Raw genomic sequence first — 144179 nt, forward strand, 5'->3', positions numbered from 1 at the left:
TAAAAAAAAGAACAAAAACAAAAAACAGAGGACGCTACGTACCCTCCCTCCTTCCTTCCCTCCCACGAGATTTCCGCAAGAAAAATATTGTTAATCCAACAAACAGTGTCCGCAAAAATAAAGCTCATTTAGCAAGCTAAGTGGAACCTGGCAGTGCTAGATACACTAGATACAAAAAATAATATTTTGTGATTTTGGTGTAAGAATAGCATCTCAGTCAACAAAAATACAATCAACTTCAAAACATCTGTACCAACATCTGTCCTGCTAAAGTGTAATACTTTCTGCTTTCTAAACATTCACAGATTCTCATCCTCTTCATCCTCTTCATCCTCGAGAGCCTTGATGATGGCTAAAAATGTTCTCTATTTGCTCTATGATGCAGTGCATGAGTACAAAAGTGCAAATTAAGTTTTCTATCGCACTATTAGCTCTGTTAGAGATGTTCAGCTTTTATTATCATCACTGCAGCTTCCACGGCAAAACACTCGCTTCACACGTGAGTCCTTTTTTTTCCCCTGCTGATATTTTGGAGTCCAAAAGCACGCTAACTTCTCGTCTACGATGCAGAGGATGGATGGAAAAATGGACGCTCGAAGCTTTTCGGTTCGTCAACCGTTAAAAGAACGAAAGGAGAGCGAGTGATCGTCGTGTGATAGCACCTCAATGACCGGACACGGCTTTGGCTGGAAAAAAAAACAGAACACATAGACACACAATAAACAGTCAGGAATAAACACAAACAGAAAGATTTTTAAAAAAAAAAAAAAACATTCACAGAAACCTGGATTTAATAAAAGAGCCGTACAGTCAACTACAGAATTACAGACACTGTAGAGAAGAGGGGGAAAAAATATTGTATAAAAATAAAATCTCAGATAATGTTTAAAAATTTTACAAACAAAGAAAAAAGACAGAAGAAAGATCAAGAAGAAGGTAAAAAAACAGAAAGAAAGGAAAGAAAAAAGAAAGAAAAGGAAGGAAGGAAAAAATATAAATATGAAGAAAATGCAGGACGAAAGAAAGAAAGGAATGAAGGAAGGAAGGATAGAAATAGAAAATAGGAAAATAGAAATGAACAAAGAAAAACAAGAAAAAACGAGTGATGAAGAAAAAGAAGAATGGCAGAAGCATCAAAAGTCATTCTCTACTGGCTACCAACTCGAGTGTTATACCGACTTCCACCACAAGGGGCAGAATATTTTTTCTCCTTACCCGTTATGAGAGCGCTAAATGTTAACAATTAGCATGTTATTCCAGATTCAACCACAACGAGCAGGAGAGCGGAGAAAAAGGTTCGAGTTCAGATTTTAGTAATGAAATGGATAAATGTAGCTGTCTTTTCTACGTTTGTACCTCACATAACACTTTGCAAACTTCATGTACGTGCTCCAGGGTCTGCCTGATTTTTCACAGAGAGGAAAAGTAGAAGAAGACGCATTCAGCTCGGCTGTAGGAAGGAGCGGTACAGGAGGTCGTTTGTACCAACAGCGATCACACTGTACAGGAGCTCGTCGCTGTGCTGGGACACTATTCTACTATTCTACACCCAGCCAGTCTTACGATCAGCTCCTCGGACGACAGAACTGGAATAGCTGAACTACCGCCATCCTCTCTTCATATCTATATGCATTGCCATTTTACTTCCATTCAGCTTTCTGTTTTCACACTGTTTACACTGTTTACACTGCTTACACTGTTCACAATGTTCACACTGTTTACACTGTTTAGTGTTTACACTGTTTACAATGTTTACACTGCTTACACTGTTTAGTGTTTACACTGTTTACACTGTTTACAGTGTTTAGTGTTTACACTGTTTACAATGTTTACACTGCTTACACTGTTTAGTGTTTACACTGTTTACACTGTTTAGTGTTTACACTGTTCACAATGTTCACACTGTTTACACTGTTTACTGTTTACACTGTTTACACTGTTTACACTGTTTAGTGTTTACACTGTTTACAATGTTTACACTGTTTAGTGTTTACACTTTTCACACTATTTACACTGTTTACACTGTTTAGTGTTTACACTGTTTACAATGTTTACACTGTTTAGTGTTTACACTTTTCACACTATTTACACTGTTTACACTGTTTAGTGTTTACACTGTTTACACTGTTTAGTGTTTACACTGTTTACAATGTTTACACTGTTTAGTGTTTATACTGTTTAGTGTTTACACTGTTTACACTGTTTAGTGTTAAACTTTTCACACTGTTTACACTGTTGACCATGTTTACACTGTTTACAATGTTTACACTGTTTAGTGTTTACACTGTTCACACTATTTACACTGTTGACCATAGTTACACTGTTTACAATGTTTACACTGTTTAGTGTTTACACTGTTCACACTATTTACACTGTTTACACTGTTTAGTGTTTACACTGTTTACACTGTTTAGTGTTTACACTTTTCACACTGTTTACACTGTTGACCATGTTTACACTGTTTACAATGTTTACACTGTTTAGTGTTTACACTGTTCACACTATTTACACTGTTTACACTGTTTAGTGTTTACACTGTTCACAATGTTTACACTGTTTAGTGTTTACACTTTTCACACTGTTTACACTGTTGACCATGTTTACACTGTTTACACTGTTGACCATGTTTACACTGTTTACACTGTTTACACTCAGGTCTGCTGCTTGCATCTACAATGTTTACACTCACCACACTACCACATCGCACTCTTATATCATATTTGTATCTTTTATTTGTTTAGATATATGCTGCTGTAATAGGTGAACTTCCCTCTCTCTGGAAAGAATAAAGTGATATATCTATCTATCTATCTAGAGATATCCGACATTCCATGAAGAGACTCGGATAAGCTTGAGCCGAAATGATCACTGCTCAAGGGTGCCAATAATTTTAGAGTAGACTTTATAAACATTTATAAGTTACATACGTTTTATACATCAAGCACCAACTGAACATTTGATTTGTAAGACGGAAAATGTGAAAACGTGAAGACGGAAAATGTGAAAACGTGAAGACGGAAAATGTGAAAACGTGAAGAGAATAAGTGAGAGCAGATCCACGTGTGTCTGTGTGAGAAACGCTACCTTACTGTATAGAGGGAGATAAAAGTTCTCATCCCTCGCTCTGTCTGCAGCGTGTCACAGTGAGAAAGAGATCCAGTTAAACAGCACACACACACACACCACACACACACACACACACACACACACACACAATCATTTCTGATCAGTAAATCATTAATGCGCACGCCATTCACATATAACCTGTACATTTATTCCTTACATACACAAGCGTGCAGGGTGTGGAGTGTGTGTGTGTGTGTGTGTGTGTGTGTGTGTGTTTGATGTGTGTGTGTGTGTGTGTGTTTGATGTGTGTGTGTGTCTGGAGGAGCGACTGCAAGCTGAAAGTCATCAACACTCAGGTTAATCAGAGCATCTGCAGGTTCCTCACCTTACGCTTCACTTCAGAGATCATTTAAGACCCAATCAGCAGCGGAGAAATAACGACCGTAAAACCCCCACTCCTTAAAGCACCTCCCACTTAACGAGGAAACTCGCTACTTTATACCTCTACTCACACAAAAGTACAAAAAAAGGAAAAAGAGAGAAAGAAAAAAAGAAAGAAAATAAAAAGAACAAAAACAGAAAAAAAAGAGAAGAAGAACAACAACAACAAGGTGGGGTTAAAGGCAAAGAATGGAAACAGAAATAAATAATAAAAAGAAAGAAAGAAAGAAAGAAAGAAAGAAAAAATAAACAAAGAAAAACAAAGAAGAAGAAGAAGAAGAAGACGGTGGGGAGAAAGAAAGAAAGACAGGAACAGTATAAACAAAAGAGAAAGAAATGAACAAAAAACAAACAAGAAGAAGGTGGAAGAAAAAGAAGATAAAAATTAAGTAAGAATGAAAATAAAACCCTCTTAGGAATAAAATACCTTTATATAGTTATTTTTAATCTAACCTGCAGATGCTCTGATTAACTCATCACACACACACACACACACACACAGAAACAGGAAGTAGTGTGTGTTTGCTAACGGCAGCGTCTGTAGTAACACTGCATACATCATTCCCGTGTTACTCGCTCTCTTCGCTCCTGGAGCTCTACAGATGGTGAAGCAACTGGTGTTTGGCAGCAAGAACAGCGAGAAGAGCGAGAAGAGCGAGAAGAAGGTGTGGAACCCGAAGGAACCCGCGGCTCTTTGTTAATTACACACAATCGACAAAAGACTGTTTGTTTGTGCTTCACAAAAGGCCATTTACAGACAATTCACACACTACTTCTGCTCCAGATGTGGAGGCAGCTGGTTGCGTGTGTGTGTGTGTGTGTGTGTGTGTGTGTGTGTGTGTTGGGGGGGGGGGGTCTTCTCATACAGTCACGCACGATCATGCAGCCGACAAAGTGGCATCACACACACACACATGCTAGGAAAACAATTAGCAGAAGCATAGAAGTGTGCTAAAGTAGTTAGCAGGTTAGTATCTTACTTTTGTTTGCTCTGATTAGACAAAGGTGTAGTGAAATCCATTGCTTAGAGGAGGAGGAGGAGGAGGAGGCTGAGGGGAGGAGACGACAGGAACGACAGCAGAAGGAGGGAGAGGAGGAGGAGGTGGAGGAGGAGGTGGTGGTGGAGGAGGAGGTAGAGGAAGCATGGTGGGACTGTTAACCTGCGGAGAAACTACACAGGAGCAGAGACCGGGACAGACAAGGGTTAATAATACGCACATACACACACACACACACTTCCAAGTAACACACACACACACTTCCAAGTAACACACACACACACACATAATGAAACAAATCTGTTTATGTTTCATGTCTACAGCGAGAAAAAAGTAAATAGAATAACAGATTAAAGTAAATACATTAAGAAATGAAAGAAAAGGGAAAAAAAAGTTTTCAGACAAAAAAGAAAGAAAGAAAGAAAGAAAGAATAATGGAATGGTCCATACAAAAGTGACTCTGTGTGTGTGTGTGTGTGTGTGTGTGTGTAAAAATGCAATAGCAATGTGTTGCTGTTAAATATAGATAGATAGATAGATAGATAGATAGATAGATAGATAGCGATAACAAATTAAATGTCCATACAGTGGATATAAAAGCTTTACACACCCCTGTTAAAATAACCGTTAATGTGATATAGCAACTAACAACATTCACGTGAAAAACAGATAAAAGGTTTTAGGGAAGAAAAAAGGAAAAAAAAAAACTTACAATGACCTGGTTGGTCATGGGGTCATGTGACTGTGTTCATTATTAACCAATCACATTCAAACTCCTGTTCAAACGTAATTATCATACACCTGTTATTAATGAAGTGATTCTGATCAAAATAAAGATCAGCTGTTTCTGTAGGACTTTCTTCACATCTTCTTGGTTTCATCCGACTGCTGAAGCCAAAGAGCTTACAGAGCATGTACAGGATCTCACTGTGGAAATGTAATGATCAGGAGAGAGCTACAAAAGAATTCACAAAACATTAGCTGTAGCATGGAACACCATGAAGACCATCATCAACATGTGGAGAAAATGGAGCACCACAGTGACATTACAAAGAACAGGACGTCCCTCCAAAACTGATGAAAGGACAAGAAGAAAACGTATCAGTGAGGCTGCTGAGGGACCTACAGCAACATTAAAGGAGCTGCAGGAACATCTGGCAAGTACTGGTCACTCCCTGCATGTGACAACAATCTCTCGTACTCTTCACATGTCTGGGCTTTGGGGAAGGTTGGCTAGAAGGAAGCCCTTTCCCACAAAATAAAAACATATAAGCTCAAATAAATCACTCCAAACCATGGGGTGAAATGTGTTCTGGTCTGATGAGACTAAGGTAGAACTTTTTGACCATAAGATATCTTCGGCACAAAAATAAAAAAGGCCACAGTGAAGCATGGTGGTGGCAGCATCACGCTATAGTTCTGCTTCTCTTCAGCTGAGACTGAGGTTCTAGTCAACGTAGAGGGAATCATGGACAGCTCCAAATACCAATTTATTTTAGCACAAAACCTGCAGGTGTCTGTTAGACAGCTGAAGATGAAGAAAAATTTCACCTTCCAGCAAGATAACGACTCAAAGCACAAATCCAAGTCAACAAAGGAACAGCTTCAGAAGAAGGAGATCAGCGTTTTTTATTGTCGCAGTCAGAACCCAGATTTAACACCTACAGAAAACCCGTGGAATGACTTGAAGAGGGCTGTGTACAGGAGATCTCCTCACGATCTGATAGATCTGGAGCATTTATCAAGGAAGAGTGGAATAAAATTACCAGATGAAGATGTGCTAAGACTCGTACCCAAAAACACTGAGTGCTGAAATCCAAGCAAAAGGTGCTTTAATAAAGTATTAATTAAGAGGTGCACATACTTATGCAACCAGGTTATTGTATGTTTTTGCTTTTTCGTTCTTTTTGTTGCCTAAAACTTTTCTGTTAGTTTTTTTGACTTGAATGTTGCTGGTTGCTATTTTACATTAAAGGTAAAATAGATCTGACATGATTTATCCTGCAATTTTAACAGAGGGTGTGTAAACTTTTTATATCCACTGTATATCTCACTCGTGTTTTCAGGGGTGTGTCTTTCTTTCTTTCTTTCTTTCTTTCTTTCTTTCTTTCTTTCTTTCTTTCTTTCTTTCTTTCTTCACTTCTTCCTGTTTCCTTCCTTCCTTCCTTCCTTCCTTCCATCACTGTACCTCCCTGCTCTCTAGTGGATGTTGGTTTCCTGACCGAGATTTCTCTCAGATGAAATAAATCATGGAATCTGAGATGTTTCTGCTTTAAGGCGTGTGATGTTCTGAGTGTTAATGAGATGTTTAGTGCTGAATCTTGAGGTGATGCTTTACAGGACGCTCCTGCAGGTGTGTCCATCAGGAAGTCAACTCGTTTGGAATAGAGAGCACTCGAGTGCCGAGCGTCCGTCTGAGAACTCTGTGTGTGTGTGTGTGTGTGTGTGACTGCAGCATAATGTCGCTCCATTAATCAGAAATGTCAAAGAGCGATGCGTGAACATAGCGCCTGCGTGCTGGAATTGCGACGCTCGGAGACGAGTGCACACTTGTCGTAAGTGGAGAGGGGGTGGTGGTGGATTGAGACGGAGCCGTGAGTGGAGAGGGGGTGGTGGTGGATTGAGACGGAGCCGTGAGTGGAGAGGGGGTGGTGGTGGATTGAGACGGAGCCGTGGAGGGAGCGAGGGGGTTATTTATTTACCTGCCACCTGCTTGCTCTTGACTGAAGCCTCAGAGGCCAGAGCGTAGGACATGGTGATGATCCTCTCCTGATCCTGAAGAGCCGAGTCCAGTTCCGACAGCATCGGCTTCTCCACACCCGGAATGTTCTGTACACTGTTTTACACACACACACACACACACACACACACACACACACACACTTAAGGGTCAATTGAAAGAGAACTGCTTATGCCTTATGGTGTTTTTGTTTTTGTTTTTGCTTTTTCTGGCCCAAGTGGCACTTAGGAAACACGAATAAAACTCCAAACTTTATTTCCTACAAACTTATAAAAAAAACCACACATGATGAAAAAAAGGTTTTCAGACAAGAAGGAAAAAAAATGCTAAAAAAGAAATAAAGAAGGGGAAGAGGGCTGGGTAAAAAAGACCTTCACATTCCCTTCTTTTTTCTTTGTGCATTTCTTTCATTCCTTTCTTACTTATCTGTTTCTCTCACAAATACGTAAACTTTCTTTTGTATTTGTAAGGGTTTGTTTTCTCTCTCTCTCTTTCTCTCTCTCTCTGTTCATCTTGCTCTGCTCTCTATCTCTCTCTCTTTCTTATATTTTTTAAATCCATCCTCTTCTTCTTCTTCTTCTTCTTCTTCTTCCTCCTCCCTTTTTCTTTCATTTTGTCTTTACTCTCTTTACTTCCTTCCTTATCTGGTTCTCTCACAATTGTAAACCTTTTTACAACCTTTGTCTTTCTTTCTTTCTTTCTTTCCTTCTTTCATGATAGCTAATAATTGAGACAGAGAAATATAATATATAACTAAATAAAAACTAAAAATATATTATGTAATTAAAGTATATATTTATAAAGTATATAGTATATCAACACTTTCATGCATAAAATATTTTTATATTTAGATTTTTTTTGTTTGTCTTATTTAACATGTAATATGAATGTTGACTTTTCTGGAATATATATATATATAAAAGTAATCAGATTATCCACATGCAGGAATATCATGAGTGAAAAATGGATAAAACATTATACCTGAAATAAAAAAAAAAAAATAACTTTCAGGTCGATAATATTTAATGCTGATGAACAAAATGATAGAAAAGACCATATTTCAACAAAACTGAGTAATATTCTTAACACGTATGTATAAAAAATGTATGTATGCAGTTTGGGACTGTTTACCAGAGACACTGATTATGATAATGATTTATGTTAAATTACAGTCATGTGATAAAGTGATCTGGAGGTGATTTATATTTTATCGTTTTCTTAAATTGATTATTTAAATAAAAACTGATTTTCTTAAATTAAATACTGCCTTAAACTGACTGTCTGTAAGTGTGGACACATTATTATAAAATCAAACAGAAACGAGACAGAGAACCCTGCAGTGAGCAGAACCGCAGCAGAACCACAGGAAGTGAAGGTGTGTGTGTGTGTGTGTGTGTGTGTGTGTGTGTGTGCACCTGGACTTGGACAGGATGCTCTTTATGCGCTCCACTTTGCGGTGACGCGCCTCCATCTCCTGAGGACTGAGCGGCTCTTCGGGGTCCAGGTCCAAGTATCGCTCGGGGATGAGAACTTTGTCTGGCTTCGACAGCTGCGCAAGGGAGAGGAGGAAAAACAACATCAAAAATATAAAGCATTCATTTAAATATTTATTTATGTCTGATTAAGAAATGTCCTGCTTCTTAATTCATGGAAACATTTTTTTTTAATAATATTCTATTCTCAATTTTTTAAATAACATTTCTAATTAAAATGAATTAAGAAATATTTCTCTTATTAATAATGTCATAAAATATTTCGATTTGTTTTTAAATTATTAAACTGGAAAGGTGGGTAAAACAAACAAAAAAATTTTTTTATTAAAATATTTATTCATGTTTGACTCTGAAATGCTCTGCTTCTTTAGACTTCTAGAGAAACATTACATAAAATTAGTTTTTATATAAAAAAAATAATATTACAATAGACTAGGTTTTAAATTTGATTAGATTAGATTAGCATCGATTACAGTAGTGAACATAATTGACTAGGCAGAAAGATAAGTTTCGCTAAATTGCTAACACTAACTGGCTATATTTAACTACGCTAGCCTGTTTTCTTTGCTAATCCCAGCTAGCAAGATGTAAACATTGCAAATTACAAAGACTGAATGATGGTTTCAGGTAAAAATGGCATAGCTGCTATAAAACAAAACTCTTCTCACAGTTTTAGAGACATAATAAAAGATCATGAGAACATGACATCGGTTAAAATTGTTAGCTTTTTACTTTTAAATACCTGAGTACATTTAAACATCACAACTTTTTGTTCTCACTGGAGTCTCATTTTTTGCCTTCCAATTTGAACTAAAGTGAGATTTGCACACATTAGTCTTTTTTTTCAGGATTAGGTCTCTAACAGTTAAGTGGGTTCGACGTTCAAATGATGTCTATGGCCCACAGAAGTCTCTATAGACGTGTCTATAAAATGACTGACAGGAGGCGCATCCAATCACAAACAAGCATTCCGAACCAGAAGTCAGCTTTCCAAACAGGTTTTCTCAGCAACTTAACGCACTTTTGCTGAGGCCACGACTTAATGCATTGTTTTTTTATCATGTTCTACATATCTTCCAGGTTATTTGTACAAATAAGGAATAAAAAAAACAACTATTGCACCTTTAAGTATTACTTTTCAGTTTAAAAACGGGGAACATGTGGTTGATCAGATTAAAGAGAAAATATTACATAATAATATTTAGTTTCTTATCAAACCGTGATTTCATCACTTTAATTTAATTAAATTTAATTTAAATGTAATTAGCACAATTAAAGCAGGCGTGGTATAATAACACGTCACGTAATGTTCTCACAACGCCAGCGATTCGATCCTGTTTGTTTTTATTCAAAAAATTAAATACATGATGAAACAACGTACATGTTGGATGTACGAAAACAAGCAGTGTTAATGTAGCTCGATTCATTCACATGGGACCGACATACGCAACTGAATTTGATAAATTCAGTAAGCATTTTTTATATTTCAAAAAAAGTACTTTGTACTTTAAGGTGCAGTACAGGTGACAGGAGGCGGGGCTTATCGGTACCTCCTTGCTGAGGTCCAGCTGATAGTCGAGCGGTTCGAGGTCGAGCTCTCGGCGAGGGTTCAAGTGCAGCGTGATCCACTCGTCTGAATGTGAACGCTGCCTCTCTATACGCTCCAATGCCTTCTCCTTCTCTTTCTCCTTCTCCTTCTCCTCGCCCTGTATGGCTCGCTCCAGCAACTGCAAATCAAACTCCTGCTCACGCCTCCACTGAGGACACACACACACACACACACACACACACACACACACACAGGGTGATCCATGTTTTTTAAGCATGTTAATCATTTTCTGGTACACCACAGCGCTGTGGAATCCTGAAATCTGATTGGTCAGAAGGAGTTGATTCATTTTCTCTAACAGCAGCTCTGACGGTAGCACAGCTGCAAATTACGTACTAATACGTCCTCGTTTCCATAGTAACGGCTCATTCATAAACAGATGTGTTTAAAAAACATTTATTTAATGTTGATGGAAGGATGGAAGGAGTCTCCAGTGTCAGAGCTCTGTAACAGTCAGAGGAAAAGCTGTAACTTTACGTTTTCCCACATCTTCAGGACAGAGGAGTTTACGCTTCTCTGTGGTTTCTCAGTAACAAAAACTGACATTTTGTCTTATTAACTTCAAGAGAGAGAAAAAAGAGAGAGTGGTGAATAAAATCGAGCGTGGGGGTAACTGCTATAACGTAAGTGGAAGGAAGGAAGAAAATACAAATGAGCAAAGAAAAACAAAGAAGAAGAAGAAGACAGTGGAAAGAAAGAAAGAAAGAATATAATAATGGAACAGTCCATACAACAGTGACTGTGTGTGTGTGTGTGTGTAAAAATACAATAGCAAATGGCAGCCATTTTAATGTGTTGCTGTTAAAGATAGATAGATAGATAGTAAATATGAATGAACAAAAAAGAAAAAAAGAAGAGAGGCTGGAAAAAAGAAAGAAAGAAAGAAAGAAAGAAAATACAAATGAACAAAGAAGAAAAAGAAGAAGAAGGTGGACAGAAAGAAAGAAAGAAAAAAGAAAGAAAACACTAAATGAACAAAGAAGAAGAAGAAGAAGAAAAAGTGGGTGGAAAAAAGTAAGAAAAAGAAAGAAAGAAAGAAAATACAAATGAACAAAGAAGAAAAAGAAGAAGAAGAAGGTGGAAAGAAAGAAAGAAAGAAAGTAACGGACAGAGAACAGGAACTAACTTTTTACTATAAAACTCTAAAACTATTGTACTCTTTGGCAGATTGCTGTGGTGTCAGAGGAATAAAACCCTCGCGGGGTGTGATGTTACAGGGTGCTAACAGTAACTCAGCCTCATCACCGCACCGTGTTGTTGATTAGTTTCCTGCAGCAGCGTGACAGTGACGGAGTGCAGAGTGTTTTATTCTGTGGAAGAGGAAAATCAGGCTGCTTTAGTAAACAGTTCAGCCTGAGAGGCAGAAGGACACTGAGGTATTTCAGCTCAATACACACTGGACCTGAGGTCCTCTAGTGCAATCCAGGTGTGTGTGTGTGTGTGTGTGTGTGTGTGTGTGTGTGCGTGTGTGTGTGTGTTCATGTATTACGAGAACAAATAGTTTAATAAACAGTTTGGAGCTGATAAACACAGATGCTCCGAGTTGGCCATGTAGGGACAGGGCTTTAAACAACACACTCTTGTCTCAGTGTCTGGGCTTTAAGGAGAACGTGTGTATTGTACATAAAAGGTCAGTTTGTGATGTAGAACAAATTATTCGTTTACAATCCACAAAAATATGTTAAAGAAGGAGAAAAAAACCCACAAACAGCATTCAGACAAAACAGGAACCATTTCACGAGCGCCAGAAAACCACAACATGCATCACTGCTACAGGAGAATGTACACGGTGACAAGGCAGGCGTCATTGTGCTTACTGAGGATAAAAAATAAAAAATATAAACATCACGCAGGTCGTGCACACACACACACACGCACGCACACACACACACACCCACAATGACATATTAATGACACCATGTGCATTTATTAGCGGATTTTTTTTATTATCATTCCATTTTTTCCATGCAAACATCTACATCATAAAAATAATCGTGCAACTGATTTACAAACGACGCTTTATTTATCATCACAAACAGAGTGAGGAAAGAAAAAAATGACATGAAGCCTGATGACATGGTAGAGGTGGAAGGAAGGAAGGAAGAAAGAAAGAAAGAAAGAAAGAAGACTTTTGTTTATTTCGCTATTCCTTCGATCCTCTTTCTTTCTTTCTTTCAAGGAAAAAAAAGGACAGAAATAAAAATGACAGAAACTGAAAGTGGGGGAAAGTCAAGAAATTAAGAAAGAAATAAAAAAGTAGTAGAAGAAGACGATGATGCTGATCATTGGAAAAAGAAAGAAAGAAAGAAGCAAAGACTCAAAAAATACAAAGAATTGAAAGAAAGTGTCATTGTAAAGAACAAGAATGAAGGAAAGAAGGAAAAATAAGGAAGGAAATACAAATGAAACATAAAAGCAGAAAAGAGTGAGGAGTAAAAGAAAGAAAGAAAGAAAGAAAGCTTATAGATATATGTACAGCACACCACTATACATATTCACATGTCATTGTGCTCGCAGTGCTGCATACATGACAATAATAATTAAAAAATCTTGAAAATAAAAAAGGAGACATTAAATAATAAATCAGGGCCTGTGGTGAGTTTGTGAGTAAAAACACGGTGATGTGATTAGTAGCTTGAAAAGTGTGATGATTATTAGCATGCAAATCTCATTCAGCGTTCTAGAACATTACAGATTACAGAGCAGAGATTAATCAGTAATGAAGCGTCATGGACGTGGGAATAAAACGGAGCATGATGGATGACGTGGGAGTAAAACGGAGTGGGGTGGATGATGTGGGAGTAAAACGGAGCGCGGTGGATGACGTGGGAGTAAAACGGAGTGGGGTGGATGACGTGGGAGTAAAACGGAGCGCGGTGGATGACGTGGGAGTAAAACGGAGCGCGGTGGATGACGTGGGAGTAAAACGGAGCGCGGTGGATGACGTGGGAGTAAAACGGAGTGGGGTGGATGACGTGGGAGTAAAACGGAGCGCGGTGGATGACGTGGGAGTAAAACGGAGCGCGGTGGATGATGTGGGAGTAAAACGGAGTGGGGTGGATGATGTGGGAGTAAAACGGAGTGGGGTGGATGATGTGGGAGTAAAACGGAGTGGGGTGGATGATGTGGGAGTAAAACGGAGCGTGGTGGATGGCGTGAGAATAAAATGGAGCGCGGTGGATGACGTGGGAGTAAAACGGAGTGCGGCGGATGACGTGGGACTAAAATGGAGCGCGGTGGATGATGTGGGAGTAAAATGGAGCACGGTGGATGATGTGGGAGTAAAACGGAGTGTGGTGGATGACGTGGGAGTAAAACGGAGTGTGGTGGATGATGTGGGAGTAAAACGGAGCGCGGTGGATGATGTGGGAGTAAAACGGAGTGTGGTGGATGATGTGGGAGTAAAACGGAGTGGGGTGGATGATGTGGGAGTAAAACGGAGCGCGGTGGATGACGTGGGAGTAAAACGGAGCGCGGTGGATGACGTGGGAGTAAAACGGAGCGCGGTGGATGACGTGGGAGTAAAACGGAGTGGGGTGGATGACGTGGGAGTAAAACGGAGCGCGGTGGATGACGTGGGAGTAAAACGGAGCGCGGTGGATGATGTGGGAGTAAAACGGAGTGGGGTGGATGATGTGGGAGTAAAACGGAGTGGGGTGGATGATGTGGGAGTAAAACGGAGTGGGGTGGATGATGTGGGAGTAAAACGGAGCGTGGTGGATGGCGTGAGAATAAAATGGAGCGCGGTGGATGACGTGGGAGTAAAACGGAGTGCGGCGGATGACGTGGGACTAAAATGGAGCGCGGTGGATGATGTGGGAGTAAAATGGAGCACGGTGGATGATGTGGGAGTAAAACGGAGTGTGGTGGATGACGTGGGAGTAAAACGGAGTGTGGTGGATGATGTGGGAGTAAAACGGAGCGCGGTGGATGATGTGGGAGTAAAACGGAGTGTGGTGGATGATGTGGGAGTAAAACGGAGTGTGGTGGATGATGTGGGAGTAAAACGGAGCGTGGTGGATGATGTGGGAGTAAAACGGAGCGCGGTGGATGATGTGGGAGTAAAACGGAGCGCGGTGGATGATGTGGGAGTAAAACGGAGTGTGGTGGATGACGTGGGAGTAAAACGGAGTGTGGTGGATAATGTGGGAGTAAAACGGAGCGCGGTGGATGATGTGGGAGTAAAACGGAGCGCGGTGGATGATGTGGGAGTAAAACGGAGTGTGGTGGATGATGTGGGAGTAAAACGGAGTGTGGTGGATGATGTGGGAGTAAAATGGAGTGTGGTGGATGATGTGGGAGTAAAACGGAGTGGGGTGGATGACGTGGGAGTAAAATGGAGCGTGGTGGATGACGTGGGAGTAAAACGGAGCGCGGTGGATGATGTGGGAGTAAAATGGAGCGTGGTGGATGATGTGGGAGTAAAACGGAGCATGGTGGATGATGTGGGAGTAAAACGGAGCGCGGTGGATGACGTGGGAGTAAAACGGAGCGCGGTGGATGACGTGGGAGTAAAACGGAGCGCGGTGAATGATGGAGTAAAATGGAGCACGGTGGATGACGTGGGAGTAAAACGGAGCGCGGTGGATGACGTAAGCACAATGAGACCGAAGCAGAAGCAGCTGAAGCTCCTCATGTTGTGGTTTTATTGGCGTTACGCTCACTGTAGCAGCTGAGGCAGTACTGATGTCTGAGAGCCGATGATTTGTGACTAGAACCCTCGGTTAGCGCTTCCATAGCAGGACATTAGCGCTTAGCTCCGTTAGCATTGGTGTAAAAAAACATTTGAGGAATGAAAGAAATACTCCAACGAGTTTCAGTTTAATCTCTACATCACAAACAGACCGAGAACCAAAACAATGAAAAGAAAGAAAGAACACAGTAAAGAACAATACATCTTTCTTCCTTCTTAGCTTTCTTCATTTCTTTTCCTTCAATCTTGTTCTTTACAATGCTTCTTTCTTTCTTTCTTTCTTGTTCTTTTTAAAAGTTCTTTCTTTTTCTTGCTCCTCTTTTTCCTTCATTTCTTTTTCTTATTCTTTTTCTTTCTCTTCTTGTATATTGTTCTTTACAATGCTTCTTTCTTTCATTCTTTCTCTCTTTCTTTAATTTTCTATTTCTTGTTCCTTACATTTCTTTCTTTTTCATGTTCTTTCATTTCATTTTCATTTTCTTTCCCTTCTTTTTTCTTTATTTTTTTCTTATTCTTTTTTTTCTCTCTTCTTGTTTCTTGTTATTTGCAATGCTTCTTTCTTTCTTTCTTACTTTCTTTCTTTTTCTATTTCTTGTTCCTTACAATCTTTCTTTCTTGTTCTTTTTCTTTCTTTTTCTCATCCTTCCTTCCTCTCTGTGGAGTCTTTGCCAGTGCAGGTTTTTGTTTTCAGTCTCAGACACAGTGGATGGAGATCAGGATAAAAAAAAAACCCTGGAGTATTTCTGTATAACTTTCAGCCCTCTGACAAAAGATCACACACCAACTCATCCCATAATCCCACAATCCACACACACACACACACACACACACACACACACACGTGATTGGTTTAGCCGTACACAGCAACACCACTCTTAAAGCGCAGAATCACGTCATTAAAGTCGTTATAACAAACGATGTTATGATTTAAACACGTCATCATTAGTAGCTGTGCTTTGTGTTTAATGAAATCGTTAAATCGGTAATTAATTACGCCTCTCACAGACGAGAGCGCTTTGTTGTTCATTGGCATCGTGAAAATCAAGGCACTCGTTTTCTTCTTTAATTCCGTGCACAGAAAACCTCGACACATCCGTCGTTTCTCCTTTCTACACATTCACAACATTCACAACTCCGTCCTCTTAAGCCCTTAATGTCCTCTCGCTGACCTCATTTCCTGTTTCTGACACTTCCGCGAAACACTCACTCACCTGCTAAAGCCTCTACTTCAGTCACTCGCTGGTTTTAAACATGTTAGCATTTTGCTGCTAAAAATCACAAGCTGTTCATGTGGTTTGTGTGATAAAGAGCGGAGCTCTAACGTACTGATCCCAGGTCTGCAGAAACGGGCCGTGAGGAAGAGGAAGGAGGGCGAGATGAAGACGCCTGGCGCTCGCCCTGGCTCAGGGTGCGCTTGCGTTCTCGCACTAGCGCCTTCTGGTGGCGCTTCATCCTCTCCAGCTGCTCGTCAGCGCTCATGCGACCTCGCTGCTGCTGCAGCGGCACTTCAGACGAGTACAAACGCTCCAAGGCACTCTTTGGTCTCTCCTGGGAACAAAAAAAACGAAAGGGAAAGGAGAAGAAGAAGAAGATGAAGAAGAAGAAGAAAGGGGTGGGTATAAAAGAGAGAGAGAAAGGGAAGGAAGGAAGGAAATGAGAGAAGAAGAAGAAGAAGAAGAAGAAGAAGAGGGTGGGTATAAATGGGAGAGAGAAAGGGAAGGAAGGAAGGAAATGAAAGAAAGAAAGAAAGAAAGAAGAAGAAGAAGAAAAGGGTAGGTTAAAAAAAGTAAGAGGGAAATGGAAAAAAAGGAAAGAAGTAAGGCCAGAAATGAAAGAATGAAAGAAAGAAGAAGAAGAAGAAGAAGAAGAGGATGGGGAAAAAGACAAACAAGGGAAAGAAAGGTGGGTTAAAGAAGGGGAGAGTAGAAAGAAAGAAAGAAAGAAAGAATTATTTCATGCAATCTCACTGCACCAGCTTTTGTATCTGTTGAAAGTTTTTCTTCTTCTTTTCATCTTTTCACCACTGTTTTATAACAAATCTAAACCTTTCTTTCTTTCTAATCTCCATGGAAACACGTCTCGGTGTGATTATTATGGTCTGTGCTCCTTCATGGCAGTACCAGAGTTGTACCTGTAAGCTGGACGTGTCGGTTCCTCTCCTCAGGGTGACGTATGAGGAGATGTTTGTGGACTGATGGAGTCTGGACGTAGAACCTGTCACACCTGGTGATGAGATGAGAAACGGGTTTAATCAGCAACCGTGCACACGTTATACAGCGTTCTCGCTCTAACCTTGGAGAGCCTATCAAATTCCAAACTCCTGCTCATCACCACGGCAACGACACGGCGCATGAACCTTACCTCTGCTTGGTAAGGTCTGGTAGCCTCCATCTTGCCCCAAACCACTCATCTGTCCCATGACTCCCAGAAGTTCAGGTTCACTGAGGAACGTCCGCAGTTCCACCTTGTCTCCGTTGGGGTACTGTCCAATCTCACGGTCACGTTTGCGCTCGTCGGATTGACGCTTGAGGCCGCGGACGGACGTGTGGCGGATGACGGAGGTCTCCTTGGGAAGGGGCGGGATGGCCGGAGGGAGGTCATCTGGACTGTAGAGGTGGGGGAGGGGAGGTCTGGGTGGAGCGTCTTCTTCAGTCTGAAAAGAGTCCAAACAAGCCTTCAGAGATCTGATCTGATCGCAGCAATACGTCAATTAACACATAATTAACGTCAATAATGTTCTCTGGATGGGTGCCATTTCTTTTGACCTTATGGCAATAAAACTGCAAGACATTTGTGCTGAAATACTCAACATTAACCCAATAAATCCCAGTAAATCCCAATAATTAACAATATGAGAAAAAAAACACAAAAGAAAAGAAAGCAAAAAAAAAACAATATATGGAGCTACGTATTATTACAGATTTTTATAAATCGTTATGCGGAAACATTTATTTGACCTTTTTCTTTTCTTTTTCTTTCTCGAGCATGAACATGAACTCTCTAAAATTAATTTTATAAATAATTATTGTAAATGTGTGAAAAGTGTGAATTTTCATCATCATACCGCAAGCACAAAAAAATTATTAGATCACAACCTATATATAAAAATAAGAATTTTTAGAGACCGTCGGTGCGAAAGGTAACCTGGCGAATAGCGAAACATAAAAAAGAGGCGGGGCTAACACGAATATATGATCAAGAGGTTTATAAAGGGGTGTGGTTAATCATGCTGTTATGATATCAGATCAAATCAGTTCCTCTTATTCCTTTTGCCAATGATTTTTTTTCCCAGTTAACACACATTACATGTACTGACCAATCAGGTCGCAGCTCGGGGGATAAAAGAAAAAAAAACAAGATGGAGGACAGAGTGTCGGTGAATCATTTGTCTTATAAGTGAGTGAATATGAGTTTTATGAAACGTCACATTAGAGAAATTTCTGCAGATTGGAAACAAATCGGATGATTACAAATCTTTGTTGTTTGGAGCTAGCTAATTAGCTGGTACAACCAGAGGCCTGGAGTAGTAACAGCATTATTATATTTACAGTAAGTGCTTCAGCAAGCACCTAGCATAAAAAATCCGGAAAATACAGTTCTGGTGTTGCGTCTGTGGTAATTAGGGGTGTAATGATCGAAAGATTTGGATCGATGCACTGATTTAAAGGGGAACAATTGAAATGAATCAGCAACAATCATAAAAACAGAACAGATAACCGGTGTGTAAAAATGAATTCATATTTTTAAACTGATGTGTAAATAACTGAATAGGCCAGCAGGGTGATCTACCCGTAACTCTACGTCATCGTCATTCGTGAATTGACGGTAGGCCGACGCCAGATGACTGCTAAATCGTATCGGAGAAGATTCAGAGGTATTGTCTTATACATTAATCTAAATCATATCGCATCATATCGATACTTCACCCACATCAGAGCACATTCCTTCATTCATGAGCATAAAATTATGGACAACCAACATGAAAAAATACCAGCGTTACACCATTAATACAGTCGAGGGACAGAACGTGGATGTTTCTTACCCATACTGGCTTGTGGAGAGTTTGGGAGAACTGGAAGGTGTGAACGCTGGGCTGCACTGGACTGAGGTGAGGACTCGACTGAGCCGGTTTCGGTTCTCCCGCCATGATAGAAGGCACAGATGGAGACAACGCCGAAGGCACGAGTTTCCTCTCTGCCTCACACACACACACACACGCGCACACACACTGCCAGTGAACGCGAGCACACTCAGATGAACGCTATAGTGTATATGAGAGACGGGCGTGAGTACCTCGGGCGTGGCTCCGGTGCGTGAGGGCGATGACGGGGGGGACTGCCCCGCGCTCACCTGGATTCTGCACAGAGTCGACGATCATTTTGTAGTTCGCTTTGCTCGAGCTCAGACCCGCCATCACATCCTCGATGCGCCACAGCTCCTTCCTCAGCTGGCTTTTCTCCTGCTGAAAGGGACAAACGCAAAAACATTTTCTTTCCTGGAAAAAACTGGTTTCAAAATTATTGGCACGTCTACACCTAATATCTGGACAGAATAATAGCACTGTGGTCTTTCTGTGATGTTTAACAAGGCTGGAGATACAGTACTGTGCAAAAGTCTTAGGCACATGTAAAGAAATCCTACAAAAGCAAAGATGCCTTCAAAATTAATTAAAGATTTGTACATTTTCAAAAATCCACTATTCAAAGCAGTAAACAGTAATAAACTAAACAAAGTCAATATAAAGTGTAACAACACTTTGCTGTATAAAAATGCATCAGTCGTCTCAGGGACACTTTGTGTTTCGGAGCATCTTGGAGAATCTGCCACAGTTCTTCTGGAGACTCTGACTGTCACAGCTGTTTGTGTTTTTGCAGATAAATCCAGACAGACTTCATTATGATTTGGTGTATTATGTAATATGTTGCTTTCTTTACTGCCATACAAATATTTTCCTGTAACATTTCATTTTTTTTGTTGGAAAAGTAATGTTTGGAATCAATTTTTATTGACTCAATAATGCAGAAGTCATAAAATAAACAATTAAAACAAAATTTGTATTTAGACTTTTGCACAGTACACAGTGGAGGATCTGGGACACATTCTGAGCCTCTTTCATATTCCCAGGTTTGTCAGACTGAGATGGTCGTCACAAAATCAAGTAAAAAAAAAAGAGAGAAGAAGTGCTTTATGGAGATTTATCATGAGTATAAAATCACTGTAAGGCACGGCCTTGAGAGGCTTACTGCTTTTATAAAACAGTGACAAAAACAGTATGATAAAATCCATTCAGTCTCTGTACCGCTTATGTTACACAGGACTGCGGGGAGCCTGGAGCCTATCCCAGGGGACTCGGGGCACGAGGTGGGGGACACTCTGGACAGGGTGCCAACCCATCGCACAATCACACACATGCTCATGGACAATTTGGAAATTCCAACCAGCTTACAATACATGACTCTGGACTGGGGGAGGAAACTGGAGTACCTGGAGGAAACCTCCGAAGCACAGAGAGAACATGCACTCCATGCACACAGGGTGGAGGCGGGATTCGAACCCCCAACCCTGGAGGTGCGAGACAACAGTGCTAACCACTAAGCCAAGAAAGTGTTTGTGTGTTTGTGTGTGTAAGATTTTACAAACACGACTCAGCCAATCAGCTTTTAGAACTGAAACTATCCTTTGTGTATACTACAACAATCAAGTATCTTGTAGAAAGCTCCATCTACAGCCAGGTCGTAACCTCTTGGCAGAAGCAACCAGGGTTTTGGTTAATATATCCTGGTGCTTAGCAGAAATCATGTTCCCACTGATCTTCACCAAAGCAACACACATCATCAGTTTTTTTTTTCCTTTGTATTTAGTGCTCTTTTACACCGAACATGCTGACGGTGTTCACGAGGAAAAAGTTCTATTTTGGTTTCATTTGACCACAAAAACACGACTCCAACTGCAGCTGCAGTGAGATTGGGAAAACGTCAGGAGCTGCTTTTTTATGTCTTTTGTGCAAATCTGCCAAACAGTTGGTTGTTACTCACACGGCATTTAATGGCTAATTATAAAAAGGTGCTCTTTGAGCTCTTCTTCACCTCCCTGAGAAAAAAAATCTAGTACTGCTTCATCAAGAAGATAAAAATAAAGACTTTTTATAGAAGGTGTTATTCAATCAGTCTATTAAAGATTAACACTTTTTGTCCTATGTTTAATTAATAAGCAAGAAACTGCCCTGCTAAACACCTATTATATATTTCTGTTGGATCCAACTTCATCAAAACATGATGCAAGTGGAACTTTAAGTACAGAACCGGTGACCAGGCGCTAAACTTTCTAGTTTATAGTAAAAGTGGAAAAAGAGAGATCTTTGTTGGTCGTCATACCAAACATACCAAATAAAAGAAGAGAGCAACAAATCACCATCCAAAGCATTACTATTATTAAGAATGTCTATTTTTCGTAGTCAATGTCAAGTGGGACCAAATATTTTCAACATGTATAAAGAAAAAAATAAAATAAAAGGTATTTCAAAGCCAATTCAAGGCGCTGGAGGCTTTTAAATACCCGGAGTGACAGTTCTATTTAAAAAAATCTATTTCAAATAATTATATTTTTTTAAAAAAGCATTCGTACTTTGGAAAAAATTGGGATGGTGAGTGTTTTGAAAAGCTGTGGTGTGATGTATGGACCTGTGAGAGGCTGCTGCGGTTCATCTGCTCCTGCAACGCCGATCGCAATCTCTCCACATCCGCCTCCAACCTGCTGTACTCCGTCCACGCCTTCTCCATCTCCTGATCAACACAACACAACACAGCCGCGTTCAGACTGGCCGGCGTACCTGCCTGCGTCGTGATGACACTTCACATTTTCCTCAAAATGTGAACAATACTAATCATCAGCCTTAAATCTAAAAGTTACATCAACATTTACATGGGGAAAGTTCCTCATATTCAGAGTCGGGTTACGCACATGCTTAAAGCAATTTTCCACACTCCCTATTTAGATTATTAAAATCATCTTTGTGTAGTTCACGCCTCCGAGGTTGCCTCGGGGTAGAAGCATCGGTGCTTCAATAGCGCCTAGACCACTGCCTCACCTTTAAATCCAAAAAAATTAGGGTAAGAAAATATGGACTGAAGAAGGAAAAGCAAGAGGCAAGTTAAAAATAAGACTCATATGATGATATATGAACGAGAAGCATTGAGACGAGCATTGAAATAAATCTAATCTAGTAAAGTGGAGTCTAGTATATCACCAATAGATTGCTACATGAATAGTCCTACTTGTAATTATCACATTAATCACTGCATTAATTCATTTATTAATTAATATTATCATATTTATATATTTAATATCAGCTTTGATGACATTCCATAGTGTGTTTGAGTGTATTTACAGCCAAAACATAAATTTCAGCATGACATATTGTGGTTACATCAAACAGTCAGAAGATCAAGATCAGAATCGAGCGTAACTGAGACACGCCTCTGTTCTACTCAAACTCCGCCCCATGTGTGTAACTCTCATGTCACTTTGTGATTATGTCTGAACACCAGTGTGTGTAATTTCTGTATTAATGCTGCAATTCGTTATACTCAGAACTCGGTAAACTTCAACCTCTGACATGAAAATGTGCAACGGAACAGTCATTCAACTCAGAATTCCCAGTCGGAATCTCGGCCAACATCCAGCTAACCCGAGCTCTCTGCTTTAAAACACACACCTGTTGTCACAACAATATGGTTTCGCACACACAGACAACAGGAAACAGGTCTCCCTTTGCATCATTTTCTACGCAATAAATATGCAGCTTTTGTGTTGTGAAAATGCATGTTTTAACAGATTTGTAAGTTAAGATGTGTAACTTAATCCTGCTGATTTCAACCCAGTCAGATCATTTTTATAAGCAAAGATGGAGAATCGTTATTAGGTCTTGGACATCGTTATTCATTGCTAATCACACAGAAATCATTTGTGTAGATCTTTTTATTTATAATATGTTCAAATTCAAAGACTAGCCACGCAAACATGACCATGCTCCGGACATCTGCGCTCTTCCGAGCCGAGGTGCGTTTAGATCGGCACACGGGAAAATCAATGTGGAACTTTTTCTGAGTTCCAAGTACAGTGAATTGCAGCATAATCCTAACTACACACTTAACTCGACTCTGAATACGGCCTTGTGCTGGTTGCATTTTTATAACTTTAAAATAAATAAATATATAAATTCACCTTAATATCACTAATATTTTAGATTCCTAAAATTTTTCTAATGTTTGTGTGTGTGTGTGTCTCACCGTGGACACTTGAGAAATATCGGCCCTGATGTGCACGACGTCCTCCTGCAGCAGTCTCTGCTGGTAGGCGATTTTCTCGGCGTGGGGCGGCTGGTCCCGGTACTGCTCCATCTGCTGATGGGACACGTCCAGAACCGACTCTAACTTATCCTGCAGCCAGAGAGAGAGAGAGAGAGAGAGAGAGAGAGAGACAGACAGACAGACAGAGAGAGACAGAGAGGGAGAGACGTCTCATTGCAACTGTCACATTTATTTTTAATATATGCGATACACGTCCTTCTCAGTGATTATCAGGGTTTAATTTAGCCTTCAGAAAGTGGGGAAGCTTCCAGATCTTTCATGCGTGTGTACAGTGTGGAAACAGCGCTATTCAGTTTATGTTAAAATTGTTAAAACAGTTTGGGTTTTTTTCAGTACAGTTTATCAATTTGAATATTTTAATGGTTTTCATGAAGAAAGTATTAAGAAATGTATTAAGAAATTATTTACATTTCTAAAACAAATTTTAGTTCCAGAATTTTTGTTGTTAATATAAGTGAAAAGTTTGGCGCTTCGTCCAGTTTAACTGTTGATTATTAGCAATATAAATGTAATTTATGGAAATACACACACACACATACACATAGGAAAGAACAAAAAATAGGGGGAAAAAAAACAATAGGAAAACTGCTGATAAATAAAAGTAAAAAAATAAGACTTGTGTTCATTTCACCTTGGGAGAGAAAATAAGCTGAAGCTGATCATGAGAAAATGCAAAAGAAAAAAATATTAATTAGAATAGTAATATATTGTTAATAATGAATTAATTTTGTTTGTTGTTCATTTTTAATTTTAATTTAAAAAATATATTTTAAAATATGTTTAACTTTTCTTAACTGTTAAAAAAAAAACTAAAGTAAATGTAAAAGTGGCCTAAAGAAAATCCAAACATTATCACGTATATTATGAGTTCTTCTGTATTTTACTCATTTTTGTGTTAGATCATTTACGTGATCTTTTTTTTTTTATAGTTTTGGTGCTCCATTTATTTTAGGATTATATTATTAGATATAAAATCTGGAATGTTAATGCTGCATTATTAAATGAAATCAACTCTTGGGCAGAAATGTAAAGAGTGAGACCTTGTCCTCTTTGAGCGTGCGGATCCTCATCTCCAGCTCCTGAAGGATTTTATCTTGTTCACACAATCTGCTCAGCTTCACCTTAAAAAGAATTTAATAAACGGATATAAAACACAAGCAGCTCTGAAACCTCCACACACACGCACACACACACACGAGAGAGAGAGAGAGAGAGAGAGCGAGAGAGAGAGAGCGAGAGAGAGAAGAGAGAGTTTGGGTCGTCTTTTTTTCATGTCATTTTTTCTTTTGTCATTACCATAAAACCCAGAAAACACAAATCTCCTCATGACAATTCTGGTGATATTATACGGCAGAACAAACAAACAGACTGCAAAAATTGGGTTAAAGTGTGCACACACACACACACACTCACACACACACACACACACACACACACAAAAAGCAAGGCAAAAAAGTCGAGTTTATAGACTTTTTATCCTCCACTCTGTTTATTATGCCGTCCGATGAATTATTAAGCTGTTGTTAGTTTACTGCATGATATTGTTGCTTTAACAGCATTAAAAATTCACGACTGCCAAAAAACCCACCAGCAAAATTCTTATAAATTGTTAAACTGGAACAATGTTTAATGATGAAAAGCTGAGCATTTCAGATTATTTACCTCCAATCATACCAAAAGCGGGCGAAAGAGAACAAACACAGAGAGAAAATACAAAAATCAAACAGAAAAATGTATGAGCTTAAAATATAAAAAATCCCACTGTGTGTATTTTTTTTATATTGAGAGAAAATAACAGCAGCACGTCGATATTTTTCATTTCGTCAGGGAGTCTCGAATGCCTGCGTGTACCTCAACACAATACTGAAGACTGGACCATGCTCTCACTGCTGCTAGTGCAAAGCATGGGAAAAAATGAAAGAAAATAGAGAGATGAAGAAAAGAGAAGAAAATATCACTTACATCAACGTCGCTTTCGGCTATTTTAACCGGCCGTGGAGGTCTGCTGTCCTTCAACGCTTCCCTTCCTGTGACCTGTTAAACACCAGGTAAGGAATAACACGCTCTGTGTTTTCAGAATAAATAATGAAAAGAGTCACTGTTTTCACCCAAAAGTTGGTTATTCTCCTATAACATCACCTCCCCAAGTGTTTTATTCCTCTCATATCTCAGCAATCTGCCAGCGTTCCTGTTCTCACTTACGTTATAGCAGCTATAAACAGTCGTTCCCTCCCCAGCCTCTCTTTTTTCTCTCTCTTCAAGCTAATAGGACTAAAAAAATGCAGCTTGTCATCTTTTGTTACCAAGAAACTGCAAAGAAAACTCCTACTGTAAACTCCTTCCAGAACTGTTAGATAAACATCTCTTCACAGATTAACGATTACATACGTTTATTAATTCGTTTCTTATTAATGGAGCCGTGAAGTCCCTGTGAATGAGCTGTTACTCTAGAAACAATAACGTATTAGAACGAGTCCATTAATGTATATAAACCTGTGATTTGCAGCTGCACTACTGTCAGAGCTGCTGTTCTAGAAAATTAATCAACACCTTCTGACCAATCAGGATCAACTGAATGAAAGAGCAGATTGATGAACTAAACCTGGTGTTTCGTTTAAAAATTTAAGGAATTAAAACTTGGGAAAGTATTGTATTAAAAGAATGCAGTTTGTATCAACTAAATCTAGACTAAACTCTTGACTAATAATAACCAAATAATTAAAACGTCATTAAAACTATTATGTATTTTTTGAGCGCAAGAATAAAACTAAAACTATTTCCAATTTAACAAAGCTGTTAAAATTATCCCTGAAAAGCACTTTCCATATCCAGACTATGGGTTTAATACAATACCACTATCCGTATCTGTATCCGTATCTGTATCTGTATCTGTATCCGTATCCGTATCTGTATCTGTATCTGTATCTGTATCCGTATCCGTATCTGTATCCGTATCTGTTTAGTACTCCAGATTAGCGGTGGGTAATCGGACATCATGACATATCACGATACTGGAAGATAATTTTACGATGTATCACAAACGTATTACGAAGCAACACTTCTGACCAATCAGAATCCAGAATTCAGCAGCGCTGTTTCTATAGTTTAGCTTTAAGTTTTCTGACCTCTTCAGGACAGAGGAGTTTACGCTTCTTTGTGGTTTCTCGCTAACATAACAAGCTGTGAGAGAAAAAAAAAAGAGAGGCTGGTGAGGAATCAACTGTTTACAGCTGCTGTAACGTAAGTGAGAACAGGAACTAACTTGTCTCATGGGCGTTCCACAACAGCAAATGTAACTATAAACGGTTAAAAAGTCTTGTGCATCATTCTTTAATTAATATAAATTGTAATTGTCAGACAAATTGCTGTGGTATAAGAGGAATAAAAACACATGCTGTTGCAGGAAAATAATCAAATTCAGGGTCTTTATAGCAACTCTGCTTTAACACGCCACCCTGTCGGTGATTAGTTACCTATAACAGCATGACACGGAGAGTTTTATCCCTTGCATACGGCAACAATCAAAGCTAAGCGTCGATTTATTTGCTTCAGAATTTGTTTTATGATTAAGAAAAACGTTTTTTGTATGTATTTGTATCAGTTCTATAAAAACTTCACTGGATCACTGTCGGCTCCTTTAACAGCTGGATTTCTGCCTCACTTGAAATCACTTTTGATAAAAAACCTGCTGAATTAATAACCTCACCGTGATGTACGTCCTTATATTCAAACTAGATGTACGGCACGGTGAGGAGTTTTCTAAGATTATTGTGCAAATGGACGAGTGCTTCAATTGAATACATTTTTTTCATTCATCTGAAGCTACGTTCCTCGAAGAATATGTGTTTGTCAGAGGTGTAGGTCAAACCAATAATCACAAGTTAAAGTATTTCCAAAGTATGCGCCCAAGTATTTGAGGGACTTGAAATATTAAAGGGTCTTTTTTTATTTTTTTTTAATGCCAGTGATAACAATGACAATTGGCGCATCTCGGCGCGTGGCAAATATGTGACTGTTTAAGATTTTGCAGGTGAAAAAATGACAATTATTTGACTTTTGATTTGAAGACAGGGACCATTTTCACAGTCGATAAGAAGTGGGACCAAATATGTTGGCAAACATGAAGTGACAAGAAAGAAAGAGAATAAAAAAATCAAAAAACGGATTCAAAGGCAATTAAGAGCAAAGGCTTTAGAAGCATTTAAAGGCATTACGAAAAAAAAAAAGAGAAGAATTCATTCAAAAGGAGCTTTTCAACATCTCTGACCTTCAATTCCATTGGACAACAGCGCAGAGACGAGCTGTGCAGCACAGAGACCATTACTCTCCCCGTCTCCCAGCATACATTTCCACTTACAGCTCAGTATTTATCCTTTTATTTATACGTTAACTTTTCAGTGTGCTGAATGCTGATCTGGGATCAATACCAGCTCAGCTACCTGACAGGAAATTCACGATAATCATGCGCTCTTTAAGACTTTAATAACAAGAATAGCATTAAAGTTAATCGAGCACTGAAAACTGGCGAACGCAAACTCGACCTGCAGAGCAATAAGAGGCCGCAGAACCAGGTAAAGAAGAAAGTGGAACAAAATTCACCTTCAGGTCAAGATACTCCAGGTCTTTCTTCAGCTGCATGTACGTATCATCTGCCTTTAAGTGGAGGAAACAAGAGACAGGTCACATGACAGGAAGTTGTAAAGAATACAGTACATGCTACACTGACACTGACACATCTCAATCAATCTCAACTTAGTAGAATTTTTTTTTTTTTTTTACTAACTTCAGCCATACTGAAATAATCTAGGAATAAACTGAAACCAGAAGTAAGAAAAAAGTGTTTTTTGGGGAAAAAGGAGCCTTTTACTCTACACTAGATTAATTGTGCTGCTGTTTTATAACAAAAATTATTTTTCTTTATTTCTTTTTATTTTAGTTTTTGGTTTAAATCCTCTTACAAAAATTTGCATTTGCATATATCCTTGTACTGAGAATTTACTATGTTTATTCTGTTTATCCACCTACAAAGTTATCATCTGTAGAACATTGTAAATTATAATATAGCTGTGTGCAAAAGTTTGCATCCTCCAATACTTTTTGAAGAGAAAAAAGGACAGCGTAGTTCTATTTTATCAAAACATAAACTTTCAAATATTAATATATTAATGTACCAAGACAACATAAAGCAAAACATTTTGTCATGATCCTCTAAAGAAGCCAGTGTTATAATTATTATAGTTATAAATTATTTCTAATTATTTTATAAACGAAACGAAAGACGGTTCAGTGGATGTGGAGGAGGTTATAAAGGTAAAAATTAATAGAGAAGATTTATCACATTCAGATGGGGGGAGCAAACTTTTGCACTGATTACATACTTGTTTGTTTGTTTGTTTGTTTGTTTGTTTGTTTGTTTTTGGTGATAAACATGCACCTTCTCTGAAAATGAAAACACTAATATTTTCTGTATTTTCTTCATATTATCTCAAAGGTACAAAACATTCTTTTACTCGACCAATTAATTATAAAATTTTGCAACGACTGAGTCCCGGCTCATATAGAAAACTATTTATATTAATATACAGAAAGTTAAAATTAAAACTGAAACATGCATTCAGTTGATACAGGTCATATTTTTCCCAAAGATTTCCTATTTTAGCCTCTAAAGCATGTTGAATTAAAAATTAAATTTCGTTAACCACAAATGCAAACATTTCAAAACTGTATAACATTTAACTTTGTGAATGCAGACACAAGCAACATGCTTGAAAATAACCACAGTGCATGACATCATTCTGAAAGTTCCATAAAATAATAATAATAATAATAATAATAATAATAATAAAAGAAGAAGAAGAAGAAGGGAAAAACATTTTTTAAATAATGCAGAATGCATGTTTTGACAACATTCCAAGCCGTGGCTCGTTCTCTGTCCATGCCAGCTACTGCTATCACCATCACATCACGGCCATGACATCACGACCCACTGAGCACAGGTGAGCACAGGTGAGCACAGGTGAGCACACGAGGGCACAGAGAGAGAGGGAGAAAAGGGGATTTGGGGTATTTAAAAAAAAAGCCACGATGCAACAGGGTCTGATCTGGTTTAAGGACCTTCTGACCCCCGTGACCTCTGACCCTCTAACCTGCAGGCTGGGACCTGAGAGGCCGTCGTTGTGGAGGTGAGCGAATGCGTCGGCCATCTTGGCCTGGTGTCTCCTGAGCTGGACGAGGAGCAGGGTCAGCTCCTCCGGCTGCAGAGCGAGGAGGAGGAGAGAGAGTGGGTTCAGGAGATGACCCCGAGGTCACAGGGATCAAAATCAGGAGCTGAACTTCCTGACTTTATACACCACCTCAAAGAGCACCTCATAGAGCACCTCATACACCCCTCATACACCACCTCATACACCACCTCACAGACCACATCATAGAGCACCTCACAGAGCACCTCATAGAGCACCTCATACACCTCTCATACACCCCTCATACACCCCTCATACACCCCTCATACACCACCTCACAGACCACCTCATAGACCACATCATAGACCACCTCATACACCCCTCATACACCCATCATACACCACCTCACAGACCACCTCACAGACCACATCATAGACCACCTCATACACCCCTCATAGACCCCTCATACACCACCTCACAGACCACCTCATAGACCACCTCAAAGAGCACCTCATAGAGCACCTCATACACCCCTCATACACCACCTCATACACCACCTCACAGACCACATCATAGAGCACCTCATAGAGCACCTCATACACCACTCATACACCCCTCATACACCACCTCACAGACCACCTCACAGACCACATCATAGACCACCTCATACACCCCTCATACACCCCTCATACACCCCTCATACACCCCTCATACACCCCTCATACACCACCTCACAGACCACATCATAGAGCACCTCATAGAGCACCTCATAGAGCACCTCATACACCTCTCATACACCCCTCATACACCCCTCATACACTCCTCATACACCACCTCACAGACCACATCATAGAGCACCTCATAGAGCACCTCATAGAGCACCTCATACACCTCTCATACACCCCTCATACACCCCTCATACACCACCTCACAGACCACCTCACAGACCACATCATAGACCACCTCATACACCCCTCATACACCCCTCATACACCACCTCACAGACCACCTCATAGACCACATCATAGAGCACCTCATAGAGCACCTCAAAGAGCACCTAATGGAGCACCTCATACACCCCTCATACACCACCTCATACACCACCTCATACACCAACTCACAGACCACATCACAGACCACCTCATAGAGCACCTCATAGAGCACCTCAAAGAGCACCTCAAAGAGCACCTAATGGAGCACCTCATACACCCCTCATACACCACCTTATACACCACCTCACAGACCACATCATAGACCACCTCATAGAGCACCTCATACACCACATCACAGACTACCTCATAGAGCACCTAAGACCACCTCATACACCACCTCAAACACCACATCACAGACCACCTCATAATCCACCTCATACACCGTCTCATACACCACCTCATACACCGTCTCATACACCACCTCATACACCACCTCACAGACCACACCACAGACCACCTCACAGACCACCTCACAGACCACCTCATAGAGCACCTCATACACCATCTCATACACCGTCTCATAGACCACCTCACAGACCACCTCACAGACCACCTCATACACCACATCACAGGCCACGTCATAGACCACCTCATGATCCACCTCATACACCACCTCATAGAGCACCTCATGCAGCGCCTCATACACCACCTACACCACTCTGACTTTACACTCCACCTCTTAATTAAGCCACAACCATCTGTATAGAACCCCCCCTCCACCCCCCCCAAAAAAAAAAAACAAAAAAACAGAAGACACATTTAAGTTGACTCACCGTTTTTCCGTGTAAGCTCGGCGCACTGACGGTGTGTGTGATGTAGCCCATCGTTGGCATCGATCTTCTGTCTATTTGTACTGGCTGTGAGGATAAAAACACAAAAATCAACAAAGAAACAGACATTTCAAATAAACAATAGAAACAAATACAAAAAAATTCAAAAAAGAATTTTTTTTGCTTTTTGGAATTTTTTTCTGTATGTATATCTTTGGAAAAAGTTGTTCGCTATGTTTTTAACACATTGGTATATTTTTGAAAAAAAAAATGTGTTCATAGTTTTTAATAATTTAACATGGCACATTTTTTTGGGTTTTATTTTTATTTGATTTTTTTCTGTCTATATAGATTAGGCTTTTTCAACAATTTTAACATGCCATATTTTGGGGATTTTTATTTTTATTTTTAAATTTTTCCTCAGTCTGTATATCTTCAGAAAAATTTACACTTTTAAAAATAATTTGTCATGCCATATTTTTGTGTTTTTGTTTTAGATTTCTGTAAAAGTTTTTCTATATTATATATATTTATATTTGGGAATATATTTGGGAAAAAGTTGTGTGCTTTTTTTTTTTTTTAGAATTTACCAAGCCACATTTTTGGGGTTTCTGCACATCTGTATCTGTGGAAAAGCTATGCATTTTATTCTTAAATAGTTTAACATGACACAATTATTGTGTTTGTTATTTACATTTTTTCTATCTGTATATTTTTATATTTATGTTTTTATTTTTATTCATTTATTGGTTTTCTGCCTGCTCATCTTAAGAGAAATCTGTGTTTTATTTTTTAAATTGTGTAGCATGTCACAATGTTTGTGTTTTTCACATTTTTTTTTATTCCTTTCTGTCTGTTTATTGTGTGTACTTTATTTTTAATTCCACGGGCTTTTGTGAAGTTGACATTTTTGCTTATCACCCAGAATCTCTCCACCAGACCACCACCATTTCACTCGACCCACAAACAACGAGTGATTTCATTAATTACACATAAATTATCTCCTCTAAAAAATAACTTTTGTTCACTAACAGCAGATGAAGCCGTGCAGATTTCCGCTGCTGCTCCCAAAGCTCGAATTTTTGCTGCGTAGTATTTTTTAAATTATTTACTATAAATAGAAGCTCAGAAGGAAGAAAACAGGGTGAGCTGAGACAGAGTGGTTTACAGAGAGCTAAAAAAAAGCCCTCGGCGAAATTTTATCAGTTTAAGAACAAACTTTTTAACAATCCTCAGTGGAGCTGAATGAAGGGAAAAAAAAATGTTCCACAAAGATATGAAAAAAAACTGTGCTTGCTAAAACAAAGTGGATCTCTGAAATAAATAAATAAATAAATAAATAAACTTAAAATTTTTTAACCTGAATGTTTAACTGCCTACTTAGAAAAAAAAAACTTGAAAATATTCCAGCTTCATCATGATCATGGGAATTAAGATTCGCTAATAAAGCAATGATCAGCAAATAATAATTACTATTTAAAACATAGTAATTAGGTATAATAATAATAAATAACAATCAGGCATAAGATTAAAAACCTTATAATAAATCAATAATGTAATTAATACTTAACAACAGAATTAATAAAACAAAGAAAACCTATATGAGTGATTAATACTTTAATTAATTCTTTTAAGTAATTCTTGTTTAATTCCTTGCCAAGCCTTAAAAATGTTTAAAAAGCTTAATTAATGTATTTATTAATTACTATTAATTCTATACTATTGTAGAATTAGTAGTACTAATTAGTACTATTTGGGAAAAAAATATATACATATAAAAGACATACACGAGTTTTATTTATTAACACACATAAGTACTGGGTAACATTCTACATGTAGAGATTTGTTTGTTCATTTGTTTGTTTGTTTGTTTGTTTATAAGTTTTCATTTTTTAAACATGGTGTGATGTGATGTGAAAATTTGATGTTTTTTTAGCTAACCTTTTAACCTTTTTTTTTTTACATTTTTTAATATACTTTTAAGCAATAAAAGTCCCACATACATCCACTGGAATGCGAATAACACATTTACTACAGTAACTCGTTATCTCACTCCAGTAAACTCCTATACAGTAGAACGTTTTAATTCCAGGGTCTTAAAGAGTTTTTTCCCTTACTGTAGGTTTGGTATTGAGAATTATTATCAGTATCAAAGACAAAATGATAGTATCATAACAATCCTAATGCAAATGTGATTTTTTTTTAAATAAAAAATGTGTCTTATGTTTATTAGAGAAACTGAGAAAAGTACAGATTGCATAAATTACATTAAAAATATAAAATCGCTCGTTATGACTCAAACGTGATGCGAAGGTTGAAGGCTGATGTTCAGTGGTACAGCATGCACTCGTCTTCCTGTCTCTGTTGTACGGCAGTTCTGTGTGTGTGTGTGTGTGTGTGTGTGTGTGTGTGTGTGTGTGTTGAGGATGTGTGATTAGTGAGTTCACACTCAGGTTAATGCTGAGCTGGCAGTGCAACTGAAGCAGTGATGGTGTGTGTGTGTGTGTGTGTGTGTGTGTGTGCGTGTTTGATCACAGATCTACAACCTGTATACACACTAAGCAAATACGAACACATCTGGTCTTGAAACAGATACTGATATAAAAAGGAAACTCACTACTCACGTTTCCTTTTTTTTTTTTTTTTTTTTTGCTTGTGCGAGTTAAGGATTTTTTATTTTCAAGCGATTTTAATGAGACATTAACGACACAAATAGGAGGTGCACTTTTTTTTTTGGTTTGCTCCTGTAGCCCGACGTAAAAACACTGCCTTACTGAGCTCCAAAAATTAAACCGTATTTCTACCATATTTCTGTAAAAACTGGCCTGAAATTCAGAAAAGAAATTTTATTTAGTGATCTGCCAGCAGCATCTCCCTGTTGGGCCTCTCTAAAAAGAATCACTTAATTCATTTAATAGATATTAACCTGTCTGCTCCATTGTGTGTGTGTGTGTGTGTGTGTGTGTTTCATCACTCTTAAATGATCCTTTTCCATCGTTATTAAAAGAAAATCTTCCCAGAAAATCATACAAGGGCAATTCCAGCTTTATGGATGCGACAAGCCTAGAATCTCTGAGTCAGTTTGCACGTGCTGTCATTTAACCTCTTGAGGAAAATGCAGAAAAAACTAAAAAAGTCATGATTTATGTTCGTCAAGTACACAGCGACTTATCTGCATTATGGACGTTACATTTTGTGGGAAATTTGAGTTAAAAGTATAAAAGTATAAAAAAACGGTGTTATGAATGATATTTTTGCATCATGGATGCGACGTGTCTGAACCAGTACTCTGTATATCTGATGTATAAACGATGTAGTTTTCTCTATAATTTAACCGGAGAAGTTAAACAGAGTGAAATATGAGTGAAAGACATGAGGGAATATTTTAAAAGTAGTTTGTTTAGAGTAGTTTTCTATGCACAGAATTCCTCACATACACTATAATGAAAAAGGAGTCATTTTGACTCCACTGCATCTCAGCTTCGTAGTAGATTCAGAAAGTGCATCCAGTGAACTTTTCTGATCTTTCCGGAATGTAACAAACCCAAAAACTAAAATAAATCCGATCAATTATTACAAGGTGGTTGTTGTTGTCAACTGTAATCAAGAATTCTTTGATTTGGGAACGACTCCACTGTTTTGAAAGAAAGTTCCCTAGCTTACTCAGTTACTTAGATCTTCCAGAAATCTTTCCAGAAAATTCCACTGAGTGAGCGTGATTATGATGTAGCTGAGGTTGAGGAACTGTACAGTTTTAGGAGTTGAATAAATGTTCCTCAAGTTGCTTTGTGTTGTTATATCTTAAGAATGAAAAAGTTCCTAGACCACGCCCACTTCTGGGTTTAATTCCGAATACAGATAAAGATACGTATTTGGAGCACCACACACACACACACACACACACACACACAAAGTGTGTGAATCCTATTAGACCATGTGTGAAACCAGTTCAGTGTAGTAAAACTGGGTTTAAACAAGATGGCAGCCACCGGGTCTGATTTTGATTCTGAAATAAGAATCTCTTACCTTGGAAACGGCCCTCGGTGAAGTGGACCGGACCACGTCCACGCTCGATACTTCGTCGATGGGTCGCACCGTCACTCTGTCCGCGGGGGTGTGAGGTCTGCGGGGCGATGCCAGTTTGGAGGGGGGTACTTCGCATGGTGAAGGGGGCACGGACACCGAGCGCGGGACCTCCAGCATCACCCTGAAGGAGGCCGCGTCCACGCAGTCGGGTGAGGTGAAGACGGGCGGAACCACGGGACCTCCGTGACGGAAACGCTGCCTCTGCTGCCACTCATAAAGCTGCCACACCATGCCCTCTTTAGCAGCGATACGTTCGTCTGTGGACATGCGGAAGTGGCTGAGACGGTCGTGGGCGTACTTGTAGTCGCTGGGCATGTCGCGGGGCACCGGGGGCGAGCTGGCGGACGGACGGCGAGCGCTCTTCGGGAGAGACTGGTACGACTCGGTCATGACCAGCTTGGGTTGGAGGGGAGGAGTGCGTCTGGGGAGAGTGTACTCCGAGACAGGATGGCTAGAAAGACTGAAAGATGTACATTATGAAATGAAATGTTTTTCGTCAGCAAACGATTAAAAAATAGTGCTTTAAAATGAATTTTATTCAAATCATTTTCCTTTTTTATGATACATAAAAATTAATGCAGCCTTCAAATGCACACACACACACACACACACACACACACATATTCTTAAGCAAATTTCTAAAATACAGAAGTACGTTTTCTTCCTTTTTATCCACCAATCACAAGAAGTCCAAGAAAAAGCAAGATCAAAACAAAAAAAGTTTTTTTTCCTCACTGTGAAACTGGCTTGTGTTTCCACATTGCATGTTTTTGCATCAACTTTTTCTAAAAGTACAATCAAAATAATAATAATAATAATAATAATAATAATAATAATAATAATAATGTGTGATGCAAATAACATGTGTGATGCAAAACAGCTACTCACTTTTTTTATTTAAAAAAGTAAATTTGGTTTTTAGTGCATTTTTTATTTTCATCTATTTTTTGCCTTTTATTTTACATTCAGAATAAACAGCAGTAAAGTCCCAGAGTGCCTCATGATAGTCAGTTAGATTAGATTTTTGGTAACAATTTCTATGAACATGTTTATATCATGTTACGATGCATTCATAAGGCATTATACACATTCTTATAATCATGCAAGAAAATGGCTTTCTTTATTCTGCGTTAAAAATCTGTAAATGATGCATTATAAGCAGTGTTATACTGTCTCATAACACATTATTTCACCAAGCCCCACACTGTATAGTGCATTATGAGAAGAAACGATGGCGATATAATGCATTATAAGCATTACTTATAGAACATTCTTTTAACAGTTAATAATTGCAAAGTAATGTCTTTTCATAAATAATAATAATGATGTGTATAATGGCTTACGAATGCATGATAACATGTCGTGAAAGTATTTAAGTCATGATACACATGGCCTTCATAGAAACTGTTAATGATTTTTCTTATAATGAACCATGAAGTTTTATTATTTTGTTAGTAATAAAATAACTGTTCATTATTTACACTTTTCTTGGCTCTTTCATAAATAAAAGACTCAACAACTACAAGTGATTTATTTAATATCTGTAAAATAAAAAGCTAATATATAATATAATATAATATAATATAATATAATATAATATAATATAATATAATATAAGGCCTTACATTATGTGCTATTCATAAATAATATTAGATTATCAGAGCGAATGCAGAGCTCAAGTTTAAGAAACATTCACACTACTTGTTGTTGTTGTTGTTGTTGTTGTTTGCCACCAGTAGAGGGAGCTCTTTCAGTTAATGCCCTCTCAGCCCTCTCAGTGTATGAACTGACCTTTTAGGCTCTCCTTTCTGAACTTTGACCCAGTGCTCCACCTGCGCCAGCGCCGTCTTCCTCTGCACGTGTTTCTCCGTGTCTGCTCGGGGCGCGAGACCCCTCTGATACGCCACGCCGCCGTTCTGCTCGCTGTGCACGCCGTTCCTCTGAGCAGCCCCGGACGACGCGAATCGAGATGGAGCTCCAGATTCCAGAGAAACACCGTTTGCATCTCCATCTCCTGTGTAGACAACTTTGACCGGGACCTCCAGGCGTGCCTCTACCTCCTGCTCGTGTCTGGGCTCTCGCTCTGTCGTCTCCACCCACCCTGATTGGTGCAGGACCTCAGCGTGGGCGGTGCTGTTACTGCTTGCTGGGATGTGATTGGTCTGAGGCATGGCCTGTTGCTCAGATTTGGAAGTTTCTCTGTGGGGAGAAGAGAAAAGTGTTTTGGGTCAAAACCAGATGTTTCTATTCCTTTTTTAAATTATTAATGAGTAACAAAGTGTAATAAAAGTGTAAAAAATGACTAATTTTTGTCACTATGAAAGAAAATGGCGACTTTATTCCCAGTCACACGACACCCATAAGACTGGACTCATTCCTGTTTCGCCATCAAACTGTACTTTGTTTTTGCACACATGAATAATATTTATTAATTAATTAATTCTCATTTGAGTAATATTTTCTCTTTCACTGCTTTTTATATTTGCTTAAAATTTTCTCTCTTCCTTTCCTTTCCTACCCTTATCTTCTCTCTCTCTCTTAGGAGTGGCTTTAACAAGCCATATAAATTTAACTTTATTACATTATTACAACTTTATTTCTTTATTATTTTACTTATATTGCTAAGAAAAGCTTTCTAAAGTCTTCCGGAGAGGGGCGCTTTATCCTGATGAGTGAATCTGGAGTCTATCCCGGGAACGCTGCATGTGAGGCAGGAATACACTCTGGATGGGACGCCGGTTCATCGCAGGACAAAGGCAATTTCTTGAATCTAATCCACCTCCTGGCATGTATCACCATGTCACTGCGGGGCGGGTTCATTTAATCATTTTTTTAAAAAAGTGAGCTAGGTCAGGTGTACTGAAAGCATGTGCGCTGGACATCAGTCTAACAAGTTTCTCAGGGACGTGCCCTTTAAAATATAACACACAGGCCAATTCATCAAATAAATGACTCTAACCTTTTTACTGCACCGAAACAGAGACTGTGATGGATTATACACAATAACTCGAACCCTGAAGTCTGACAGGAATTTTCTTTAAAAGTTTTTGTTACAAAGAGTTATAAAAACTCAGTAACATGACAAGCTGTGTTTTCTGTCTTCAAGAGAGAGAAACGTTGACGTTCCACAACATTAAGCGTAACTATAAATGAATAAAAAGTATGACGACTCACTCATTAATTAAGAAAAATCTTGACCATTGGCAAATCACTGTGGTATAAGAAGAAGAAATATGTTGGGATGTGCTTTTACAGGAAAATAATCAGCGTCATGGCTGTAACTGCAACTCTGTCTGATGAGTATTGCTGTTTTGTGGAGTATTTCACTCCCATGTTACTGTTTCTCACTCGAGTTACAGTGAAGAGCGGGACAAAAAGCAGCCTCGTTAACGCGTTTGTAACTGCAGGAAACGCAGCAGCTCAGATACCTGCATTAATTTAACACACACCTCGTTTTCTTCACTGAGAGACATCGAGCTTCTTCAGCTCAAACCGTGACAGACAGATTATCTTGACAACAAATAGCTCAAGGTGTTATCTCTTTCTCTCTCTCCCTCTCTCTGTCTCTCTCTCTTGCTTGCTCTCTCACTCTCTCTCTCACTATCTGTCTCTCCCTCTCTCTCTTTCCGTCTGTCTCTCCCTCTGTCTCTCTCTCCCTCTCTCTGTCTCTCTCACTGTCTCTCTCTCTCTCTCTCTCTCTCTCTCTCTTGCTTGCTCTCTCACTCTCTCTCATTCTCTGTCTCTCCCTCTCTCTCTTTCTGCCTGTCTCTCCCTCTGTCTCTCTCTCTCTCTCACTTGCTTGCTCTCTCACTCTCTCTCACTCTCTGTCTCTCCCTCTCTGTCTCTCTCTCCGTCTCCATCTCTCTCTCTCTCTCTCTCTCTCTTGCTTGCTCTCTCACTCTCTCTCTCACTCTCTGTCTCTCCCTCTGTCTCTCTCTCCCTCTCTCTGTCTCTCCCTCTGTCTCTCTCTCACTCTCTCTCACTGTCTGTCTCTCCCTCTCTGTCTCTCTCTCCGTCTCTCTCTCTCTCTCTCTCTCTCTCTTGCTTGCTCTCTCACTCTCTCTCTCACTCTCTGTCTCTCCCTCTGTCTCTCTCTCCCTCTCTCTGTCTCTCCCTCTCTCTCTCTCTCTCTCTCTCTCTCTCTCTTGCTTGCTCTCTCACTCTCTCTCTCACTCTCTGTCTCTCCCTCTCTCTCTCTCTCTCTCAAAGTCAAAGTCAGAAGGTTGCTTTATTGGTGTGATAAATATTAACTTTTGTATTACTGAAGTTTGGATACAGATTTTGGGAACAAATTAGAAAATAACTACAGAAATAAATAAATAGAAACAAATGTACATACATTCAACAATACAGGCAAAAAGAAACACTAGTAATGAGACTTACAGAACCCTGAGAAAAAAAAAAATTAGACGAATCTCTCGCTCTCTCTCTCGCTCTCTCTCTCGCTCTCTCTCTCTTTCTCGCTTTCCCTCACTCTGTGATCAATTGGAAAGAGTTCACGTCCTATGACGCATCGTTTATTCCAGCCTGACGGCTAATTTACACATCTGTATATCAGTTATATATTTATATATACACATACACACACACATAAATGTTCTTTTATATATTAGTATATATATTGGCCTTCGTTAGTTTATGACTTTCCATCAAAAACCCAATTTTGCAGAAATCCAAACTACATTTCAATTAAATTTCATTTTCACTCCAACTACCATTACCATTACACCGACTCGTATTTCACCAGATCTCAACCAGAACTCCGTCTACAGCAAATTAAAGTTTTATTACTGTGTATATATACACGTTTACGACATAAACAATTTTAAATAATATTGTTTGCTCATATTCTAGCACGAGATATTAAATAGTTTTTATTTCACTCCTAACTTTACTCTCTGTACCAGTGTTTCTGAACACCCATCCAAAAAATATTTTACTTTACATTTTATTTTAAAAACACACACACACACACACACACAAACACACACACACACACACACACATATACACATATACACATATTCAGATTTTCATAGCTGTTTTTTTTTGTCCTCGAAATTAAAATATTATATTGACAAAATTTAATATGATTTTTAATACATTGAGGATAAAAAGAGCGCAGGCTGCAATATGTTTCATGTGAATTTTAACTAATAATTTATTATTATTATTATTATTATTATTATCATTATTATTATTATCATTATTATTACAATTATCAAACAAAAGCATAAAGCAGAATTTTACATCCTTCCAAGCCTGTAAACTGTAGCATAATTAAGCTTAATGGAATTCTATTTATGTAAGTTTTGTAATAATTTTTCCTGAGAAAGGCCTGTTATTCTGTAAAAAATTATTGCCATATTATTACACTTTTGAGTTTTCAAAAATCTTCAAAAAAGACTTCATTTCAGCATTTTAGTTCCTGCTGCTGTAGAGTTAGAGAACTGAACTGATCTCAGGCTGAGATTTAACAATAAAAGTCACATTTGGTTCTTGTGTTTATAAATCAGTCTTTACCTACATTTACATTTATGGCATTTACAGACTGATTTATAAACACAGTTATATACCTGTAATGAGTAACACTGTCCTCTAGATGGCGACACTTGATCATCTCTGTCTCCAGCAATATTTCACACTGTACCATCTACTTGCAGCAACCACTTCTCTTATTATTATTATTATTATTATTATTGTTATTAGTATTAGTATTATTATTATTATGTAGCAAACTGTTTTGCATATAAAATATTAAAAGATCAAATGTATTTACAATAAAGCACATTAATAAAACAATCTAATCACCAAATCATAAACCTAAAGATCTGTGCATTACTGCAAACCACAGAAAATATGCTTAATGACATAAAAGACCCGAGAATTATAAACTTTTGCACGGATTTAAAGCCTCTGTTGTGCTACAGAGATGTTCCTGATGTTCTCTAAATCGCTGTTCCCGTGGAACACCTTATTAGACTTTTTTAGATTTTGAAAAATCTCTAATAATGCTAATAAAGAGATAAAACAGCAGAAAACCTGAAACCATGAGGGACACCATACTGCACTTTCTAAGCTCTGAAAAAATCTATACTAATATAAAGGAAAACTTTTTTTGTCTTTGAAAATTTCTTGTTAACGCTAATATAACGGGAAAACAGAGGAATTAAAACAGAAATCTGTGAGACAAGTTTTGAAAAAAACAAAAATAACATAACAAACATAAACATAAAAATAACATAACCATAACACAATGTAACCATAACATAACCATAAACATAAACATAACATAAAAATGCCCGAGGGCCTGAACCCCAGTGATGCCACAGCCATCTACAGCCAGGAGACCAAGAGTACAGAATTAGCCGTGCTCTCAGGGTGCGAGGAGTGAACTCTCTCTCCAGAGGCCTCAGAGAGCCTAAAGGAGCTCTATATTGCACTTTTTAGACTCCAAAAATTGTTAACGTCTAAAACAGAACCTTGTGAGACACCAAAGACAACTTTTTAGGTTCTGAAAATCCTCTGTTAATGCTGATATAGAGGGAAACAAATAAGGCCCTAAAACAGAACCCAGTGAAACGCCATATTAGACATATTAGAAAACCTAAAACAGAATCATGTGGGACACCATATTGGGGATTTTTAGATTTTGAAAAAGCTCTATTCATGCGATTGTAAAAATGAAAGAGGAAATAAAACAGAACCCTGTGGGCCTTCAAAAAATCCATTAAAGCTAATAAAACGGGAAAACAAAAGAGAGCCTAGAACAGAACCCTGTAAGACAGAAAGCCGTGCTGGATTTCTATTAATGCTAACGAACTAGTAACAATCTGTCAAGTAAGATCTAAAGCAGGGAAGAAACGCTGATTAAAATCTGTTAGTGTTAAATCCAGCAGTGCTGCAGTGGAAACAATCTGAGACTGAGTCTGTAATGTGATTCTTGAGGAGAATGAAACACATCATGCTTGTTATCCTTACTTAAAAAAAGAACAGCGCTGTTGGGCAAAACGTCCAGCTCTCATGGGTCTGTAAGATGATGAGGCTCAGCGCTGGACATTTAGACGCTGCTAGCGAGCATCATCATCATCCTCATCATCATCATCCTCATCATCATCATCTCCCTGCATCTCGACATCGCAGCCGGGGAGAGGAAGGCTGAGCAGGGAAACTCAGATATGTGTAATCTGTGCTAAAACCTCAAGGGTTTACGATCAATAGCGTGGGTTTGCAGTCGATACTGTGTCTAACGCAACACCAGTTTTTGAATAACAGCAGAAATGTGACTCAGTGATTCAGTGATTCTGGGAAAAAAAAGGAAAAACACCTCAGAGGATACAAAGCAGCCATTCTGTCAGAGAGCAGCTGTTCTTCTTGACGTCATTCAGCCTCGGTGAGATCAATTAAATATAAAGAAGCACTACAGGAAGCACAGCTTCAAACTTTAACTCTGTAATGAACTGACAGTCCAGCTAAAGGATAATTCATCTATTAATAAACTGATTAAAGTGTAAAAGTAACCCTGACCTTTCATTATTTCACGAGTAGATCTTCTATTTAATTAAAATGACGTTCAGTGACTTTTGCCGTCGTTTGTAGAAAATTTTACTAAAAATATTTTCCTCGAACTTTTGAACAAATCTGGATACTAATCTTTTGACAAAATAATCAGAAGGGTTTCTTTTATTTTAAAAAGGTAAAGAAAATACAATGTTTACAATACATTAGGTATTTCTGTGCTAATTGAATGAGAAACATTCTAAAAAATTAGAATCTAGGAAAAATAAAACTATATGTTGTTGGTTTTTCGTACCTGGATGACTCACTGATGCAGAGCTAGAGCTGCGTTCAGAAAGCGAGTTCTCTTGATTTTAATTATTGAGCGTTTATGAGTTATGAAGCTGATAATGGTTTTGGATAATAGTTTCTAGTTTAGCATCATTTCTGACTCTGTTTGTTTGAGAGTTAAGGCTGGGGAAGTGCGAGGCGATGGGAATTGTGGGTAAAAAGGAGAGAGTAGAGTGTTGCCTGACCTCTTTAAGCTGTGGCTCTGCATGAGCGCCGCCTGGTTCATGGCTCGGATCCAGCCGTTCATGTCCTCCTGCGTGTCTGCGCTGAAGTAGTAGGTCCTCATGCCGCCGTGCTCGGCCTGCGAGCCAATCACAGAGTTCTTACTGTAAATGTATGAGCGCATGCCTGTGTGACTCGCCTGAAGACAGAGACAGAGGGAGAGACAAAGAGAGAGAAGATCAAGAGAGGCAGAATCAGTCAAATTTATCCCACAGCACTGTTAAATTCTGAATTCTGATTGGTCAGAAGGTGCTGATTAATTTTTTATAACAGCAGCTACAAATCACAGGTTTATATCAACGGGCTCGTTTCTATAGTAACGGCTCATTCACAGGGACTCATTCACATGACGGACACTTCACTAATAATAAACGAATCAAAAAACGTTTGTAATCATTGCTCTGTGAGAAGACGTTTATTAAACATTTATGGAAGGAGTCTCCAGTGTCAGAGGTAAAGTTGTAACTTTTAGTTTTTCTTCAGGACAGAGGAGTTTTGTGGTTTGTCAGTAACAAACGAAAAGCTGTGTTTTTTTTCTTTTTTGTCTTATTAACTTGAAAAGGGAATAAAAGGAGAGGCTTGTGAGGGAAGGACTGTTTATAGCTGCTATAGCGTAAGTGAGAACAGGAACTAAACGCAAACTGGACAATAAACGTAGCTATAAATGTATAAAAAGTATGATGTGTCATTCTTTAATAAATTAAAAATTGTAATTGTTGCTAGATTACTGTGGTATAAGAGGAATAAAACACTCTAAATAATGTGACTATAAATAAATCCCACGTCAAAAATCACACGTAGAAATAAATGAATCACTGGAAAAAAACGCGTGAACAAAAAGAATCGTGTAAAAATCATCATGTGTGAAAATAAATTATTCATAGGGGGAAAAAATCACCTGTGAAAAATGAATTTTGTGTCAAATACAGTACACAGAAATGACGAATAAATGGAAAAAATAACGTAAATATACAGTTACACTCCTGAGCTGCCGGTGATCCAGACCTCCCCTCCCTTCACTCTGGACCTGTCCACCGGCAATGCTTCATACTGCCACGAAAACGCTTCAGCTGTTTTCCATGGACTACACCAACACACATTGTGCTCACACACACGCACACTACAGTGTAAACCCATATGAGGATGGGTTCTCTGTTGAGCCTGGTTCCTCTCAAGGTTTCTTCCTATCACCATCTCAGGGAGTTTTTCCTTGCCACCGTCGCCCTGCTTGCTCATCAGAGACGGCACACACACACACTTCACTTTACTTTTGTTTGTGTAAAGCTGCTTTGAGACAATGACCTTTGTAAAAAGCGCTATACAAATAAAAATGAATTGAATTGAATTGAAAGTTAAAGAAAAGTCACGTGAACATAAATAAATGTTTGGAAAAATCACGTGGAAAAATAAATGATTCACTGATTCATATTCATTTGTTTCTGTTCAGTGTGATTTAGCAGTGTGTGATGTCGCATTAAACACAACCCTCCAGATAATTTTCACTTATGCTCGTCTGAATCAGCCGACACGAGGCTAAGCTCTTCCCCTGACTGGACCACGCCCGAGCTTTAATCACAGCCTGGCTCGGTTCAGGATCACACACACACACACACACACCAACCTGGTCCACACCAAGCTACATCATAAGTCTCTGTATGTTCATTCCTCTTAATATAGTTTCACTAAATTCGTAGTATAGAGGCTCTCTCAGTAATTCTGCGTTTGAGGGCGGAGCTACGTATGAGCTCCGTTTGTGATGTCATTAAATAAACTCTACGGCTTGGGAACCAATCATGTCTCAGATTACAGGATGATAGATAACTTTCAAAGAAACTTCTACTTTATGGGTAGATTTATGCAAAAGCAACACATACACACACACACACACACACACACACATATACACACACACACACATTTACACACACACACACACGGATAATCCTGGGTAATCTGCGCTGTTTAACTATTGCTATATTTTAAACTTACTCAGAGTAGGTAGACTATTACTACTACCACAGCGGGTAGCGTTCACGCCTCACACGGTTCCCAGTTTGATCCTGAGCTCTGTGTGGAATTCCAGGTTTTTCCTGTGTCCATGTGGGTTTTCAAATACTGCCTCTTCCGGTTTCCTCCCACAAACATGCTGGATTATTGACTCAAAATGGCTCCTAGCTGTGAATGGCCGAGTGTGTGTATGGTCCCCTGCTATGGATTGGAATGTATTCCAGCCTTATGCCCAGTGTTATTCCCGGGATAGGCTCTGGATCCACCTGACCAGGATAAGGCGCTTACTGATAATGAATGAATTAATCAATCAATCAATCGATCACTTAATTAATGAAATCCTGCATTTAGTCTAGTTTAAGTGTAAAATATCTCAGTCACCACTCACTTCCTGTTTCCTCCATGTGACATCAGGTCCATGTGTTCAGAGTCAGAGTTACATAATCCCACTTTCCAGCTCCAGATCAGAATTCCACCCAGATATCCAGTTTATTTAAAGGGCTTTCTATTAAAAGCAGCAGCCATGACTCCTTTTCACTGATGATAGTGTGTTTGGATAAAGCAGGAGTGAGGCACTGCAGCAAAATGCTGAACTGACAACTCTCTCTCTCTCTCTCTCTCTCTCTCTCTCTCATTCAAAACTTCCATCATGGATCTCTCAGCACACCAAAGAGATTTTTTTTTCCACTCACTCTATTTCCAAAGCCTTTAATGATATCAGATTAGATCTCTGATCCTCGGACCGTCATTAAGAAGCAGCCGCGCTGTAATCGAGAGATAATGAAATGGAGGAAGACTCATGATGAATAGAAAGCCTGTACAAAGGTCTAAAAAAAAAAAAAAAAAAGTGTAAAAAAACCGAAAACGAACTTGCTCTCCTCAAAACAAGCAGAATTCACACCCGCTGTGGACAACAAAAAGTGATCCCAAACAGATAGAAAAAAAAGATCTGAAAAGACAAAATGATGACTCTTGTCAAGTGCTGGTGAAAAGAAGAATAAAAAATTAAAAAAAAAAAAAACATGGAATCCGCACCAGTCAAGAAAAGATGGATGCTTTGGGATTCTTTTTAAATTTAGACCACAAATATTTTACTGAGACTGACTTTGTTTCTCACAATTATTTCTTTACTTATTTGAATATTTGGGCTCATTATCTTGTCAAAAGTTTCCTCTACAGCCAAGTCGTAACCTTCCACAATTCACATCACCGATCTTCACACGATTTGCAAAAAATCCTTACTCCAGATTGGATCATTTTTAAAATTATGGACCTGATTGTAATTAAAGTTTTTTGAAGTATTTATTTATTATTTCTTTTTTTGTTTCGAAAACTGTTTAATTTTCTGCATGGAGATGGATGATAAAGAGGCTTTACATGCATGCAAACTTACGTTTGATAAAAAGAAGTGAATTTTTTTTGTAGAAAAAAATCTCAATTTTGCAAATAATTAGTTTAAAGGTGTCAATAATTTTGTTTCTCTCAAAATACTATCATTAAAAAAGAATAATGTACAAAACGGTACATTGTATTCTTTAATTATTTAGGTAAAACATTTTAGTAATATTTAACAATTCTTTTATGGGGTGCCAATAGTTTTAAAGTTGCCTTAAAACTAATAGAAGATGCAAATGAGCTGTATGGAAAAGTACAGCCTGATAAGCACACCATGACACGCTTATATAACTGTTATGAATCTGCTTTTCATCTGGTTTTGCATGATCTGATTAAAACTCAGTGAGACGAGATAAAACGTACAGGACTGAGCAACACCAGCTTCATTCTCACGCTGTGACAAAACCGCGTTAAGATTTACACTGTCCATCTGTGAAACGTTCATAAAGGATCAGGGCAAGTCGACTGGGAGGAAAGTGAAGATGCGGTGAGAGTGAAGATCCGGGAGCTTATGACACTGTTTTAGTCCCACTGTTCAAAACATAAAAATATAAGATTTCGAGAAATCAAAGTCGTAATGTTACAGGAAAAAGGTTTCAATATTTTGAAAATAAACTCTCACTATTTCAAGAAAAAAGTCAAAATATTTTGAGAATAAAGTCATAATCCTGTGGCAGAATAGTGCAAATGAGAGCAATTAAAATAAATAAATACTCCACAAATAAAGAAATACTTAATCTTCTGGCACATCAACATTATTATTATCATTAGCGTTAAAACTTTAAAATGACTGTGCAAGAAATTTGGAAGAAAGAACCACATGAACATGGAGGAACTTCACTAAATCCTCAGCGTCAATCATTTTTACACACAAACTTCACATGTAGCATTTTGTCATAGACTTACGACTTTATTCTCGAAATATTGCGACTTTTTGACTCATGATATTACGACTTAATTCTTGAAATGTTGCGACTTTATTTTCAAAATCGTGTATTGAAATTTTTAACCATTGGTCCTAAAATGCCGTCATAAACGTTTTTATTGCTCGTTCCCGAGAAAAAAGTCATCACAACCATGGCAGAGGGAGGGGAAAGTGGTCAGTTCTTTAATGAAAAAGGGTTTTAAAAAAATGTAAAAATACCTATTCATGCAAGACTCAGGAGACTCAGGAGCCTCTCCATCGCACTCGCAGCTCCCATAATGCACCGGGCCACAACAGGAGCCAATCAGCCAATGGGAACGAGAGAGACAGAGTGAGCGATAAACCACACACTTTAAAACTTTAAAACTGTGAAGCTCCATAAAACGACTGGAAGAGTTAATAAACGTGTTATAGAGAATGAGACGAGCCGTCAGAGACAGTGAAGCAGGAAAAAACACACAACTGAGACCACACACACACACACACACACACACCTAGACACACACACACACACGGCCTTCCTGATTAGCAACAAGGAGCTGGCAATAAATTTGAGAAGTATTTAAAATAACTAGTTTAAAACATTTAGTGTATTGTGTAGCTGGCACTTAAAAATCTAAAAAAAAAATTATATATAATTATAAATATATAAATAAATAAATAAATAAATCTCAAAGCAGCATTGCTACAACCAAAGATTTTGCCACTTTCTTATTTCCTTTTTTTTTTTTTTTATAAAAAAATTAATAGTATTTGTTAAGTAAGCTATCCGCTTTGCCAGCCACATACTGCACAAAATACATTTACACAAATATATCTGCATGTTATTGTCATACTGTATTTTATTCCTTTTTTTAAATTTAATCCATGTATAAATTCTTAATAAATCCTTAATTAATACATGTGACCGAGTTTAATGTGGAAACACACACTGAATAATTGTAAAACAGCAATAAAGCTATTCGTATTAAATAAATTTGTAATAAATAGCACAATTTTTTTACCATGCTATTTTTCACTTTGAGAAATATACTTATTACTCTTGTTTGTTTTCATCATTACAATTTTTTTTATATAATTTAATTGACATTTCCATCAGTCTCACGAAGCCTGTGCAACGCCACTACGAACCACTAGCAGATGAGAAGCGACAAATCTATACATTTCCACAAATACGTTGTGTTTTGTGTTTAATGCCAGCTAACAGGACAGAGGTCTTGGGATCTCAGCCTGCATAAGGAACTCTCCTGATGGCGTGATTGTCACACACATTCCCCATGTGCAGGAATATGAGCTGTGTAAAGAGACTGGAACGCCGTGTCACGCACGAACACACAAACACACACAAACACACAAACACAAAACACTGAGCTCATGAAGGAAATGAAAGAGACGCACGCGAGAGCCCGAGGGGACGCGCTCACAAACATTCCTGCAGTATTGTTCTTTTCTCTGACAGAATAAACACCGTCCTGAACACTGCACTGCGCTTTCATTAGCGTTCCCGCTGGAGAAAACGCCTCAGCATCACGGAGAGGAGATGACGTGATGACAATCAAATCTTTTTGGCTTTTTGTTTTTATTTCCAGAAAAGAAGAAATTGCTCCAGCACTTGGGCTCATAAACGACTGACTTAAACAGACTGGTTCTAAGGGAGGTCCGATATCACAAAAATATCACATCACGATATCATATCACGATTCTCAGAGGCATTTCTATACACGAGACATGATATATAAGCTTGCAAATGATTTCCAGTTATTCAGTAGTGTTGCTTTAAAAATACTTTATTTATGTCTATGAAAAGAAATTAATTTAAATTTTTTTACATTATAAAAATATATCTAATTCTAAAAGACAAATAAAAACATTTAACACTTTTTTTTTTACATTTTACTATTTAAATGATTCATCACAAAATTTTACCATCATCTGCTTCTCAACAATTTGTAATTTTTAAAAATAAATTTAATAAGATGTTATCACAGTATCCATTATATCTCAGAAATGTAGGTTTATATGGTGACATAATCGATTGCAATATCGATATTACAGTATATTGTAGTTATTTCGCTCAGCCCTAATTGTTTCAGTTATAGCGTTCTCAGGGTCAGGAAAGAAACGATGAGACCAACGAAGAACCGTGAGTGGAGAACCCTGAGTAGAAAGATAACAAAGACAAAGTGCTTTCCTGTCAGAAAAGGTTCCAAGGTACCATTGCTTTTGGAAGGTAAGAACCCTTAATTATCCAATGACCCATTAAAGAACCCTTAAAATCAATTTTAAAAACCCTTTTTTCCGAAAAGTGTAGTAGTAACTACGTAAGTGTGCGGTACAAACTCCAAATAATTGCTCGCTCTATATCCATTTTTGTTTAATACCTAGAACCTGTCAGAAGTTTATTCTTAAAAAGAGGGTTCTTGAGCTGAGTTCTTGCACCAAATCTTCATGATTTAAAATTTTTAAAACTGCAGATTCCACGTAATCCGGACATTATTTCATTTACATTGTGTGCTGGAGTAATTCTATAATTTGCTTCTCTATCCGATCTCATTAACCGGCAATTTGATGAGAAGGTAACTATTGTTATTTGATTGGCTGTGATCATGTAAAAATATCAATTAAATAAAGGGGTGTGGCTAAAAACAAAAATGGCACGCTCCAATTAACAAGCTGAAACAAAGCACCATTTTATAACCTTTTTAACCCTTTGATGCATAAATTATACAAAAAAAATGTAATTCACATTGTTTACCTAAAATTGAATATGAATTTTTTCAAAATATCACTTATATTAAAAAATAAACGAATGGTCCATTGTAGGAATACCATGGATATAGAAAGAATGGATAGAAATGAAAAGAAAATGTGTTTATTTAAAAAAAATTTTTTTTAAAAACTGTTCACATTCTGGTCTAAAATATAGCAATATTCTTGATGTACAAAATGTACGCAGTTTAGGACTGTTGCATGATATAGCTGATTTCAAGAGTAAAAAAATCTCTCTTCAAAAAAACAACGAGTTTTAGAAAAGCTATGACGTTTATTCGAATCTGCCTAATTTTTTTAATAATTAATTTGGTATTTTGTGTAGAAATTTCTCTAAAGATGTACCAGAGCCATGAAAACTGAGAGCGACAGAAATAAACATCATGATTTCTTTTTAATTACAGTAACGGTCTTGAGTGTTCTGGAGGAGATTTAGCTCTTATACTGCACTAAAAACAGCCTGAAACTGACCGTCCATAAGGAAACTGCCATTTTTTAAAAGAGATAAGAACACGTTAAAGACGGGTTAAACCCTTCAGGTAGATTATATGAATGGAATAAAGTTTTTTGAGTTTATATAATTAAAGATTTCTCTGCATTGCTTTAAAGAGATATGTTGTGAAGCACCAGGACGCAGACTGAGCCACAGAAACAGAACTGACTGAAGAGGCACAGAGGTGAAATTGGGGTTTGTATTTCAGGGATAAACTGACCACAATCAGCTGTTAATCTACAATAATAATGAGACAGGTTTCCATGCAGAGCACCAGAGATCACTCAGCACACAAACACAAGAAATCACAGGAGGTACGACGTTTTAAAACATGCAAAGCACGATTAATCAGCGGAGAGACACCAAACACCAAAACACAGATAATGTACTTTTGACACAATTCAGTTCATTTGCACAATCCAGACACAACTTTTGCACAATTTGTTTTCATCCAGACACAAGAGGATATTAAGCGTATAACTCTGGCATGATGCTAATTTCACTGGGTGCAAGTTGATTTTATTCCCCTTTACCTCTCAGTTGCTAATTTTAATAGCCATAAATGAAGATGTCTGTGCAGTAAATGGTGTGAAACATTAACATTAACATGAACACTTCTGCTCATTAACACATCTCATAAATCACTTTTTATATACCCAGTGTTTAGACGGTGAAAAGTGTGAAAGTGATTCGAGTCTGATTCGACTCAAATGCAGGAAGCATGTGTTTTGGGTTGCAGTGTATGTTTTTTTTACTAGATTTTTTGCAAGCTGCTAAACTGAGCCAAATGACAGAGCTGTAGAACTGCAGAAATGCCAAGACTTGACAAAATAAACGATATATAAAATGATTGAAACTAGTTATTTTAAATAATTGTCTAATTTAGCTCTGGGTCCATGTTCTTCATTTTTGTGTGTACGGGTGATTTTTGTGATTTCTGCGTACACTCACTTAAATGGTAAAGGCTTGTTTACTGTTTTTCCATCAGTGAACGTCTTTCTTTCCAGTGAGTGTAATTTATGAGGACGTTTTCTGCGCTACACACCCCTTAGACAACATTTTTACTCTTTGGTTTGTTTACTTATGTAATTTTGAGAAAGTAACACCAAACCAAATAGTAAACGAATCAAAAGAATCAATTCTGTTCTGATTTGAATTCAGAAAACGGACGTATAGCTGTAAAAGTGTCTTTAGTTTGGCTGCTGTTTGGTTAGAGTGAAAGCTTGCAGCCACACGGATAAGATCGAAGACCAAGTTGCTTATTTCTACAAGTAAAACACCCACACGAAATCAATACGTGAAATAAGAGGAGCTGACCCAGCTGTGCTCGAGGAGCTGATCTGATTTGGATTTTGCAGCAGCACAACAATCTATCTACATCTCTTACAGTTACTGGTGAAAGTGTGACACAAAGTGAACTCACCCTGTGAGCCTGAAGTAAGAGAAATTACCTTAACCAGGCTGAACGAGGGACTTACCTTAAAGGCGAACTTGCGGCTAATGTGGTCTTCAGGCTCCACCGGGGAAATGACGTAGCTCGGCAGTGGGATACTCCCCAAAACCGTCTCCTCTCGACTGTCTGCAGACACCAAGCAGAAAAAAAACTGAATCAGGAGAAGCTAAAAATAAATCTGATATCACCTCTACAAAATGGCACGCCTTTTCCCCAAAAAAAATCAAAACAAAAGAAAAAATAACGGATTTTGGGTTGTAATTGTTTTGGGCTGAAGGGACAGATGTTAGAGCAGATGTTCTCCACAAGGTGCTCCAGTTCTTAAATTCATTAGTAGGATCCTGGTGCGTCTCATTTCGGTCGATACGATGAAAAACATCATCCAAAATTATTTAAATTTCATCCTGAGAGTGGGATAGAAACCCTAACCAGGAAGTGGCTACAAGAAGGAGCTCTCTGTTCTTCAGATTATTTATTCTAACTATTACAGAACCAAGATAAAGTTTATTTTAGATTTGGTATTCTCCACACTTTTGCATAATTACGCTTCTAGCTTCAAGTACAATGCTGATTAAAGTCAGTGACATGCCTCAAAAATTGTTCAAAATGTAAAATAAAAGTGTGTAGACATTCATGTTCATAAAGCGTCAGAATAATAACAATTAAAACATCAGAATTTCAAGAAGCAGTCTCACTATTGGGATGCACAAAATGGTTTCATTTTGTCTTCAAATAGCAGAAACAAAGTTATGCAAATTTATTACTCGGAGCAATTTAAACCCAAAAATCACATCACAGGCCGTAAATGAATCTATTTGCATAGACTCCGCCCTCTTTGAGCATTTCTGCATGAAATGGACAAGATGTTGCTTTTATTACGTTCCTAAACAGGAAGTGGCCACAAAAAGTGTCTACTTATCCTTCATCTAAGTTGCTAATTTCCTTTTTTTTAATTAATCACACTGCAGTGGTGATGATGACTCACCTTTATAATAAAAGAGGCAGTAATCTGACAACACGAACCACTTCCTCTTCCACAGTCTCATTCCTGAGCTGTCCTGCAGGACAAACACATCGTTCATTCAGCTCTCCTTCATAACAAATCACTTTAGCATTAACTAGAGGATTGTAATTTAGAGTAAAAAAAAAAAAAAAAAAACAGGCATGGACCAAAAAATGAATTAAACAAGCTCCTTGTGTATCATTAGTGGCCTCAGTAATTGAATTGTGGGAAATACGCTCCCTGTGCTCCCGGATTCATTTGATCTCATTTCCGAGTTTGGCTCGTGATAATATTCATTACTGTATCGTGGCCAGTAATGTATCTGGAAATATTACAGCATCTTTAACCTGCTATAAACATATACAAATAAATATAAAATAAGCCAAGATAATATAGAGCTAGTAAAAATAATCTCAAAGACTTTTTTTCAATCATATCCCATTGAAAACAAGCCACGTTTAAATCGCTGAACAACAAAAAGCACATACACTTCTTACATATAAAAACTTTTAAGCCTTTAAGAGCTCTTCAGTTGACTCAGCAGTTCTATATCACCCTCTACGACAAAGCCTTTTCCTGTCCCAAAGTCCTTTTCTGTAATCTAAGAGCCCTTGATTATCCAATGAATCCTTAAAAACCCTTAAATAACCCTTTAAGTTTTGTATTAACTGGTTATGTGTGTGATACAAACTCCAGATTACTGCTCATTATTTTCTTCTTAAGAACCTGTCAGGAGTTTAACGTTTAGCTCTTCAGATTTGTTTCTCTTACAAAACAGGGTTATAGGGTTGTTGTTTTTTCTTTCTTTTTCAAAATGCAATGCAATATGGACCATCACTGGAGGGAAAGTCAGCACTGTAGGTAAAATGTAAAGAATTACTGAGCAAATTAACAAAAAAAAAACAACAACGGCGGTATATAAGAAAAACAAAACAGAGTAATTATATCATATTAAAAATGAAAATAAAAATAATTCCTAGTGTAATAAGCATTTTAAAAATAAAGACATGATTATGAAAACCCATTTCTGCCACTACAAGGACAAATAAAACCATATAGTAATTTTTTTAAGTTTTCCAAAATGAGATAAAGTTGGTTTTTGGTATTTTCAGCATGTATGCATAATTACACTACGAGCTTCAAGCATACTTCTGATTAAAGAAACTAAAACGTCAAAAACTGTCCAAAATACAATATAAAAGTCAAATAAAAGTGTGAAAAATACATTTTCACAGCTATTTAAATTATAAATTCACTGCAGAAATAATCAGTTTATAATTTTAAGACACTGCCTCACTATTAAGACCTTAATAGTGTTTAAAATTTAATTAATAATTTTAATTCATCTTCAAATAGCAGAAATGAGGTTACACAAATTTATGACCTGCCCTTCAGAGGTGTGATTTAAAGCCAAAGTCATATTACAGGTCCTAAACCTTAAAAAAAAAAAAAAATCAATTTGCATAGACTCCGCCCACTATTTCTTCTGCATATTTATTATGAAAAACATATGAAACTGACATGTTATTTCACTCATTTCTCTGAAGACAGGTAGTAAATCAGTTTGCTTGTTTTTGTGGGTGTATTTCTTGTGCTCACGTGTTTTTACACACACACACACACACACACACACCTGCTTGTAGAGCCATCCTCTCACTACTACAGGGATGTTCGGGTTCCTCTTGATGGCATGATCTCTTTTTCCAAAGCTGTGCACTCTTCCACTGGATTTTATAGGCTAAAGCAGAAAAAAAGGCCTGTTAAGTTTTTTGCACAATTTATGTATAATCACGTACTGTAGATCTCTCTCTCTCTCTCTCTCTCTCTCTCTCTCTCTCTCGTTGCATTAATACCACGACTCCGCTGATACGTGTCTCCATGCTGGAATCATTTTAATAAAAACTGCCAAACTGTCAGTGGTCTGATATCATTTTAATATAAACTCTGCCATGCGTCCACAGAGCTTCAGCAGCAAGAGTGAAACACACACACACACACACACACACACACACTCAGTGCAGGCAAATATCTGGCAGTTTGCTGCTGCATTCTTCAAACACCCCATTTGTCAAAAGCAAAACATATTGGCTATCTGTCAGCTCGCTGTTATCCGCTACTAATTTTAGCAACACATGGCCTCATTTATCAAGTGAATTTTTCCGGAAATCATTCGCAGAAGCATGTACACAAAATCCTGTTAGTCAGGAAAAAAGTCCGTATCCTACGCGTCGCTCCTGAGCTCATTTCCGAGGGAAGGAGACATTGATCAGCTTCAAATCGACGATGAGTTACTGCAATTTTATATACGGAAGGCACTGTCAAGTTTAGCCATTCAATCAGGACAAAAGTAATGGCACCCTATGAAAGGAGGAAGTGTTAGCATGTGTATATGGTAGCTAAAGCACCGCAGTGGCTGAGCTGCATTACTGGAAGATTTATCGCACGCCGCGCTTAGGAGGTGCACTTCCTCAGTTTAGTCGCCATTTGGTTGTCTTCAGATCTCTGTAAGCTTTTATGGAGTTGCATACAAGTGCATATGCACACAGGTATGAAGTATGAAAAGCAGAAACGTTCATAAATCTGGCGAGAATTTTTTGTTGTTTGGCGATGAAGACATTTTCACACAGATAGATGAAGATCTGAATTTGTGAACGAAAGCTTGTATGACACATTGTGTGCTGTGGCTAAAGATGGACGACGCCTCTACCAGTCAAGTGTGAACTTTAACACCATGATTTATCAGTGTCGTATTTATCCTGGGAGAACACGAAGGCCGGCCAAATCCAAATACAGGAATCTCCAGGGTCTGGGTCTCCACAGCTGTTAGAGGGACTGGCAGTGGACCAGACCTACTGGTGTGGGCTCGAACCCAAATAAGCTTCAGGATTGAGTATCAGTCACACACACACATACACACACACACACACACACACACACACACGGGTCCAGGATCAGAGCCAAGGCACATCACACTGTCTGTGGTCATCAGGAGAATCCCTCAGGCATGTAAAGAAGTTTTTATATCCATTTCCATAAAGGTGGCTTAAGTACGGCACAAAAAGTGTGTGTGTGTGTGTGTGTGTGTGTGTGTGTGTGGTCACTCAGTTATGTTATGGTAAAATACTGAGTAACGAGGTGGAGTGATGAAGTGGAGTTACTGTTACCGCTCCAAAGTTGATTATTTTCCTACAATAGCATGTCTCTAAGTGTTTTATTCCTCTTATATCACAGCAATTTTCCAGACTGCAATGTTTTTATTAATTACAGAACAACATTTCTTTAATTTATACAATATTTATCTTCTAATCCATTTATAGTTATGTTCTATAAACATAAAAGTTTTTAAGCACATAAAGCATATCACACCTTATTCACAATACGCTGTTTTTATACATTTTGGGTTGAATTTAAACACAGGGAACTGTTATGAATTCAGATGTATTTATTCCAACTATTTCCTTCCCAAGACTTTTATTTGAATTGTGATTCACGCTGCACTTAAACTCAGAACTTTCCAGAACTCGGACTAGCCGAGCTGCTCGGGCTTTGACATTTCCACCACAGTTCAAGGTTAAATTGGTTTCAGCTATTTTTGCGCTCTTTTGCTCTGATCATGATGAACGAGCCGAGAGGAGGCTGTAATAGATTCCAACACGGGAAAAAAATACATTAAATCTTCTCAGTCGTTCGCCAGTGCAGCAAAAATGTCGCCAAATTTCAGCCAATTTTATATTATATATTAACTCTCATACTCAGACTGTATATGCTCCACATAATCTAAGATTTATAAGAAATAGATTCAAAAACATGCTATTTAACCAAGAAAACATGCTATTTAACCAAGAAAACATGTTATTTAACCAAGAAAACATGTTATTTAACCAAGAAAAAATGTTTAATAAGGTTTTCTGTAAGGAGACATTTATTTTAAATTTATGGAAGGAGTCTCCAGCGTCAGTGTTTTTGCAACAGTCTGATCTTCAGGACAAGGATTTTATATTTTCTTTGCATTTTCTTCAGAAACATTTTTTTCATCTTATTAACTTCAAAAGAGAAAAAAAGAGAGGCTGGTGAGGGATCGACTGTTTATAGCTGCTATAAATTAAGTGAGAACTTGTTTTATGGATGATCCAAAACACTATAACTATAAATGGATAAAAAGCACGACATGTCATTCTTTAATACATAAAAATTTTTAATCATTGGAATGTTGCTGTTGTATAAGAGGAATGAAACACTTTATAGGAGAATAATCAAAAGCACTTCAGGGGGGTGACAGTAAGTCAGCTTCATCACACCACGCCATCGTTGATTATTTTCCTTTAACAGCACAACACAAAGCCGCAATCAGATCACGCGCGTCCTCACGCATGACCAGCGTACAGTAGAGTCCTGACCTTGAGTCCCGAGGGAGCGTCCACGGTGGACGAGGTGACGGCCACGGAGGACTCGCTGACCATGCTGGAGGGTCTCGGCTCTGACTGCGGCTTCGACATGTGGGAATTCCCTCTGCAGGGAGAACACACACACATCGTCACACACAATCTCTCTGAGCATCAGGCCACCGAGTCTTACTTTTACAGTAAACAAAAAACACACACACACAACAAGGAAATAAAACGTGTTAAAATCAAAGTAGCACATTGTAAAACATAATCCCTGGAGAGAAGGTCTTCTGAAAGAAACAGGACACCTGTGAAAAGTGGAACAACAAGAATTTCACCTCTCTCTTTTTTATAGCCGTGTAAATGAAACTCCTGTGAGTACTGGAGATGGCTGAATCTGTAGAAAGATGCTAAAACTACTAAGCAGAAGCAGGTCATTATTTGTATCTGGTGTGTTTTTCTGTCCCTGAAAAATTACTCTCATATTGACTATAGATAGATAGATAGGTAGGTAGATAGATAGATAGATAGATAGATAGATAGATATACTTTATTGATCCCATGAGGGAAATTCTTGTGTTACAGCAGCATGGTCAGCAGCAAGATACAACACGTACACACACAAAATATAAAATATAAAATACAATAAGTTAAATTAAATGTAGTAGTGCAGATATGGAGCACAGTTGTAGATTTAACCAGATTTACATCAGTATTTACACAAGTACACTTGTGAAAACTGGTAGTGAATAATGATGAATATGAATGAATATGAATATGAATATGAATGATGAATAAAGCATTTCTTTAAAAAAATTAATATGTAAATATTAGTTTAAAATGTTTAACTAATTAAAAACTATATTTAAATTTTTTTTTATAAATGTTTTGTTTTTATTTAATTTTAAAGTTTCTATTTTATGGCTTTTTTTTGTCAGTGTATATTCATTTTTTTCATGTCTCCAGAAGTTTCTTGTCTCGTCACTTTCTTCGCTATAACCGTCATCACAAATATTAAAAATAAATACAAAACCATCTCCTAGTTTAGACTTGTTCAATAAATTCTCATTTTTAATAAATATTTTGTTTTATTCAGTTCTATTTCATACAACTTTTCTTTATTTTACATTCCACTCTGTTAATATGTAGTACTTTTTTCATCAGAAATTAACCCCGCCCACTCTCACATGACATGACATGACATTTCGATAGTGTTTAATTAATAAACTGTTCACACTCCACTTCAGCAAACAGGAAATTAATTACATTTCATAATATTTAAATATGTCAGATATGTAATGAATAAAACACTCTGTCTGTGTGTGTTGCTGTTTATAGTAAACTAATCAATGACTTGGGAGTTCCTGTTACCACCGCAAAGATTTACTCCTCTTACATCACAGCAATTTACTTACGATTACAATTTTATTTCTGAAAGAACGACACGTTATACTTTTTATCCATTTATACAGTAGACACTTTTAATGTTCTGTGAAACGAGTTAGTTCCTGTTCTCACTTTATTTAGCAGCTATAAACACTCGTTTCCTCACCAGCTTCTCTTTTTTCTCTCTCTTGAAGTTACTAAGATAAAAACACGCAGCTTGTCGTCTTCTGTTAGCAAGAAACTGCAAAGATGTTGGAAAACTTAAAGTTACAGCTTTACCTCTGACACTGGAGACTCCTTCCATAAATAAATGTCTTCTCACAGATCAACGTTCAACGATTATACACGTTGCTATTATTAGTGGAGCGTCGGCCCTGTGAATGAGCCGTTACTATAGAAACGAGAGCATTAAGGCACTACTGTCAGATGTAAACAGGAATCTCAGCTGTCTGCTTAGTGTTTATTAGCCACATGTAATTCCGATGCCCCGAACACACTCGGCTCGCGTGTTCTTCACACGCTCCGTTTCCGACCTCTCGCATTGCTAACGTTCGCTGCATCAGTGTGGTATTAACAGGGTTATATCAGGATCACTGCTGAAACCGAGCCTCGTGTTATACGGCGTGTTTGGCCATGAGCGGCACTCTGGGAACGTACAAACCCCGAGGTCACGTCATCACACCGCTCCGGGTCAAGGGCATGAAAAACACTCCACACACTCCACACACTCCAAACACCAGCACTCTAACACACACACACCTGTGGAAATTACTCACACAGCTTATTAGTTTGGTCTTTTCTACTTGTAGTCTGTCTTTATAGCTAGTTTGTTTGTAATAAGTGAGCAGCTAGAGTTTGAATATTTTTTAAGATAATTAAATAATGAATTTGCTTTTCTGTGTAATTTCACCTAACAGGAGGTGACTAGAACATCATCGTTTTGCTGAGTGTGTGAAGTCATTGGAGAGTGTGAGCTGTGTCTGCAGGGTTACTCAGAATGTCCCGGCAGTGTGTCAGTGTGTGTGTGTGTGTGCCTGTGTGTGCCTGTGTGTGTGTGTGTGTGGAGCAAGTTAACCACATATCAGTGTGTCATGCAAAAAATATACAGTGGCTTGCACTTTACAGTTAACCCTTATCGACGCTCTGTCTGTTTTTTTGTTTTTTTTTACTCTCACTTCTATGCATTTGACTACAGTGCAAAAGTTTGTACACCCTTATTTAATCAGTGGTGGACAAATCATAAATTCAGTAGCTAGTCCACTGGGCTAGTAAAAGCTCCAGTGTGCCACTGTCTCTCATGTTTTGGTTGCTGAGAAACTTAATTAACTAGACTAAAAACTGGAACCTAAAATAATTGAATTATTTTACGTATTCTGTCATGATGTATTTGATGTAGCGTATCGTCCTTATGTTCTTGACAACCTGGCAAGTCTTGGACTAATATTTTTAACCTGTTCTCAAAACGATGGTTTGCAATGTTATTTTCACTCATTATGTGATACTCAGTAACCGTGACAGTGCGACGATAACATCCCAAACCACATATTACCATTTTAACTAGTATATCAGTACACCAATGAAGTCAATGCTATTTAGGCACACTACTTACACTCGTGCATAGTCTGCGGTTTGAGATACAGAAGGCCGTCTAACCCACATTACATCCATGAGTAGCTTGCATTAGCATTTTTCTACCAGAGAGGGTGACACTTCAGAGCCCAAAATCTTACATATGGCAGCTTTAATGAGTTTTAAAGTGCTTAAATTCATAAGAACCAGAAAAAACTCTGACAAAAAAAGAATTTGTCTTTTTCTAAGATTAGTTTAAAAACTAAATCTCCATGATTTCAAATACACAATGTAAAAAAATACAGCTTCACATAAAGCTCACACACACACATGAACAAACACACACACTTAGGATTCCATGAATAGCTTGCAATAGCACTTTTATGCCAGAGAGGGTGACATTCCCCCCCAATCCCCAAATCTTACATACGGCAGCTTTAATGAGTTTTAAAGTGCCTGAAAGTCAGAAAATTCATAAGAAACAGAGAAGATGGTGAAAAAAACGAATTTGCTATCTTCTAATGATTAAAGCTAAACTCTGCGTGATTTTAAAATACACGTTAAACAATGGAAGTTAAAAAAATGATAGTTTTTACATAAACCATAGCTGAACTCGGACAGTCACACTGTCATAAAATTCAGCGCCATTTTTTTTTTATCAACACAGGGTGCCATTTTCAATCCAATCTTACATATGGCACCTTTAATTTTTTTTTTTTTTTTTTTTTTTAGTTTTAAAGTGCTCAAAAGTCAGACAATTCATGAGAAACTGAGATGTTGAAAAAAGCAATAATGCACAGAATTAACTATTAGCAATCACTCACACACACACACACACACACACACCATACAGGAAGACGGAGGGCAAAAATCAAAGCACAAAAATAAAATTCCAAAGAAAAACACGACACGAACAGCTGGAACTCACCCAATTAAGCAGATTTCAAAACTCCACAACAAGCGGATGCTTTCATTTTCTGAGCAGTGCATGCTTACAGTACGAGACAGTGACTGAGATAAACTACTCACACACACACACACACACACACACACACACCCCTTATTGTTCTGCCTCCATGATAGAGGTCAGGATTAATGGCTCTTCCTGTGGAACATGAGGGCCGAGTCCAGAGACAACCATCACAACATCAGGAAGCTCAGAGGTGGATCTCTTCACCGCACTGAACTTCCTCTCTCTCACACATCTCTCCCTTTTATCTTTCTGCTTCCTATCCAACTTTTTCCCCCGTTTCTCCATTTGTTTACCTGCGTCGTTTTTCTCCGGGAGACTCACAGAGAGAAGGAAACGGACAGATTTCAGAAGCAGGCCGAGAGACTTATTAGATCTGAGACAGATGATTAGATCCTGCTCGCACACAGGGGTGTAATTTGGGTGTGAAGGCTGTGGCACAGTCATACACTGGCATGTGCAAAAGTCTTAGTCACGTGAAAAAAGAAAAACAAGAAAGAAAAATAAATACCTGTGCTTTTTATCAGATGCCATTTACATGACGTTAAGTACGATTTCATAATAATTAGTCACTACTTTAATCAGACATGATTTATGTATTATTTAGCTAATATTTATACTCAGATAAAACAACTATGCATGCTTACCATATTTTTCTGCCAAAAGAAGACAGATATTAGTAAGCCTGTAATAGTAATGTGATTATTTCTAAAATAATCTGCTGTTCCATTAAAAAATTTAAGATATTAAAATGTAGGAAATTAGCGCATTAAAAAAAACACACTCTGGAAATTTGAGGGGGAAAAAAACAGACTACAGTTTTATCAATGAAATCTAGACTAAAATCTTGACTAATAATAAACAAATAATTAAACTAAAACTATTATGTATTTTGTATTAAAATTAACACTGAAAAGCACTTTCCATATCCAGATTATGAGTTTAATACAATGCCACTATCCGTATCGGTATCTGTATCCGTATCTGTATCCGTATCTGTTTAATACTCCAAATTAGGGGTGGGCGATCTGGCAAAAAATATCATATCACGATACTGGAAGATGATTTTACGATGTATCACAATATTTAATTTTGCTAAGAACCTGCCAATGAAACAGTAGTACTGAATTTAAAAAAAAAAAACATTTACTAATACTTTCATTTAATGTCTACTAAAATAATTGAACACTGAAAAGGAAGGAAAAAAATCAGTACAAATTTTACAAAGATTTTACAAAGTTCCTAGCTGCTTGCTTTCATTTTGTCATCAGTAAAAATTAAACACAAAAGAAGGTTTTAAAAAAGATGATGTGATAGCTCAGAAACGTGAACTGTGTACACATATTTTATCACAATTTCAAAATTATCATCATATCGCCCAGCCCTAACCACATACATCTGTATCTACATCTGTATTTAAATCGAAACTCAAAGTGGGCGTGGCCTAAATGCCAGGGGAAAAAAAAACTCAGTTGTAAAAACATCAGCAGTGTCAGCGTGGTGTGTGTGAATTCTGGCTCTGACAGTTCCTCAACCTCAGCTACATCACTCCGTTCACAACGAGAGATGTGTGCGGGACTTTCCCACGATATTTCCTAACGAATTTACTCCCAAAATATAAACAAACTAGTTGCCTATTTATTTTACACCACCAGGACTCTGAGCAGGCAGTTACAAAGGACGAACGAATAAATAAATGAATAAGCAACGTAAATACATTACACAGTGCTGCACATTCATGTTTCATGTTTATGTTTGTGTTAATAACACCGTTTTTGTTTGTCCTGCAAGCTTCATATCTGACTGCTCGCTCTCGCCTGCATGAAAGTAAAAAAACTCCAGAATTTTTCCTTGTGTCCCGCAGGATCATATTCCTGACGCACACCTCTAGTCTCAACCTGACATCCTGTGAACCTTTCTGGCAAGCTTTCTAAAAAAAAATGTTAAAAAAAATAAATAGTGTGCCTCCTATTCGTATCTGTATTTGTATCTGTGTAGAACACATTATCTGTTCATTCCAGATAACACACTCGTAGTCTGTTACATCCCTAATCCATATCCATAATCCATATCCATATCCATGTCCATGTCCATATCCATGTTTACAGGCGGGATTTAATCGGAATGTTTTCTGCTTTTCAGTGGAATTCGAGAGGCTTGTGGCTAACCATTCCCACCTCCACATTCATAACAAATGGGTGTGTCAGCATGTGCATGTGCATGTGTGTGTGTGCGTGTGTGTGTGTATGTGTGTGTGTTTATACATATATAGCCCTTTGTGAGGACCAAAAACACTAAAGGTCCTGATAATGATATAATAACCTCAACTACTCTCACAACCACCTAGCCCTCACGAGAAATTATTTTTACAGCTTTTATTTTTAAAAACTAAAGAAAAAACTTATTTCCTTCTGGTTACTGAAGTTAAATTTAAAGATTTAGAGATTTAGTTGTAGCACAGTGTTAACTAGCTACTATATCTCACAGAACAGTATCATTATGTCACTGCAAAGGTCCTTGCAAAAACAGAAAAGCGTGCATGTGTGTGAATGTGTGTTTGAACACTGCCGAAAAAAAATCCTTTCCAAATCTAGATCGGAATTTTTTTTATGAGAACTTGAACCCCACACACCCCATGTGTCAGGAAGGCTGATACGGACTCGGGCGTTTCCACAGATGAGCAGCTGCTAGGCGAGGTTTTATTTTCCAGCAATACAACGGAAAGCAGAGGAACGTCAAGCGAGAAAAAAAAAACAGAGTGCTGTGTAGTGGAGTGCAAAAGTTTGCATCTCCCTTTACATCTGCATGGAAAAATCTAGCTTTTTGAATAGATAGATAGATAGATAGATAGATTGCAAGAGTTCATAAATACAATGTGGGGGTGTCCTGTAACAAGTAAACAACACACGCTGTTTGTTTTTACTGATTGTTCATTTATTGTTACAAAAAAATGATAATAAGTATAAAGCCACAAGCAGCGATCATGGGGGTCCAAGCACTAAATCGCAAATATGGCCAAAATTGCTATTACTGCCACAGCAGCTTCTGTACACTTTCACACTGTGACACTGAAAAAGGATTTTACATTTAGTCATGATCAGATGAAGCTATTTTTGCCTGATGGTCTTTGCTCACATTTTCAGATTAAAAAATTAGAATAATACAAATAAAAAGAAGAAAAAGATCATGACAAATATGATACGAGTCCCAACACTACACACCTCAAAAAATTCAGGCTAAAAAAAAAAACAGAAGCAACTGTATTTTTTAGATATTACAAACATAAAATAATTAAAATAGCAGATGAAATGATGTGCTGTTTGTTAATAAGTCTATGCATATCGCTCGGTTGTTTATCTTAAAGCATATTCTTCATTACCTGCAGTGAAAGAGGTATATAAATCTGGACCCATTGATTTCATTTTGATCACCAACATGAATAAAAAAACTTATATAATCATTTTAAATCCATAAATTCAAACATTCATTTGTTTAGTAGGTCCTGAAGTGGACATCCTGACACTCAGCATCTCTTTTACATGACAAAAAACTTTCATTCCTGCACATTTTTCCTGCTATAAAGCTCTGTGAAAGCTAACTGAAGAAGAAGAATAGCTCAGCGTCTATCTGTGACAGCTTTAATTAGATCCCGCTAACCAGCGGACTGCGAGAGTTCGCGCTGTGACAGTGTCACACGTCCACTCCAGCTCTTAGCTCACTTCTATATTAGCCTACGGTTATGTTAGCGTCATCGCTCCGTGTGCTGTGACACAGGGTTAGCTCACACCTTCCACAAACGGCGTTCCTAACGAGAGGCTTTATTAAGGCTCAGGAAGGAACGAGCGATCGTATTCGTATAAGAGCCTGAAGTTTTTAATCCGTCACCTTCTGTTACTAAGGAGAGATGATGTTCTCAGGCTCCTCTGGAGCAGGAGAAGGACATTAGGTATAAACTCTGAATCCAAAGACACTCTGGTTTACTAAAATCTCAAATAGCGAGAAGCTTATGGGTGTGTCACAGGTGATTTACAAAGAAGTCAGGGGATGGAAACTATTTAACTGAGGTGGTTAATAGTTTAGAACTCAGAGAAACTTCTGGAAAAGTAAAACTGAACTGATACGAGAGATCAATGCTAATAGCTCAATGCTAACATGTATGAATTACCAAATGAATATAAGTACATGCCCAGTCTGCAGTCCGGTCCATGCCAGATGTTTCATATATAATAATACAGTTGGGGCCTAATGGATAGAGAGTCGGACTTGCAACCCGAAGGTGAACCTGAAGGTTGTGGGTTCGAGTCTCAGGTCCGGCAGGGATTGTAGGTGGGGGGAGTGAATGACCAGCGCTCTCTCCCACCCTCAATACCACGACTGAGGTGAGACCCTTGAGCAAGGCACCGAACCCCCAACTGCTCCCCGGGCGCCGCAGCAAGAAAGGCTGCCCACTGCTCCGGGTGTGTGTTCACGGTGTGTGTGTTCACTACTGTGTGTGCACTTGGATGGGTTAAATGCAGAGCACAAATTCCGAGTATGGGTAACCAGACTTGGCCACAAGTCACGTCACTTCACTTCACTTCACTACCCTATATACAGGAAGTATACAGTATAACAAGTATGCAGACTAAGTCATTATCGTCTTTAAATGTTCTTTAAACTTTCATTACTGATGTGAAAGGAAATCAAACTTCTATATTAAATACACTATATTAAAAAAGAAAAAAATACACCCTATATGATGCATACTCAAGAAAATATTTAAATGTCTCCACACAACACATTTTATCCTCCGTGTTTTATTACTGAATGACCTGTTTCTCAACACAGGACTGCTAAATCCTGTTTCCTACTGGCTCACAAGACAGAGGTTTGCAAATTCACAGGACAAAGTTCACCTAGCTGTTCGAATCCCGACGATGCCGTGACCATGAGCCAGAAGAGCTCTCTGGGTAGGAGGGGCATACTCTCTCTCCCCTGTCAATCACAGCAACACTAGCCAATCATGAGCATCTGTGAGCTCATGTATGTGGAAGAGGGTGAATAGCGCTTTCCTCTGAGTGTGTTACGCAGCCCTGTGATGCAGCATGAGCAGCGGTGTGTACGTAACATCTACAACAAGCAAACTCATCCCATGTCCAACGTCCTTCCACTTCAGTCAAGTTTATTTGCATTTAAAGGTGTAGTTTTTTAGGATTGAACCAGAGACTGAGTAAATGTTTTTATTTTGTCTTTAAAAGGCAGAAACAAGCTGCAACAAATTTCTCATAAATTTATATTGCCCTTCAGGTGTATTCATTTAAAAAAGGAAGTGTTTTTTTAGTCTTTTAGCCTCTTAAACTGACTTATTTGCATAAACTCCACCCCAAATTGCATATTAATGAACAGAAACCTGCAAACAATGTTATATTGCTCATGTAAAAGACACAATCCTCCACAGAGCATGTCACTAAATCAGTATCTTTTTTGCAAGTATTGTTCAAGTTGCATGTTTTTTTTCCACACAAACTTTTACTGAACCAAAATCTCAACATTTTCCTCCTTTTCTCTCAACAGGAACTGAAAAATCTCTCGCTTTGGTGAGGAAGTAAACCCAGTAAGGTGAGACGAGAAGTAATAGCCATTACGGTCATTATGTCTGGACATTTGGAGCTGATTTATAGCATCTGAAAAGCCAAATGCTAAAAGAGGCATGTGAGCAAAAACCTGGCTTATTACCATAAATCCATTTCCCATGATAACAATACAGCATAATGCAGGCAGTAAATTTTATAGGAACGTATTAAAAGCCAAGAGTGTGGGAGTGAATTAAAAAAAGTCATGAATAAATTAATTTGATACAATAAGATGTTTCAGATTCAATTTTTACCCCACAGCGCTGTTGAATTCTGGATTCTGATTGGTCAAAATGGTGTTAATTTTATTAATCCACTTGTTCTAATACGTTATTGTTTCTATAGTAACAGCTCATGCACAGGGACGTGTACGGCAGATGCTTCACTAATAATAAATGAATTAAAAAACGTATGTAATCGTTGTTTTATGACGAAGAGGTCATAAGGTAACATTTATGGAAGGAGTCTCCAGTGTCAGCTCTTCTTCAGGACAGAGGAGTTTACGCTTTGCAGTTTCTCAGTAACATGATAAGCTACATTTTAAGTACAAACTACAACGTCATTGATTAATAAAGGAAAAAATCGTGATCATTGGCACACTGCTGTGGTAAAGGAGGACTAAAACACTTCAGGACATGCTTTTATATGAAAATAATACGAAAACTTCAACAGTGACTTCACTTCATCACACCGCTCATTGTTTTACTATAACAGCACGACACACAGTGTGTTTGTGAAATATGAAACAGTGATGTGTGAAAGATGAGACACTCACAGCTCCTGCACGACGAAATCCGTGTTCTCCGGAGATATCTGACCCGTCACGGGATGCCGGAACGCCGTGGTTCTCTGGTTGTGGCTGGATGAGAAGAGAAAGGACAGAAAGACGATCAGAAACAATACGGGAGCTGAAACGACACGAGCAATCCATCATTATCCGTTTGCATGTAGTGGTCACGCATTCTGCAGGAACACACCAAGAGAGCGGATGAGTTTCCCAGCTCGGTGCAGAATGTGGAACGGGCCCGAGGCCAAAACCGGCTCACACTAGCGCACACAGAGTGCCGAGCTCAGCACAAAACTCACCAGCAGCACTGGAACTTTATTGATTTTAATTATATGGGGGTCAGCCGTTGCTCTAACTAGGCCATTAAGACTGAGACGAGGATGATGTTTTGGAGACCAAAAAAAAAAAAGCTCATATAAAAATAATATCATTTTAATCCATGAGCACATTAGTGTGGTACTTTTTTACACTTAAATACACTTCTAAAGCACTTGCATGGAGGGAAAAATAAATAAAGCGAGGGAGTAGTTGCATTTGGTCGCCGTTTTTCTACACTGAAAGAGTCTTATTCTTAATATAGTGGAACTAATGCGCTCCCAATAACAAATAGAATAAAACTGGTGACACTTTATAAGGTAAATTCCACAAATTTAGCATTAGTAGACCATCAGTAACATTAACAAAATAACCAACACTTGTATTTATTGATTTTTTTTAATTATAAGGCAAATAAACTGAATAATTAACACCTGCATTAACCACTATATACATCCCATCAATCAGTAAAATGTAACGTAAGTGTAAAATGTAAAATGTAAAAAGTTTTCATAAAAATACAAATATAATCACTTTGTGCGTTAACTTACTATGTTGCTGTTAAAATGACAAATTAATTATATGCTATTACTGTATTACATTTAACATGAACTATTATATTTAAAAAAAAATACAATAGGCTTCATCCACCACTGGTTGAAAGTATGTGGGTTAATAATTGATTTATTATTATTATTATTATTATTATTATTATTATTTTGTCCTTGAATAGTAGTAATGTGCTTCTACAAATTTAATACCTGCCCTTCATATTCATTTTTATTCAATCTCTGCTCTTGAAGTGACTTTCAGGCGGCAGTTAATCTCACTGATGGTCATAAATTAATCCGTTTGCATTGACTCCACCCACTATGCTAGACTTTTAAGTAGAAACAGTAAATTATTGTATATTCATTAAAGCAAATCTGCTAAACAGAAAAAAAAATTCTGTAGTTAGTAAATCAGCTTTTTTAGCCGATGTTTTTTCATATTGCAGTTTTTTCCACACACAAATTCACCTTTAATGAAACAGGATATCAACATTTTCCTCCTTTCTCTCAACAGGAACTCAAAACTTCCTCACTTTGGTGATAAAGTAATCTCAGCAATGTACATAATGTCTGTACTGAGGTTTAGAGATGATTTTCATCATCTAGCATATTTTTTTAATCAGATTTCTACCAGGTATGAGCTAAAGAACTTATTAATTAGTTACCATTTGCTCTTTAAAAATACACACCATGTGTATTTTCCTTCACTGTTATTTTTTTTAGTTGGCCGTAATTGATTGCCAGACTCCATTCCCGTGTTTACTAAATCCAGCTGCCTCTTCAACACCAACAGAGTTCGGTCTATTTTAAACCCCTAGCCTTGTTTTTATCTACGCTGAGAGCCTCTGGCTCTTCAGTGTGACGTGTGAGTTACATTGTGCAGTGGAGACTGAAGTGTACCTGAGTGACTCTTGACCTCATACATCAGTTACCACCTACACAGAGCTGAGAACTCGATTATGAGACAGACCTGAATGTCTGGTTAGCTCTAAATCAGTGAAAAATGACAACAAGCATTTAGTCATTTAACCTTTCAACCTGGGCAAATACCTATCTCACACACACACACAAACACACACACCCACAAAAAAAACTTTTCTGCCTTAATCAGCTTTACATGAAGCATGACAGGAAAAACATCCCAAACTCAACAGCCCTTCCTTATCACACACTCCGCCTCCCCCATCGCCATGGAGACGGAGCTGTCAAACGCTCCCCGCGGCACTGCATGACCGAGTGCGTTGGTCTGTAAATAGTCTCTCATTCACACAGGAATGTGCAGCATTGCATTACCTCATATGGCCACAAAGCATGTCACAGGCACCTGATAGAGATAACGCGCTATTAACACGGGGTCTGTTTTCTCCTCCAGCATGATTTAGCCGTGATGGGAGGTTAAATTTGACACACATGAAGATACAGATGGGGAAACACCTTCCTTCATGTTTCCCTGAACTGAAATGTTTCTCTTTCGCATGTTTCTCAACCAGAAGTGTTAGCATTTTCAACTGAAAAGGGAGGAAAGGGATCAGAACATTTGCAACATTTAGATTTACATGCTGTAAATAAATGTTTGTTACACATTTGTGTAGACTTTTAGTCCTGGAGTGAAGAAATATTAGTCAGTATAGCTGTAGTATTTTTATTAGCATGAAAAGAAATATCAATTCATGCATGTTCTAAATTTGTTACTTTACAATTGCTATTCAAATTACTGTTAAACATTTGCTTGATTGTTTTCCAGAATGTAGCTGTATCAACACCTCATGGGTTTTCCCAGACCGGCTCACATTTACTTCATCAGTCCTAATGTTGTCTTTCCCACACAAATGTGATTCAGCTGAGACAGAGAGATAGAGACGTGTTGTTTATGAATGAGTCAGCTTACTCTATTTGTCCATGCATGTTAGGAGTGCCTAATACAAAGCAAAAGTAATGTAGCAAAATAAGGTTTTTTTTTGCAAATGTTGCAAAAAAAGTAAATGAGTCATTTGGGAGTCGACGCCAAATCAAATGAGCTTTTTCTCTGAAAAGAGCCAGAATTCCCATCTCTATATGAGAACTGAACAATCCAGAACTGTGTTCTCTGAGTTTGCAGGAATATTTGATATCATTATGGCTCTGAATATAATAAAGAGAAACATGATGAACAGGTTTTGCGAAAGTTTTGCTCATAAAGAGTCATGGTTACTCTTGCGCAATCTTCACACATAAATCCTGAGATAATTATCAGCACACGTGGTGAGCACATAGTGCAGCTTCTTTTCCGCCATCAACACAACAGCTCTATTATCGTAAACACTCGTGTTCTGAGAGGCGCTCCGTCACAGCAGCATGCTCCAGATTTATCCTCCAACCTTTGCTCTCTCATGTACACATCAGTCTCAGAGTCATATTCCTCACACGCCCGATTCACACCTGCAACAATTTCAGTGGATTAATGACATGAGCTGGCTTTACTCTCTACCTGCACCTCCACAAAAAACACATCAAAAAGACAAACACAGAGGACAACAACCATCACGTTTACTTAAAAAGCCCTAGAATATAATAAATCTAGAACAAAAACGTTTTTTCTCTACACCATTACCCTCGTTAAAAATACCAGAAACAATGAATATACATGAATATGCAAATTAGAAACCGCCCCCCACGTCCTCCTGCCACCGCTAATAGCCAAATATCGCTAACATTAGCTATCTTAACTAGCAAGTAAAATGGCTTGTTCATTGAGGATCTAAATCTACATCCAGATTTCTGTAGACATTGTCTGTTGTTAAAAGCGCTGTTGAAATAAAACTGAACTGAATTAAATTCTCACATTTGTCACGAAACAGCATGAGTGGGATTTCAGTATCAGAGTCTCAATTTACATGATCATTTTCTTAGTTATTTATTTAACAGCAGGCAAACGTGTTACAATATAGAACAGAAGAGAATAAAATAACTTTACTGTCATCGTGCAAGTACAATGAAATTTGGTATGCAACTCATACTAAAAAAAATCCAAATGCAAAAATAAAAAACTTGTGCTAACGAGCAGTAATAAGATTTTTCTTTTGTTTTTAATTCAGAGTTTTTGGAAGCACAAACTTGCTGTGTGTGTGAACGTGCCACCATCTTGGCTTAGGATGACCAACATGGCGGTTATGATGAAAACCTCGCTAGCTAAGCATGCAGGTCCTGTGCCTAACAAATTCCAGGTACTAACATTATCTGAGCAAAGTACTAAGAAAATGAGACCCAAACACAACAAACAATGAAAAGGAGTCTTCAGGATCCTGGAAGAGAAAATGATTTAAATTATTCACAAAAACTGGTTAATACACACACAACCTCCTCTACAGCACACATTATTATTTTTATTATTATTAGACATGAAGCCAGAGTACATTACCGTTCTCTCTGTGTGTCCTAGACCTATTTCCTGAAAGCTACGTGTATAATTCAGTAAACGGTACTCGTCTTTTCCTCTCATCCACCAGTTTTCTTGATAACGAGCCAAACTGAACTGTTCAGCCCTTTTGTTTGGGGCACCACATTATTTCTGAACTATTTGTCACGGAATCCAGTAGGCCTTCCTGGAGAAGCGGAGACACTATTTGTTTGACTGTGGACCAGTTTCAAGAGAACCGCAGCTCGTTCTGCAGGTCTGACATTAGCGTGAAAGGAAAATGAACGTATTAACTTTGATTACGAGCAAAGCTGAGTGTTAATCATTTCATCTCTCCAGCAAACACTGGCTTCAAGAGAACATTTCAAACTCTTTTTTTTTTTTTTTTGCTCAGTCTAGACGTGTTACTGTATACACGCTGATGTTACGTAAACACAAAAAACAGCTAAGCTCTGTTAATAAACACTTCCAGTAAAATGAATACGCTTGAGAGTTGTACTTTCAAACATGCCATCAAGAGCAATTTAGCTTTAAATCTCTTTCAAGAACCCACCAATCACAAAGCACTGGTTACACAAACAAAGTCTGTCATCACACACACACACACACACACACACACACACCCATATAGACATTTTACTCTAACAAAAGACAAAAGACTAGTCGATCACATGACTAATGCATTCCTGCATGATTTGGTATTAATGCTGCGTTTCATAGATACTGATACTGATACTGATCTAAAAAGACATAGACTTTTTTTTTTTTTTTTACACACTATTGGTTAATACATAAAGAAAATAAAACACAAAATTGTTCCATCTAATTCCTAAATCAACTTTCAATGAGTAGTTTTATTAAAGTGTACTTATTTGGTGAATTCTACTGTACTGTAAGTACTACAAGTACCTGTTTTCCCCACTAAAATAAACAGCGCTGCTGAGTTCTGATTTCTGGATTGTGATTGGTCAGAAGGTGTTGATTGATTTTCTATAACAGCAGCTCTGACAGTAGTGCAGCTGCAAATCACAGGTTTATATTATCATTTCTATAGTAACAGCTCATTCACAGGGACTTGTACAGCGGATGATCTACTGATAACAAACGGATTAAAATTGCGTGAAATCGTTGACATGGTGAAGTCTTCTGTAAGGAGAAATGTGTTTATTTAACATTTAAGGAAGGAGTCTCCAGTGTAAGAGTCAGAGGTAAAACTGTAACTTTATGTTTTCCGATATTTTCTCGACAGAGGAGTTTACACTTTTTTGGCAGTTTCTCACTAACATTTCAATGACATTGAGAGCTATAAGAGCACACTGCTGTTCCCACTTCCTAAATCTCAAATTTAACCTCTGATTAAAGACCACTAAACAGACATGGCTGTAAACAGCAGCCGTGTAATTACACCTCGCTCACGCTCCAAAACGTCGAGATGAGCTTCCGTGTAGGAGCTGGAACGGAAAGCTTTTTCCCTGTTGCTGTTTTTTTATTTTTTTTTTATAAATGCCAAATACAGCCCACAGAGTCAATATCATCAACCAGCCTTTTAGAAATGCAATAAGATCCATCGTATCTGATTAAGACCACTCGCTCTGTTCGCTTTATCGCTTTGCTTTCTGGCTCGTACTGAAAAAACCTGCGTTATAATCAAACAAGGTGAAAGTAAAGAGATCAGAGAGAGCCGATCAGAGAAGAGTGGTCGTGAAATAAAGCGAGTTTCGGTTGTTTCTCATCACACAGAGTGTTTTCTCAGCTGCGAAGGCTGAACCACAAAAATCTGAGTCCAAGGTTCAGTTAGCGGCGTAGCACAGCAAACAAGTAATTCCTTATCAAACGGCCCAAATTATTACAGGTTGTGCTCGTAAATGCTTAACGTAGATGTCTAACCTCTCAGCAATGAAGGAATTCCAAAAAAAAAGCAGAGACAGGAAATTAGTACGATTATTTTATTGCTGTTGTTATTTCATTTATTACTTTTACGCAGTGATAGTTGAATTACGTGCACACAGTGAAGATTTATTTTTTTAAACCTGAAATTGCACACATAAGACATAACTGCAGACATAACTACAGATTTAAGCGCTATTCAGAAGTTACATACATGGGGCGGAGTTTGAGTAAAACGGAGGCGTGTCTCAGTTACACACGATTCTGACCTTAGACACATTTTTCATGCGTGATATCAGCTCGAGTGAGGAGCAGGATTACGTCCAGCGCCTCCATCTGACAGTTTAATATAACCACAATATGTCACAGTGAATTTTTTTTAGGTTGTTCTGGCTATAAATAGTTATTGCTCTAAAGTAAATGAACAGTTTTTTTGGCATGGATGACATTGGAGGAGATGCCCTTGATGATCTTAATCAGAGACATTGTTTATCTCAAGAAGTGCATTTTTATGGATAAAATGATGACTGAGCTTAAAGTTTCTCTGAGAGCATAGCAGGTGAGCGCTCGGTCAGCTTATCCTTCAAACCATAGGCATGTTTCCTTTACAGAAGTGAATAGCAAATTAATGCTTATTGTGCGAATAGCTTAATATATTTGTAATGTGGTGGCTTTTTAGCATCAGACAGCTTCAGATCTAAATTCCTAACAACTTCAACAGATACTACAGCGAGAATGACATCCAACACACATCACTAGCCTTAGGACTGCAATCACTACGAACAGTTTACACTCAAGTCTCCATCACTGAACTGTTGATAACTTCAACACAATAAACTTCAAGTTAAAACTACAACGAATTCAGAAATGACTCTGATGCTCATATTCATAAGCTGCTCAGAAGTTTCTGGTTACACAATTGCACTTGTTGAGCCTGTAGTACACAGTTACAGAAGGGAAATGATTTATAATCGCACTATCCGGTGTCACCCAGATGTGGAAGGCTTCCCCTTTGAGTCTGGTTCCTCTCAAGGTTTCTTCCTCATGTCGTCTGAGGGATTGAACATCGATTTGGTGACATTTTAGACCCCTTTATTACCCTAGAGCTAGTGAACTTTAGAACAGGTGCAAGCAACTGTCCTGCACTCGATACAGCTCACATATAGTTTTTAAATTACAGAAATAGTTAGTTTGAGTATTTTTTAAATACCTAAATAGTTCGTTTGTGGTGCAGTGACCAAAGACTTCTTTCTATTAAAAAAATAAGTTTAAAAAAGTAGTCTTAAGTAAATCATTCTTCTTCATGCAACACATGATCTTTAAATGATCATGATATGTCAATGAATACGCAAATTATGACATCTATGACACCTAGCAAATTTTTGAGTACACTAACGACCTTCCACTTTTTGAGTACTACTAACTACACTTTCACTATTTTCTCCTGAAAAGAGCTGATCATAGAGCTGCTTGAATGAAGAATCTGGAGCTGTATTTGAACTTTTACCAGAGCATTGACCTTTTACTTGAGTAAGAATTTCCAAACTTTTAAACCAAGTTAGCACATAAAACTCATAAAAGATTTAAAAGTTCTTCTCCAACCTTCTCTGTCCTGTCAGCTATTGTGCCCTTGTCTCACCTGTTTGAGGAAGAGTTGATTATCTACTTCCTCCTCGGCTCATTCTGAAGGTGTGGCTGATCATCCAGATGTTGGCAAGTCAAGTCTCAACGAAATGATGAAACTCCGAGGCTGAAGTTGCTCTGAAGTATCCAAATAATCTGAATAAGGTGATCTCAGCTCTAACTTGTCACAGCTGGAGCACAACTCTGCCGCACAGCTTATCAGATCCTCCTCCACAACCTCCTCAGTCCAGCAGTGACGAGGTCAATCAGGAGGCAGAAACTCGACTGAGAGAGGAAGTACTATTCCCAAAAAACACTGTGTGTTTCGCTTGGACTCACACCACCCCGGCACTATCACATACACACACACGCACACACACAGACGTCCTATCGTATCGCTTCACTCTGCAAACTTTTCACCTTACAGTGCTTGAGTTCCCTCGACTATTTTTACCATATGGACGTGTCAGACTTCCCTCCTGCACGTTTCACTGTTATGCCACTTTTCAGGTTTCTATGTAAGAAAAAGTTTTCTGTGTGAACTTCGCCAGACGAGATATCTGACACCATCACACTGCGTTCTGTTTCAGAGTAACTTCCTACGCAATCTGAGACGTGACTAAAGAATTTAACCACAACCTCGGTTTGAAACTCAACCCACCTGATGTGAACTTTACGTCCCAGACATGTGTCACACCGGCTCGCAGGGCTATTGTACAGGTTTTAGCTCGTAAACACCCTGAGGGAATGACCTCATCAGTGCAGAGATAACACCACGTGACACGCTGTTATTTATTCACCTCCAGAGCAAATATTTAGCCTGATATCTAACTACAAGCACCGACGGTTATGGACCTCCGAAACTGTTTTGCTTAATTGTGTGTGATCATAAATTAGTGTGTGTTTTCTAAGTGTGTATTTCTGTTTTTTTTTTTTTAAATCGAACTACAGCAGACTGCTGTGAATTCACAAGTAATGTTTCTCTGTAAATAAATAAGTAAATAAGGATAAATTAATAAGGATTTGCACCTAAAAAATAAAAAAATAAATCGATTTGACTGAACATTGCCAAACAGGTCGAAATTATATTTGAGTCAAAGTTAAAAGCACTCACACTGAACGTAGTAAAGTATTCAAGAGTAAAGCGAAAATGGTTTCAACTAAAATTAGAAGTTTTCCTAGAACCTGTCAGGAGTTTAACATTTAACAATCTCTGTATTTGGTACACTTTTAGAAAAACTTAGAAAAAATGGTTCTTAAAGGGTTCTTTGAGGGTTCGTAGGATAATGAAGTGTACTTAGTGAACACTGTAATCAGTGTTCACAAGGGAAATAAAATGTCTACATTTGCATACTATAATTGGTTAATAAAAAATTAAATAACTTAAAGCTTCATTTTTAATCACATGGTGTCTAATCAACATTTAAACCATGTTAAATATCTGCTGAAGCATCTAAATTAAAAATAAATCTGCTGAGCAGCTGGGCAGGGCAGGGTGTATTATTATTTTTATTATTCTGTGCTTTCGAGCAACACACTCGTTCTCAAAACACATCTCTTAAAAATCAATACTATTCAGTTTCTAGTAAACATCATCACACACTTTATCCTGGGCTTTTTCCCAGCATCTGCTTATGAACAATTGATGCTGCTAAAAAGCTTTTTTTTTTCTCTCTGCATTCTATCAGCCAGTCCACCAGTAGAGACTGCTCTTTTCCCATCACTAGCTCTCTCTTTATCACACTACATGACATCATCGCCTTGCCCTTTTCCCCTTTCTGCTTCCTGAATGAGCTGCACAGCTCTCCATGGCACAGAACCAGGACACGGTGGTCCGATCCAGCTGAAATACGTCCCTCAGACGCTGTAGAGACTCAATCCTGAGCCCACTAGTGACGTGTCACTCGCTAAGGAGTTGACTCACTGAACTCTGAGAGTCGACTCACATTCCTAGGAAGCAGTTTTTATTTTTAGAAAAATCCTGTGATGCTCCCACTGCAAAAAATATATCAGTATATCAGCATATATACATATATATATACAATAATTTATTTATTTTTTATACATTTCCCTCCAAAAGTATTGTAAGGGCAAGAGCAAGTATTTTTCTATACACTGAAGACATTTGAGTTTGAGATCAAAAGATGAATATGAGACGATGGATCAGAATTTCAGCTTTAATTTCCTGATATTTACATCTAAATGTGTTAAACAAAAGTATTGGAACAGATAGTCTTAAATTAAATAACACTTAATATTCAGTTGCATATTCCTTGCTTGCAATAACTGCATCAAGCTGATGACCCACTGACATCACCAAACTGTTGCATTCTTCTTTTGTGATGCTTTTCCAGGATTGTAGCGCAGCTTCTTCCAGTTATTGTTTGTTTTGGGGGGTTTCTCCCTTCAGTCTCCTCTTCAGGAGGTGAAATGCTGCTCAGTTAGGTTAAGATCTGGTGATGGACTTGGCCAGTCTAAAACCATCCACTTTTTCCCCTGATGAAGTCCTTTGTTGTGTTGGCAGTGTGTTTTGGGTCGTTGTCTTAGTTCATGAAGTTTCTCCCGATTAGATTGGATTAATTTCTGTGTAAATTCGCAGACAGAATGTTTCTGTAGACTTCTGAATTCATTCTGCTGCTACATCATGAGCTCCATCATCAGTAAAGATTAGTGAGTCTGTTCGAGAAAGAGCCATGCAAGCCCAAGCCATGACACTACCTCCACCATGCTTGACCCATGAGCTCTTATGTTTTGGATCCTTTCTTTCTCCACACTTTGGCCTTTATATCACTTTGGTAGAGCTTACTCTTGGGTCCAGAACTTTTCTGGATCATTTCTATATTTCTTTGCGAATTCTATCTGGCCTTCTGATTCTTATTGCTGATGAGCGGTTTGCATCTTGTGGTGTGGCCTCTATATTTCTGCTCTCTAAGTCTTCTTTGAATGGTGGATTATGATACCTTCACCCCTGCCCTTTGGAGGTTGTTGCTGATATCACTGACTGTTGTTTTAGGGTTTTTCGTCACAGCTGTCACATTGTTTGTCATCAACTGCTGTTGTTTTCCTTGGCCGAACTGTTCAATGTCTGGTTGTTAGTACACCAGTGGTTTCTTTCTTTTTCAATTGTTGTGTTGTCTATGCCCAGTGCTTGTGCAGTGGCTCTGATCGATTTTCCCTCTTTTCTCAGCTACAAAATGGCTTGCTTTTCTCCCTTAGACGGCTCTCTGGTCTTCATGTTGGTTTACTGGTTTATCCTTTTTAACAACAAATGCAGTCTTCACAGGCAAAACCCAGGGCTTAAACCAAGAGTAGCTATTCAGAGCTATTAATTGTTTAAACAATCAATCTAACAGGGCAAACCTGGGCAACAAGAAACTCCTGTCAGTCACATTTTCCAGTATATTTGATCAACTGAAAAATGGGTGGGTTCAAACAAAAAGTGCCATGTTCCATCTAGATGTATATATCAGGAAATGTAAGATGAAATTCTGATCTATCATCTCATATTCAACTTTTGACACATCACAGTGACTCATTAATCAAAAGAGTCAGTTCAGTTTGACTCATCTGTGTGTGAGTGAGGCAGTATGATGCATATAGTGTAGAGTAAGAGGGAGGTGATGAGTTTTCAGGATAAATAGAGTAGAAATCCTGTTTAAATTCTACTTTAATGAAAGATAAATGAAAGATAAATGAAAGCGCAGACACCAGAGGGAAAGTAATATTAATGTCGGAACACTTACTGCAGGATATTTGTTAGCGTGACTGTGCAGCACCTTTTTATTTTTTTAAAATAAAATTAAATATTTTCTATAACACATTATAATGCATTGAACAGTACTATAATATAAAACTCACTGAACAACTCTCAAACAATTTTGAAAGGTTTTGAATCATTTGGGAGTGAAAGAGTCGACTCTGTTTGGTCTGACTCACTGAAATGAGCCCCATCGCTGGAGCAGGGGGTATGTCGGGTAAACCTCGCTCGTTACACAGCACATTTCTGCGAGTTGCCGTGAACCTGTGGGCACAAAGCAGCTCGGGGAAAAGTAGTACACCAGCGGAAAGCTAATTAGAGCGCAGTGAAAAGAGTTGGAGACCCAGGAGAGAAGTAGAGAGGACACACACACACACACACAGGAGTAGGTTTAGTTTTCGTTGCTTGGCTGCTCTAACATTCTTCGAGAAAGGTAAATAAACATGGACAACTGGTACAACTTTGTGATTCCCTGTAAGTCGTGTTGGTGTATGATAGCTACCGAAACTAGCTACGCATTTACGTGATATATTGAAACACCTAGGCTAATTTTAGCTAGGTCGCTATCAAACACGGCAAGTAGTTTTAATCACACAATTAAACTTTTGTCCTGTTTTGTACAGTTTGTTATGTAGGGAATAAGTCACTTGGTGTTGCGCTGTTACAGGAAAACAATCAACGACAGGGTGGTGTGATGCAGCAAAATTACTGCTACTGCACCAAAGTCAATTATTTTAAGTAGATTATTTAACACCACATCCTGAGCTGATATATTCATCTCATACCACAGCAATTTGTCAATTATTACAATGTTTTATCAGAATTTTTATCCATTTATAATTACATTTTAATTTTGAGGAGCTTCCACAAAACAAGTTCCTGTTCTCATTTCCATTACAGCAGCTATAAACAGCGTCTCTTTTATTTAAAATAATAAACCGCAAAGCGTAAACTCCTCTGTCCTGAAGATGTCGGAAAATGTAAACTTACAGCTTTACCCCTGGCACTGGAGACTCCTTCAATAAATGTTAAATAATCCATAATAAATCCATTTCTTATTATTGGAGCATCCACCGTACAAGTCCCTGTGAATGAGCTGCTACTATAGAAACATATAATAACGTATTAGAATTAGAGCATTAATATAATCCTGTGATTTGCAGCTGCACTAGTGTCAGAGCTGCTGTTACAGAAAATTAATCAACACCTTCTGACCAATCAGAATCCAGAGTTCAGAATCCCTGCGTGTAATCATTATAATATCTCAGAGCAGATAGGAAATGAAAACTAAACCCACTGCAGTGTCATTATTTCCTGTAATGAATGAATTTATGAATTGGTTACACAATTGCACACAATTGCAAATTTATATCCTGAATATATTTATTTCCGTAAAGCTGCTTTGTGACATGTGACATTTATGTTCATTATTAAAAGGGCTATACAAATGAAACTGAATTGATTTATTTATGTGTATTAAAAAAATGATACTTGATTATGTCATATTAAATAGACTGTTTTCCCAGCTCTAAATAAAAAAATTGGGGAGAAGGCACATCTCTACGCTTCACAACACACAAATAATTAACACGTTTTCATCCTTGATCATGTCAGGGCTTTGGGATGAAGAATATTTCCCTTTACCAATATTCGCAGTTTTATGTGCAGCTTTTTCACTACTCAGCTCTGAAAAGCCACACGATAAATTCTGATCAACACTTTTTGTCCGAGTTTCCAGGCCTGGCTCCAGGACAATGGCCGCATCAGCACTTCTAATACTTCACTGGTGCAAAATTAGTCGCTGGTAAATATTTATAAAGGAAAATTTCAAGCAATGTATCAAAGAAACTGCTGTTGTATAGCCAGAATCAAATGACTTTCAAATGCGCTTCTCTTTGGGGATCAATAAGGACAGCGAACTGCTGTGGCCGAGCAAAAGCTGGACGTTTTCTCGAGCATTGATGAAAGAGGGACTGATAAAAAGCTGAGCAAATCTGATGGAAATAATTAACATGCTGCTTACTTCCAGGCTGTGATGTGTGGACAGTAATTAGAGAGATCAGCTCCGTGTAGACCAGCGGACCTTCACAACAAGATACTACTCTCTTCAGACTTTCTGACAGCTGTGACCTTTGACCCCATCTGGCACACGTACGTCCTGAATCCTCACAAATATCACGCAGTTCTGGACTGATTCCCGTGTTCTTATTGGTTTCCTCCCAACACACTCGCACTGTAATCAAGAATTAGTTTTTAACTGCCAGGTTTGGAGAAAACATCACGTTGAGCATGAGTGAAGGCTGAGGTCGTGAGTTTACGAAGATAAGATTCAACATGATGCCACACTGCTGCTAGACAACAAGTAAATGTTTTGCTGCTCTTGTGAATGCAAACTGACTTTAAAAACAGCTAGTACTAGCTAAAGACCTCTCTTCCATCATGTCTACATCTGAACACAGTGGAATCCCTGGAGAAGCACTTCAACACCTATTTATTCTGACATCAGGGAAACAGAAACATTCAGCTATAGACACCAATGACCTAAAAGATTCAATGTGCTCTGTGGTGAACAGCCCGGGAGATATTTATTAAATTCTTGTATACTGAAGTCGCCCTGATAAACAACACGCTGTTTCATTTTCTAAATTTAAACCTCCTTTTGTGTTTGAGAGCGCAGACATTCACGGCTTTATCTGTTCGGCAGCACGGACAAGAGAAAATAAGATAGAAAGAAAAGATAGAAAGCTGTTTCGCTGCTCTTCTCAGTCAGGCAGCAAGTTATTACAGTTACGGTTCATACAGGATACAAAGCAGGCGAAAAGAAAACACTTATTACGAACTGTCTTAAAGCTGCAGACACCATTTTTTCCCACAGACATTTAAACTGTCCTACTTGATAGGTATCGCGATATTTGGACTCTATCAGTGATTCTATACTATCATCAATCATCTCAAAGGCCCTGTATGGCCTGTCAGAATGCTCCAGACAACCAGATTCTGTTAGTCAAACAGATTTAGAAAAAGCCTTGAATGTTCATTTGTTAAGGAAATATTTAAGAACAAATGCTCAAGGAAAGAAATTAACAATTAGCAAGTGGGAAACCAAAGGTATAACAGGGTTAATGTTTAATGAAGGTAAAAGCATCGTTAAACAGTAGAGCCATCATCACATTTTTGTTGAAGCTCCATCCAGATCTCAGTGAATTACATCACGCATTGATTCAATAATTGTCGATGGAATTCAATTAAAAATAAATGGCTATTTTTCTGACATCGCACTCAACTGACCGCGTAGTCTATTCATAACCAAAGGACACCATCACGTTTACTTACATCTAACAGCTTCGTGCTAAACATCAGTCCCAAGTCTGCTGTGTGATTAAATGAAAAGCTATCAGGTCACTGTAGGAATCTGGTTGCTGGAAACTCAAACACACAACAGATACTATCTGCAGTTCTGTCTGGTTAAACATTAAACTGGTTTAATAACTAACGCTCACATGCAGGTGACGAGGTGATAAAACCCGACACCCTCTAAAAGCAAACTACACGAGCAAACTACACGAGCTGCGTTCATTGACAAAAGATTTTTTCTTAAGCACACAAAAAACGATCACAAGACTTTCAGGCTTTACAATGTGCAAACACACACACCTTTCAGTTTTATTCCATTGAGAATTAGTAGTGTGTGAACGTGTGCTCAGTGTAAATTTATCACGAAGCGTTGTACCAGTTTGCATTAGCATTATGGCTGCAGTGCATCACAGCTAACAAGGCATTAACAGGCTAATTAAACTACAGGGCTAATTACAGGGACAATAGTTAGAACCAGCACTCTAAAAGTGATGTACAACACTGAAACATTTATTTTTTTTATCTTTGTACACAAAGCCGCATGCTCAGAATCTATGCTGGTCTGCAAAATTCACGCACCTGAGTTACACAGCTAGCTACTAAGCTAACCTTCCACCTGCTAATAACTAACTCAATCAACAACACTTACTTTGTGCAAAACTGACCTTAACTGCTAAATTTAACTGTGACACAATAATATCCTCATGGTTTTTATAACATTCATTAGCACAGCATGGCTGGTTTGCTAGTGTAGCTAGCTTACAAGCATCGATCATAAAGAAAATAGCACCAGATGTAGCATGATAGCTTTAGCTTTATGTCTTTAAAAACATGGAAATACAATTGAATTGTTGTGTTGAATTATTTTTCATTCTGTTAAAAACACTATTTGTAATAAAAACTGCAAATATATATATATATATATATATATATATATATATATATATATATATATATATATATATATATATATATATATATATTTTAGAGGAAATATCCTGAATATAGGTGAATTTATGTTATATTTCTTATGAGATTATAATAAATAAAAAATAAAACAATTATAGGATTATTAAATCTATTTCTAGACTTTTTATTATCTTGTTCAACTGGCTGATCATTCTGATTATTTTATTTTTATTTCTAGAAAAGAGAAAAATCATCTCCCAAAAGAACATGAAGAAGATTTAAAGCTTGAAATCTGAAAAAATGTGTAGAAATAGGTTTAATAATCTTATATGTTTATATTAATAAATAAGTGAGAAATTTATTAAATTTAATTTATTTTATAAAATAGAAATAATTTAAAAAATTTAAAATAAATAAAATGAAAAATATAATATAATATAATATAATATAATATAATAAAAATATAAGAAAAAAATAATCAAGAGAAATATTAGATAAATTCAGTTAATTTTTTTCCAGCGTGGACCTCACGGCTGCTTTAAAGATCTCAGGTGCACAAATAAATCCTGAATAAAACACCAACCTTGTCGATTCATCTGCCTTAAAAGGTGTAAATGTGTTTATTTTTCAGATCTGAAAGCTCTCACCTGTGATTTTTCAGCTGATTCTCCACGTGAAGCTACAAACTCCTTTTTCCAATTGTGGAAATAAAGATAAAAAATAACAATAATACTGATTCAGGACAGAGGAGTATTTCCTGTTTCCTGTACGCAGGGAATTTAGGGAGAAAAACCCGCCTGCATGTGGTGTAGTGAGTGAAGAGAGTCATGTCTCATGGCTCTGTGTGCATTTCTCTTTGTGAGTCTGAATACAAGAACGATGACAAAAGAGAGCAGGAGGAGAGACGAAAATAAAAAAAGAGGAAAAAAACAGGCTCTTTGATGTTTTTGTCCTGAGCTCAGCTGCGGTTTGTGACTTTTTTTCTCTCTCAAGGTTCAGCGCATTTAATGTTGTGCAGACTCACTAACTGAATCTCCAGCCACAAAAACACAGACATCAAAGAAGCTCTGGATCTCCAACACACTCTCACTCACTCACTCACACACACACACACACACACACACACACACACAGAGAAAACCAGACATTCCTCCCAGGTCACACACTTCCTCATCCTAATCATAAACTGTGAATATTTAATAGCAGAACATCTTTAATTCAGACTTCAGATGTAACTACAAGCTTAAGCGCTATTCAGAGGTCACGGGAGAGTTACGCATACGGGGCGGAGTTTGTCTAGTTTGTCACAGTTACGCTCGATTCTGAACTTTAACTCAAGGGCATTTTTCTTGCATTTCTCGAGTGAGGAGCAGGATTAAGTCCAGCGCCACCGTCTGACAGTTCGTTGTAACCACAATATGGCACGCTGAAATTGATAAATAAAACACTTTATCAATGAAATGCCTTTTGAGGACATATACATTAATAATACATTAGTAATACATTATTTAATAAAATCATTAATCATTAATTAATTGATAATATAATCTTTTTGAAAGTCCATAAAAAGGTCTTTTCTGGAGGAGACGAATCTTAATCAGAGACACTGTTCATCTCAAGGGCTGAAGTTTTATGGATAAAATTATGAATGGAATTAAAGTTTCTCTGTAACCGAAGCAGATGAGCCTAGCCTATGATCAAATAGCTTACATGATCTCGGGTTAGTATCTCACGGCTTCATTAAGGTGATATAAAATGTAAAATACTACCATGTGCTGGATCAAGTGCTATTTTATAAGCTTTCAAAGCAATCTAGCAAAAAAACAAAGGAACCCTTTTAGGAACTGAGGAACTATGGCTTTAGGTGCCATAGATGAGATCACACTTACATTCCTCATTCTTGTATTTGCACCTTTTTCCTAATGGATGCAGAGCATCTGATAATCTTTTGTACACTTTTCTGGCTGCAACATTCAGAATCTGATTGACTCTCGGTATTTCCATGTATGTGCATTTACTGTACTTGCACGGCTTTTCAGTGAAATCTAATATTTAAATATTATTTAAGAGTTTTGTTAGCAAAATGAGTAAATGAAACAAATTGAGGGGTTTTGCTAACGTGCTACAGGAAAGATCTGCAGTTGCTTGTCTGCCGTGTCAGTCAAATAACATCCTTCTGGAAAACTAGTAGGTTCTTAGATGCATTTAGTAACGATATATCACAGATTCACTAGCGAAAGCCAGCTGTCAAAAGGTTCCTTTACTCATAAGTCACACATTAGCAACAATGCTACACTATAAACTGCAGTGATGTCTTACTAAAGGAAGAATGTTTATTATTTGCTTTTAGACAACTATTTGAAGAAATGAAAGCACTGTAAATGCAGTCCGTGTTTGCAATTAACCTCTCGTATTACACGAAATTCCACACTCGTTCTGGAGGTCCATAAAAATGAAAAACTCCACAGCTGAATGTAGGTAACTATTTTAGAGGTCTTGTGAAATAATAAGGTCCAAAACTGGGTCTGTGTTCATGAGTGAATAAAAAGCTACAAGCAGGTCAGCGTATAAATGCCAGCCTGGAACTACAACTACAGCAGAACATCTAGCACCTGATTATTACTGCACTTACAGATGGTGGCTTTAGGTTAGCATTATGTGCGAAGAAATTATAATTTAGCTTATAAATGATTTCTAGTGCTGATCTCCACAACTGCAGATAAAAATGGTTCATTATTTGCCAGGTGGTCTACATTCAGCAAAACACTGCATTAATCATTGATAGTCATTAATCATTTATGCCTGACGTGTCACAACTCAAGAATGCTCACTACAATGAAGCACATTTACATTCAGAGGAACAGTCTGGTAACGGTGAGGACATTTCATTCAATACAGCATTCTCATAAACAAGACACTGAGACCCTGCTTACACCAGGAAAACAGGGTTAATAAAGGACAGAGGGACTATATAAAGGACAGAGGGACAACATATAGTACAGAGGGACTACATATAGTACAGAGGGACATCATATAGGACTACATAATGGACAGAGGCACTACATACAGGGGTTACATAAAGGACAGAGGGACTACATAAGGGACTACATACAGGGACTACATACAGGGGTTACATAAAGGACAGAGGGACTACATACAGGACAGAGGGACTACATAAGAGACTACATACAGGAGTTACATAAAGGACAGAGGGACTACATACAGGGGTTACATAAAGGACAGAGGGACTACATAAGGGACTACATACAGGGACTACATACAGGGGTTACATAAAAGACAGAGGGACTACATACAGGACAGAGGGACTACATAAGAGACTACATACAGGAGTTACATAAAGGACAGAGGGACTACATACAGGGGTTACATAAAGGACAGAGGGACTACATAAAGGACAGAGGGACTACATAAGGGACTACATACAGGGGTTACATAAAGGACAGAGGGTTACATACAGGACTACACTCCTTGGCAAAAAAAAAAAAAAAAAAATGGGCCACTCCCAAAATGGCAAAACATTAAGCTTTTAATGGTCTTAACAACAAATCATTGATCAGGAAATTAGCAAGAATTAAACAGATAGATAAAGGAAGTTAGTATGCGATAGCGTTTCCCTCTGATTTCTTTAAATGTTTAAGCCTTGTGGCCCTTGATGGGCTGTATCAGGTGTAGCAGATAACCAAATAATGACTAATCTTTTAAGAAAAAAAACATCCCAGAAGATATTTTTGGAAAATTTTGTACACCTAGACATATTAGTTTGAATTTTACATGAAACATTTTAATCATTATCACAATTTTACCTTTATGATTTTAAGGACAGAAGGACTACATAAAGGACAGAGGGAGAGATGGAACATAGGGATAAAGGACAGAGGGACTGCATAAAGGACAGAGGGAGAGATGGAACATAGGGATAAAGGACAGAGGGAGAGATGGAACATAGGGATAAAGGACAGAGGGAGAGATGCGACAGAGTGATAAAGGACAGAGGGACTACATAAAAACAGAGGGGTTACATACAGGGCAGAGGGACTACATAAGGAACTACATACAGGGGTTACATAAAGGACAGAGGGACTGCATAAAGGAGAGAGGTTATATTAAAAACAGAGGGACTACATAAAGGCCAGAGGAACTACATAAAGGCCAGAGGAACTACATAAAGGCCAGAGGAACTACATAAAGGACAGAGGAACTACATAAAGGCCAGAGGAGCTACATAAAGGCCAGAGGAGCTACATAAAGGACAGAGGAGCTACATAAAGGCCAGAGGAGCTACATAAAGGACAGAGGGACTACATAAAGGACAGAGGAACTACATAAAGGACAGAGGAGCTACATAAAGGACAGAGAAGCTACATAAAGGAAAGAGGGAGAGACGAGTTACATAAAGGACAGCAGGACTACATAATAACAGACGGGTTTACATAAAGGACAGAGGAGTTACATAAAGGACAGATAAAGTAAAGGGGTATTTGTGTGCATCTGTATATATATATATAATTTATTTTTCCAGTGGTGACATTTTAAAATGAAAAATTATTCTGTTCTATAAATTTTGTTGAAATGTTTTTGATGGATTGTTTTATTCTTTGTCTATTGTCTTATATTTATGACTTTGAGATTTTGGACTTAAAATGAAAAGTGTGATACACAATTAAATAAAGAATCAAAATAAACAGTGCTTGGCCCCCTAATAATGGCTATTTAAACTACAGGAAAAAGGTTTATCTTTACTGTTAAATGGAGATGTATTAAGTTCCTCGGCTTGTATTAACCTTTAAAAAGTCTTTTTATTAACTCCTGTCAATGTGACCAGAAGCTTAGAAAGTGTTACTGACGTGAAAAGTGCAAAACCACAGTTTGTGATATCTGCAGAACATAAGAACACAGGATTTTCTGAGCTCAGATCATCTCCAAACATGCAGCCAAACAAAAATCGTTCACGTAAAGTACCTTACAATAAAACATTCATGTTTACTTCACATCACTGAAGAAGTGTGATTCTCCAGCAGATGACTGCAGATGTGTCACAAACACATCTGTATAAAGACATCAGGCATCACAGCTGAAATGCATATTTAATATCTTGTACAAGTGTAGGAACAGGCCTTTGTTCTCTTCCTGTTTTATCTGTCGTGCTCCATTACGTTAATTTTAAATCCTGTACGACAGAAATTTACTCGACAGCAGCGGAAACAACAGAGAGCTTTTAAATGCAAATCCGTCTCGTCAGTACAAAGCAGTGAATCATGTCGGATTTATGATGACGATGCAGTGTAAAGCTCACGCTGAAACGAGAAGCATCGTTTTCGGGGAGATGCTGAGAATTTTTCATCACCAAGCAATAAATCATACAACTTTAAAACTGTCAAGATTGTCAAAACATTCACTATGAAATTCACTTTTTATAAAGCACGTTTTTATGGCGACATTTTAATCATAACCTTTGTATAGCATCATATTGTAACATATCACTTTGCATACAACACAATGCGTTATGATATGATACAATATATGTTACGAATTGAAATCAATACTGTAATATACAAATTGCAGTTCATATAGTAAAATCATATAGAACTGCATCATATCGCATTGTATCATAATTTAACGTAACATAAAATAACACAACCTAACATCATATCGAATCGTATAGTATCATAACGTATGATATCGTATCATAATGTATCATATTGTAATGTTATGGTATTGTATCGTAACGAATTGTATAATGTTGCATCATATCGTATCATAACATATTGTATTGTATCATAATGTAAAATCACACATTGTATTGTAACGTATCGTGTCATATCATATCATATCATATCGTCTTGTAATGTATCATATTTATATCGTATCGTAGCAGATTCAGTGGTATCGTCAAATATAGAATCGTTGCCTTAAGAACTGAAATCATATCATATCGTGTGGAAGACTGAGTTTTACATCCCTAATTACTACTACACTTAATCTTTCAGAAAAGAAAGTGTGTGAGTTGTACATAAGGTATGCATGTTTAAAAATAAATAAATAAATACATTTTAAAAATTTAAAAAAACACCCTCCAGCAGAAGCATTCCTCTTAATTTATATTACATTTATATTGTGATTTATTGTCCCTTAGAGAGGAACCGTCTAATTAAAAAGCTATGGAAAGATACATTTAAGGCAATTTATATGCAGAAAGTACAGTAATAAGTGCAGCAGGCAGAATGTCAGCAGTCAGTGTCCTGTTCAATGGCGTATAGCGACTGCAGAGGAACTAAAGCGACTGCAGCACGTATCGACAGCAGCATCACACTAACTGCAGCAGTCACTAACAGTGTGTCCATAATATTGAACTTTTACTGCAGTCTTACACACTGCAGCTTTACTGCAGGTTGTTTTGCTGCATTACTGCAGTTCATCTTCGCAAGCTGCATCACAAAAAATACAGAAGTAGATCTATATTTAGACTTTAATTAATATAGGAAGCGTCATGAGCTAATGAATAGATGCTGTGACAGCTTTTATATCTGATGCACGCAAATTCAGTCCGTCAGTGCTGTTTTCCTGTTCTCACATTTCTCTTCACAGGAACTCTGAACAGAAATACAGTGAATTTTATGAATGCAGAAACACACAGCCTCCTCTCTCCTCGCCTCTCCTCGCCTCTCAACACACTGAGTCAGCTCTTTGGGTCACACTCGGATCCAGAGAGATCCGGAGAGATCGACCACGTGGATCAGCTCTCTCTTTTCCTCTGCATCTTTCATTTTAATCTGCTAGAGAGCTGCATGTCTGCACACACTGGGGGGTCGAATGTGCTAAATGCTGACGCTTCATTAGCTAGCAGGTCACATTCATTGTCAGGTCTACTGCTGCAATGCGAGGACACGACTCGCTGTACTGCCAGTGGATCTGGTGATATGTTTTGTGGTACCAAGCAAAAACCTGCTATAGATTTATGTTTATTAGAAGTAAACTAACATTCATGAGAAGTAAGCCTGACATTGGCATGGCATTGGAAAAAAAACCTGAGATGTAAAAACATCAGCAGTGTCAGCATGGTGTGTGACTTCACGCTCTGACAGTTCCTCAACCTCAGCTACATCACTCCAGTTCATAATTGTTGTACCTGTCCTAGTACAAATAACTGCTGTCAAATTTAGCTGGTTCTGTTTCCCAAAATATAAACAATCAAACCTAAATTAAACCAACAACCACTTAACTTAACGGGTTCCTATAGTCTATTCACAACCGTAACGCACTATCACGCTTACATACAGTACCTCTAATTGCTTTGTACAAAACTTTTCAGTAACTTTTGACTGGATTTTCTGACCTTTTTTTAATCCAGTGATTATATATTGCTCTAAAAAGTAACAATTTTGTCAGAGCTAGGGTGGGCAATATGAAGAAATATCAAACTATGATAATTAAAGAAATTTCTGTAGTATTTAAATATGTATAACAATATTTTTTTCTGTACTATTTACATAATATATTTATGACAATATACAGGTTTGCTAACAAACTGGGCTGCTTCCAATTAGAGTTTGTAATTATTATTTTTTTAAAAATGTGACAATACGAGGCAGGTGCTCTTGGAAGGTAGCGCCATTAAGCCTCTACATAAATTACTCATAGATAGTGTTAATATTAACTGAAAAGCATAAAAAAATGAAAAGCATATAGTCATAAAGATTTTGGATTTTTCTAATTAGATTAGATCTGCTATACTGTTTCGACATTTCTCAATTTATTAAACATTTAACAATAAAGATTTTTCCATTTATATATCCCTATTCTGTGGTTAGATTTAAAAAGTGTAGACAATATTATTATACATAAAAAGTGTAGACAATATTATTATAAAATTAAGTATTTAAACAAAAATATTTATATATCAGATGTTCACAAACATTTGACTGGCAGTAGAGCTGAGCAACATGAAAGGGCACCTTACACGTGGATAATGTTCGTATAACCGCACAGTCTGGAGTGTTTTATTCCACTTCCACACCAGAGAGACAAGTTAGTTCCTGTTCTCACTTACGTTATAGCTGCGATAAACAGTTGTTCTCCCACCAGCATCTCCTTTATACTCTCTCTCTCTCTCTCTCTCTCTTTTAAAAAAACATACAGATTGTCTTTTTACTGAAGACTCCTGAAGACTTTCCTGAGCTGGGAAACTTTGCAAAGCACCGTAACCATTAAAAAAAAGCACTAAGCCTTGAGACTCCTTCCATAAATGTTAAATAAACTTCATCTTACAAAAAGTCACCACATCAGCAATCATACATTCTTATATAATCATAATACTTTATTAAGCAACAACAACATGTCTTTAAAATCCGTTTACTATTAGTCTTGGATTATGTGGTGCTTCGGCCGTTCACATCCCTGTGTATGAGTCGTTACTATAGAAACAATAACGTATTCGAAAAAGCACATGAACATTAACATGTCATTCACATTACAGCCAGAAGTACTGTCTGAGTGACGCTGTTATACAAAAATAATGCAAACCTACTGACCAATCAGATTCGAGCATTCAACCGTGCTGTGATATAAGACGAGATGTTATCAATAGTGTGATAAATTACGTCACAATACACTTTCCTGATATAGTATTGTTAGTATTTTGGAAGCAGCAGGATTAGATGTTAAAATTGGAAAATGTTATAATTTGTACCTTTTATTATTTTCCCTCCTTTTCAGGTTCAGTTTTAAAATGATTTATTTTTGCTGCCAGTAAATAAAAGTATCACTGAACTCATGCTTTTTTTTTTTTTTTAATGGCAGTTTGTTAACAATCCTGTATATCAGAATGTTTTTAATCCAGAAATGTCAAAGAGCCGACTCGAAAAGCTGACTCGATTAGCCAACTCCCAGTGCCAACTCAAGCTGTCTCAAAAACCCGACGCAGAGCTGACTCAAAGCGTTGACTTAAAAGAGCTGACTCAAAGAGTCAATGCAAAGATTTGACTCAAAAGATCCGATTAAAAGAGCTGACTCAACGAGCCAGCTGAGACCGAGCTTTCTGACAGCATTTTTCTCCAATCAAACTCAGGAGTGAGGCACCGGCCTACATAAACATTCTTAAAACAGGAATCTTACTTTAAATTTCACTCTATTCCAATTGAAATGTATACATGAATGTGTTTTTATTCCAATTGAGCTATCATTCTGATTATTAAGAGATTATTAGGCTGCATGGAAACACAGTTATTGGATTCAGTAAACCATTTTCTCCTCTCACTCCCTAACCCGAGTCTGATGAATGGCGCAAACCACGTCCGAGTGTATAAAAAGCTCTGGCTAAATTAACCGTTATATGATTATTTTCTGTCATGTTGCACACATGTATTTCCAAGCATTGCATTTTAATTTTAATTAGTGCCTCCAGATGAACAAGACATAACACAGAATTAACAGACTTTTGTGACAATAACTCCATTATCTATGAACTACTGAGTCAGATATTCACCTTCTTCAACTACATGAACATGGCCGAGTCTAAAGCACAGAAATGAGGATGAATTTTTTTCTTCTGTAGAATGACTGTTGAGTTTCCTCTTGAGCTTTGTGTACAGGAAAGAAACTGTCCTGCGATTTGTTCATCCTCTGTAAAGATAGGACACTGACATTCCAGTTTGACACATTTCCTGGAATTTTACAGCCACTTTTCTAGGAAGCTCCTGCCATTCCATGGTGGCATTCAAAGCATGTGCCATCTGCTTCTCCCTCCGAGACTATTCTTGATTTCAACTTGCGCTGGAAAGAAAAACAGCCCCGGGACGTGGAGTCACCTGTGGAGGTTTTTCTGGTTGAGTTGCCGGTTATGACAGTCAGAGTCACTCGGGTGAAAACGGTCAGTACGGTTCACACGCAGATCTTCAGTGCAAGTCATTGAGCAGGAATTGATATAAGCACTAATTAAAATCTGCTTAAAGCAGAAGAAAGTCTACATTTTCACTTCATCTGTTTGGAAAATTTATATAATCAAAGGTTAGCGATATCATAGAGGAAAAGTATCATTTGAAACAAGCTAACTATTAACTGAAAAGTAAAAAACACAAAAAGAAAATAGAGATCTAATCCAGACTCCTGATCATTCCTACCACACTGCTGCTAAATTCTGGATTGTGATTGGTCAGAAGGTGTTGATTAATTTTCAATAACAGCAGCTCTGACAGTTTATCATTTCTATAGTAACAGCTCATTCACAGGGACTTGTACAGCAAACACTCCATTAATAATTTAGGGAAGGAGTCTCCAGTGTCAGCACTTTGTAACAGTCAGAGTTAAAGCTGTGACTTTAACTTTTCCGACATCTTCAGGACAGAGGAGTTTACGCTTTTTTGCGATTTCTCAGTAACATCACAAGCTGCGTTTTTTTTTTAACTTCAAGAAAAAGAAAAAAAAAGAGGCTGGTGAGGGAACGACTGTCAGCTGCTAGTTGACTGGAGCTGCTATAACGTAAGTGATAACAGGAACTAAGATTAAATGCAACTATAAACATATAAAAGTATGACGTTTCATTCTTTATTATATAAAAAAAATTGGAATTGTTGGCAAATTGCTGTTTTGTACGAGGAATAAAACACTCAGGGGACGTGCTGTCACAGGAAAATAATTTTGAGGTGGTAACAGTAACTCTGCTTCTTCACACCAGCCTGTCGTTGATTATTTTACTAAAACAGCAGCACACACACACACACACACACACACACACACAAACACACAATGTTTAAATCGTTATACAATTTCACTACCCAAAAAAGAAAAAAATAATCCAGACCCCCCACACGGATCAGCTGATCCTGACACATATCGCGTATCGTAGAAAACTATTGTGAGATGATATTTTTTATCATATCGCCCAATCCTACTACTGACTGTATGAATAAGTGGAAGCAGCACAGATCACCGAGAAAAACATATGAAAACAACAGAGCGGAGAGAAGCAGAGAGCACGTCGCTACACACAACATTAATAAACTTCTTCTCATTAACGATGAATAATTTTAGAAAAATGACGAGTAAGCAGTTTATTATTAACACAACATGATCAGTCTTCAAAGCAGTCAAAGCAGTTCTGCGGTTACCACTTCCAAAATGTCACTCACTACACACACACACACACACACACACACACACACACGCGTGCCGAGTAGAATGTACACACCTGTACGTCACATTGCAGAAGGGCTGTCCCGGGTAGAGAGCATACTCCGAGTAACCCTGCTGGTTCCACATGTCTCGCTGCAGGAGTGCAGACTGAGCTGAGCTGCTGCTGCACACCAGACACTCCGAGTTTCATTTAAAAACTCACACACACACACACACTCACATACACACACTCACACACACAGCCGCAGGGAGGCAGAGAAACAGGAAGAGGAGGAAGAGGCAGCATACATACACAAATATGAATACATATCTAACAAGCTCTCTCTCTCTCTCTCTCTCTCTCTCACACACACACACACACACACACACCCAGGGGAGAAGCTAAGCTTTGCTTCAGCTCCCCTGCAGCTCCTGGAGCTCGCCTTCGTCACTGGGTTGATGACGTAAGAGGCTCTGCTTTGGTGGACTCGCTGTGGTCGCTATGGGATCCTCGTGCCGCTTATCTTACCGAGTGAGACGGCAGAGGAGCAACAACAGCGAGGAAAAGAGGAGCGAGAAAGAAGAGAAAGACTCAAGAGGAAGTAAAGGATGCGAAAAAATAATAAAATCATAACATGATTATATCACACAGGTCAGGATCAGCGTGATTAAAAATATCTGGAGTAAACCTGGTCAAAACACTCAACGAAAAAACATACAATAAATATCACAATTAATCTTTGCTACTTGATTGCTGTCATATATTTATGTAAATGAGGCATCATATAATTAAATATGTGACACTTGCATCCTTACTTTAAATGTTTTTTTCAGTATCAAGACGTTATTAAGAGATGTTCTTTAGAATTTTACAGAAAAAAGTTGTTCAGTGTTCAGTGGAGTTGAGGTCAGGGCTCTGTGCAGGACACTCGAGTTCTTCCACTCCAACCTTCACACACCATGTCTTCATGGAGCTCGCTTTGTGCACAGGGGCATTGTCATGCTGGAACAGGTTTGAGTCTCTTAGTTCCAGTGAAGGGAAACTGTAATGCTACAGTGTACAAAGATATTCTATACAATTGTGTGATTTAAACTTTGTAGGAAGTGTTTGGGGAAGAACGACATATGTGTGTGATGGTCAAGGGTGCACATACGTTTGGCCATAAAGTGTACCTTGTGTCGTAGAAATGCCTTTGATCATGGTATGATATGAAAAACTGCCTATAGAGAGGGTAAAAAAAAAAGGCTTTTTCCAGCACATGGCTGCACTCAAGCTTGGCGTGAATGATTACACACGACTGCAAATGGCGGCTATCAGCTAATGAAAACTGGGGCTTTGGGTGATGAATGACTCCCGAGCCAGGAGCAGCTCCAGAGGGGGAACCGGGGCCATCTCTGTTCCTCACAAGCCTTTCAGAGGTGATCCCTTTCACTTCATCTCTCTCTCTCACACACACACCCATACACACACACACACACACACACACACACAAACCGAGAACCTTCTAAAGGCTGTGTTTCATAAAATATATATAGTCATCCACCCCTTTATCCATGCTGCGTATGGATGGATCACTGATTTTAAAGATAAATCATAAAGATAAATCTGAGCTTATTTCACACAAAGTCACTAAAGAGTGAATTCATCTAAGAGCTATGTCTATTAATAAAAAAGAAATTTGAGTATGAAATAAAAAAATTTGCATCATGCTGTTATAGCAAAATAATCAGTGACGAAGCAGAGTTAGTTATCACGCTGAGGTTTTCCTGTAACAGCACATCCCCAAGCGTTTTATTCCTCTTGTACTACAGCAATTAACCAACGACTGCGAGTTTTATTTATTAAAGAATGACACATCATACCTTTTATCCATTTATAATTACATTCAATGTTATGGAACATCCATGAAACAAGTTCTCAATAGCGTTAGAGCAGGAAGTCTGGGAAAGTCTGATTTCTGTTGTGGCTAGAAAAACATATTTTAGTGTTTACAATTAAAATTAATTAAGCCCAACTGCGCATTGTATTTAGTGCTACACAGTGTAATCACAACCTGCCCTGCAATATTAAAATAAATCTTGATGAGTCATGGTTAAAGATAAAGATAATATGGCCAAAAGTATTACTGCATTTACTTCTTGTTATGATCCCACCAATGCCATGATGTATCAAAACATCCACAAAATCTTGAAAATCTGAGAGATCAGAAACACTTTATTAGATTCTACATTTGCATATTGCAATTATCCGCCTGTTGTGGTTCTACAAAAGTCAATATTGTCACAATGATTAACAATCTTTATCCATTGCACAGTCTTACTAGCCTCAGGCTTCATTTTTCAACCTTTTAGAGAAGTTGGTTAGCTTTCGTAGGTCAAACAGAAGTAAAAATTAACGTCAGATTTACAAAAGTTTCACTAATTTTCTTCGTACTTCGTTCATGTGCGTATGTTAATAAACAACAATTAGCTGTAGATTACCAAGCACCTTAATGGTACATTTACATTTAACCCCACCCAGAAAACTCCATAAAAGGCAAAGAGAGCTGAAAATGACAAAATGACGACTAAATGGTGAAAGAGCACCTCCTAAGCTTTGCATGTGCAAAATCTTGCAGAACTAACTCCTCCTCCTCCTTTTATAGGGCGCCATTACTTTTGTACTAATTAAATGTCCTGAATTATTTGTCTTATTTACTTTATTTCATTAATACAGTATGAAGCAACTGAGTTTGATTAAATGTTCATTAAATTGGTGTGTTACTGAAATAAATGAGTGATTTAAACTTGACAGCATAATCTGAATATAAAATCGAAGAAACTCATCGATAATTATACGATTTGACGACGATCAATCGAGGTTCACATTACTGAGTCTCCTTATACGCACATTTACACAGGATTCAGGAATGAAACATAACATGCCAAAGTTTATGGAAAAAACTTAACAAACACCACATTTCTTGCGTAAATGCTTTCATGACAAAATTTGTTCGTATCCAATGAGACCCAATGACGCTATTTTATTACAAAAAAAAAACTCAAAAAAAATTTGAAAGCACACCATTCCAGCTCACACACAGATGTGATTAGCGCTCTTGTAAGTGTGTTTGCACTCACGTGTACACTACACTTGCACAAATTTGCTTTTCTGTCATTAGCAGAGCGTGGAAGTGAGTCGGTCCTGCACACTTGAGCGCAATCTGATTGGCTGATGACATCATTTTGTTCTTTAATACAAAACGACTGAGTTAGCATGAAAAGCACGATTCAATGTATACTATTATAGAATGTAATTAACAATGTGATGTCATGGAAATGTGACTGAAACGCGATTTTTAATATTTCTGTTTCTGTTCAAAAAGGATTCATTTTTGACATCACAACACATTTTCTGTCTCTTTTCTTAAAAAAAGAAGTTGTATGTAAATGTTCTCTCGTGTAGAGGATATAAAATTCGTAGCACCTTCAGGTCTGACCTTCTCTTTCTCTCTCTCTCTCTCACACACACACACACACACACACACACACGTCTACATGTTATAACAAGTCAATCAATAGTGCATTTGCCATTAGGTCTGTTGGGTATTTATGGAAATGCTTTACGCCAGCTTCTCATAAATAACTGTATCCTGATTATCCTGTCACATCATGTAATTTCTTTCCTTTCATTAGCTGTGTATCTATTCGAGGCGTCGTCTCATGATGTCTACAGATGATAAAACAGTTGTCAGGTCAGCAGGAGAGACACAGACACTTGTTGGTGTTTTTTTTAAACTGGGTGTCGTGGGAAATAAAAGGCTCATTTGTCATTGCCAGGAGTGATTTGTGCCGGGGGGTTAGCGGTCTGAAAGGGGAAGAACGGGAATGAATCATGCGACAGGGACGTTATGTTCATAGCTCCTGAAGCAGCCTGTCGTTGTGTCTCACGTCAATGAGTGTAAAATTGCACCGCTCACTTTAAAAGCTGTTGTTCCTGACGGCTTTATTGCCTCAGAGAGGAGTGAGCTCAAAGTTCATTCTGTGCATCATACCTGTTCATTTGGTCATTATTACGTAGTGAATCTTCTACAATTTTTTTACCTGTTTTCTTTTTTAAAAAAGAAATGACCTTGTTTTCATCTGTTCTTCCCAACAAATTAGAGACACTTCTACTTTTTAATGTGTGCAAATAAATCATCTCCAGAAAGCTTGACTCAATTCAGCATGGTGTGAGTGACAAAAAGCCAAACTAGAAGCAGAATATTTAAGCAACGTTGCTTTAAGTAAAGAATAAAACACTTGGTGTCATACATTTATAGGAACATAATCAGAGAAACAGTTACCTATAACAGTAAGTGTTTTATTCCTCCTGTACCACAGCAACATGCCAAAACAAACAGGTTTATTTATTTCTTAAATATGATACATCATACTTTTTAACCATTTAGAGTTACATTTAATGTTGCAAAAAATCCACGAAACAACCTGTGATTTGCAGCTGCACTACTGTCAGAGCTGCTGTTCTAGAAAATTAATCAACATCTTCTGACCAATCAGATTCAAGAAGTCAACAGCGCTGTTGAATAACTTCATTTAAACTTAACTTTGTTGACTAGAAATCAGGATCAGTACAGAATTCCTGTATTAGTTTATCCCTAATTATTATCCATGATATGATGATTATAATTATGGCTTTTAGGCTACAATGTGGAAATTTACAATCATTTACTATATGATTATCACAAAATAGAAAATAAACGTACCTAAATGTTTTACATTGTGTAAGTGTGATTAGACTCAGGCAGAATATATTATATCCCGTATTAAATGAATTCTAAATGAAAAGAAAAACAGTTCATCTGATTCGCTGTTACTCATCAATCAATATGGTGTTGAGTTCAACACTAAAACGTGCTACATGTCACTTTGAAGAAAAGTCACTTAGTGCATCACTAATTAATGATCCTTCAATGAAAAATGGTCAGCTGACTCAGTGTCCTTCTCCTCCAATCAATAAATCTGTCCATGGACATTACATAAAGGTGCAACTTATAAAACAGAGCACCTTCCTGAACAGATCCAGCACACTTTCTTTAAAAAAAAAAACCTAAAGTGCTCTTTAGTGTGGAAGCCGTTAAAGATTTTAAAAAGCTAGAACCGTTTACCATCAAAAGAACCCTTGAGGAACCTCTTTAACATCTTACCTGCCCTTCAAATCCAAGCTCCAAACTCCAAAGTTTCTTCTCAAGTTACTCTGAATCTTCTCTACCAACGTCCTGTTTCTGCTCAACCACATCCACGATCCAAAACAATCCACAATGGCATCTGAGTTTTGTCTGGAAAGGAACGAAGGTGAATGCCAACCCCTGACCCTCATGAGCCAGAAATATCCAGCGTCCAGCCGAGACCTCAGCCGTGACCTTTACCTACTACACGTTCGGATGTATTCTTGGAAAGTATGCGCTTTTTTTTTTTTTTTTGGCAGATGTCAAGTGCTAGATTCAGTGCTGTTACCTCCTCAGTCTCCGAAGTCTGGCCACTCTCACCCCGTCAGCACCTTCTCCACACACACACACACACACACACACACCCCCGAGGAGTGTTCAAAGAAACAGGGAAGAGACAGAGGACGGGAGGAGGGAGATGAAGTCTTTCAGGAATGTCTCCATCCATTACTCATGTTACACCTGCTGAAGGATCACTCACCAGTCCCGGTTAGCAGGAACTGATGATCTTGCTTAACAGATGCAACCGGAACCTTCCTGTGTGTGTGTGTGTAAGTGTGGAGCTCGGGGATCTGAGGCTTATCTGAGAAGACAACCGAACACACGAGACTGTTCACCGACCGAGCTCACGAGATTAACCAATTCCACAGTCTGAAACGCAGATGAGATCACCGAGCTTTAACACCATGACTTATCCTCTCACAGGGAAGGTTTCATGGAGTTTGTTATCTAACAATAGTACTTGAATATGTATTTTTTATATTTGAAACACATACACTTATTAAATAAAAGAATTTTTTTGTCTATGGTGTATTTAATAAATGTACTTTTTGCCAATGTTTTTTGTTCATTCTGAACTTGCTAGAAGTAAAATTTGCCTACACTCTAATGTTGTCTTTACTTAAACAATCAAGTAATCATGACTATTTAAACATTACTTAAAATGTTGCGTTTTGTGTCCATAAATCAAAAATCTAAGTTTGTTTAACTTATTTACCTACAAAATACATAAACATAAGATTTCAAGTGTTATGAACTCACAATCATGATTCATTAAACTAGTTCACTCTGGTCTGTCTTTGATGTGATTCAATATTTGATGTGACTTAAATATACAAGTTTTGGGAGACATCATTACTCAATTAAATGGAGGGAACGAGTTTACTCAATCAATAGAGTCCAGTCAACTTGTTAGGGTTTTCAGTGTACAGTATAACTCAAAATTACAAATCTGCAAAATAGATATGACAATATAATATTGATATTATGATAAATTATGTCACAATAAGCTTTTCTGAGATACAGATACAGCACAATTTTTTTTAAATAAATTTAATTATAAACTGGAAGCAGTTGATTTGATGTTCAAATTCAGTATTTAAGCTTTAAAATTGTAAAAATAAATAAATAAAATAAATAAATTTATGTTTTTACAGATTTGTAATTTTTCTCCTCCATTTCAAGTTTAAAGATATGTGTATTGTAAAAAATTAAATAAATAAATAAATAAATATAGTTTATGTTTTTAAATTATAGTATATAAGTAAATAAATAAATTATATTTAGTAAACATGTAATAAATATAATATAATAAATAAAATACATTTATTTTGTAGACATACTTTTTTTATTGCATTGCTGGAGGTTTTTAATCATAATATATACTGCGTATCAGAGAAATATCTTATAAGAAATGAGAACTGTGATACATTTTTGTCATCTCAAATCATTTTTTGTTTTTAGTTGACTTCACTAACATCACTAGCCAAATCCTTTTGCTAGTTACAGTAACTGTAGCTAAACTAAATAAACAATTAATGTCATTTCAATTTGAAGTTGTTGACTTGTGTAACGTTCCTCATTAATAACATAATAGTCCATTATTAGCAAATTAATGTATTGATGGCATTGGCATTGATGGAATTCAAACAGCTTAAATATACGAGGAAGATTATTTATAAGATTAATAAGATTAATAAGATTGTGGTATATTAATTATGGCACATTTCTGCAATGTGGACCTCACAAAAATCTGGATCCTGTTTACCTGGACGTGAATTACAAAAGAAGTAATTCTTCTGGATGTGAATTACAGAAGAAGATTCTGGAGGTGAGATGTGGAGATGAAACAGCCTAAATAAATCCCGAGTGAAACGAGAACTTATCACTCATCGCTCAGCAGTGTGGCATGATGCCACACAAGAGTCGAGCCTGAAATGTCAAAAAGACTCGACAGCATTCCCTGGTGGCCCCTGGAGGAAGAGCAGCAGGCTCCAGCTGATCATTCGAGCGCTCAGGCAGGCGGATGATTCATTCGGACAGAAATTACTCTCCTCTCAGCGCAGATATTTCACACCAGTTTTAATGCCTGCCCTGACAACCGCTCCAAGCTGGTAGTCCTCTGATCAGCCCTGCTTTAGTGAGTTGTGTGTGTGTTTGTGTGTGTGTATTAGAAGGCCAGAGAGCTAAAGCTGTGCACAATTAAGGGTATAAATTGCACCAATCAGCGGCACCATTACAGCGTGTTCCAGCAGTCGCAGTCACTGATGTTCTGTGCACTTTATTGTGCCGTGCTGCACATACTGTACATCCTGTATTCCACTTGTATATGAATCATCACGGGGCCAAAGTTCAGGAGGGTGAAATGTTTTCAGACGTCGCTGCACAGACTTTACAATCTGCACCCGAGTGAAACGCCGCCCTTTCACTAATACAACACTAACACAAATGACCTTATAAACAACTGCTTCTAAAAGGTCTCTGAGGCTGCTTTCACACACACACACAATTTAGTCTAGTTGAATCAAAGCCTGCTGCGTTTATCCCATCAATAAAAAGTGGTTAGGTTCAGCAGGAACCAAATAACCAGTCCAGGAACCTTCATGTGAACACTGTTCAACCCAGAGTAGACTCGAATGCAGGAAACAAACACACACATAGACGTATCTGGAACGTTTAGTTGATTCCTAACTGCACTTATGAAAGGTTACTTCATACTTTTAATCCATTTATAGTTACATTTAATGTTCCATGAAACAAATTAGTTCCTGTTGTCATTTACGTTATAGCAGCTATAAACGATCATTCCCTCACCAACATCTCTTTTTTCTCTCAGTTGAAGTTAATAAGACAGAAAACGCTGCTTGTTACCGAGAAACTGCAAAAAGCGTAAATTCATCCGTCCTGAAGATGTCGAAAAACCTAAACTTACAGCTTTACCTCTGAATGTTACAAAGCACTGACACTGGAGACTCCTTCCATAAATGTTAAATAAATGTCTCCTCACCGATCAATGATTACACACGTATTTTAATCTGTTTATGAATAAGCTGTTACTGTAGAAAGATAGCGTATTAGAACAAGCGCGTTAATATATGGGATTTTATTATTTATTTGAAAAATTATCTAGCTTTCTGTTTCACAAAGAATGTGTGCCCGTTTAAGCCATTTTAGGAAACAATCATGTCTGGGGCTGTAAAGCTCAAAACCACAATCCTCATCTTTCACAACAAAGGCCTTTCATTATTAGTCATTATAATTCTCCTCAGCAGCACAGAGAAACATGTGAGCCGTCCCCAGATTCTTGTCATAGTCTGAATCGCAAAATCCCACTAACCAAACAGTGGAAAGTCGGAACAAACAGAACACATTGTTTACAAGCGAGAAGCCTCGACTTCACAAGCTGCTCCATAGCAGAAGTCCTTTTTCTTTTTTCTTTTTTTTTACTTATTTCTCCTTCGAGGCTTCTGAAGGGCAAAGACGAGTTCTGGTGCAATTTAAAATGCAATCTCTGTCTGCTGGGAGTTCCATTTTTTTTTTGACAGAATGCAGTAGATATTCTGTCATCTCTGTTTCAGCACTGAGGAAAAAATTGAGCGAGCTCCAGTTAGAGGTTATTGGAGGACTCAGATACTTATAGAGTCTGCTATAGTTTAAGAAAAAATGGAAAAAGAAAACTTTTGATTTTGAAAGACACCAGAGATAAAGAGCTGCATTGATCTTAACCACGTTACCTTTCCTCAGCCGTGGAGCTCTCTTCCACTTCCTCACTGATAGCTTCCAGATGAACCGGCACTTCCTCTTGATCCTGATTAACATCTTGCAGAGGTAAGCAGCCGCAGCAGATGCCCATGCTGACGCTAGATCCCGTGCCACCTCTGCCCAGGGGTCCGCTGCGTCTGCTCTCTCGCTCCGTATCTGCTCGCTCGCCCATGTTGTTTAAGGCACATCGTTATGGTGAATGCACATCATCTCGTCTGTGAATGTCAATGCCTTCTGCAAGGGCTCTGGGGGTTAAATATCACCCATTTAATCATGGTTGATGGAACGGCCTCTGAGTGTGAGACACAGGAACCTACTGTGTCCTCCCGTCAATCCCGTCTTTGTTTTTTTTTCTCCACGCTGCCCCATTCTCCGTATACTATTATTGCCCACCGAGTACAAAACAATGTGTTCTTAGCCTGGCATGGCCTTCATCGCTCATGGTGGATGTGATGGTGCCATGACACTGCTGCTGTTGCTGCTTGGTGGACAATATGACACACTTCCTCTAATAAACCAAACTGAAATTCTAGTTCAAGCTAAAAATTTCTCAGTTTCATTCATAATTTCTTCAGCATCCTGGGTGTTTACTTTTTTAAAGTGATGTCTGCGAGATAAATGGTGCAGGAAGTGAATTGTGAGCTAGCATTTCTGCTCAAACCCCCCCTCACTTTCTCACTTTCTCACCTCCTGGCCCGTTTGGTCCATTGCGGCTTCACTGCGCACGAGCCCCACTGCAAAAGGGAAATCATTAAGCAGTCCTGTCACAGCGTAAAGGGTCCTGCCTCCTCCTCCTCCTCCTCCTCACTGAAAAATGCAGTATAATCACTTTAGCCCTGATTCTCCTCCTCACACAGCACAGAGAAGTGAGAGAGGTAGAGAGAGGTGGCTAAAAAAAAAAAAAAAAAAAAAAACACCGACGCAAACACCCTGCAGTAGACAACCAACACCAAAATTTTATCCTGATGCAAGTTTAAATGCTACCAAGCATCAGGCAGCTGTTACTCAAATATGCACAAGAGTGTAATAAATGTGGTTAAAAAGAAGAAGAAGAAGAAGAAGAAGAGCAAGAAGAAGAAGTTTTCCACAAAAAAACCTAGCGTATATCAGCAGACTTTTTTTTTTTTTTTCAGGTGTCCACCACGCAACAGTAAATAAATAACATTTATGGCATTTGGCACAACAAGTTCAATGAGATGCTGCTTAATAATTAGTGCCTCCTCTGTTTTTTTGCAACTAAACAGATCACAGAGATCCCGCCTTCTTGTTTTCTATTGGCTCACAAGACCGATGCATGCAAATTCACCGTTTAAGTCGGCTACTAGCTGAAAATAACCACTACCAGAAACAAATACGTCTTTCATGTCAGGTGAATTTTATTCACGTTTGGTCTGGGGGAAAAAAAGCAGAAAAGCAGAGTTTTCAGGGGGCTTCTGCATCGCTGTAGCAATGGGTCAATAATATAAAGCTGCAGGACACTCAACAATATATCATCAGCATATCAAAAGCAGATTTGGATGCTAAACTTACTGAGAGTGTCTCTCAATGTGCTCTTTATTAGTTGCAGCAAATGAAGCCCTAAAGCTTTTTAGACCAATTAAGTGAATAAAAAATTAGGGAAAAATAGGGACAAGCTGTGCATGTACGTTTTTTTTACGTCATGGACTACAGGAGGAGCTTTCAAAAATTACTGAGGCAAAAAAGTGCTGAAATATAGTAATTTCTCTCTACTTCAATCCTGGTTCATAGTATCCATATAATAAACACAGTAAAGCCATCACGACTGACTAAAGTCCAAAACCCTGACATCTGACAGAGATACGGTCCTTTTATACGCCTTGGGTTACTGCTGTATCTCGGCCAAGGTGAACTTCTGACATTTTTCTGATTAAAGCCTTTTGTATGAAGGAGTTTGATAACTGGCTGCCTTCAAATCGAGTTTAATCACGCTGCAGAAACCGAGGCAAAGACGATAAGATGTTTTTTTATGGATAAAATTATGAATGAACTTAAAGTTTCTCTGCAAGCATAGCACGAGTGCTCCGTCAGCTTATCCTTCAAACAGTGGGCACGTTTTCTTTATCGAATTAACAAAATTATTGGCATTGTTTTAATAATTAGACAAATCAAAACAGTTCATTAAAAGTATGATCAAATCAGCTACATCCCAAGCACTCATTACAAGTTCATGACATCGATTTAGTATATTATGGCTTCATTAAGTTAAAAAAACAATACAATGGAAAAATAACAGGATGTGCTGCATCAAGTGCTATTTTATGCGTTGCTGAATAATGAGTGTGGATGCAATTTTGCTAATTTTAAACCAAATTTGCAGGGATAATGTGATCATTACAACTAGGACTATTCATGCAGCAATAGATACTCTAAAGTCCGCATTTTCTATCCCTGGATGTTTTAGGGTTTAAATGCGAGTGGTTGTGTTTAAAGGCTGTGGGCTAGACGCCACTGAAAAAAACTCGTCTTGGACGCTGCTACTGAAGAAAAATCTGGTACAATCGGAGGAGTGAAAGACATGCAGGTGATTTTAATAATCTGAATGTGAAGCTCAGAAAATCCACTTAAGCTTGTGTGTAACTCGACTCTGAATACAAGGAACTTTTCCTGCATAAATATTGACTGGATTTTTGAACTTAAGTCGCTCGCACTGCAGCTTGACAAACCCGTGTTTGTTTACATGCCGTATATGATTATGTCTGAACACACACACCTACACAGGCATGCGTACATGCTAAACGACTTGCACTACAGATGTGATTGGCTGGCCTCAGACACACCCATTTGCAAATGAATTAAATGGAAGCAGTGTTATAGTATAGCAAGCTCAACTTGTTCTGTTAGTTATGACCGCCCAAGGCTTTAGTCAGAAACAGCTCTTAATGTCAGACTGATGTTATGATTAAGCCATCAGTTGAGCTTATTTTCCCTCTGAATGATTTTCAGTGCTCATAAGAAGAATATTAGACTCATAAGAAACTCAATACAGATCCAACACACATAGAGTTTAACCAGAAACAGAGACAAAGAAAAAAACCCAAGAAGTAATAAAACTGAGCTGGAATGTAAAATCCATTTAATTTCTGAAAACAAAAAAAACATGTTAAATTAACCAAACAGCAATCAAAATAATAATTAACCCCTAAAGCTTAATATTCAATATTACTATTTAATAACTAGTATAAATTTGCATTAAAGGCTGATAACCCAATTTAGCATGATTGGAAAACTTTGTGTGAATTTGAGTGAATAAAAAACAGCAGCTAGCATGATTTTGCGTGATTATAAAATGACTGCTAGCATGACTTGGTGAAAGGAAAATAGCCTCTAGCATAATCTGGTGTGATTAAAAACAGCAGCTACTGTGATTTTCCATGCCTAGAATACAGCTCCTAGCATGATTTGATGTAACTGAAAAACAGCTGCTAGCATTGTGTGATTGAAAAAGAGTTGTAAACATGGTGTGGTGAAAGGAAAATAACTTCTAACATGATTTTCTTTTTTGTGAATAAAAAAAATAGCAGCTAGTTAGCAGCATGATTTTGCATGAACAGCAGCTAGCATGATTTTGGGGGAAGAAAAACTGCTAGCGTGATTTAGCAGGACTGGAAAACAACAGCTAGCATGATTTTGTGTGATTGAACAACAGTGATTAGAATGATTTAGCATGATTTAAAAATACTTGCTACCATAAAACAGCAACTAGCATGATTTAGTGAAAGAAAAACAGTATCTAGCATAACTTGTCTGGTTACAAAACCATACCTGGTGGGATTTTGCATGACTGGAAACAACTAGTCCAATTCTGGGTGATAGAAAAATAGTTACTAGCAAAATTTGGTGTGATTATAATACAGTTGCTAGCATCATGTGGTTGTAAAAACAGCTGCTGTGGAAAACATGTTTGAAAAATGGCTGCTAGCATGATTTGGTTTGAAAATTAGAAAACAGCAGCTATTGGTGTTTTGCATGATTGGAAAAGCATGACTTAATGAAATAAAAATACCTTCTATTATGAACCAGCTAGTGTGATTTAGCATGATTGGAAAACAGCAGCTAGCATGATTTTGTGAAAGAAAAACAACTGTATGTGATTAAAAGCTAGCTGCTAGCTGATTTCAAGTGATTAGAAAACAGCAGTTTTTGTTTTTTTCTTTGAAAGACAGGTGCTAGCATGATTTTGTGTGAATAAGAGTTGCTAGCATGCCCCCAAATGAACAGTGGACCATAAATCTGTGCTGCTAATATGACAAAAACACTGCTCCATTAGCAGAGCGAGAGATTAGCGCCTTTAGAGACCTCACAGCCCTTTAATCACATTTTTACGTTCACACTTTACACATTGTACATGGCTAATTGGTGTATTCTGCCTCAGGTGCTACACAGAAACAGATTACAGAGAACAACACATGAACGACTCAGTAGAAACTTCTTTTTTTTTCTCTCTATGCAAGAGCGAGTTTAGCTAGCGTGGGACAACCTAAGTGAAATTTGCATACAGGGTCAGTCAGTCAACGTATCGTCGCAGTCTCATGGAAATTAAACACCTGGGATGTAAACCAAAACCCTAAGGAAATAAAATCTCTAAGAGATGTCATTATTATCTCTGTAGTTTCTCCTAAATATCAATAACATCAGAGCCTTGCATAAGTATTCACCCCCTTGAAATTTTCCACGTTTTTGTGCTCTGAAATGGACTTAATTGCATTTTTGTCATGAATCTACACAAAGTTGTTTGCATAAGTGATTGCACAAGTATTCACCCCCCAACCCCCAAACCAGCACCCCTTCCTCCCCTCCCTAGTTGTTGTGAAAACCCCAACAATAGCTCAGTCACCATCAGAAGTCACATGATTAGTTGAACAGAGTCGACCTCTGTGTCAGGTGACTTCAATATAAATACACCAGTTCCTGGAAAGTTCCCCCAAAGTTTGTTTGGAGAACATACCTAAACAAACACTACCAAATTTAGTATAAGAATACTAATATATTTGGAGAGATGTACAGAATTCTGTGTTAATATGCCTGTCAGTAAAACAGTTACACTAGAGCTATTATTCTGTCCATAGAATAGCATTAAGTTACGTTGAACGTAACAATTTCAGACGAGATTTTATTAAGATTTCGGTGCAGTGTGACAAATAATAATCTTAAAGTAGTGCTCTAATCAGATAGTCCAAAACTCAGAAAAATCTCATCTCATCTCATTGTTTCTCCTGAGCAATTCTTTGACAAATTTGTCACCTAAATGAAAAACAAGTCAGAACCATTTTTTAAAATCTCCTGAGATCTTAAAGAGAAACCTTTTCCGTTAAAAAAAAAAAAAGTATTCCTCCGGGAAAGAGACAAAAGGAATATTGTCCCGACAGGACTCCATTGTAGAGCCGTGTCTTTGGGGAGCTATAGGATTGCAGTGGTTCAATGCAGCTTGACTTGCGCAGGTATCCGTTTGCGTGGCTCGAGGTGAAAACGCTTTCAACTCCTCGCACAAGTGGAGCGTTAGACATTCCTGTGTGACTTTCCACATCAGTCACAGCTGCACTATGGAGAACATTCCAGAAAAAAGTTTCCCGGTCAAACTAGGGATCACACAAAAAAAAAAATGCTGTTAAATTATACTACTAAAAATTAAAATTGCCTCATTGGTGTTCAGGAATGTGTGTATGGGGTGCGCTGGTGGACGTTTTGATGGGTGATGGGTGAGGGGGGAGAGAGAGGAGGTAGGGGGGCGACAAGAGAGCGGTTTTACTACGCTTGCTCAAGCTTAACAGTCCCTCCATTGTGCCACGGCGCTTCTCATTTCCAGCAGCCTGCTGCACCAGAAACAGGCCGTTGTCAGGGAAGCGACATGTGGACTTGGACCGGGCTAAGCCTCTTCAGCACACAATGGGGATGGGGTGGAAGGGGTGGGGATGGGGGGTCAGGACAAGAGTTCACCGCCGACTCACAGCGACTGTCAGCACTACTAAAGCTAATTCTGGCCTAAACATTCTACCTCTGCAACTTTATTACCAAAGTGTCCCAGAAAAACAAAAGAGCTAGTCACAGCTCAAGTCTCTTGTCCTTTTCATGATAATAATAACACAATCCCACCTATTATTTTAGTCGAATACATGTCCATGTCCTCCTGGCACTCTAATACCACTCAAATTAGCTAACTTACTTAGCCAGGTGCTAGAAAGCTAGTGTAGATAAGTATCAAAGTACCAGAGTCTCAGTTTGCATCATCATTTCATGTCAGTGTTCATGACTAACATTAGCTAAAGTTAGCAAGCTGGCTAGATAAATGCCAGAAAACTAGCACACACTGGTCCCAAAAGTGCAATTTCAGTAGGAGTCTCGAACTGCATCATCATTTTCTCAGTGTTCATTCAGTTTACGCCAAATTTGTCAGAATATAGTGTTACCATAAAAACCACCATCTGTTCATGACTAACATTAGCTAAGATAGCTAGTTGGCTAGTTAACTGCCAGTAAACTAGCACACATTTGTCACAAAAGTGCGATTTCAGTAAGAGTCTCGAACTGCATCGTAATTTTCTCGGTGTTTATTCAACAGACGCCAAATTTGTCAGAATATAGTGTTACCATAACAACCACCATCTGTTCAAGACTAACATTAGCTAAGATAGCTAGTTGGCTACTTAAGTGCCAGTAAACTAGCACACATTGGTCACAAAAGGTTGATTTCAGTAAGAGTCTCGATTTCCGTCATTTTCTCAGTGATTATTTAACAGCCAACAAATCTGTCAAAATACAGCGTTGCCATGACAACCACCATCTAAACACTAAAAATAAAACGTTTCATAGAAAAAAAGACTAAAATACTAATAAATATTATAAAATAGTATGATAAAAATGTTAAAATACTAATAACATTCTAAAAATACAAATTAAATAGAAAAATAAGATACTAAAATACAATTTAATTAGAAAAAAGCTGCAACAGAGTCAGGGGTCGAGGGTTGATGTAATAGACCACGCCCACTGTGAGTATAAATCCGAATACAGACACAAATATGGATTTTTTGAGCTCTGAACAGATACACACAGGACGAACAGTGGCTGTGAATAGGGGCGGAGTCATCCTGATAGAGACCACGCCCATCAGGATAGAAATATTTCATCATAGGATACGGGTGATCAATGAGAAGATCTTCAGGACTGATTTGCAGTGATGCTTCCATCTAAGAGGACAAAATAATTGCCCCCCGCCAACCGCATAAAAGAATCGTGGTCAGTTTGTCAGCCTAGGATCTAAAAATATCACCTCTGAGCTGTGAGGAGAACTTCCCGCTCATCAGAGACTCGAGTAAAGAGAAATTTCTCTGTGTCTCTTAATTATCTGAGCGCAGCAGGGACCGGGTTCTGGGCTCTGGGTTCTGCTGCGGCTCTGCACTTTGCCATTAGCTGTCATAAGCAACGAATTAAATAACTGGCAGCCACAGAGCCGGCAATAAATCAAATAAATTTCACATCCGGGATCCACCAGAATGCGGCACGCTCTCTTCATTAACCGCAGACGTAATGTTCACATCAGCAGAAGAAGAAAGGCCCTCAGGAGACGCTAACGTGCGCCTAGCGTGTGCTGTTTCCTGCACATTGCACCTGGATTGCATTTACATGTTCAAAAACATCTAAAAGTTTTATTGTGAGGAAACGAAACAGGTTTCAAATGAGCATAAACTTACACTTAGCTCCATCTATCACTGAAAAAGGTTAAAAATATAATATTAATTATACAATTATACATATAATTATTGTACTTTTACTCTATCTTTACATGCTTTTAATTATACATTTTATATTCGTATTGTATTTATATCATTTCCTTCTTTCTGTCGCTGCTATTATTTATTGCACAATTTTATTTTTGACTGCTTTTTCTTTATTTATTTACATTTTTTATTTCACACTGTGTAGCATTTGAAATGTATGAAATGTGTTGTATAAATTAAATATATTATAAATATATATTTATTCAATAAGTGATAACTAGATCTAACTTATTACATGGCATTCCACAACAATAAAAGTAACTACAAAAAGTATTATTTTATCATTTAAAAAATTGACAAAATGCTGTGGTATAAGAGGAATAAAGCACTCTGTGTCATGCTGTAATAGGAAAATAATAAACTTCTGGGTTAACAGTAACTCCCTGGCGTTGATTTTTTTCCTATAACAGCACAACATGGAGTCACTGTTTTGAAAAATAGCTTTTATTTATAAGATTATTTATTCCAGTAACTTTGCGTCATGAAGTGATGTAGCGCGTGCTTCTTATAGACCAACTCATCGATACTGAAATTCATTTCCAGCTAATTTTATTATCAAGTTTTATCAATTTTGTCGATTAGTTGTAGTGCTGCATAATACATATTATAGTAAGTATTATGTGCAGTTATAAAGCTTTGTAGAATGATGAGCTTAAGAGTTTAAGGGATTAAATATGCCACAAAGTTTAATTATTTTTAAAATGCCTGACACCCACATCCTGAAGCTGATTTTTCTTAAAGAGCATGCAATATGGAGAGGCATAAATTCTCTCCTGCTGTTGTGTTTCAACCTAAAAACAAATCCCATTTCCTTTCCCACTGATGTTAACAAGCAGAATGTGACACTGAGACAATGTACAGAAGCAGCGTACAGGATCCAAACAGGAACCATAAACCCCTTTAAGGCACGGACACGCACAATATTTCACCGCCGTGACATTTGTGCTGTCGTACATCTGAGAGCCGCAGTGTTGGGTTTTTGTGGGAGCGCACACTCGACACAAAGACTGCCTTCATGTGACCGGACAATAAAACTGTCAGCAATAATGCGGTTTCAAAATCATTTTCGCTGACCTTTATAAACTCGCCCGTTATTATGCGAATATTGTGGCTGTGTTTCTCACTGGTGAGCCGGACATTTTTTTAAAAATGTCTTTGAAAAAAAAGAAAAGATATAGTAGGGCTATTGACGTGCAAAGCTGCGGGTAAGCCACTAATGCACTCTGAGTCATGTTGAATAACAAAGCTACAACAATGTGCAGCCAAGAAAAACACAGCTCTTGGCAGTTGAGTGACTGCTTTTGCTGTGTGACGAAAATATTGTTAGAGAATCTGGATAGATTTATTTTATAAAGTTTTTTTAGTTAACACTTCTTTCTAGGACATGGTCCTTTTTCACTGTGGTTAACACTTTCTTACATTACCCACAATGCCACTCAACAACCTGCTAATAGCGGTGCAGTGGGATTCGGCCCTCGCTTCAGCTCTACCTAAAGAGAGCGATGCAGCGGCACTTTAGTCTTTTAGTCTGTCCAGCTTTCTCACCTCCTCACCTGTACACTCTGCTCAAACAGATCAGCTTGCAAAGCTTCAACTTTCACACTAATACCACCGTCAACGCCATCGCTGTCTAGCCGAGCCGAGTCTCTGGGAACATTTCCTCTACTTCTACCCCAGATTTCTTGTTCATATAACGTTAATAAAAGGTCAAAATGAGTCAGAAAAGCAGCTCTCGCTCTTGTTTTTATTAGCTAACAGCACAACCTGACTGTTATCACTTATATTCTGAAATTTCTTCTCCTATTAAACACGGTTTTAACTGAGGTAGTAATAAGAGCGGGCTGTAATGTCAGTAAGACACTTATAACTTCTTACAGAAATAACAAAACTACAGCACCATGCAGCAAATTAACACCAGAATCACTAAATACATCACAAATATTTCCATATAAACACCAGGGTAAAGGTTTCCTTTACAACAAACAAACAGAAGTGCAGCTTTATGTCGCTTTGCTCAGCTCACGGCCATGAACATGGTGGACGGCGGTTCGTTTGTCTTTTATAACAAACTATTACATATATTATAGATGTCTTTTATAAATGATGTCAAGGTTACATTTTCATAAAAGATACTCATCGTCTGCCACCACCCTCAAACTACAGGAGAATCTGGAAAGATGATGGTTTAATGGTTTAAGCGTAAAATCATGAAAATTTTGCAATCCTCAGGAGAATCGGTCCCAAAAGTGTCCTCTAGTGTCTCCCAGATAATAAAGCATTGTGATCGCTTCGTACCCTTCGTAGCCACACAGTCGAATTCGCAGCAGTTTTACGATGTTTTAAGACAAATGCATGAGCTGGCTCTGTAATCTTTCTCTCCTGAGGGAGAATCAGGTGACAGATTTAATCATTTATACCAGTAAAACTCTTCTTCTTATCAGCAACCTCCTGAAATAATACATTTTTATACAGGACACCTGATTTTTGCTTTTCTCTCACTAGTTTGTGTTGGATTGATGAGCATGATGAGATGTTTTGACAACTTTTTTTGAGCGAAACACAAGAAAAGAAAGGCAAAGAATGTTTCTTTCATCTAGTGTACACTACTTTATCTAGTTTCTCTAGTTTCTCTAGAGGATTATTTATCTATTCCAATCTCTAACATGATCACAATATGAGGTAACAATATTATTATTATTATTATTATTCCAGATGTTTGTGTTCCATTTGTTTCAGTTTGTGAACTTGTATAAATACAGAATAAAATCCAGACATGAACATTTTTAAGCTAAGCAAAGATTGAGACAGGACACGTCCAGCTTCTTGAGAGCTCTTGTTTCTCATGCGCACTTGCTGAAAGGGCTCAAGCAACCTTTCCAAAGCTAACAGAGAGAATAATCCGCATGTAAACACCCCTCCTCACCTCCTCGCCTCCTCGCCTCCTCGTCTGGGGCACTGCAGACGGGAAGGCGGTCAGCGCTACACCAGTAACTGCAGCAAGGCCCGGAGGAGGAATTTGCGCAGATGCGTTACAGTAGCACATGATGTTGGTTTATGATTAATGCTGGTGCTGTAGGAAATGAAAAGCAATGTCACAGGGGGCACAGGTGCTGTTTACTCCGAAACAAAAGCTGATTCTGGCACATTACACAAACACGCAGCAGAAAAACAAGCCTGCTGCTGTTATTAATGACTTCACGCTGAAATTATAGATAAAATAATCACGCATGAGCTCAGTGGTCAAGCCGTGAAGGACGTCTGGATGGTCCAGACGATGCAGCTTGGCTTTGATGTTTCTTTTTTTTTAATATAAAATGAAGACAAACGGTTAGAGTGACTTTGGTATGAACTGAGAATGTGATCGCGCCGTATATCTCTGTCATCGTAAATTCATACAGCCACATGACCGCCTACAATCAAACGGACACACAGGACAGGACACACAGGACAGGACAGGACAGGAACAACATGCAGAAAGATGGAGGGAGAGCAGAGAAGGTTTTGTACTTTGCTAAAATAACAGCATCGGAGCCATTTATTACAAGCGTGTTAAAGAAAAAACTTTAATTCTCTGTTCACCTTCAGTTACATCCGTGTTTTCTGATTCCTTTCCATCGTTATTCACCTCTAATCACAGATCACAGCAAACATTTTGTCAACACTATGCTAATCATATCCACCCATCACCGTTAGCATCACAATCCCTGACAATGAAGCATATGTTCTTTACTTTTCTCCTAAAATAATTCAAGACACGCTTTTTAAACACACATCTGATGTCCACAGCTGAAAGAGCAAAATAATCTGTTTTTAAAAAGAACAAAGATTTAAACTATTACCTAGGAACAGCTCTATAACCAAGCATAGACATGAATATGCAAATTGGGAATGTCCCCATGTCATGGAAAGCACTTAATATTGCTAACATTAGCTTATTTATTTCTTTCATTAATTGCTAGATAACTAGCTCAGTTTGTTACAAAGGGACATGAGTCATCATTACGGAGCCATTTTCTCATCGTCAGCAGTTCAAACCTGTCCGAATATGTTTCATCGTTACCATGACAACACGCAATCTGTTCACTAATCATTAACGTTAATGTTAGATAGCAAGGTAGCTCAAGATGTCCAGGGACACTTTAAGTGAGGAATACAACATGGCAGGGCCTTTATAGGAAAATAATCAACGATGAGGTGGTGTGATGAAGCGGAGTTACTGTTACTACAACACAGTTGATTATTTTCCTATAACAGCGCAGCCCGAAGTGTTTCATTCCTCTTATACCACAGCAATCTGCCAGCAATTAGATTTTTTATTTATTAAAGAATAACACATAATACTTATTATCCATTTATAGCTACACTTAATGTTGTGGCACGTCTGTGTAACAAGTTACGTTATAGCAGCTATAAACAATCGTTCGCTCACCAGCCTCCCTCTTTTTCTGTCTCTCTGCAGTTTTACCTCTGACACTTGAGACTCCTTCCATAAATGTTATATAAACATCTCCATCACCATATCAGCAATTACACACATTTTTAAATCTTTTTTACTTTTATTATTTTATTATTAATGGAGCATCTGCTGTATGAGTCCCTGTGAATGAACTGTTGCTATAGAAACGATAACATATTAGAACAAGAGCATTAATGTATATAAATAAACCTGTGATTTGCAGCTGCACTACTGTCAGAGCTGCTGTTAGAGAAAATTAATCAACACCTTCTGACCCATCAGAGCAGATTTTTACAGACCTGAACAAGAATTTTGGCTTTATATCTGTACACTGTGAATTTTGCTCCATAATGCAGTCACCTGCAGGACATTTTTACTGTTGTTTGCACGGTCTAGTTTTATAGCTGTGACTTTTGCACTTATGGTTTGTATTTAATGATATTAACCTGCATGTAGATGAGCTCTACATTTTAGCAAACACCAGAAGCAAAGTCTTGACCTGGCTCGAAGTGCTCTAAGGAAAAAAAAGACAACCTCATACTTCAAATAGCTGAAGTTCCACAGAATTAGCTTTAATACTCAGCTCCAGAATGGACTGTTTCTGGACGATTTTTGTTCTTCTCTTCTTTCAAAAGCAATCTGTCCTGTCACTGTTCACCAGCTGCATCTTCTCGTCCATTTCAACGCTATCAGTGGCTTTAATTTTGTCCATACACTCAAATATAAATATAATATATTATATTATAATCTAATGGAAGAAATGGGAACTCATTTTAGTTCGGTTTCACTCATATCTATTCAGAAGTAAAATCATGAGTCATTTTTTCACTCGATACAGAATGGTACAGCTGTAACACAGTAAATATTTAGTTTGAATGTTGGAGAGTCAGCCTTCATGCACATCTCCGTGTCAAAGATTATCACCAAAGTTAATTTTTCACTTTCTTGCTTTCGTTTTGAATAGCAGCGACTTGACCTTGAGCTCAAACTGGATATATGATTATGATATACGCTGATCTGTGCTTTATGTGAAATTGGTGCTGTAATACATTATAAATAAATGTTATACAATAAAATGTTATTTAAATATGTATGTGTACATTATACAGGACATTTCTTTAAAATCTTATAAAGAGATCTTATATCTTATCGTAAAAGAAATGTTATGAAAGATATTATACTAACAGTGCAACGGATGAGGAAGTCCACTACGTGTGGAAGTTTGTGACCCGGATTTTGTTTAACGACAGATAAAAGAAACAACAAAAAGCCAAAATGGATGAAATTACACTCGGGCTACAGCTACAGCAACTGGACCAACACATTATCTATAAATTAAATTATCTATAACATCAGAAGTGTGTATCAGCACCCAAACAACAATTTGTGTCATAATAATAATAATAACAATAATAATAATAATAATAATAATGACCACAGAGAAAAAATCTTTCAAAACTTGCACATATAGTTATACACATACACTATATCACGTCTTTATACATCCGATGCTGATGTCATAACTCAAACCGAGGGGCGTGGCCACATGATACCAAGCAAGAGAGCCAATCAGTGAGTTCTTTTTAGCATGTGAGTGACTTAACGTTCATCACTTATACACACTGCAACTGACAAATTAGTATTCCTTCCCTAGGTGCTTTATCCTGATCAGGGTCACACGGGGTTTGGAGCCTATCCCAGGAAAAACACTGAGCCTGGGACGGGAATGGGACACCCTGAATGGGAAGCAGGTTGAGCACAGGACATACACACACACACACACTCATAATTAGGAGTCGCCAGAATGTCTTCTGGGAGGTAGGAGGAAACCGGAGAACTTGGAGAACACGCAAAACTCCACACAAACACAGTAACCGGAGCTCAGGATCGAACCTGGAACTCCACCATGCCGCCCAGTTCTAACTCATTAGAAAGTGTTATCTTGCTTTACAGATTTTTTTTTTTTTCAAATTTACTTTATTAAACACCCCTGAGCTCGGGTTTAAGCCTGTTTGGAGGTTCACATGTTCTCCCTGGGTTTGTGTGAGGTTCCTCCAGGTTCTCCAGTTTCCCAAAAACATGCCTCGCTCCTAGCGTTCCCGGGATACGCCCTGGATGAGACGCCAGTCCGTGATAGGACACCATGAACATCTGCACACACACTGACACCTACCGGGGTGATATGATGATATAATATCCATACTGTGATCAATTATATCGTGGATATTGTGATATTACTTTCTAATATTTTTTAATAAAGCCATTACACACTGATTAGAAGCGGCTGATCCGATGCTAAAGTTTTGTACAGAACAAAGTTTAGTTTATTATTTGAATTTTTCCTTCCCAGTCATTTTTGTAGATATTTGATACAATTATCATTGGAATCAGTTGTATAGTTTTTTAATGCAACCATTTTACTGGCTCATGTATGGTATAAACATCTTCAAGTATCGTGATGTGATATTTTGTTCATATCGCCCACCCTTAGTCGAGAACTGATCAACTGGATCCGTTCCTGATCAAATGGATCCATTCCTGATCAAATGGATCCATTCCTGATCCCCACTGGTTGTAATAAAGCCTCTTTGTGTATTTGTGTTGTAATGATGGCTAAAGCACATGGACACACGGACAAATCTTGCACTCAGAGCTACACACAGAGCCTGTGGCACCTCCAGAGCAGTGAAGCCCGTCCTGCAACAGCACACTGCGCATCTCCAGCGCTCCTTCCTCAATCCGGACCTGGCGGGAGGCGCTGATGCAGAAAGCAATGCAGCTCCACTTCCCCCCCCCCCCCCCCCCCCCCCACACACACACACACACACACACACACACACACTCCCTTCAGTGTAAATACAGGCGAAAAAGCTCTTACTTGATGAAGTAACTCGCGCCTTCTGCTGTGAATCCTTCCTCCCATCCCCGCGGTAAATCTGCACGAGGACAAAAACACACAGTATCTTTAAGCTGCATAGAGTTTAATCACACACACACACACACACACACAGGCACTGTTTATTCCACTCGTGTGAGGACTAAACTGGAAACGGAACGCCTTTGATGTTTTGGTTTGTTTTTTCATTTTGTTTGTTGTTGTTTTTGATGTTTCGAATCTTTGCAGTGTTTCACTTTGAAGTGTTCCGCATCAAACACACTCCATCTTCCCGGAATCTTTTGATCGTGTGTTACTGAGTTAATGAAGTGACTGAAAGGCTGCAGAGGGGAAGTTGGAGTTGAGTCGGAGCACCAGCACTCGGATGGGTCCTACCTGATCGGATCATGTGGCCCGAGTTGACAGGTTCTCCTGTGCGGGGATGGAGCCAAGTGGTGCTGCGAGTTTGGTCGCTGGAAAAATGAAAGGAAAACACACACACCCACACCCACACACACACACACACACACACACACCTGTTAGGCTACAAGATCGACGCAAGAAATGCGCATAAGCAGCCAAACGATCCGTCACAAAAACAAAACGATCCATAAAACGATCCATTGACTCACTTGATGAAAAACACTCGTCCATCTCTGCACACTCCGTAAGACCAGTGCTCAGGTAGAGTGTCCCGGCCGAGAGGAGCCGCCATGATCCCGCTTCACTCTTCTTTCATTCTTCTCTGCTCTGTTAAAGGGGAAGCGCAAACTCCTGGCGGCCAGTGGTGTTGGGGAAAAAAAAAAAAGTGAGTCGATTATCAGGAAAAAAAAGACTCACAAAACCAAACAAGGCGTTAATAATAATAATAATAATAATAATAATGATAATAATAATAATCTGTCCTTGATGCTGTGTTCTCTCATCAGGACTGAAACTTACTCCTATGAATCAACCTGTTAATAACTAACCTAAACTCCACTAACCTCCACCTCCATCCACTCACTCACTCTCACCATCATTAACTCCTCACTAATCATTTAGCATGACAGGTTATGATTGGTTAAGGTTACAGACAGGGGGCGGGGCTAGCGGCTGTGTTTTTTTTAAAACACTTAATCCCCGACTTTATTAAAATATTTCATGTTCTTTGCATATTTGAGCCTGAATAATTCCACACTGGAACTCTTAATCCTCTGCATAGGTTAGGTGAGTTTTTGTTTTTAAAGTGTGCATTTGCGACTCCTAGTGGACGGAAATTGAAAAAAAAAAAAAAGAGAGAGAAAGTTATACAATTTTTTTTTTTTTAAATATTCTGCTGAATTTATTATTAAAGTTATCTGGTCATGATTTGGTATAATCTCCGGTAGTGTCCACACCCCTGACCTCCTTGTTATCCGTCAGAAACTCATCTTAGTATTGATTTTTTCTGAAGGAAAAAAAAAGGTTTAAAGTTTCTTCAGGCACCATCTTATAAATACTCTGATTTAAATCACCTTTACTCAGTTCATTACTGCTGCTCTCTCAGTTACTTCATACATTAGTAGTAGTAGCAGCAGCACGAGTAGTACTAGCAGTAGCAGTAATAGTATCAGTTGTAGCAGAAGTAGTAGTAGTAGTAGTAGAAGTAGCAACAGTAGTAGTAGTAGCAGTAATAGTATCAGTTGTAGCAGAAGTAGTAGTAGTAGTAGTAGAAGTAGCAACAGTAGTAGTAGTAGCAGTAATAGTATCAGTTGTAGCAGAAGTAGTAGTAGTAGTAGAAGTAGCAACAGTAGTAGTAGTAGTAACAACAGCAGTACCAGCAGTAGCAGTAGCAGTAGTAGCAACAGCAGTAGCAGTAGTAGTAGCAACAGCAGTAGTAGTACCAACTGTAGTAGCAGTAGTAGTAGCAACAGCAGTACCAGAAGTAGCAGCAGTAGTAGTAGCAACAGTAGTAGCAGTAGTAGTAGTAGTAGTAGTAGTAGTAGCAACAGCAGTAGCAGAAGTAGTAGAAGTACCAACAACAGTAGCAGAAGTAGTAGAAGTAGCAACAGCAGTAGCAGTAGTAGTAGAAGTAGCAACAGCAGTAGCAGTAGTAGTAGCAACAGCAGTAGTAGTAGAAGTACCAACAGTAGTAGTAGTAGCAGAAGTAGTAGTAGCAACACTAGTAGTAGTAGTAGTAGTAGCAACAGCAGTAGCAGAAGTAGTAGAAGTAGCAACAGCAGTAGCAGAAGTAGTAGAAGTAGCAACAGCAGTAGCAGTAGTAGTAGAAGTAGTAGAAGTAGCAACACCAGCAGCAGTAGTAGTAGAAGTACCAACAACAGTAGCAGAAGTAGCAGTAGTAGCAACAGCAGTAGCAGTAGTAGTAGAAGTAGCAACAGCAGTAGTAGTAGTAGTAGTACTAGCAGTAGTAGTAGTAGTAGTAGTAGTAGTAGTAGTAGCAACAGCAGTAGCAGAAGTAGTAGAAGTAGCAACACCAGCAGCAGTAGTAGTAGAAGTACCAACAACAGTAGCAGAAGTAGTAGAAGTAGCAACAGCAGTAGCAGTAGTAGTAGAAGTAGCAACAGCAGTAGCAGTAGTAGTAGCAACAGCAGTAGTAGTAGAAGTACCAACAGTAGTAGTAGTAGTAGTAGTAGTAGCAACAGCAGTAGCAGAAGTAGTAGAAGTAGCAGAAGTAGTAGAAGTAGCAACACCAGCAGCAGTAGTAGTAGAAGTACCAACAACAGTAGCAGTAGTAGTAGTAGTAGCAACAGCAGTAGTAGTAGCAGAAGTAGAAGTCATATATATAGACAGATAATAGATGTAGTAATATTTGAATATTTTGAATATAATATCATGAATAATGAGGGAAATTTAAACGTAATCTTTATGAATATTTAAACCAGTTTGTACAGACAGTAAGTGTGTGTTATTAATTTACACCTGTGTGATTTGAATAATCATTACAACATTACAACTTAACCCACAAATAAAGGAATAAACACTGGTTAATGGAAATGTCTGATATTTAAAAACAGAAAAAGGTGTTAATTACGTTGCGACATTTCTGATGCGTTACTGCTGCTGTGTTGATGTTAATCATTTTAGTTACAGGAATCTGAATGTTGTGGTTTTTAAAGCACACAGACACAAACATAAATAAATCAGGCAAATTTATTGGTCAGCACTTCAGAAGAAATGGTTTATACAGATATGATTTTGACAAGGAAGTAAACAAAATGTTTTAATGTCTCATGTTATTTTATTGATTATTCACCCAATCTGTAATTTGTTTAATCTGTCATCTTCATCACTGCATCTTCATCACTGCATCTCCATCACGGCATCTTCGTCACGGCATCTTCGTCACTGCATCTTCGTCACGGCATCTTCGTCACTGCATCTTCGTCACTGCATCTTCATCACGGCATCTTCATCACTGCATCTTCCTCACGGCATCTTCATCACTGCATCTTCGTCACGGCATCTTCATCACTGCATCTTCGTCACGGCATCTTCGTCACTGCATCTCCGTCACTGCATCTTCGTCACTGCATCTTCGTCACGGCATCTTCGTCACTGCATCTTCGTCACTGCATCTTCATCACGGCATCTTCGTCACTGCATCTTCGTCACTGCATCTTCATCACGGCATCTTCGTCACTGCATCTTCATCACGGCATCTTCGTCACTGCATCTTCATCACTGCATCTTCGTCACGGCATCTTCATCATTGCATCTTCGTCACTGCATCTCCGTCACTGCATCTCCATCACTGCGTTCTTCATCACTGCATCTTCATCACTGCCTCTCCATCACGGCATCTTCGTCACTGCATCTTCATCACTGCATCTTCGTCACTGCATCTTCATCACTGCATCTTCATCACTGCCTCTTCATCACGGCATCTTCGTCACTGCATCTTCATCACTGCATCTTCGTCACTGCATCTTCGTCACTGCATCTCCATCACTGCCTCTTCATCACGGCATCTTCATCACTGCCTCTTCATCACGGCATCTTCGTCACTGCATCTCCGTCACTGCATCTTCATCACTGCATCTTCATCACTGCATCTCCATCACTGCCTCTCCATCACTGCCTCTCCATCACGGCATCTTCGTCACTGCATCTTCATCACTGCATCTTCGTCACTGCATCTTCATCACTGCATCTTCGTCACGGCATCTCCGTCACTGCATCTTCATCAAGGCATCTTCATCACTGCATCCGGCATCTCCGTCACTGCATCTTCATCAAGGCATCTTCATCACTGCATCTTCATCACGGCTTATAGGACACAGGTTCAGGTCTTTTCCTCTCGTTTCTTTTCACAATGACGCAGCACTTTCTCAGCTTCACTCCCATCACTCTCTGCCCAGATGTGCTTGTTTTCGTTTCATTTCTCCTTCAGCATAAATGTTTCTCAGATTCCTGTTACACCACTGTTGGCTTTGGCAGGATCCAGCGCACTGCACTCCAACATCAAACACCTCCGAGCAGCATAAATATTTTAACACTCAGTCCCTTCTGAGGGAACAGACTTTTGTTGGCACGTCCCCTGTTGTTCCTGACGCACTTTAAAGCAGGACAGATTACACAAGAAGCGGTCGTGTTTCTCAGGGAAAAAAGAGAGAGAAAAAGATATCTCATACGCACAAAAACGAGTGATACGCTTCCCGTACAGATGTGCAGTATACACACACTGCTGCTGAATTCTGCATTCTGATTGGTTGGAAGGTGTTGATTAATTTCCTACAACAGCAGCTCTGACAGTAATGACAATAGTTTATATCAATGCGCTCATTCTCATATGCTATCGTTTCTATAGTAACAGTTTCTCCATCACAGGAACTATTAATAAATGGATTAAATAATTTTGCAGAGAAGATGAAGTTTTCTGTACAGGAGACGTTTAGTTTAGAACTTCTATGGAAGGAGTATCCAGTGTCAGTGTTTTGAGTTTTACACTTTGCAGTTTCTCGGTAACATGAGCTGCGTTTATTTATTTTTTGTCTCGTTAACTTCAAGAGAGAGAAAAACGTGAGGCTGGTGAGGGAACGACTGTTTATAGCTGCTGTAACGTGAGCAAGAATTTGTTTTTGTGGCCGTTCAGCAACATTAAATATAACGATAATCAGATAAACAGTATGACTGAAATCTTTTGCTGTGGTATAAGAGGAATAAAACATCAAAACTGCTTGATTTTGATTTAATAAAAACCCTACAATGACAATTTACGTCAACATCAACCATGAAATGAAATGAAATGAAACTCAGGAAGATATTTATTATGTGTTCAATTTCACAAATGTACATTTTTTATCACAAGTAAAACAAATGGTCATATATAAATTGTAAAAAAAAACTTAATTAAGACTTAAAAACAGCAAAAATAAAATAAAAAAGCTGTCAAACACTTTAATGATACATACTCATATACAGAAAATATGAATGAGAGCATGAGAAGGGGGGTGCAAACTTTTGAGCTTGCTAATAAAGGGAACAATTTATATTTTATACTTATTTTTTTTCCACATTATACAGAGATTCAGTTGCTGTAATGTTCAGGCTGTAGGTTGTAACACTATTAAATGTAACTGAAGGGGGCACAAACTTTTGCACTCAACTGTACATGAGATATTTTTTCACTTGAAGCAAATTTTGACAGAATTATTTAAGAAAAAAAAAGTTCCTCCTAAGTGACTGGAAAGCCTCAGTGTGGTGTGTGTGTGAGACAGACAGCTTCAGTGTGTGTGTGTGTGTGTGTGTGTGTGTGTGTGTGTGTGTGTGTGTGTGACTGACAGCAGAACACCGAGTCCTCAGCCGTCTCAGTAAACCTCTCCTTTCCTCAGAGACTCACGTCAAACACGTCAGAGTAACGAGTGTGACGATGAAGGTGAGTTTGCAGTTTAAGTGTACTTCATCTTCATCGTCCTCTCCACACTTCTCCATCTTCTGTGTTGTTTTAATCGCTTCCCTTCATCCATCTATTCATCCCTCAATCACAAATTCACTTCCTGCACCAATCACACTGTTCATTACATTCTGTCCATCTCTCTAGCTGTCTTTTCTCTCCCTCTCTCTCTGTCTCAGTCTATCTATCTCTCTCTATATATCCATCACGCTCTGCCTCTGTCACTCAGTCTCTCTATCCATCTCTTTTTCTGCCTGTCTCCTTCTATCATTGTATCTCTCTATCCATATATCTCTCATTCTCTCTCCCTGTTTCAGTTTTTCTGTGTCCCTCTTTTGCTCTCTAGCCATTTCTCTGTCTTGCTCCATCTCTCTCTTTCTATTAATCTCTTTCCCCCTCTTTCTCTCTGCCTGTCTGTTTCTCCCTCCCTCTATTTGTCTGTCTCTCTATCCATCACTCTCATTCTATCTGTCTCTCTCCCACTCTTTCTCTCTCCCTCTGTTTCTCTGTTTCTATCTATCTATCTATCTATCTATCTATGTCTTTGTTTCTGTTTCTCTCTCTCTCCCTATTTGTTCATTCCTGTCTCACTCTCTCCTTCTCTCTCCCTCTCCTTGTCTTACTGTCTCTCTAACCATCACACATCCTCTCTCTCTCTCTCTCTCTCTCTCTCTCTCTGTCTCTCTATCATTTCATCTTTTTGTCTCACTCTCTCTCCCTGTCTCACTTCTGCCTCACTCTTCCCTGTCTTTCTTTGTCTCTCTCTCTATCCATCATTCTCTCTCTCCCTCTCCTTGTCTTTCTGTCTCTCTAACCATCACACATCCTCTCTCTCCATTTCTCCCTTAGTGTCTCTCTCTGTCTCTCTCTCTCTCCCTGTCTCTCTATTTATTTCTCTAACTCCTCCCTGTCTTTTTTTCTTTCTCGCTCTCCCTCTCCTTGTCTTTCTAACCATCACTAATCCTCTCTCTCTGTCCCTCTCTCTCTCCCTGTCTCTCTATTTATTTGTCTCACTCCTCCCTGTCTTTTTTTCTGTCTCTCTCTCTCTCTCCCTCTCTCTCTCTCTATGCGGCAAGGTGACTCAATGTTAACATTCTCTTGGAGGAACAGATGAAACGGATCAGCTCTGGGTAAATTATTCCTCACTGGATCGTTTTGCTCTGCAGCAGAGGAGAAAAAAAAAACAGTTTAAAAGAGGACATGGTGGATTTCATTGATCAGGAACCCAACAGTTTGACCTTGAAGAATAATCAAAGTTTATATAACAAAACATAAGCAGTTTGAAAAGCACTTTGGCCAGCATGCTGATGTAACAGCTTATTTAATGCCTAATCCATTAATCTGTAATCAAATGCTTAACCTGTGTTTATTTGCTCAAAGTACACTGATTAAAACTGATTAAAACTGGTTATTTAAAACTATATGCTTAAACTAGGTCTAATCTTAGTAACTCCTTTAAATAAAAAATAATATGAACACTTCAACAACTTGCATGTCATGTAATCATGTTATTGAACACATTTTTCTAGTTTATCTGTTTATGCTCCTCCCACATCTATGTAAATGAGCTCATGAGTGGGATATTGATGATAATAATTATAATAATAATAGACAACTTAAGTGATATGCATTCAGGAAAAGCAGCACTAATAGTCTAAATAAATAAATAAATGAGTTTGCAATGACATTTCAGACAATTCACTTTCAAGATCAAATATTTAATAATTATCAGAGCTTAGCGCTTATAAGAGCTTATTACGAAGAAAGAAGGTACAGAGATGCCACTCATGATCATCCTCATGAATATTTATGAGCTGCATTTTGCATGTTTATAGTGATATAACTTGGCTTTCAAGCAGCTGAATGTCTGCGTACGCTTACTTACGTAGACTTAGACTAAGGCTAACTAGCTGAACTGCTGTAGGTTCTGGAGGCGGAGCTTTGATACACATTCAGCTCCATCTACTGTATTTAAACTTTACAGATCTAATCTTACCTAACACACCTTTACCTGAATAATAAATATGACTAAATAGTCTAACACTTGAGTGCTTGACTTTTTTTTTTTTTAAACGCCTTTTATATTTCTAAAAATTGACAGTCTACTTGTGTGTGATGTACAGTACTGAGTGGAAGTCTTAGACATCCTATATTTTTTTTTTGTACAATTTCTACATTATTGATTCAGTACAAAAACATTTTAGATTCCAAACATTAGTTTTCCAGCACAAAATGAAATGTTACAGAAAAATGTTTGTATGTCAGTAAAGAAAGCAGCAGATTCCATAAGAGACACTTTTCAGATAAAAACATAATGAAGGCTGCTGGGTTTCGCTGCAGAAATAAGAAGCGAGTCGACAGTCAAAGTCTCCAGAAGAACTGTGGCTGCTTCTGCAAGATGCTCAGTAACACTTCCAGCTCATTTCCTTATAAAACTGCACACACTGCACCTCAGATACTGCTTTATTTATTTTAAAGCGAAGGATCGTCACATTAAATACTGACTGTTTCATTTATTACTGTTTACTGCTCTTTATAGGATTTTTTAAATGTAGAAACATTTAATTTCATTATTTTTGAAGGCGTCTTTTTTCTCTACAGCATTTCTTTGCATGTTGTGCAATACTGTATATGAAAGAGTTAATTTATGCCTCTGCAGTGATACAACTGTAGACCATTTCAGATGAATATTCACGAGCGCAGGAAGTGATGTCACTGTTCCTAGGATGTATCCATGTGCAACAGAGAAAGAACCATATTTCACACATCTGGTAGGTTGATTTAAGATCAGGATGTTGATTAAAATTAGGATCAGGATGTTCTGTTGTCAGATATTCCCTCAGGCATTTACACCTTTCCTCAGATATTATTCCACAGCCACAGGAGTTGCAGCATCATTACTCCAAACCTCATCTAATCTGATAATCACAGATATTTAAAATCAGCAGTCGATACGAACTGCATGTTCTATCCTAAACAGGTGAATACTGAGCTGTGTAACATTCATTTCCCGAACAAAAGCTAACCAGTTAGCTAGCTAACTCACACATCTGTTGTTTAGTAGCAAATATTTCACACCTTTCGTCTAAGAAAGCAGTTGTAAGAATCCAAACTACAAAAACAAACTCTATCAACAAAGTCATGACACATCAGCAGGGTAAGTCTCTTCAGGCATAAGTTTCAAGTCAGTGGGGGAAAAAAAACAATCATTTATCATTTAATTGTTAATTTCTGTAGATTTCTTGTTTGTTCGGTTCTCGTGAGATCCGTAAATTACGAGCTAATCATTTTGTTTGGACAGCTTTACCTTTTAAAATGGAGCAAAATGGGAATGTTTTTAGGAGCGCACATGCAAGAACTAGTGTTTTTCTTACTGAAAGTCTATATATTCACATGAATAAACATGAATTTATGGAGCACAGAGCCAAAATAAATAAATAAATAAATCAATAAATAAAACACACACAGACATCTTCATCCAAATGGTCTTTATTTTGTGTAAAGTCTTTACATTTATGCCACCAGTGCAGAAGCCGTGGAGGATTCGCTGCGGATAAAAAGAACAATGTGAGGATTAGAGGATGAAATATATATATATAAGAAAAAGAAAAAGAGAGAAAGAGAGAGAGATTCACACACACTCTTCTTTTCTTGTGTAATAAGTAAATAAATGAATAAATAGGTTTGTACGAAGGGGACTGGCAGCTCCGGCACCAACGAGCCAAACTGCTAATTTACCTCCAGGTTTTAATCTAGCACATCAGAAATATCTCACATCTTACAGGAGAAGAGTGGGACAATGAAATGTGCATTTTTAAAATAAATAAATAAATAAATAAAATAAATACATATACTTACTACTTCCAGTTGGGAGCGAGAACTCTCTTGGTCTTGTAGTAACGAGCCAGCCTGTGGATTCTGCTCTCAACAAGAATCAGGCGGAATTTGGCATCTTTGTCCTGCAAACACACATCCGGTAAGTTTTTATAAGATTTCTAAGACGTTATGAACATCGTAGAGACTCTGGAATTCAGAACGATCCAGGATTATGATCCGAGAGAGGCAGCCGAGCTCTGTAAGAGCGTGTACTTCCACGGAGGAATGAATAATGTGACAAAAATATATATCTGAAGATTACTTTTATATCTATGACTAATATGCATATATAATAAAAAGCCTGTTCAATATTTGTTTCACGTATACAAAATTTTAACACTGAAAAGGAGCGAAGAAAAAAATATGTAATAAAATGTTAACATTTTACAATTTTAAATTAGATAAATTTGGGACTGAAATATATATTATCTAATTTGATTTGTCCAATCTAGCCATTCTTTTTTTTTTTTTTTTTTAAATTACTATTACTACTATTCTTTTAAAACTTATATTCTAAAAAAGAAATTAAACAATTACTGGAAATTGTACAGCAATATAATTTATCACAATGTTTATATTACATTCTTCCGCATAAGAAAAACGGTTTCTCCGGACGTCTAAATGCGTCTGCAATCCTACATGTAATTGAATTCTGGGTTCTGATTGGTCAGTTGTTTATTAGCTTCCTATAACATTAGCTATGATGATACTTAACGTTTCTATAGCAACAGCTCGTTGACGGGGACTTGTACAGTGGATGCTACGTTAATAATAGAGTGAAATACGTATATAATCGCTGATCTGTGAGGAAATGTTTATTTAACATTGATGGAAGGAGTCTCCAGTGTCAGCAGAGGTAAAGCTGTAACTAAGTTTTCCGACTTCTTCAGAACAGATGATAATTGTTTACGCTTTGCGGTTTTTCGGTAAGAAAAGACAAGCTGCGTTTTTTCTTTTTTCTTAATTTTAAGAGAGAAAAAAGAGAAACTGGTGAGGGAAAGACCGTTTATAGCTGCTATAACGTGAGTGAGTGAAGATGTTCAATATTAAATGTAACTAAACGGGTAAAAGTACGACGTGTCTTTTTTTTAATGAATAAAAAATTGTAATTGTTGTAAAATAGCTGTGGTGTAAGAGGAATAAAACACTTCAGGATGTGGTTTTAAAGGAAAATAATGAACGTCAGAATGGGAACATAGTGGTTGTGTTTTGTTTGTTCGTTTTTGTTTACCTTCCTGTTCCTCTCCAAGTGCTTCCTCACAGCGACGGCCTTCTTGATCAGGTGGTACAGATCCTCAGGCAGATCAGGAGCCAGACCTTTGGATTTCAGGATCCTGAGGATCTTGTTGCCGGTGACGAAGCGCACCTGAGCCACGCCGTGAGAATCCCTCAGGATCACACCTGAAACACATCACAACAGGAAAAACATCAACAAGTCTTCATTTTATAATGTGTGTCTCTAAGCCTAACTCACAGCCTGTTTTCCCCTCTCACACACACACACTCCACTTACTCTCAATTTCAATAGGGCCTTTCGCACCGCTTTAGTTCCAGAACTAAATTTGCAGTACTAAAGTACAGGGCGATTTTGCGTGAACTATTTCCCAGTACCGTTTAAAGGGTTGCATTCGCACCGACAGCGGGCACTAGGAAGTGACGTAAGCCGGTCGACAGCGACGTCATTTGTGCGCGGCGTTCAACAACGGAAACAAAGAACAACAACGTAAACAACCGGAGGATGGAGGACGCTGTGATCAGAGCTGTGTTTTTGTCGTGTCTTGCGTCCATCTATCGCTGTTCTCCATACTTGTGGAATAAGTCGACACTACAGTATGTTTACACGGCGTTTTAAATCATGGCGGGTGAGGGCGTTTTCGTACGCGTTTGGCCAATCAACGTCTACTTACGTCACGGATAGTACCAGTCGTGCTGGTTAGACCCTGCTCCGGAGTAGGAGCTCATTTGGTTCTCGAAAAAGGCAGTCGGTACTAAAATCGCACCCAGTTCCGGAGGTGCGAAAACGCCAAAAAGTGGGTAGTTCCACAATTAGTTCAGGTACTATGAAAAGGTTCCCGCAGTGCGAAAGGCCGGGGAGGGGGGGAATAAACAAAACCGTCTTGTCCTGTTAGATTGTGTCTTTTTCCAGATTGATACTGAAATTGTTCACAATCCAAAAGAATCATTTATCAAGATTAAGGACACCATTATGCATGGAGAAAAAAATAATAATAATTATATATCAGTATCTGACAAATTCGCTCCCTCCAGAACTCTAAGATCTTGTGATCTTGGCTTACTTTCTGTTCCCAGATCGAGACTTTAAAACACGAGGTGATCGCACCTTTGCGATCGTCGGTCCGAAACTGTGGAACAATCCACCTCTCCATATCAGATTAACTCCTTCTATTTCAGTTTTCAAGTCTGCTCTGAAGACATATTTATTCTCTCTGGCCTTCAATATATCCATGAACATTGGTTTGATCACGGTTTTACTACTCTATTTGCTTTACTTTGTTGTACTTTTGTTTCTCTTGTAGTTTTACTTTTTGTATTTTTCATGGTTTTATTCTTTGTACAGCACTTTGCCCAACCTTGGTTGCTTTTAAATGTGCTTTATAAACAAACATTGATTGATTCACTAAATCAAAAACACCCAATAACCCAATATCTTTCATATTGTAATATAGTTTGGGCGAGTACTTTTCTTACTACTCTTCAAAACATTTTTGTCCTTCAGAAGCGTTTTGTTAGGATTGCAACCCGATCAAACACATACTTCATCTGCTTCTTTATTTTATAAACCTCAGGTTCTTACCATTTATGATATTAATACTTTTCAAATATGTGTTTTCATGTATAAGATATATTCAAGTGAGGGTAACATTCCAGAGCAATTCAGAATGTATTTTAAAGTAAATTCACAGGTTCACTGTTATTTAACTCGTCAAGTTTCTAATTTTCATCTTCCTAAAGTTCTCACTTGTAGAGGTCAATACACTTGATAAGATTTAGGGGTATTAAATTATGGAATGATTTATTCCATTTAGCAAAAAAAAGTTCCTCTTTATTATGTTATAAAAGATGTATAAAGGATCGTTTTAATGCTGCTTTGCAATAATGTCAATAAATCTCATCTTTTTATGTATTTTATGTATCATATATGGTTTGTTTTTGGAGTGTATTCTTTCTGGGTTTTTTTGACATATATTTGTTATTGTAATTTAGTTTTTTCTTTTAATTTCATGAGTTCGTTTTTGTTTTCTTCATTGTTTAGGTGGAGGCTCTAAAGAAGCCCTTTGGGTTTTCTGCCTCCCTGAACAGTATATGGATTGTATTTTTTTTTTGTTTTGTTCTTTTAATGTATCTATTTTACTCTTGTGCAAAAAATAAATAAATAAATAAATAAATAAAAAACCCGCCCAATAATCTGCCTACATAATCAGAACCAATGTTTTCGTCGAAGTACAACACAAACTCAAATTATTCACCATCAGAATCTGTAATAATTAGCGCCTAGATTGTGTTTAAAGTCCTGAAGGAAAATTATTTCTCCCAATCACACCTCAACACATCATCTTACGCTGTTAATTTCACTCTGAAACAGTCTGTAGCCACTTTGGAAGGTTTTAAAGCCCCGATTTGTACATAATCACCTTCCTCCTCGTCTGCGGATGTGCATGTTCTTCAGACCGATCCGAACTTAGATCTGAGATTTTTTTATTTTAAACAAAATCCTGATTTACACACAGCAATGATGCTAGCAAAAGCATATTATAAATAACCTTTTTTTTTTATTAACAAATTAAATCAAAATCACTATTACAATGTAATTTCTGTTTACCGTCTAACTGTTATCAAAAACATCCTTCTTAAAAACAAACAATGGATTTGAGCTTTTTTTTTGTTATATACACAAATCTTTCATACAAATATTTCGTAACATGGTTTACCTTTAACACTCCCCGCCTGCTCGTGTATTTTTAAGAGGTCCGTTAACACCATGACACTTATAGCCTTATAGTTATCATAACCTCATATTTCTCCATGATCCCCTTCACGCTACACACGCAAACCCCGTCAGGAACGTACCAATCTGCGAGGGGGTCAGACCCTTCTTGGCCAGCTTGAAGATCTGCTCCTTGACATCATCTGACGTCAGTTTCAGCCACTGAACAGAAAGAAGAGCAAAAAGTCATGAGTTTATGTTCAGGATAGAGAGATAGAGAGATAGAGAGAGAGATAGAGAGATCTAGAGCTGCAACGAGAAATGATCGACATGGATTTTTATATTCGACGCTTCGGATACTTTAACCAACAACAGAACTGTGTTGAAACTGAAAATTTCTGAAAATAAGTGTAATATACATTAACAGTTAATGCAGCATCATTTATTAAGACCAGTTAATTTTACCTGGTTTAATTTTGACTTGATTAATAACAAGGAAACCTCTATATGATTTAGGACACACAAGCCCTATTGGGACAGGATTAGTTTATCAGAGGGACGTCTGTAATAAATACTTTTCCACGTTTCCTCGGTGATGAAACTCACATCCGGACAGCAACAAAACGATGAGTTTCTAGTGAGTTGTATTTTCGACAAACCCAGATGTTTGCATCATGTGATCATAAGACCTTTAAGGAACGGACAGTGATACAACTAGTCATTATTTATATATGTAAAAAAAAATAATAATAAAAGTTGATAGTGCGTACGTGAATATAAATTGATGCTTCATACCGTTATAACGGCTCTTTTAATCAGGCCACGAGATTTTGCTTTTCTTAATGATACCTTTTCTTAATGATTTCTTAATGATACCCCAGAACCCCATGTACATACTGTAATACCGTCCGAATAGGGCTGATTGATTGAAAAACAACAATTAAAACTGTTTTGTAATTAAAATAATAAATTATTAGATTAGCTCTAGAGGAAAAAATCTTTGAGGTTCAAGGTTAAAATGTAGTTTAGTTTGCTTCTTAACATATTGAAAAATAAAAAGCCAAATATTACAACTGTTGTCATTTACGAGCTGCAATTAAGCTGATTGATTAATTAATTCACATGAATATTCATGAATATTCAAATATGTGAGTTCTTTTCTCTTTTCTTTTCAGTACTTACTGTAGGAACACTGCGTCTGTATGGGAGAGCTGACTGGGACAAGCCCTTACTGAAACACAACACACACACAGAGATAAGTGTCTGATCACTTCCCAACATTAAATCTAATCTAATTTATAAATTAGACAGAAATCAGTTATATATAAGAAAGTAAATACAGATAATTCCAACATGCAGCTTTGTAGCACACAGACACTGATGAAGATTAACTAGTGGGTACTGAAAGGGATGAAAACAGAGGCTAAGATGTTAAACTGTAGTATTATATAATAATAATAATAATAATAATAATAATAATAATGTCTGTATGGGGTTAATAAGATCATGTATGCTAGTTTGTTGATTAGCTAGCTACGTTTCATTTCATTTACAACATAAAATGACTCAAACTAGCTTTCATATAAAGAAATATAAACGCTATGTCTATTATAACCCTTGTTAAGGGTAATGTAGATGTATTTTTATACAGAAATATGCTTTAAATGTTAAAAATAGAGCTCATCCTGTCGGTGCACGAGCTCCATCACGCCGCACGCGCGGCCATTACGCTAGCCAGCTAGCTTCATCCACACACACAAGAGAACGTGGCGCTTAATTTTCCTTTAAAAACTCCTTTTTCCGTCCCGGATTTGACTCCCTTCAGTTCTCCACCGCTTTATTTCTGTATCCGATAAGCTCTGTGTTCGCACACGTTTATATTTTTCGCGTAAAATGAGCACCTACCCGGGAGCGTGCATGCGACCCATGATGGCGTTCGCGAGAGAGCCGAGAAAGAGAGAGAGCAGAATGAGGCTGACAGGAAGTAGAGTGCGCCCGAGCGGAAGTGACGTTAATATACTGACCAGGAAGAAGAAAAGTCTAGTTTTTGGTACAGTTTTTTTTTTTTTTTTAATAAAATGTGTGTAGAAGTTACAAGAGTTCGTAACTCCCATTTTGTCAATATATTAAGGAAATAATAATGATAATAATGTGATAAAAATTTAATTAATCTCTTTCTCTCACACACACACACACACAACTTAAAAGGTTCCATCCATCCATCCATTTTGTGTCCCGTTTATCCTACACAGGGTCACGGGGAGCCTAGAGTCTGTCCCAGGGGACTCGGGGCCCAAGGCAGGGGGACACCCTGGACAGGGCACAATCACACACACACACACACACACACAGACACACACACACATCTATTCACACACTACAGAGAGTTTAGAGATGCCAGTCAGCGTACAAATCATGTCTTAAGACTGGAGGAGGAAACCGGAGAACCCGGAGGAAACCCCCGAAGCACGGGGAGAACATGCAAACTCCGTGCACACAGGGCGGAGGCGGGATTCGAACCGAAACCCCAACCTTGGAGGTGCGAGGCAACAGTGCTAACCTCTAAGAGTTCGAAGTAGAACCTTTTTTTTAACCTTCTGTTTATTCTGTTTCTTAAAAGAAAGAAAAAAATGACAAATTGCAGTTTGAATACAATTGACAAGATATAAAACTTACAAAACCCACCGTGGCCCACCCACAACCCAGCCGTCAAGCCCACCCACGATCACCTAAAGTCAAAAATAAAATTAAATTAAATCTGAGTAAAGAGTAAAACCAGAAAAAAATTACTTGGATTGTCAAGGCCAGTGAGGCCAATTTCTTCCCCTCAACCCTCACCCTCCTGAACTCTACACCACACCGTTACACCACTGATGTGTTACCGCCTGTAATCATCCTGCAGCTTTATTCTATACTGTATATTCTGTATAATCTCTATATAATTGTAGATTTGTAGTATATTTCTTATTTTATCTTTATATATCTGTATATTATCTCTCTCTCTCTCTCTCTACACACATATATATGTATATATATATACTATTGTATATACGATGTACATGTACATATCTATGACAATATACCTATATTTATGACTAATACTTATACATATTCACATATTCACCACCCAAAGCCTTACATACATCTTATACATGAGATTACTGAGGATGGTTCCACTTAGAAACCATGAAGATGGCTTTAGGACTGCAACTGATACAAACAGTTTTGCACTCAAGTCTCCATCAGTGAACTATTTATCACTTCAACAAAACAGACATCTTGTTGAAACTGTAATGAAATTCCTGGTTACACAATTGCACTATTTGTCCATGTAGTACACAGTTATAGAAGGGAATGATTTATAATCGCACTATCCGTTGCACCCAGATGAGGACGGGTTCCCTTTTGAGTCTGGTTCCTCTCAAGGTTTCTTCCTCATGTCGTCTCAGGGAGTTTTTCCTCACCACCGTCACCTCTGGCTTCCTCATTAGGGATAAATTTATACATTTACAACATATATCCTGAATTGATATATTTCTGTAAAGCTGCTTTGTCCATTGTTAGAAGTGCAATACAAATAAAATTGAATTGAATTGATTAACTGTGTACATATATACATATTCAACCAGCACTTTGTTAATTTGCGCAGTGCTACTACGTATTTGCACTTCTGGTAGATGCTAAACTGCATTTCGTTGCTGAGTATCTGTACTGTGCAATGACAATAAAGTTCTGTCTATCTATCTATCTATCTATCTATCTATCTGGATTCAAGAATCAAGAGTCAAGTAGCTTTATTGGCATGGAGAAAAGGCTTTACATTGCCAAAGCATTGGTAACATTAAATTACAGACATACACATTTACACACATTTACGCACAATTTCAGAAAAAAAAAAGGTTTGATGATATAATAGCAATAAGAAGGGGGGAAAAAAAGAAATACACAATGATTTGTTTTATTAGCCAAATGTTTGGGAGCATTTTGTGCATGTTTGCAGTGTTGGTGTTATTGTGTGGTTGGTGGTTCTGTTCCACTGCTTACTCTTTTGTTGTGACAGGATTTCACAAAACCATGAGATTACTGAGCTTGCTGAGGTTTGCTGAAGTTTCTCCGAGCGGGTGCGGGAGTTTGTTCTCGTTGGGCATCAGATTGAAGTCTTTTTCTTGGGCTGTAAAGTGGGGAACAGGGGAATGTTTCCCTAATTGGTGTATAATTAGGGCATGTTGTTAAAAATTGCAGTTCTGTTTCCACTTCATTTTGTGTGCAGTTCCTGCTGAAAAAAAAGCAATAGTAATAGAAATAGTTTCCACTACAAATACCATTACAAACCATCAGCTGACCATTAAACCCATTACTATTACCATTATTGGTCCTTAATGGTATCCACTAAACACTAAGCATGCCACCAATAGAAGGCAACAAATTACCAGTAGAGACCCAGAGGGACCATTACAGTTTCCATTAAAACCAATACAATTCCCATTATTACTATTAAAACTATTACAAATTCTATGAGGGTTTCTATTGTTTTTGTTTGTTTGTTTGTTTGTTTTCAGCAGGGGGCACAGCTTGTCTTCTTTTGGTAGCCAGGTCTGTCTGAGTCTGTGTCCAAGCGTCTCTATGGCGAGGTTGTGATCATGAGTCACATGGTCAGGACTTTTCTTAGTTTCGGGTCGGTCGCTGTGCTCAGGTATTCTGCCAGTTTCTATTCTCTGTTTAGGGACATAACATTCTAGCTTTTAATGGTCTTAACAACAAATCATTGGTCAGGAAGTTAGCAAGAATTAGACAAAGGAACTTAGTATGTGATAGAGTTTCCCTTTGATTTCTTTAAATGTTTAAGCCTTGTGGCCCTTGATGGGCTGCATCAGGTGTGGCAGATAACCAAATAATCACTAATCTTTTAAGAAAAAAAACATCCCAGAAGATATTTTTGGAAAATTCTGTACACCCAGACATGTGTTAGTTTGAATTTTACATCAACCATGTTAATCATTATCGTGATTTTCCCTTTGCATACACGAAGACTATAGAAGTGAATTTCCCTGTTTCTAGCTTTTTCCCAAACAGCAAAAGGAAACCAGCAAATGGAGGCACAGGAGCTCTCAGGAGTGCATCTGTTTCACTCTTGCTCATTTTCTGACCAATGATTTGTTGTGAAAACTTCTTGTGAAAACTGTAATGAATTTCCTGGTTACACAATTGCACTATTTGACCATATAACACACAGTTATAGAAGGGAATGATTTATAATCGTACTATTGGGTGTCACCCAGATGAGGATGGGTTTCCTTTTGAGTTTGGTTCCTCTCAAGGTTTCTTCCTCATATCATCTCAGGGAGTTTTTCCTCACCACCGTCACCATCTACAGGGTGTCCCAAAAGTCTCCATACATACTGTGTATACCTACATTGGGGACTGTGTTTGCCAGCATCACGTTGGTTGTGTCTTCGTCAGTGGATGTTCGTGGACATCCACTTCTCAGTTGGTCCGCAACACTTCCGGTCTTTTTGAATTTGATTAAATAAGTTAATAAGTTTGTTAATAAGTCTTGTATGATGTGCTCACCATGTTTCCTGTTAAAGTCCATCGCAACCTTGCGACAACTTCCTGAACCAGCCATGAGAGCAGTTTCAGTATATTCTTCTTTTGTCAAAGGTGTTCTTAAAGGCTCTCTGAACAACAACAGCAACAACGATATATATATATATATATATATATATATATATATATATATATATACACACACACACACCACACACACATATATATACATACAGTGTATATATATATATATATATATATATATATATATATATATATATATATATACACACACACACACACACACCACACATACATATATATATATACATACAGTACTGTGCAAAAGTCTTTGGCACGTGCAAAAAAAATGCTGTAGAGCAAAGACGCCTTCAGAAATAATGAATTTAAATGTTTCTACATTATACTAAAAATACTATAAAGAGCAGTAAACGGTAATAAATGAAACAAAGTCAATATTTGGTGTGACGATCCTTCACTTTAAATAAATAAAGCAGTATCTGAGGTGCAGTGTGTGCAGTTTTATAAGGAAATGAGCTGGAAGTGTTACTGAGCATCTTGCAGAAGCAGCCACAGTTCTTCTGGAGACTTTGACTGTCGACTCGCTTCTTATTTCTGCAGCGAAACCCAGCAGCCTTCATTATGTTTTTATCTGAAAAGTGTCTTTTATGGAATCTGCTGCTTTCTTTACTGACATACAAACATTTTTCTGTAACATTTCATTTTGTGCTGGAAAACTAATGTTTGGAATCTAAAATGTTTTTGTACTGAATCAATAATGTAGAAGTCAGAAAATAAACATCTATAACAAAGTTTGCACTAAAAAAAAAGACTTTGTACAATACTACACACACACACACACACACACACACACACATTGCTATTTGCACTTGTGGTTAGATGCTAACTGCATTTCATTGGCTCTGTACTCTGCACAATGACAGTAAAGTTGAATCTAATCTAACCTAATGTAAAACAAAATGGCCGACGGCTGAGCGTGCGGTGTGTAATGGCGGTGAGCCACCACTGGGTGTCGCTGTGATTTTTCCCTGCAGTGTTTCAGCGGCGTTTCTCTTCCTCTTCGCTTAGCGGACTGGTTTGTTTTAGTGGAGTGATGACGAGACAGTGAGGAAGTTCAGCGGTGATGAAAGAGCACCTGCGAGGAACTAAAAAGACGTCTGATCTAACTTCTCGCCGTAGAAAATAAACAAAGTAAGTGGCAAATTGATCAGTCTGTGTTTCTTTTACTGATTAGTTTGATGTTTGACGTCATTATCTAACGGCTAAACGAGCTAATCTGCCGATAACGTAGAGCTCGAGCTCGGATATAGCAGGATAAACAGTACTACTAATACTAATACTAATACTAGCGTACTAAGTAGTATGCATAGCAACCGCGCGCGGACGGGATTCCCTTCCCGTACTGTTGAGTATAGAAGGAAGGAAGTGTGCTTGTGTACATGTGTAGCGTAGGTTTGTGAGCTAATATCAGCACTCAGGAGTTACAACAGCGTGTCAAACTGCGGTTGGCTGATGGAGAAGTCCACAATTAAACTGTCAAAGTAAAAAAAACAAGCCAGACATCTTAAAAAACAAGGTTTATGTTTAATTAGAAAGCGTAAAGACGCTAACTGAAGCAGCTGTTACTCATGTATTACTGACTTAATCCACATTCTTCACCTCTCTCTCTCTCTCTCTCTCTCTTTCTCTTTTTTACCTAAATGGCATGATGTATGAAGTTTGGTTTTGTCTAAATATCAAATATTAAAAAGGTAAATGGATTGTCCATGAGTTAAAGATAACAGTATACGTGAAATAATAATAATAATAATAATAATAATAATAATAATAATAAAGATTGATTGAGAAGATCTTCCTATGTCTAAATTTTTAACATTAAGATCAAATATATACATATACAGTACTCTGCAAAAGTCTTAGGCACATGCAAAGAAATGCTGTAGAGCAAAGACGCCTTCAAAAATAGTGAAATTAAATGTTTCTACATTTAAAAATAATACTATAAAGAGCAGTAAACAGTAATAAATGAAACAAAGTCAGTATTTGGTGTGATGACTCTTTGCTTTAAATAAATAAAGCAGTATCTGAGGTGCAGTGTGTGCAGTTTTATAAGGAAATGAGCTGGAAGTGTTACTGAGCATCTTGCAGAAGCAGCCACAGTTCTTCTGGAGACTTTGACTGTCGACTCGCTTCTTATTTCTGCAGCGAAACCCAGCAGCCTTCATTATGTTTTTATCTGAAAAGTGTCTCTTATGGAATCTGCTGCTTTCTTTACTGACATACAAACATTTTTCTGTAACATTTCATTCTGTCCTGGAAAACTAATGTTTGGAATCTAAAATGTTTTTGTACTGAATCAATAATGAAGAAGTCAGAAAATAAACATCTATAACAAAGTTTTAAGAGGTAAAATAAATAAATAAATAAATAAACCCACTAGTTTAAACAAACAGTAACTAGTTTTTAAAAATCTAAGGTGTTTAATGGAGACAAAAAAAATCTACTTAAAATTTTTAAAGTATTATTTTAGGTAGAAATTTATTAAAGACTGCAAATAATAAACAGTCTAGAGCGCTCCAGAAGTTTACGTTAATTTACAGAAACAAATGACCCGGAGGTGATTTAATATTTTCTCTACACATGAACGGGTTAAACATTAACCTTCATTATGAAGCAGTGGTTCAATAACTAATATATTTTGATGTTGTTTTGCAGATGTCATGGATTAAAGCTCTCACCGCTTGCCTTGTGCTCTCCAGCCTGCTGTTCAGCTCCCAGTCAGTGCCTATCAGTGTAGATAAAACTAAGGTCAAGGTGCCGGAAGAAAAGGTACAGGAGCCGCCTCAGAGCGTGGTGAGTGTGTTTTTAAAGCAAAACTAAACACATTCACACATTCAGTCTGTTTCTATTCAAGTATTTCTGATGTGTTTAGTGATTCTGGTAATTAACGTGTTGGTTGGTTGCTGCTGTATCGTCATTACGCTTGTGAAGGTAGGTTTTAAAAAAGGTTTTAAATTTTAGAAACGACGTGGAACAACCTACAGAACCGCTTAAAGCTTACTGCGCTCCCTTCGCTGCTCGAATTTCTGGCTCTTATAAAGAATTTTGAGTACAGCCATATTGGAAGTTGCTTCTGTGATACTTGAGTGTTTTATTATGTATTTTTCTATTTCTTTTGATTGATTTTTATTTTTTTCACTAATTCTTCCCATCCGGTGTTTTTTTTTTATTTCTTTATTATTTTTTGTTGTTGTTGTTTGTTTGTTTGTTTAATTGTTGTTGTTGTGTTAATTGTTGTTGTGTCTTTCGCTGCCTTCTTGGCCAGGTCACTGTTGTAAAAGAGATTTTATCTCAGTGAGTTTTTATCCTGGTTAAATAAAGGTTACTACTACTACTACTTTTGTGCCGTGATGACATCACAGGGTGACAGAGTTATCGCTAGGGCAGTTTTACGAGGAGATCGCGATCTCATTTCAACGATCTCAGACAGTCAGGGTTTAGAAGCTGAGCTGTTTGAACGGATGAAGCGGTGAGAGAGAGAGAGAGAGAGAGACTGAAACACTAAAGCGCTGCCGGATCGCTCTCTTTAGCTACGTTTCTTTTCGCTGCGTTTGACTTAAGGCTGATTTATACTTGCTGTTAACTATGCATACGCACGATGGTTGCTGCTGTCCTGTGGTCTCGTGGTGCATCGCTTGGCCACATCCTCCAAAATCAACACGACCAACGTAAACAGTGAAGGCAGCGTAGCACCATGTGACACTATGTCCACAACTGAATACATAAACTAACGTCGTGTCTCAAATCGCATGCTCATGTACCATAACACTACTAACACTGACCAGGTTTCTTGTTATACTTAGTGTTTGAAATTTAAAAACCCTTTTAAACCTTCTGAAAAGTCTGCTCTATGTACCATTGTTCTGGATTTTCTAGATTAGTGAATATTTTTGAAGGTACGGTGATTTGAGATGCAGATCATGACAGCAATCACAACGACAGCAGAAAGTTTTAAAGAAAATCTTTAAAGAAACTGTACATGAAATCACAAAACATTTCAGTTCAATTTGGAAACCAGATGGAATATGAATTCAGTATTACGTGCAAATTCGAGCTACAGAGTCGGGGCATTTTCTGCTACTATGAAAATCCTCTTCAACTCTGAGCCACGTCTAAAATGATACATAAGTATTATTTGAGCTCAAGACAAGCGGCTACAGTATCCACACAGAGACGCACAAAAACAAATAGAAAGTATTTACTCAACTATCAATGTGTCTTTAATGCTGTCGTTAATTGTGCAAACCCTGAACACACTTCACAAAAAATAATTTCCAAATAAAACATTATGTTGTTGGTGATTTCTGGCCTAAATTCTTATTTTTTTTGCTGTTTGTGTTTCTGTATTTTAAGGACACTGGACTGCATTATGACCGCTATCTCAGGGAAGTTATCGATTTCCTCGAAAAAGACCAGCATTTTAGAGAAAAGCTGCACAACACAGACATGGAGGATATAAAGGTATAATTAGTTTATTCTGTATAATTATTAATAAGGTTTATGATGTGTTTATAAGTTGTTATTCTGACCAATTTCATGCTTCCAGCAAGGGAAACTGGCTAAAGAGCTGGACTTTGTGAGCCACCACGTCAGAACTAAGCTCGACGAGTTAAAAAGGCAAGAAGTGAGTCGGCTGAGGACGCTGATCAAAGCCAAGCAGGACATCGAAGGAGGGAACGGTACGCAAACTGACATAATTATAATACAGTAAATATTAAATGTGGGTTCTTTCTTTCTTTGTTTCTCCCGTCGGCAATGAGAAATCCTCCATAGCTTGGAAAAAAAGCTGCATTCGATAAAAGGTCCTTTCTGACCTGACTTTTTGGGAAAACCAAAAAAAAAAAACATCACGAATTCCTATTCAGAAATTTGGGATGGAGTCAAAAACAAAATGGCCGCTCGCAGCATCAGGAGTAAACGCAGCAGCTCTTCTTACCTTCAAATAGGTTGTATATATAATTAAGCATTGTCTTTATATCATCATACAGACATATTCACTTGTTAAATCTAGAGCAATGACTCTACACTTCAGAGGAGGTGAATATTCATGACTCATCACGGTTAGCTTGCTAGCTTGTTGCTGATAAAAGATAAGAATAGAAGCATGTGTAGGATTTTCCACTCTGTAGTGCGAAAGCATGGAGGTTGAAAATGACGTCATTCTGAGATCAGACTTCCGGCTGCAGAAGCAAGTCGAATGCAGCAAGAGACTCTTGTTATAACTCTTAAAACTGTTCTCCATGTTTAGCTAGCTAGCTACTGGATGGGGGTGTGGCA

General features: G+C 37.9%; 4 protein-coding genes and 1 non-coding gene across 24 annotated transcripts in view; 2 read left to right on the forward strand and 3 right to left on the reverse strand.

Annotated features, from left to right (window-relative positions):
* Nucleotides 1–519: 519 nt before the first annotated feature.
* On the reverse strand, nucleotides 520–120466 carry plekha7b (pleckstrin homology domain containing, family A member 7b). 20 transcript variants are annotated; one of them, XR_008302590.1, is made up of 29 exons: nucleotides 120189–120463; nucleotides 119953–120029; nucleotides 119560–119617; nucleotides 68253–68336; nucleotides 57953–58064; nucleotides 55189–55293; nucleotides 53538–53610; nucleotides 52578–52678; nucleotides 43474–43649; nucleotides 37232–37639; nucleotides 35381–35900; nucleotides 31358–31441; nucleotides 29557–29664; nucleotides 28010–28063; nucleotides 25373–25444; nucleotides 24451–24531; nucleotides 23330–23479; nucleotides 21722–21823; nucleotides 19335–19503; nucleotides 19084–19235; nucleotides 17403–17694; nucleotides 17173–17264; nucleotides 16368–16589; nucleotides 10290–10496; nucleotides 8662–8795; nucleotides 7209–7342; nucleotides 4489–4679; nucleotides 3085–3128; nucleotides 520–686 (listed from the first exon to the last, which is right to left on the reverse strand). XR_008302590.1 is itself a non-coding variant. In XM_053237900.1 (28 exons), exons 1-27 carry the CDS (start codon nucleotides 120269–120271, stop codon nucleotides 4504–4506), a joined length of 3966 nt encoding a protein of 1321 aa, XP_053093875.1. In that variant the 5' UTR covers nucleotides 120272–120466; the 3' UTR covers nucleotides 520–686; nucleotides 4489–4503. The 20 variants fall into 20 exon arrangements, 19 of the variants coding, with proteins under 19 accessions (XP_053093875.1, XP_053093874.1, XP_053093870.1 ...); XM_053237900.1 differs by lacking the exon at nucleotides 3085–3128 and having other exon boundaries at nucleotides 19392–19500; nucleotides 120189–120466; XM_053237899.1 differs by lacking the exon at nucleotides 3085–3128 and having other exon boundaries at nucleotides 19392–19503; nucleotides 120189–120465.
* A 2295-nt stretch (nucleotides 120467–122761) lies between these two features.
* Nucleotides 122762–123811, forward strand: LOC128319314 (putative proline-rich protein 21). Its single transcript, XM_053238274.1, has one exon. The coding sequence runs from the start codon at nucleotides 122762–122764 to the stop codon at nucleotides 123809–123811; it is 1050 nt and encodes a 349-aa protein (XP_053094249.1).
* A 5093-nt stretch (nucleotides 123812–128904) lies between these two features.
* On the reverse strand, nucleotides 128905–135264 carry rps13 (ribosomal protein S13). Its single transcript, XM_026930538.3, has 6 exons — nucleotides 135159–135264; nucleotides 134436–134484; nucleotides 133397–133475; nucleotides 130539–130708; nucleotides 129290–129390; nucleotides 128905–128978 (listed from the first exon to the last, which is right to left on the reverse strand). Exons 1-6 carry the CDS (start codon nucleotides 135179–135181, stop codon nucleotides 128945–128947), a joined length of 456 nt encoding a protein of 151 aa, XP_026786339.1. The 5' UTR covers nucleotides 135182–135264; the 3' UTR covers nucleotides 128905–128944.
* LOC113536795 (small nucleolar RNA SNORA19) lies at nucleotides 129114–129243 on the reverse strand. Its single transcript, XR_003403705.1, has one exon. It is a non-coding gene; the product is annotated as a small nucleolar RNA SNORA19 (small nucleolar RNA).
* Nucleotides 135265–139873: 4609 nt separating the features above from the next.
* nucb2a (nucleobindin 2a) overlaps nucleotides 139874–144179 on the forward strand; it is an 8736-nt gene continuing 4430 nt past the window's right edge. The window contains exons 1-4 of the mRNA XM_034308642.2: nucleotides 139874–140033; nucleotides 141558–141695; nucleotides 143256–143363; nucleotides 143449–143581. Of these exons, the coding sequence (XP_034164533.1) occupies nucleotides 141558–141695; nucleotides 143256–143363; nucleotides 143449–143581 (379 nt within the window). The 5' untranslated portion in view covers nucleotides 139874–140033. The remainder of the gene's footprint in view (nucleotides 140034–141557; nucleotides 141696–143255; nucleotides 143364–143448; nucleotides 143582–144179) is intronic.

This window comes from Pangasianodon hypophthalmus, chromosome 11 (genome assembly GCF_027358585.1).
Source record: "Pangasianodon hypophthalmus isolate fPanHyp1 chromosome 11, fPanHyp1.pri, whole genome shotgun sequence".
NCBI classification, from domain to species: Eukaryota; Metazoa; Chordata; class Actinopteri; order Siluriformes; family Pangasiidae; genus Pangasianodon; species Pangasianodon hypophthalmus.

Bases quoted from the DNA above. Each gene is read 5' to 3' on its own strand.
- rps13 (XM_026930538.3), bottom strand. From the start codon at position 135,181: ATGGGTCGCATGCACGCTCCCGG. The intron at 134,485-135,158 runs GTAGGTGCTCAT...GTTGTGTTTCAG, and splicing joins GGTCGCATGCACGCTCCCGG to TAAGGGCTTGTCCCAGTCAG. The intron at 133,476-134,435 runs GTAAGTACTGAA...CTTTCTGTTCAG, and splicing joins ACAGACGCAGTGTTCCTACA to TGGCTGAAACTGACGTCAGA.
- LOC128319314 (XM_053238274.1), top strand. From the start codon at position 122,762: ATGTCTCATGTTATTTTATTGATTATTCACCCAATCTGTAATTTGTTT.
- plekha7b (XM_053237894.1), bottom strand. From the start codon at position 120,271: ATGGCGGCTCCTCTCGGCCGGGACACTCTACCTGAGCACTGGTCTTAC. The intron at 58,065-68,252 runs GTGAGTGTCTCA...TTCTCCCTGCAG, and splicing joins GATTTCGTCGTGCAGGAGCT to AGGGAATTCCCACATGTCGA. The intron at 17,265-17,402 runs GTAAGGTTCATG...TCTCATCACCAG, and splicing joins CCAGACCTTACCAAGCAGAG to GTGTGACAGGTTCTACGTCC.